This window comes from Fundulus heteroclitus, chromosome 5, assembly GCF_011125445.2.
Source record: "Fundulus heteroclitus isolate FHET01 chromosome 5, MU-UCD_Fhet_4.1, whole genome shotgun sequence".
Classification (NCBI taxonomy): domain Eukaryota; kingdom Metazoa; phylum Chordata; class Actinopteri; order Cyprinodontiformes; family Fundulidae; genus Fundulus; species Fundulus heteroclitus.
Window position 1 is genome coordinate 27,263,595 of NC_046365.1, and position 121,896 is coordinate 27,385,490.

General features: G+C 40.2%; 2 protein-coding genes across 2 annotated transcripts; both read left to right on the forward strand.

The window, feature by feature from the left end:
• Positions 1-66,343: 66,343 nt before the first annotated feature.
• On the forward strand, positions 66,344-70,707 carry dusp5 (dual specificity phosphatase 5). The gene is made up of 4 exons (XM_012867008.3): positions 66,344-66,802; positions 67,685-67,824; positions 68,377-68,596; positions 70,291-70,707. The coding sequence occupies exons 1-4, from the start codon at positions 66,439-66,441 to the stop codon at positions 70,695-70,697; spliced, it is 1,131 nt and encodes a 376-aa protein (XP_012722462.3). The 5' UTR covers positions 66,344-66,438; the 3' UTR covers positions 70,698-70,707.
• A 3,248-nt stretch (positions 70,708-73,955) lies between these two features.
• smc3 (structural maintenance of chromosomes 3) lies at positions 73,956-121,267 on the forward strand. The gene is made up of 29 exons (XM_036137331.1): positions 73,956-74,144; positions 74,791-74,866; positions 76,439-76,477; positions 76,576-76,643; positions 76,999-77,070; positions 77,723-77,802; positions 77,918-77,996; positions 80,763-80,880; positions 81,221-81,396; positions 81,559-81,639; positions 83,218-83,382; positions 85,015-85,136; positions 85,397-85,610; positions 85,828-85,931; positions 87,009-87,108; positions 88,920-89,080; positions 91,501-91,642; positions 92,714-92,864; positions 93,029-93,181; positions 99,692-99,843; positions 102,330-102,488; positions 105,892-105,999; positions 106,177-106,285; positions 107,911-108,158; positions 112,210-112,422; positions 112,531-112,722; positions 115,921-116,098; positions 118,180-118,286; positions 120,298-121,267. Exons 1-29 carry the CDS (start codon positions 74,130-74,132, stop codon positions 120,367-120,369), a joined length of 3,654 nt encoding a protein of 1,217 aa, XP_035993224.1. The 5' UTR covers positions 73,956-74,129; the 3' UTR covers positions 120,370-121,267.
• The last annotated feature ends 629 nt before the right edge of the window (positions 121,268-121,896 follow it).

The window sequence follows — 121,896 nt, forward strand, 5'->3', positions numbered from 1 at the left end:
CGAGCACTGGAGCGAGGTAAAGGTGTCACACATCTTGTTTTGGTCTACAGACAGCGCTCAGTGCTAGTGGTGAAATATGGCCTATTGCTCCTTTAAGGAGTCATCAAAGTCTGTTTTCCTTCTCCTAATAAGCCTAGACTGCGGCGAGGTAATGCCTCTTTTCGTTCATTTTGCAGAGCCAGTCCATAAAATTGTTCACTGACGCAAAATGGCCTAAATTATACTGGACTTTGTGAATGTTCTGGATAAAAAGGTGGAACGTTTCTTACCTCTTTCATACACCCCGTTGGTTACTATCTATTCATTACTTGATCACTCGTTCAGGTTGACCAGTATTTCTTTGTATTTTCAACAAACATTGATGTATACATCACAGAATTTTTTTAAGAGCATAAAAAAATGCCCCAATGTAGCAATCAGCCTGACAGAAAGACAATTTTGAATGCACCTTCAGACCATTTATAGTTGCAGTCGGGTTCAAAGCCCGATAATCTGTTCCAATTGAATCCGAAATGCTGAAGACACAGTTTGAAATGTATTGCAAGTGGTGACAGCAACATGTTTTGTATATTTAAAAAAAAAAAAGCCCACCCCTGCCTACGCTGTTGAATGTACGTACATTTCTTTCAAACCCAAGAATACTTTAATGATCCCAGCTCAAGCTGAGATAACAGAAATACAATTAGGGGGTAATCTTTTCATTGAAAAGCTCCCTCCTGAGGTAATCAGCCTCGACAAGACGGGCTGAGTGGTCCTCTTTATTATCCCACAGGAGGGATACACATTTTTGCTCACTTCTCTATAAATGTTTAAACCTTTGACAGGTCGTTTTGACTCAGCCACATTTTCATCATAAGCTTTCAATTTTTCAAAGCTACTCGTGGCTGAAATTGCGGCAGTTCTGGATAATTACGAGTAGATTTTTATTTATGTTGCAAAAAAAAAAAAAAAAAAAATTATTATGAAGCAGCAGATTTGACAGTTGATTTTGATTATTTTTATGAAATTCACCAACTCTTGCACAGAGAGGTGAAAAGGTAAATTTTGGAGCTGATGCAAATACATTTTTTAAAGTTTGCTTATTAGAGAGAACTCAGCAAGACTTCAAACAATGAATAAATAAAGTCTGATGTTTCCTCTTTTAAAGATGATGTAAAATAGACAACTTGAAAACAGTTTAGATATTAAGGGAAAAGCCACCGACCTTAGCACTAGACCTCTGGCATTGAGTAACCCAGGACTAGCTAAAGATCTTAATCACCAGCCAAGCACATAAAAGCTCAGTAATTCAGACAAAAAATAAAATAAATGACAGATAAGGCCAATAAGGGCTTTAATTGATTCTGATTAAAAGCAAACATTAAAAATGTGAGAGGAAACCTGTTCATCCTTGCCACATTCCAAGGTATTTATATAAAGTGATACTTTTAATGCCTATATCTTCTAGTGTAACAGTGAAATGATCACCTGCTTTAACATGAGAACAGGTGAGGGTCATATATTTATTATTTGAGTCTAGAACCACTTTTCTGTATAGACTGCTACTTTGACTGAAACTCTTTGAAATTCTCCATGGCTTTATATAAGAAGGGTCCCACTATATGCCACTGTATAAACAACTATGTCATCAGCATACAAATGTATTAAGGCTGCAGTTCGTTTCTCCCCAAAATCGTTGATAAAGTGGGGTCAGAGAATGGATCCTTGTAGAACACCTTTAGATAAAGTTGAGCTGATTTATGGATTTCTACAGTATCAAACTTTATTCTGCAGGTAAAAAATTTCAGGGCAAAACCTGAAGAGTCTTGAGTGAGCTTTGGCCTAATTAATAAATAAAGCTGATTTCTTCTGGTTTTTATAATTTGAAACCAGATTACCAGCTGTAACTGTACCATGGCATGATGTAAAGCCTGGATCCAATTCAGATGCAGGGTATCACACCTTCCTCATTGCTCTGTTTGCATAAATCTGTGCGATTAAACCCAAATATTGAAGCAGCAGAAATTGTCCAGCCGTAGAGGTAGATTCAACTTTTTCTTTCTCCACCCCATCCCCATGATCAGCACAGCAGAAGACTGCGTGATGGTAGAGATGACGCCTGTGTGAGGATAATGACTAACTCTCCATGTTTTTTTTTTTCTGCCCCTAATCTTCTAGGACTGGCTATAATACCAGAGCAGGAGAGCGATGGTTTCTACGTCAGCAGCAGCAGCAGCAGCACCGCATCTCACAGTCAGGGAGAAGAACTCTGTGAATGAAATTCATACTGAAGAAACCGTCTGTCAGAGATTCATTCTTCTTGACGTGGGCAGATTGGCGCTGAATAAATTCAAGCAGCATTTGAGATATTCAAAACTTCACGACTGCAGGCATGTGAATGTGTAGTGAAATTTCACTGTGAGTAAACAGAAAAACTATATATATGTATAATTTATGTGTGTTTGAGCGTGTCTCATCACACTAGCTCACGTGTGATTTATTTTTTTTACATTTATTGAGGCAAAATCATTCCGACATTTCTTTGTTTTTCCCGTCCCTGCTTGTCTCTAATCATCCTGAAGCCATGTCTTCCTCCCTCCGACGACAACAACAACAACAACAACATGAGTAAAGCTGCCACAAGTCCAATTAGATGTGAGTCTGTGACAGTGTTAGATCTGGTTCGCCTGACACTCAGCGTCATTCACACCTTATCAAGTCACTCACTAATGAGAACTCTCTGGGGTGACTGCATCTATGATGATGAAGCAGTCACGTTTCGACCCCCCCCCCTCCCCCCCCCTTCATCTGCCTCATGTGCCTCTGATCTCCACCGCTCCGATCTCGGCCCGCTCGATCCTTGCGGTCGTCTGTGCCATCCTGACTGGTCAACAGGAAATGAGGAAGGGTGAATCACGCCGGGAATACAATCCTGTCATCACGACATTTCTTAATAAAGTCCTCGTATGAAGGCTTTATGCATTTTCTAGGAAGTCCCTGCTACTTCATTGTAGGGTGGAGAGAGCAGTGAAGAGTGACTTCTCCTTATCGCTTCCCTTTGCGTCTCATCTTCTCATAGTCATTTGGCTTGTGTGCCGCTTCATAAATTGAATACAAAATCTACACAGGGTATAGAAAATTATGATAAAATTTAGTTCGACCTCCATTACCACTTCTGATAAAAATTTGTAAAACAGGCCCTTTGCAACACAAAAACATCCAATGCACATATTCAATCTAATCAAAAAGACAAATTGAGTTAAATATTTCCATTCAAATAAATGCATCCCAAATCGAGCCTTAAAAATACAATGTAGTTAAAGAATCAAGAATCAATAAGCGTTATTGTCATTATGTGTCACCACAATGAAATTATGCTGTTTCAAATGAATCAAAAACAGTAAGTTATTTAAATTTTTATGTATCACAGAAGCATCAGATCTTACAAGCTTAGTACCATAAACAGGACAGAGTCATGATTTTTTAAAAATACAATTGTTCCACGTGGATTCCAGATTGTGATTTGATTAAAATAGTCCATGAGCAATCAAGAGCATGTTGATGCCTCACCTGGACACGTGGGGGTTTGTATGAGCCGCGAAACTGTGAAAATTGAGCTTACCGAGCAGCCGACTGCTGCTGACCCACATTGGTATATTGTCGTGTGTAGTCATTTCGGCTATAATGTCAGATGAACTGAGCCTCTTGTTGGTGTTTCACAAAGAAACACATTTTTTGGCGTATTTTTAAACTTCATAATTTTTTTAATTCCCTCATCTTACCTACGCACGCAAAGGTTGATGATTATTGTCTTTTGTTGCCTCTTACAATAGGACTGAATGAAGCTATTATAGTCGTTAGCCAGCCAATTAAGATCACAGCAAAGTTTGGGTCCGTGTCACTCGCTGCTCTATCCTTTTATAAATATGAAAGTGAGGTAAAGAATTGAAAAAACAGGTCACAAAAACAGGGCATGTAATGGTAAAGACGTACACAAACATCGGCTCTGAGCAAATATTGAACAGATTTTTTTCCCCCTTCTGTCACCTTTTCTTCTCAGCTCCAGTGATTGTAAAGCAAACTCAGAGAGCCTTCAAGCCTGCATGATTTTTCAACAAGTTTCACACGTTGAACATAAACAGGTACATCTGACATCAGTTCACGCCATAATGACTAAGTGTGTAGACTGCTTGGAGCTTTCTGTTGAGCTCACTCACACCTCTGCTGCCTCTGAATTTGTTTTCAAGTCGATGCCGGGGATGAAAATGCAACGCAGTGGAAAAAGTATTCACGTCCCTTGAATCTTTTCAGAGTGTCTGTTTAAAAGCTCAAACTTTAATGTATTTTATCGGAGTGTTGTGTGACACGCAAACACAAAGCAGGGTATGATTGTGGAGCGAGACAAGAACGATTTTTAAAACGTTTGACAAATAAAGATCTGAAACATCTGGTGTACATTTTCCCTCAGCCCCTCTGACATTAATTTGCAAGAATCTTTTTTCATTGCATTTACAGCGGCAGGTCTTTTAGGCTTTGTCTCCACCAACTTTGTCCATCCAGAACTGAACATTTTGCCCATTCTTCTTTACAAAGTAGCTCACGCTCAATCAGAGACTCAATGAACATCAGTTTTCAAGTCTTGGATTGTCAATTGAATTTGCTCTAGACTTTGACTAGGCCATTTCCACTCATAAACATGCCTGGATTTAAATTGTTTGATTTTAGCTGTGGCTTTATGTTCTGGGTCATTGTCCTGCAAAGAAGGCGAAGTTAATGCTGTGTTTTCTTTTGTTTTAGTTTTTTACAGGTTTTGTTTCATAATTGCACTGTATTTTGCTCCATCTTCCACCTAAAGTTTGAACAGTTTCCTTTCCCCTCTAAAGAAAAATATCCCTCCCAGAATGATGCTGCTATCACCGTGTTTCTTTATTGAACTTTACATCTATAACCTGACTCTTGCCATATGGATTTCGCTCTGCCTAGCTTCACTCACATCCATCTGGGACCTCTCCATAGGAATTGCCTTTTTTGAAGGCTGGGCCTTATCAAAAATCCTTGCATATGATTGGATAAGCCACTTGTCTGTCATCTTTATCCACGTGCTATTTCAACCACTCACACCGAAGCTAACCCGTGACGCTGTGAGAGCGACGCAGAAAAAAGCTAAACTTTAATTTTTTTTTTAAATGTGTTTGAGGCTCTAGTGGCACGCGTTTTATTGACAGTGAGCTGACAGGAAGAGGGGGGAAGACAGGCAGCAAAGCGCCGCGGGTCGGAGTCGATCCCGGGCCGACCGCATCGAGGACTAAAGGCCTCCTAACATGGTTCGTGCTAACCGCTAACCGCTCCGCCACGGGCGCGCCCTGGAAAACAAAACTTGCCAAATCCGGTCGGGAGAAGGGCGAAAACATGGTTTCCACCAACAAAAGCCTTCAGAGCCGTTCTCTGATGTTCTTTTAATGAAATAATATTAGGTAGATTGGACAACACGGAAGAAATAGCAGCATCAATGTTAACGCTTGCTTCCTCGATGCGAGCCGCCATTGCTGTCTGAATCAAAACAGTCTCACGGTCGCTTCTCTACTACGTCACATCTATGAAACTCCAGCCCTGCGTCCTGATTGGCTGGACAATAAAATTGGTTGGAGAAATCACTCTCTATGGGAGAGGTCCCAGATGGATGTGAGTGAAGCTAGGCGGAGCGATATCCATATGGCTAGAGTCAGGTTTTTACATCTAGGCCAAAAACCTCCATTTTTGGTTTCTTCGGGTCCGACTAATTTCCTCTATCTGTTTACTGCGTGCGCTTCATGACTCAGGCAAAAAGGAAGCTGGACTTCCCATAACTTTCTCCTTACAGCTCGATCATAAACGGCGGATTGTTTGCGTGCCTGTCTGATGTCATCAGACCCGTCAACCTGATGTGTGGCTCTTTGCAGCTCCTCCAGAGCTACCGTAGGGCCACTTGGCTGCTTTTTCTGATTAATGCTCTTCCTGTCAGGCTTGTTAGGATTGGTTGCCTGGCCTGTCTGCTTTGCTCCTTGGCAATTATGATGCTGTTTGGTCACCAATGTTGTAATGGAGAGAAGTACCTGGTAGATATACACATTAGGCTCCAAAATGGAAGTGAATTGAGGAGTTTGCTGCCAAACTAAGGTGAACGATAAGGAATTATGTCTGTGACTTTGTGCTGTAATAGTCTTTTTGGATTCATGAAATGATTGAGTGGAAGTTACTTTGCATACTATGTATGTCTGTAATGTTTTTCTGTTCATGTACAGCACTTTCAATCAGTGCCATATAAATAAGCTTACCTTACCTTACTCTTAATGAACCTGAGATTCAATTACATACAGGCTGACTCTTTTTTGTTTTCACAGGATTCAGACAGTCTTTTGTCATTTTCTATGCACAAATATACAGTATATGCACATTATTTTTTAATAATCCTAATCAGTTGATCATTTCTTTTTACCTGAGTATGCTATCTTAACAGTATTTGTTTCTCATGTGTTAAATTTCCCCTTACTGTGACCATCTCTTTTTGCCGTTATATTTTCACCTATGTGTGAATCCGCATGCTGTTGCTGTCGCACCTGAATCAAAGAATATTTTTAATCCATTATCTGTTCGATTTCATTAGGGAATTATGTATAATTTTCTTCTATTTTACAATTAAAATATTTCTATGTTTGCTTTTGTTTGTCTCCAATTCAGTCTTACCTGAGTTGTTAACACCAAAGCGGGTTGGGATCTTGATGGGACAGATTGAGCGGGTCTCATCCTGTGGCATTAAAACCGGACGCTCAGCCTCACCAGCATCCCTCATTCATGTCCTGCATGAAGATCCAGCAGAAAGAGCGGGGAGAAAATAAGCAACCGCAGCTCAGCGCTACTGCAAGAGTTTACACGTGCACGTGGACTAGCATGAGAGCAGGTTGACAAAAGAGTGTGAGTCACAAAGTTAATTATATATATAAATATATAAAAGGCTCTTCTTTGTGCGCTGCTTTTCTTTTTTCCCTTGGCTTCATTCTGTCTCTGTGTTAATACCCACAGGCTTCTGTTTCCATCTGTCTCCCTGTTTCTTTGTTGTATGCTTTTAGGCCCGGAGGATTGTTTTCTCTGTCCTGATCGCTCTCTGCCTGCAGACTTGTCTGTGTTTCCATGTGTGCCGACTTGTGAATGAAGTATGAGACGCGACGTATCTCACTGGAACGAATCCACCGTGCCACACAATCAAAGAGCATGACACCAAGCACGCAGTACAGATAGATACCTGTAAAAAAATAAATGACATATCTCAGAAAGTTCATTTTGGATTCCCTGAAACGGCAACAGCGATTAAAAATGGTAGGCTAAATGTATTTCCTCTGTGGGCATAGGGAGTAAAAGCGCCCCGCCCTCCAGGGTGGCCTCTTTAAATAGACACAAACAAAGAACACACTCTCTTGACGTCGACGTTCAGCTCTGACACACTTTGAGGCAATCCATCGCAGACACAAAAATGCCCCCTGGAATGAAAATAAAACAGGCAAAGGCGCTGATGAGTTGGTGCACTTGTCATTGCTCCTGTTACACAGACCAAAAATGTCCGCAGGCACGCGCACCAATAACGATGTCAGTGGTGACTTTGCGTCAAGCAAAGTGGGGCAGAGAAAGAAGGCCGGGTTGCTGGCCGCTGCTGCATGGTGAGGGCTGCATCAGCTGGTCCGCCTGTGTACGTCACGCTCACTGACCCCCCCCCCCCCCCCAGACCTGAGACGCCATGCAGTCACAGAAGCAGGCGTATGCTGCATTCAGGAAACCGGGCCGTGTCCTCCTGCCAGAAATCAGCTTATCTTGCGTGGATTTAAAACAGTTAAATTCCTTCATCTTTAACAGAAGGATACACTTAAAAACCTGCACAGGTTCAGCTAAAAGTTTTGTATCGTTTTAGAAATCCCATCAGCAGGACTCCTGGTAGTCAGGGTGGATAATAAAAAAATAAATAAATCCATGCGCATTCATATAATTCCTGACCTCAGCTGTGTTTGTTGTTCCGCCCTACAGCCACGTTTTTACTATGGCATGCAGTCTGGCAGCCGAGGTTTCGCCGCTGTGGTGACGCGCTTCCTGTTTGGTGCAGCAAATAAACATTTCTCCTCAGCAACACTGCTACAGTAATGAAATATTTTTTTAGCTTTTAGCCGGTCGCTCTGAAAGGGAAGCTTTAGACGTTTGAAAATATTCTTTTTTTTTCTTCAAGTTTCAGAAAAGTGTTTTATTTTTCACATGCAGTACAGTGAGTTATAAACAGCCTTTTTTTATGATTTGTGGAGGATGTATGGTTGCTTTTAAAGCAGCTGCTCGGCCCACAGTTCCATGTCACTTTGGTTGGAAGAGATTTGGGGATTTATTTATGCCTCTCTGTTTTTACGATGAGACAATTAAAGAGAATGGCCTTCATTTAAAAGCTTTTAGGCGCTGAGAGCGTAATTAGAAAAACACAAGTGAGAGTTGCATGCTTGTTTGATGGTTTTTATCTTCACAGGGGGACTACTAATAGCATGGCCTCTGATTCACTTGCAATTCGGGCTCAGATGGGCGCCGTATGGGTGTATTATTCTGTTATTAATACATTAATTAAGTCTAGTCTCTCTAGAAAATACGCTGCGGAAGGTCTCAAAGGTGCTAACTCTGTATCCTGAGACACTGAGCATCACAACCCTTAATCAAATATCTGCCCTCAACGTTTATTTTTTACATCTAAACATCATAATAATATATGTTATTGAACAAAAACATTTGAAATGTATTTCTGCTGTTAAGTTTGTGCGGAAATGCAATTCCCTGCATTGCTTTAAAGGATGCTTTGTGTCTGGTTGTCATTGTATTTGACTAGCAAAAAAATGATTGAAGGTTTACTTTTTAAGATACCCAATGTTTCCCCTGCATTTCTGCTGCAAAGTTTTCTATGATAAGCACAAGGAAGTAATCAAGCCTGCTGGTTTGTGAGCTCTCATGGAGGGGCCGTCGTGCTTCCTCAAGTGCCATTTTGGACGTACGTCATACAAAAACCTTTTGAAGTCTTGTTCAGAGATTTTTTTTTTACCTCAACAGAGAGGAAGAAAAAGCACCCACACGCATGAACTAAAAAAAAAACACTCGTGTTCGGTTCCCTCTCTGCAGAGTGATCTCAGCCACAGGTAGAGACGGCAGTATGGTTAGCGATTTATGATTCACCCACAATATATGATGTGCTACACAAGCACGTCCTCTTTGTCCAGCTCACACCACCAACTTAACACAGCCTCGCAAAATTGTACGCCTCCATACGTTAGCGAGCCACTTAAAATAACACCCCGCCCTTCATCTCCCATCGATTGACCTAACTTTCCTTAAAGGCTACCACGGGGGCTCGTGGGAGGCTGAGAAGCAGCGGCGGTGACGACTCAGGTCTGAACCGAGCTTTCCACGAGGTGAGGCCCAGCAACGGTCTCCAGGGAGGCAAGTTGCCGAGAAAAGTGCATCCGGGCTTGAGTCATCCGGACCGGAGGGAGACGACCATCCCTAAAGGGAGTCGGGTCAGCTTCTTGCTGTCGTCAAAGACAGCGCTGAACAGGAATGTCATCAGGAGGCGAGGGTGTGTGACTGACACACAATGAGTGTGCGCTTTGTTTAAATGTTGCTGGATGGGAACAGGATTACCAATTTCAGCTGACATCATGACTTCCTGTAATCATGATGTCTGTAATTGTGTATATATATATATATATATATATATATATATATATATATATATATATATATATATATATATATATATATATATATACAATCAATTCTTTTAGACATTTTTACTTTTGGTTACGATGTCAACGTGTACACGAAAGGATTTTGCACCAATAGGAATACCAGGCTGGAGTCACGTTAGACGGGGCTCAGTTGTTGCCAGATAATAGCAGCTCCGTGATAGCGCTGAGAAATGGCTTCTTCTCGGCTTTAAATTTCTCTACTAGCTACGGTGGGACCAAAAACGAAGCAACACGAGGGTGAACATCGGTCAAGCTTTGGAGCGTTGGTGCCGACTTAAGGAAGCAAAGGGGCTCAGAAGCTACGCGGAAGTTGCTGCTTTCCTTCTGGACAGGTAAGCTAAATGTTTGCTAATGCTAATCATTATGCTAATGCTAATCATTATGCTAATGCTAACCGGGTCAGCACTTTTCACACTTAACCTGGCAATGGTGGAATGGAAGTACCTTATATTACCTGCAAGTGGCAGTAATGCAAGGGCTATAGCTTTAACTCAAGCATGTCCAATTTGCAGCTGGGGGGCCATTTGCGACCCCTGTGCCCCCCCCCATACTGTATTTTGAAGAAAGATTTGGCCCACCAGCACAGGTGGTTGGTAAAGATGGAAACTTTTTATTTTCAATCAGGTTAGGTACAACTCAAGTGTTACTCTTTTAATAACCACACTTTTTATGTTCGCTTTAATTTCATAGTAAATAGGACCTCATTTATGTGATGAACTTTACTCAAATGCAGACGTTGGTGCATTCAAAACTGTTTTGAATTAATTTATTAAGATTGGCTAAATATGGCAAGTGTTTTCAGAAAAATACCGAGACAAATCCTACTCTTAGACCAAAAAGAACTCAGTTATTTTTCCAGCCAACTCCGAAATCATTTGTAAACTGGATGACCATCTTTTGATCAGGCAAATGGGCAAAATTCTTTTTTTTAAATGCTGGATCTACAACGATTTGACACATCCCTTTCCACCTGAAAACCTGACAAATTTGTTTAGTTAAAATAAAACGTATTCCTTTTTTGTCCCTCGAGTACTTTTGACTTGACAGTTTCAGCCCACATGCCGAACGTTTGGGCATCCCGATTTTAAACGATCAAGCCGACCTCTAAAGAAGAATTTCAGCCGTGCAATTTTGTCTGTCAAACAGCTGATTAGCCGCAACAAACAATGGCTTCAGGACCGGTGGTTCTTACAGTGGTTAGCGGCTTTATGAAAACTACAGAAAAAGGAAAACTAGTTCAGTAAATTTCTCAGTGAGAGAAGCGACTTGCAGACCTCAGGAAAAGAGCTAAACAAACACTACGAACGTCTTACCTAATCACACAAATGTGTGGCTTACCCAGGAATATAACAGCTTTATTCACACTAGCGCGGTCCCGGTAAATTAGCGGCTATGCTAATAGGTCATGAACTGGTAAATTGCCGGGTCAGTTTTACCCGGTCAATCACTTCCGGCTTTATTCACACATAACCCTTACCCAGTAAGCTACCAGTAAATTACTGGGCAATGTTGTAAGCGTGAAAGGGGCTTATGGCTCTGGATGTTTGCGTCCGAGCATCCCTGCTTCATTACCGTCCGCCGTTCCACTTATACTCCCATCGCTGTCATACACTCCCTGTTTTTAGCTCTCAAAATCTCTTGGACACGTGAAGGTTGTGCAACATTATGGACACTTACAAGTTTTCATGCCCCCTTCAGCAGTTTGTTGCCATAATAATCGTACACTTCAGGTATGTTTTCCAGGGATTTTCAGAAGAAAAATGAACGGAAAGTAGCAAAGAACTGTGAAGTGACATGAAAAATCTTTAAAGACTTATATATGTCAGCGGTGCGTTTGTATTCAACACTCCTCGGTCAATACTTTGTAGTGGCAACTTTCACTGCAATTACGCTTGCAAGTCTTGTGAGGTAGGGCTTTGATTTTGAGCAATAAAACTATAACTGATTATTCTGTGACAGCAACTATACTGTATAACTCATGTAGATTTACTACAGGGTGGATCATTTACAGCTGAGAAAAGTGTTACAAGAAGTGAAGCGTGACGGATCTGGTCATGGCTTAAAACCCAGGTTTTTAGCCGTGACCCTGTGAGTTTTGGGTGATGTTTACACTGTAAATCCCCTCAAAGTCAGAGGAAGTTGGTAGCATACACAGATATTTAATCAATAAAGCCTAAGCCTTGTTTACCAAAGGAACGTAAAACACACCGAAACAGAACAGCAGCAGTATTTCAAGAATCAAGATGGCTCCTTTTACCCCACTCCAAGTCATCATCATCCAGGTGACCAACTACTCCGCTCACATCCAGCAGTAAAACCTCAACCGACCCAGGACAGTGACGGCTGGCTCATTAATTTGCATCTGACTTGGAAGGTGCCTAGAAGGATGGGCCTCCATGTTCCCTTAAAACAGCATTGCTTCAAATGCAGGTTGCTCCAGCGCGAGCCTCAGAATTGACAGGTTCCTGGAAAGGGGTCGAAACGAGTTCAGAAAAACTGAGCCAAAGTCCGGTTGCCTCTGATTTAAGCCGGTTTGCTGTTTCCATGACCTGAAGAACTGAGAATTTGCACAAGCAAGAATCTTTATTATCATTCTGTTGCCGTAATGAGATTTTTGGTGAAACACTGAATAGAGATGAGATGACACACATACACAACAAATGTTTTCTCACATTTTTTTTTGTCTTATAAGAGTTTTTTTTTGTGGGTTTCAGATAAATTGTTCAATTGTTTCGATCAATTAATAGAGAAGATGATCTAAAGATAATTTTAAACTAATATTTATTTTCAACTTTTTCAACATTCTGGGAAAGAATGTTGAAAAGGTTTGACCAATTTGACATACTCAGCACTCTTCCTCCACCACAATCCATCCAAAAGTTCCTGTTTAGGAAAGAAGTCCTTCCTCTTTGCATGGGCCTTTTCCTGGTGTAAATACAGGTACATCACTGTGGAGTGAAATATGGCTCCCAACGAGGCTTGCCTGTAAGATTAAAAGCACCTTTTGAAAATAACAAGCGTTGAAGCAGGTCTTATACATTTTTCTGTATTTAAAAAAAAAAAGTTTTTTATTGATCTGATGTAATATTCAAATCTTAAATGTAATGTTTTTGTTTCAGTATGCAGAAAACAATCATAACCTGCAGAAAAAAATTCTTGAAAGCATCAGTCTGTCTGTAATTAATTTACATTTCAATTGCACAATTTGTGAAGTGAGTTGCAACAATAAATGAAATCTTCATTGATGTTCTATTTTTTTTTTTAGACGCACCTGAATCTGCCCTGGTCATTTCTTTTCACCTTGGTAAAGGCAGTGGGGTAACGATGGCTGCGCGTTCCAGTGATGGAAACTACAGAAACATACACCATTTTAGGAATTGTGTGGTGACCAAAAAGAAAGTCAGAAGAAACTCAACAACATTAGAAACATTTTAAAAGAACACCAGTTCTCTGTTTTGAGTCAGGCTCCTTCTTTCAAACAGAGGGAGACTCTCAGCAAGTGACAAGAAGGCTGAGCAGCAGAGTACAGTGAAGTATCTGTTATATCTAATGGAGGTTTCACCCTCATATGTTGGTCGCTCAGAGCTACCTACACTCTGCAGGGAATACTTACCAAAACCACAGTTTACTAATGCTAACAGCATCAATTTAATATAATAAATTAACCACCACTTAGGACAGGAATGAACAATATATATATATATATATATATATATATATATATATATATATATATATATATATATATATAAATAATGCTGTTAGCATTAGTAAACTAGTTTAAGATCAATTTAATATAATAAATTAACCACCACTTAACACCACAGGAATGAACAAAAAAATTTATCTATCTATCTATCTATCTATCTATCTATCTATCTATCTATCTATCTATCTATCTATCTATCTATCTATCTATCTATCTATCTATCTATCTATCTATCTATCTATCTATCTATCTATCTATCTATAGATATATACTGTATGGATAGATAGAAAGTTTTTAGTTGTTTTTTAATGCTGTTGATTCTAAATATCGAGAGAAATCCGAATCTGTTTCAGTTTGTCTCGGCAGACCAAAACTTTACAAAACCCAGAAATCAAAAAACAGCGTCAAAACTGATCAGCACATCTCCATTAAAACCCCCGCATAGCTTCAAAGCCGTTCGCTAAAGATCGCTGAATGAGTTACGGTGACGTCCAGCTGCAGGCTGCAAGGCTTGTGGAATTGGATTTGATCGCTCACGTTTAGACCTGCAAGCAGGCACCTGTTGCCAAATAGGCTGCAGGAACCGAGATCTGACATGCAGTGATGTATTACCTTACAGGTGTGAAGTGACGCGCTCTGAGCTGTAATCTGATCAGCGCTGGTGTCTGTAAATGTCGGGTATGAGGAGGTCTGTTGTCTGAAGTACGAAGAAGAATTCAGTCAGTTTCAGCCAAGCCAACCAAAAATGATGAAACATTATTATTTATTATAGAAACCCTTCAAAGACAGCGTGAAATTACTGCTTACAAACAGCAACATTGGGGCGCTTTAGTTTGTGTTGTACGGTGGCTGCATATTGTGGTAAGACAACCTGCTGGGAGACTGACTGACACGTTAAAAACAAAGAAAGTGTTTACGTTTGCAACAGCAGCCTGGGGCGTCACAACAGCTCATGAAAAGATCTAACGAGGAAAAAAATTGTTGACTTTCAGCCACATGATCTTTTCACAAAAGCGCTTATGCTGACTATGGGTTCAGCAATGCGACACATGACAAATCTTGTTTGACAAAAACTAGAAAACATGGATGACTCACCCAGATGATATGTGCACCCGTGGTTCAAGGTGTGACCAGTTCTTCTCAATGCGGAGGCATCAGGGAAGCCGCTAGCTGGGTTTTCATCCACGTCACGTCGCCTATCCCTCAAACCTGAGAGCCGTCCTCTGACTGAAACTACTAAATCATATAATTCATTTTAGATATTTTCGCTTTAACTTGCACCCATATACGCATAATAATAAAAATAAAAACACGGGATCAGATTGTTGTGTGTTGGTGTAGCTTCTTTAATCTGAATGGAAATAAGACTGGGCTGCAGCAGGTCAATGTGTCCTTTAAATTCCTTCAGTTAGGTACTGCTGACAGGAGTCTTGGGATATTTTTTTTTGATGACGGTTTTAAATGTGATAAACTGGTCCAATCTAGCCTCTTCCAGCTGAGGTAGATCTTGAAAACCAGACCCTGTACACCTCGTGGTGCCCTCGTAAGGGTGAATCGGTCGTTTGTTACTTCTAGCCTGGGTTACTGCATCTCTCTCTGTACTGGGATGGATAACCGTCTTCATCTTCTGCAGCTCGTCCGACACACTGCGGCTCATCGGCTGCCCGATAAAAAGAGGAGGGGACCGCCCTTACTCCCATATTGCCCTCTCCACACTGGCCGCCTGTACGTTTTAGTTCAACTTTTGGGTTTGAAATGTTTCAGCGGTCAGGTAACCTCCTGCTTTTTGATGGTCTTCCAGTGTGTCTTGAGCCTGAGTTCTTTTAAATCGAGGTTAAAAACACATTTGTTTAGGATTGCCTTCGACTGTTCTGGTTAAACTGTTTTACTGAAACATCATTAGTTCAACTTTGTGGTCCGACTGTTTTTAATGTTTGCTTTTAGTTTCTATTTTCCCATGTTCTATTTTGTTTCTAGACTTAGACTTAGACTTACATTTTGTATGCACAGAGTGCGTACAGAACGAAATTTCGTTGCATACAGCTTTGTAAATTGCAGTAAAAGTTAGATTACAGTTTTAGGTGCAGCAGAGATTTAAAAGTACGCATAGATTTAAAATACACTACAAAAACAATTGAAATGTAAACAATGCAGGAGAAGGTCACAGTATAAAAACCATTGAATGTGCAGAATTGGGTTGTGCAAGGATGCTTTTAAGGACTAAGAGTTCGGTAGCATTTATAATGCTAGATAGAGATGCAATGATGCAAAGTGTGCAAATATGCAAATGTTGTGCAGAGTTTATGGGTTGTAGTTCAGCCATTCAACAGCAGTTCAACAGTCTGATGGCAGCAAAAAAAAAAAAAAAAGCTTTTTTTTATTGCTTCATTTTTTCTTTTTTTTATTCTACATTTTATTGCTTTTATTCTGTTTTATTTTTCTGTATTTTTATCATGTAAAGCACTTTGCATTGTATCTGTACTGAAATGTGCCTTGCCTTGTGAGCCAAGGAGACGTAATTTTCTTTGTTGAGCCTCTTGAACCTTGGATTGATTTTTTTACTCACTGCAAGGATGGCCAGCACCTTGAATCCTTTAAAATCTTTTTTAAAAACTAAATTACAGTTGACCAGGAGTATCAGGCTGGTTTTGTTAATAGTATTTTTATTCCTGCCTTTTTATTGTTTTAATTGCTCTTATTCTATTAGTCCTACTGCAGATGAATGATGATAAAAACATAAAAATCCCGTCTGTGCACGAAGTGACAGAGCCAAGTCACAAAGTCTCAGTCTCGCCTCCAGCAGCACTCCTAAAACTTGTTAAGGATTTTTTTTTTATTATTATTTGTTGAGTTGTTTTTTTATATAGGGCCAGACACACAATAGACAAACTGAGAAAGCAGCGGTCCCATGCGTTCATCATGGTGCTTATTGTGTGAGCTGATTTACAGCACTTATCCCCAGATGGGCTTTTTAAAAACAGTACATCTAAAATACTACAGTGATTATGTAGTGATGAAAAGGTTGACAGTTATACTAACGGCATATTTAGATACCAATATAGCAGAGGGACTAAAACATGGCAGTAAAAGATATGAAAAAAATAATTACAACACTTTTGGACACAGCCATGTTGGATGGGTGTTGAGTATGATTAGACTGTAAACTGACAGGAAGTGGTTTATCAAGTCCAGGACCTCTCACAACAGAGCAGAGACGGATCTAAAAAGAAGTAAAATGTTCTTAAAGTTAGTCTATTCATCCTTGATTTGAGCCAGTAAATAAGATTATCTGCCAATGGAATTAGTATTTTTACCCCTAAAATAAGATAATTAGACATCCTGCACTTGAAATAATAAGATGATGGAGATGAAATGTTCCTATTTTAAGTGGAAAAATCTTATTCTACTGGCAAATCATCTTATTTATCTGCTCAAATCAAGGACAAATACACTCATTTAAAGAAAATTGTACTTATTTTTAGTTCTTTTTTTGCAGTGAGAGCACTTTGAGCGAAAGAGGTTTTACGGAAAGGAACCTCGCTGTCACTAGGCGGCTCTGCTATAGCACCGCTGTCATAAAGTCACTTAGTGGTTTGGGTGCGAGTCCAATGAGACATTTGAAAATCAGTTTTTTTAAAAAGTTGAAATTGATCAACTTGGCAACATCTAAACTACTGAACTTAGCTGAAATATTACCGTGGAGAAATCTGATTTGCTTGTGGTGTAAAACCTTCAAGGCCCGATTGTGTAAATAGTTTCCATTGGCTTGAGAGTAGTTTGGCAAGTCTGCAATAGTAGCTGGATAAGACGGATATGAGAGACTCATTAGGTACGTGTACATGGACAAAAGTAATCAGAATAAAGTTTGTTTAGCAAAGATGAAAAGTTCTTCTGTGTTTTTTTGGGGGGAATGGTTGTATTCTGAATAAAGCCAGGTGCATATAAACACACATCGTGATCAGATTAATTGATTTTGTGCCCATACAAATGGTACAATCTGATTATTCAATCCGAATACATTTTAATCCGATCGTGAAAAGATAGCTATTGACTTTAAAACATCTCTGCATAATTGAATATAAAACATTTTCCTATTATTTTTGAAGCTTGTTCAATAGAGTTCCCATTAATCTTAATTTACAAGGACTCTGACGATTTCCTTGTAAAGAAAACACTTTGTATTCAGGGTAAATCAGGAGTCATTAAGCCAAGCTGATATGTTCTGTAAGACAACTTTTACCAGAGATGTGAACAACGGTGTCTTCAGCGTACATTTGGACACATTTCAGGAAGGCTAATGATATAGAAGGATGGGACCTAAGATGGTTCCCTGAGGAACGCCTCTTTCAGTTTTGTGAAAAGAGGATTCACTATTGTTGATGGCAACTTACTGTTCATGGCCTCCTCAGTGCAACTGAAACCAAGACACTGATTGTTTTGAGAAATCAAAAGTTTAGAAATTACAACATTATGGTTTACTTAACACAGGACCAACATAATTTTTTCCTCTATCGAGAGATCATTTAACCTTTTCCAACACAAAAAAACACGTGGCAGTCTCTGTTGAGTGATTGTATCTGAAGCCAAATTGGAGAAAACACAAAAAGTTTTTAGTTTTCGGATATTTTTGTAGTTGTTCTGAAACACTCTCTAACCATTTTGACTTGACAGGAAGAAGCCTAATTTTGGCCGGTAGTTGCTCATTTTTTAAGAGTTCCTGTCAGCATTCTTTCTCTGGTTTGGCATTTAGATCTTTTGGTTCTGGTTCTCATGTTGTATTCTTGTTTTTCAGTATTTTCCTATCGTTTAGTATGTTCTACACTATATTCTATAGTTCTTGCTGTATTCTGTTTTTTTTTTGCCATTTGAGGTTTGCTGTATATGTCAGTTTCCTAATGCTTGTTACTTTCAGGTGTTTTCTAGTTTACCTGATACCATCTGCTTGTTCTGTTGCCTCTTCACTTTATTTACTTGGATCTGGTTCTTATGTTCATTTTGTATTGATCATGTTAGGTTTATCTCCTTTACTCCTCTCTATCTGCCGCTGCTCATTGTTGTCCCCCTCACTGTTGTCTTTTGCTCTCACCTGTTTTCTTTCCGGTTCCCCTTTCACTCTCCCAGTATTTAAGCCGTTTGTTTTACGCGTATCTTCACCAGGATCGTGTCTTTGTCGGCCTCCTGTCTTCATGCACGTTTGTACGCCACAGCTAGTTTCTACAAGTTTGACACCAGTCTCATTAAAGCCTCCCACTGTGTGACTCTTGAGCATTCGTCTGCACTTTGGTCCTGACTCAGAACAACTAATCATGCCAGTTCCCTGATTTAAAAGTATGCTTGGTAAGGGCTTTTTTTCATGCATCCTGTTCTGGTGGAAATATTATTTACATGAGTTAGAGGCTCTGCAAAGACAAGTATCTCAAGTGACAGGTGAACATTAGCTCTATATTTGTCCAGACTTTGCCTAATTACCAGAAAATGTCGGGAAAACTTTTTTGCCTGTTAATTGAAATTTAAGACCATAATAATGCTATTATTTTCTGCACCTTAACCAACTGGTGCTTTGGTTTCCTTCAAACTTAGACGTGAGCTGGTTAAGACAAAGTTTACAAAACAAAAGCATTTTCTTTGACTTTTATGATTTTATGAATTCTACTGAGCAAATAAATTGGTTTTTACCCCGTGACAAAGAAAAATAACACAGAATATAAGTGATAGTTACTAACAACACCTACTATGCAGGCTTAGCGGTAGGCGCCAGTGAACCTGTCCTGGATTGGGTTGCTCTCCGAAAAAAGAAAAGAACGGCCACAAACACGAGTGAAGTCACACTCGCTCACCAGGACGTCCCTCCTCCTAGTAGTGTTGATCACATCACACATGCACACAAAAGAGGAAACGCCACCATCAGTACTCAGAGCTAAAAAAAAAAAAAATACAAGTTACAGCTTTATAAAACTGTAGAAAAATAAAAGTAAAAAGCTTAAAGCGCTACACGGCACGAACAACAATTAAACCCTTTGGCATAAGTACTGAAGAATGTACTCACACTTATCAGAGGGCGTAGGTGTGTTAATTGCCAGCAGGACTGTAACCAGTTTTAAAGTATCAGGGAAACAAAGCAGCCACAGGCCAAAAGGATGGCCCAGCACAGTCGAGCGTCATTATCAAGATTTTACGGTTTACACTCATCTGCAGACGAGCGGTCAGAATGAGGACGTTCTCATCCTGGATGGAGAAAAACGCTGGTTTGAAAGGAGGCCAATTTTGTGAAGAAACCACCCACCATTAAACACGGGTGGAGGCTTCCGGGTCCAATTGTCCCCCTCTTACGATGCCGTATGAGCATGACTCCGCCCCCAGGGAATGATTGGTGGCTATGAGATCACTAATGATCAGTTGGTAGCCTGATGGTCCTCTTTTGCATGTGAACAACTTAACGTTACCCTTGTCGATCCACTACGCAAAGGTGATGCTTATAAGGCTGAGCATACCCACAACTCTACAGACTGAAGAAGTCTCTATCCAATGCTTTATTTTTATTTTACTATCTGGATTATTGAGACGCATCAGGACACCCTTAGCATAATTCTGCTTGCCTCCTGCCTGCGTTCAGGTTACCTGACTCCGCCAGATAGATTTGCTCCGCATATCCATCTGGAAACCGTTGAAGTAACTTTGGGAAGGGGCGAAAATACTGGTTAGCTGATTGGCCTATGTTGGTGATAGACGGGCCAAATGAACCAATCAGATTTGTCGTCGCTCGTAACAGAGCGACGACGAAAACACAACCACAAGCCAAGCTACTCTTGCTGCTGCAGGTAAAGGTTCGTTAGCTCAGCAAAGAAATACTCTGTAATTCCGATACAATTTGCTCGATAGCCACGCTAACGCTAGTTTCATCGGCTGAAGCCGCCATGTTCCTTAGACTGAACTGACGCGCTTCCCGTTGCGTCACACCTCAACCCGCCTCAAAGCCAACGCTGATTGGACGTTCGTTTGGTGAACGGCTCCAAATTTTCTTTAACGGAGAGTAGCCAGACTGATCTGCGAGTGAAACCTTGAAAGCTCGCGAGATCAGGATGGTCTCACGAGGCTAGCGTTCAGGTCCTTCACTGGTCAAAACGGGACAGGGACAGAATGATGTCAACAGATGCATTGTGGGATCGCATTTTTAATGGCACAATAATCAAACTTTACTAATGCATAAATAAATTGTAAGCTTAAAGATCTTGAAGGAAACACCTGCTGTTCACACAATCTGTGGGACAAGCATGCTGACCGGCCTGTGTGTGTTTACCCAACGACTGAAACAATAGGCACAGGGGTACTTTCTGTGTTATTGCTCGCCCAACAAATCAACTTCCAGGTTTGTTTTTGGTTCATTCCAACACTGTAGCAGAACTTTAGTACTTAGTCACACGTGTCATAAAATCCCCAGAAACAACGGAAACTCCCTGAAATCGGAAGGTATTCCTGTTGTATGAAATTTCACCTTTCTTTGGTGAAGCAATACATGACACATTAAAACCTAATGTACAGTAATATTTTAGTATTTAATTATTTAATTAAGGTTTATTGGACTAACAGAAAATGTGAAATATGCATTAAAACAAAATTTGACAGGTGCAAAAATTTGGGTACCCTAATCATTTTATTGATTTGAATACCCTTAACTACTTTTCACTGACTTACTGAAAGACAAAATTGGTTTGGTAACTTCATTAAGATTTGAACTTCATAGCCAGGTGTATCCTGGCTATGAGAAAATTTATTTAAGGTGGCCAGTTGTAAGTTGTTCTCCTGTTTGAATCTCCTCTGAAGATTCATCATGGGCAACTCAAATAAACTCTCAAATGATCTGAAAACAAAGATTGTTCAACATAGTCATTCAGGGGAAGGATACAAAAAGTTGTCTCAGAGATTTAATCTGTCCGTTTCCACTGTGAGGAACATAGTAAGGAAATGGAAGACCACAGGGACAGTTCTTGTTAAGCCCAGAAGTGGGAGGCCAAGAAAAATATCAGAGAGGCAGAGAAGAAGAATGGTGAGAACGGTCAAGGACAACCCACAGACCACCTTCAAAGACCTGCAGCATCATATTGCTGCAGATGGTGTCACTGTGCATCGTTCAACAATTCAGCGCACTTTGCACCAGGAGAAGCTGTATGGAAGAGTGATGCGACAGAAGTCTTTTCTGTAAGCATGCCACAAACGGAGTCGCTTGAGGTATGCAAAAGCACATTTGGACAAGCCAGCTTCATTTTGGAATAAGGTCCTGTGGACTGATGAAACAAAGATTGAGTTGTTTGGATGAAAAAAAAAGGCGTCATGCATGGCGGCAAAGAAACACAGCGTTCCAAGGAAAACACTTGCTACCCACTGTAAAATTTGGTGGAGGTTCCATCATGCTTTGGGGCTGCGTTGCCAATGCTGGCACTGGGAATCTTGTTAAAGTTGAGGGTCGCATGGATTTCACTCAATATCAGCAGATTCTTGAGAATAATGTTCAAGAATCAGTTTCGAAGTTGAAGTTACGCCGGGGATGGATATTTCAGCAAGACAATGATCCAAAACACCCCTCCAAATCTACTCAGGCATTCATGTAGAGGAACAATTACAATGTCCTGGAATGTCCATCCCATTCTCCAGACCTCAATATTATTCAACATCTGTGGGATGATTTGAAGCAGGCTGTCCATGCTCAGCGACCATCAAACTTAACTGAACTGTAATTGTTTTGCAAAGAAGAATGGTCAAAAATCCCTTCATCCAGGATCAAGGAACTCATTAAAAGATACAGGAAGCGACTAGAGGCTGTTGTTTTTGCAAAAGGAGGATATACTAAATATTGCAAGCACTGAAATATTTAGAAATAAAAATAATTAAGATTAATAGGGGTGCCCAAACTTTTTCATATGACTGTATATCAGTGACGTGCAGTCAGGGGAGGCAAGTGAGGCCAGGCCTTACATGTCATCATGGAAAGAAAGAAAATATATAATGATGATAACATAATATAAATTGTGATTCACTCAGTCATTTGTAATAAAAGTTTTTTTTTAATCTAATTTCCTCATATTTGATCACTTTTCGCTATTTTTCATGTAAATCCTTGGTGGCGCTTGATAGCAAAGCCGGTGAGGCCACAGCGAGCCTGGCCTCCCCTTGGATTGCGCAATCTCATGTTAACTGCGCTGGCTTCCATTCTGTGAAAGCATCTTCCTGTCTCTGGATCATAAATTTAATTGTTCAAACAGTTGTGAATAGATTTTCCACAATTTAATGTATGTGGATTAAGAATTGTGTTTTTGTCATCAAACTGTGTGCAGGTAACATGTTTTCGTGCTGCTATGCAATCATAAACGGCAAAGAACGGGTTGTAGGTGAGGCCGGCCCCATTAACCGCTCCTGATTCCAAAACTGTAGAGTGACAGCAAGTTATGGATGTATTATTAGCAAGCTATGCTAAACAAGTAAAGCACTAAAAAGATACTAAACATACAGCCGCAACAGGAAGTATGTTTTCCTCCCTGGTAGTGACCTCCACTGGGACAGAGAGTTTTAAAACTGAAGAAGATAAAGAGAACTTTTACCGGAAAATTATATTTTTGTTCAGAAAGAGCGCCACATGGACTTCATTTATAAGTAGAGGTAAGACAGCGATAATTATCCATGTTTCGTTTTTGTAATGAAATGTGCGTAATGTGTGTTATATTTTTAGAATGTGTTACAAATGCAGAAATCCATCATAACTCGTAAACTGTTACCAATCAAATGACAAATAATGAAGTTTTATTTTTTTAACAAAGAATCAATATTTTTTCCATGTATCCTGGTGAATTGATTTGGCTCAATCAGTCTTTTCAGCACTTTGCAACGAGTCCACTCTGTAGAGTGTATATATTTGTAAATGTGACTCTGATGACGTCAGTGCCTCACCAGCTATGAACCCTACCGCACGTCACTGATATATATATATATATATATATATATATATATATATATGCCTGAGAAAACCAGGTGCTTCCAGGTGTTTTCCACTGAGGTTTTCACTTTCAGCTTACGTTTCATCAGATATACCCTCTTGCTAAAATAGAACGCGCGTGATTTAGTATATTTTGAGATTTCACCTTAATATGTGGAGAAAGTATTCCTCACACCTGTGCTCAGCCACAGCATGGCCACATCCTGTGTTATTGTCGGCTTTTCTCCAGTGCATAGTTCCTTTCTGACCGCAGTCTAAAAAGCTGCATAAACAGTTCAGCATGTACTGGCCTGACAAGCCAGTCTTAACGAGGCAGTTTGTATATTCTCTGTAAGATAGAACCCCCAGTTTCAGCCAATTTTAGCTATTAAAAATAACTCAAACAGAAAACATTTAGGTCCATGCGATACACTACACCGCAATATTGCTTTCTGGAACAAGAGACTGTTAAATCTGAACGCATTCCTCTCATCTAAAAGCTGTTTTCTCAGCTGAACAACATGTTATACTACGTGAAGTTTTGTTGCTGCCATTTGGGTCTATCCGCTTCATCAGCTCCATCTCAACTCTAAGTCCACCAGAAATATACTTCCCGATTTTTACACCAGGCTGTGCTGTTCAGAGGCACGAAGCATGGTACAATTCTTTACTATGACTCCTGGAACTTGTCTTATTTATCTGTATTATGACTATGACATGGAGATTTTATGTGAAAATATCATATATGTGTTGTGAAATGGAAACAAAAAACATCAAATCTTCAAAAGTTTTGTTTGTTTATTTCTAGGATAGTTCATTGAGATGCATCATCTCATTTTCAAGGGGGTCCTTATAGAACATAAATATAATCAACAATAATACAAATCATAATTAAGGATCAATCAAAACATAATACAAAACATTTAAACACAATAAACACCCATACAAGTGCACACAATGCATTCAATGCTCCCACAAACCTAGCCGTCGAGTGTATCACAATATACAAGTACATATATATTTTTACCTCACAACACAGTAAAGCACAATGAATACATGTAAAAACAAGGTACATGAGCATATCCATATAACTAAGTCCAAAATAAATTAACAAAAGAAAATAATAAATGAGCAAGAACAGGATGTTTGACGGTTAATAAATATAGATAATTTACAGATATGATAAGAGGTGATAGATCTAAGTGAAGGAGGTAGGTTGTTGGCGTCTTCAAATGAAGATGCATAATAACTAATTACTTTCAGTTTACAAGTGAAAAATCTGAAAAGTGTGGCATGCATTTGTTTATGTTCCTTCTGAGTACCTACTTTATAGAGCTCTTTTTGCAGCAAGCAAAGCTCAATTGGCTTCAGGCCAGGACTTTGACTAGGCCATTCTAACACACGAATGTGCTTTGAACTGAAACCTTTAATTACAGCTCTGGTTGTACCGTGTTCAGGGTCATTGTCCTGCTGGAAGGTAAAACTCTGCCCCAGGCTGAATTTATTTGTAGCCTCTGACTAATTTACAGCTCCAGCACTTCCAGTGCTCATTATTTGGACCCATCCGTCTATCCTTGAACTCTGACCAGCTGAGCCTCCAGGCTGTTTAAAGCTCTGCTGGCCTGTCAGAGAGGCATGTTTTTAAAGGTTTTTGTTTGTGCTGTAGCCCTCTGATTTAGTAGTGAGGTTTCAAGCGAGGTTGGAACTCAGGTTTATACTCTAAACCTGCGGTACATTTCTTCACAACTCCCTCCCTGACCTGTCTGCTGCGTTCCTTGGCTTTCATGATGCTGATTGTTGACAATTGTTCCCAGGCAAACTTTGGAGGACTTCATAGGACAGCTGTTTTATGCTGAGATCAAGTCTACAGACTGTGGTGACTGAAAACAAGTGGTCGCACTGGATTTTATTTAGACGTATCAGACTTTAATGTGTAAAACATTTTTATTTTTTAAACCATGTATATTTCTTCCACTTATGCACTGCATTGTGATGGTCTATTATGACTTAAAACCTTCATGAAATTCACCAACGTTTGGGGTTGTAACCTGAAGAAATAGGAACCAATTCAGTCGGTATAAGTAATTTAGCCGCAGGTGATGGGAAGTTATTCTTGTAGCCTGCACTGCGAAAAGGGAACTAAAGATAAGTAACATTTTCTTGAAATTAGAGTATCTTTCCTTGATTTGAGCAGCTAAATAAGACTATTTGCCAATGGAATAGGATTTTTGCACTTAAAATAATAAGAATTCATCTCCACCACCTTATTTCAAGTGCAGAATAGCTAATAACCTTATTTTAGGGGTAAGAATACTCATTCCATTGGCAAATAGTCTTATTTAGCTGCTCAAATCAAGAAAGAATACACTGATTTCAAGAAAATTCTACTTACTTTTAGTTCCGTTTTTGCAGTGTGAAAGCCTCGACCAACATAATGCATACAAATACATTCTGTATGAGTTGTTTTAAACTAACAAAAGCAGGCAAAACGGGGTGCTTCTACCGCTCTAAGCGTTTCTTAACTTTTTAAAAATTCACCTCATCCTGATGTCTTTCTACAACATGTAGAACTTAAAAGAGCCGCTTTTTCAAAGTATCTGAACTATCCCTTTAATCGCTCATCAGCATCTCTCCCCAGATGGGTCCCATATCAGCTTTGTCACGATCCTCCACTGGTGCTACAGTCCCTGCTATCGTAATTCTCGGCGATCACACCCAGTGTAACGGCCAGGTGGGCTGCGTGCGCCCTCAGCACGCCGCCCTCCCGCCAGGCTGCTCCGCGTGACGCGAGCGGAGCCTTTGGCTCGGGGCTGTAGCCTGCTGGGAGGAAGCAGAAGCCCGAGGAATGGAGGAACAGATTGGTCAAGATTACTCACTGTTGTCTGACTTTGAGGCAGGCCTGTTTGTGCGGGATGTTGGTGGGTAAACAGGAGCAGAGGGTGCTAGGCCCAGATACCATGCACCGTGTCTGTTTCCCTTCCCTCCAGGATCCAGGCGATTTGAGTGGGAGTGTTCGTCAAGACATAAAATACGCAAATAAATTAGAAAAAAAATCAAATTTTGCTTTCATTCTGTTAGTTTTGGGATAACCATCTTTTTGTGTGCGCTAGCGTTTTAGAAGCACTGTTCAAAGAGACATGCCAACGGATTGTTTTGGATTTTTCCGGCACCAACACAGACGGTAATTGTCCATGTATGGACAGGAACAACAAGTTCAGGACATTTTCCGTGTGTAAAACAAAACTGTGGATTCAGCAGTAACAGTACAGATTAGAAAGGTTATCCAAACATTCCTCTCGACAGTGTTTAGCATGCAGGAGGGAACAGTTTCCTGTTGGCCAATGTACTCTTCCTGTCCTCGCTTCAAGTGACGCTCAACTTCCTCTAAAACAGGAAGCAAAGCTTGTTTTTTTTTTTTTTTTTGTAATTTTGTTTTTTCTCTGCAGTTGTTAGACATTTGTTGGATATGGGGTGCAGTTTTTACACTGCCTTGCACAAGCAATTCTACACCATGACATTTTTTGCATTTCCACATCATAGCCACAAACTTTGATCATATTTTATCAAGATTATACTTTGTGGTGTTTTATTGTAAAATGGAGCGTAAGAAATGTCTTTCTTTCAACAAATCTTATAAATTAGATAATGCTCCCGTGCAGTTAAACAGTCCACTAAATAAAATACAGTGAAATGTGCTGTGTTTAATTTAACTTCAGTATGTACAGTAATATTCAATACATTAGAATATATTCTAAGAGGCTCTTTTATCAAATTAAAAGTACCTTTTGGAAGAAAAAAAAAACGTTTCTTAAAGCATCCATTCCTGCATGAAAATTTTTGCTTTTTTTGTTGGTCTGATACAATGTTTATTTATTTTATAATTAAAGCTAGAGTTGATAATCCTGTTCAGAAACAGTTCTTTTATACTGGGTAAAAAGGTCCGTCCATCCTGAAAGTAATAAATACATTATGTATGCAGAAGGTTAAAAAAAATCTATCTCTGTGGGAGCTGCAGGCCTGTAAAACTGACCAATCCTTGCACATTGTTGTTGAAATGACAACAATGTGATACTTTAAAAAGTGCAGAAAAACTATTAAAACACGCCTAATGTATGTTGTTCTCTGGCTAAGTTGCTCATTTTAAGTTGCTTTCCGTTAACGTGATCAGATGTGCCTGAGCTGCAATCAGACTGTAAATCCATCCCCGTTTGTGTCAACATGTCCGTCTCCGAGCCCTTTTGTTGCTCTTGTCACGAGGAAATCTCTGGTGACGGCGAAAACAAAGCACCTGACAGGGAGTTCACAAGTGTGAACAAGGCCGCTAAATGAGCAGAAGAAGGCCTCTTGATTGAGAAATTAGAGCTAGACTTATTGCCTCATGTGTCCGTTGCTCACGCTGAGTTTCTGTGTAACTGCACCCACCTTTAGCTGTTGTGCTGCCTGTCACCATGATGTGTGATCAGAAGGGAGAGGAGTTTTCCGAGGAACGCTTTTGTTTTTTTTTGGAAGCTAAAAGGTTCCTCTGAAAGTAATAGACAGTTTCTGAGCTGTTCAGCTTACCGCATTTAAGGAGGGGTCGCGTCAAATCTGTTGTGGAGGCTGGGAACGTTGACTTTCAATCACATTGCATGGTATTTGCGACAGAACCCTCAATTGATTTTGCAATGTTTAAATGTTCAAACTCATATAGTTCATTCATTCATTTAAAACAGACATGTATAAAAAAAAAAAATGAAAGCTAAGCGAAAACCATACAAATGGATGGATGTATGGATCCTGTCTCCTCAAGGTCCAGTTTTCACTGATTGCTCAGACTGGCTACAGTACAATAAGTGGACACAACTACTAATGATTTGTGTCCTTGAGAAAGATGATGCATCAAAGACTTATGTTTTAACATTAAGTGAAAGAAAAAAACCTGATTTACACAGGCGGAGTTTTATAAGGCTTCCTCTCTTCAAAGAGAATAAGTCCCTTTGATGTGTATGCAGGTCTGCTGACGTTTATGCATAAAGCTACGGGCTCAACGATACATGAAGCTCACAAAACGATGCAGCACGACAGCGGTCAGAGGAGCATGGTGTGACACAATTTCAGTAAGATTTTCTAGGATAGGTCAAATAAATCCTCTCTCTGTTTTTTACAAATACAGTAAAAGCTTTTCAAGTTCATGAGTTGCAGTTTCACTTGTCCAAGCTTAAGGCCTAAAGCCACAACCTGTTAAAAATACCATGTTAATGTCCTTTTCTGAACTAAATCAAACTGAGAATATGTGGAAAGACTTTATAAAAGGTTTTCACAGACACCCTCTAGCCAGTCTGACTGAGCTTAAGCTGTTTTGTGAAAAAGAAAAATGTTATTTTTTAGATTTGCAAAGCTGCTAGAGACTTACCCCAAAACACTCGCAGCTGTTATTGCAGCAACGGAGGCAGGATTCCTATGTACGCCACACTTTTCAGGTTTTTAAATGTAACATTTAATAAAGTTGTCGCGTTTGCCACTTTACAAATACACTCTACCTTGTGTTGGTATGCCACAGTAAATCCCAACAAGATAAGCTGAATTTTCTGGTTGTAGGATGACAAAAATGTGATAAAGTTCAAGGGATGGTCGTACTTTTTTTTTGACAGGTTCCCCTGATGAAGAGATAGTTGATAAAAAAAAAATACAAAGACAACACAGACAGATCGGCAGGTACAGAGATTAAGTGTTAGCAGGGCGTGTGTGTGTGTGTGTGTGTGGGGGGGGGTTAAACTGGTGTAACAGGAAGAAGTCAGGGTGCTGGGAAAGTGGTTTAATGCTTATTTGTAAATTCATTCACAGCAGAAACTGGTCAAAGATATGCCAGAATTTGATTTGAGGGCCCCCCCCTCCCACCATGCAGAATGACCTATTCAAGAAGATGATTGATACAAATGTCACGCTATAATGTTATAGGGAATATTATAATAATAATAATTATTGTTTTTATTAATTTTTCATATTGAAACAAAAGACATCCCATTCAAAACATACGGAACAAAAGAGTAGGACTCAAAATTTACATTGCAAAAACAGCTCAAAAAACACAGAGAAACTAACGACAAGATCCTACTACCATACACACCACCCGTGTTCCAGTTAAAACTAGATACATATAGTTATTATCATTGTGGTTGTTATTGCCATTCAAACCTGAGGGGGGAAAACAAGGGGGGGTGGCGAGGCTGCTAGTTATGCTGAAGCAGATGAAAATTCAGATTCAAAATAGGAAATAAAAGGTTGCCAGACCTTGAAATATCTCTTAGTGTTGCCCTGTAAAGTAATTCTAAGATGTTCCAACTTTAGGTGTGCCATCACCTCCTCTACCCATCTTTTGTGAGTTGCCGGTGCTGCTTTTATCCAATCAAATAAAATCAATCTCCTGGCCAGCAACGAAGAAAATGCCATTGCTTTCCTTTGACAGTCCTTAATTCTGTTTCCCCCGGTGCCACACCCAAAATGGCTACCAAAGGAAAGGGTTCAATATTTTCCTTGTAAATGGATGAAAAGGTTTTTGGAGATTTGATCCCTGCCACAAACTGTACATATCATAGCATGTTAGCGTAGTGCTAGTTCATTATGGACACACGGTGGCCGTATTGTAGTTAACACCTGGTGTTAAAATCATACTGAAACTTTTTAGTAATTTTTAAATACGTTGGAAGATATTTGGGAAAAACTTGAACTACTTGAAAACACAGCCTTTAGCACATACATTTGCTTTAGGCATTCTTTCTTATTTTTGGTCCAGAAGTGCCTAATATAACAGAAATTATTCATAAGGTCTGTGTTAGGGCTGCATAATATTAGAAAAACATTGAATATGCTATAATATTGGTGAATGGTTTAATGAGAATAAATACTTATAATCATAAAGTGCTGATGTTGTTCAGTCGTGGGTTTATGGCAGCTAAAAGAAGAACTAGTATTTAAATTATATGGATCTTAACTACAAGGTTGGAAAAGTTGCTTTTAGTGGTCTGATGTTTTGGCATTGAAACAACTTTTACCCTCCCACCACCTTTTTACTTTCTAAAACCTTTATGCTCCACTAAGCCACAAAGAGTCAACTAATGTATCACAGGCACAGAGAGCCTGGACTGCACGGTACTTAATTAGCTAATATTTGCTGCAGTGTCGGAGGCTCTCTGTGATGCACACGTGACGAGAAGCGATAATGTTCTAATAATAAATCATTTAGCATGACAAAGGATTTTAGGAAATGCTTTGACAGTTCGTTTTTACAAAACTGAAATCTTGTTTTCAACAATACCCGGAGCTCTCCACTGAAAGACTAGATGGATATTATTTAGGAATTTTTTTTTCCATCATTATTATTATTATTATTATTATTATTATTATTTTAATTTAACTATTATTCAACCAGGTAAGATGACATCACGGCAGCAGGTTACTTACACCCTGTTTCTCGGATGACGTTGAAGGCATCAAGGTAACTAAATGTTGCAAATAGCTCTGATCTGAAAGAATCTGACGCATTTTATCCTGCTGAGGAGTTTTGTTGTTATTGGGCAATTATTTTGGCGCAAGAGGACGAGTTATTTACCAGACAGCTCGAACTCTGCAACAGCTTTTTCCCCGTTGCCATCAGACTGTTGAACTGTTGAACTATAAACTGGACTCTGCACCACATCTGTACATCTGCGTCACCACATCTCTATCTGGCATCACCAATGCTGCCGAACTCTTAGTTTCCCTTTACACAACGGAAATGCATTTTTGCACAATTAAAAATGGTTTGTAAATTCTCCTGCATAATGTGACGGCACATTGTTTTCTCCTGCAATGTTATATGTTTACATTGTGTTTACTGCTGCACTTTATATTGCAATGTTGCCTTATTCCACCTGGAATCTGACTATACTCCTATAAGCTGTATGCAACGAAATTTCGTTCCGTATGCACCCTGTACATACAAAATGACAAATAAAGTTGTCTAAGTCTAAGTTAATGTGCAAATTTTCCTTTACGGGGGGTTTTCAGAACCAGACTTTTGTCTTCAATTAGCTGCTGCCCAGACAGTGAAATCCTTTTGTGTGTCAAGGTTTGAGACCGATCTGGCTAATATGTACTGAAAAGTCATGAAGACTGTGCAATCAGGGGTCAGCATGTTCCTTCTTTGAAAGAAACAACTCCATCGAGTGGACAGGATAACATTAACCCTCTGCTCAGTTTACACTTTAACCCTGACCTTAACTAGAATCCAAGAAAAGCGCTCGCCGGGCCCACGGTTTTACCTATGTTTATTTTAAAAACATCCCAGGTCCCTGAGATATGTGTCTTAGTTACATACAACGAGAACATGCATATGTGACTGAACAGACTAAGCAAGCAGAACTTTGACACAGAAACCCTTTGGCCCTCACGTGAGACAGACGTGGAAACGGGTTGATGGGTCTCATTTATCACCGTTTTTCTCATTAACCTCAAGCTGCATCGTCCAACTGTCTTCTCTGACCCTAGTGTGAATCTGGGAGCTCATTCAGGAGGGAAAACCCAAGCATCACTTCCCCCCCCAGCGTTGTTTTCCAAGTCATTCTGAGGGACCTCAAGGTGTTGATGAGGCCAGGGGAGACAGAAGGTAACTCCAGTGAGGTTTAAGCCTACAGCAGGATCTCCACCCAGTGGGATGTGACAAAGGAAGCAGAGAGATAACCTGACCCTAGCCAGATGTATTTCGCTCCGCCTAGCTCCACTCATCCATCTGGAACTGATCAATAGGAATGGCGTTTCAGAAGGCTGGGCTTGATCAGAAATCCTTGCATATGATTGGATAAGCCACTTGTCTGTCATCTTTATCAACGTGCTATTTCAACCACTCACACCGAAGCCAACCCGTGACGCTGTGAGAGCGACGCAGGAAAAAACAAAACCAAATCCGGTCGGGAGAAGGGCGAAAACAGCGTTTCCACCAACAAAAGCCTTCAGAGCCGTTCTCTAATGTTCTTTTAATGAAACAATATTAGGTAGATTGGACAACACGGAAGAAATAGCAGCATCAATGTTAACGCTTGCTTCCTCGATGCGAGCCGCCATTGTTGTCTTAATCAAAACAGTCTCACGTCACGGTCGCTTCTCCACTACGTCACATCTATGAAATTCCAGGCCTGCGTCCTGATTGGCTAGACAATAAAATTGGTTGGAGAAATCACTCTCTATGGGAGATGTCCCAGATGGATGTGAGTGAAGCTAGGCGGAGTGATATTCATCTGGCTAGGGTCAGGTTAGCAGAGAGAGGCACCCAGGAGGCATCTTGATCAGGCGGTAAAGACATCTGAGCTGACTTCTTTGATTGTAGAATGTGAGCTCTAATCTGAGCACACGTGTTCTTCAACCCATCTCTAAGGCTGAACCCGGCTCCCCATGGAAGAAGCTCCTCTCTGCCACCTGTATCCGGGATCTTGGTCTTTTGGACAAGATCCCCTGTCTCATCACCACCAGCGAGGGTGAGAGCGTAGACCTATTGATGAACTGAGACACGAACAACACAAGCTTTACCGCTGACAAAGCCTCAGTCCATATATATATATATATATATATATATATATATATATATATATATATATATATATATATATATATATATATATATCTTCATTCATGGCTGTGTTGTTGACCAAGGCGGTTCTGCAGTTCACAACACGCCCCCAACAAAGGGGCTTCTTCCATGAAAACAATGTCCTTCTTTTAGACCAGTTCCCCTGACGCTAGTCGCAGACCGGGGATTACCTTAGTGACGTCATCTTCACCACATGGAGACGCCCACATCAAGCACACGTAAAGGAATCTTTGAAGTAATCACCGACTGAGTCATTTTTAAAGCATTTATATATATTTTTTGGCCTATAGTTCTGAAACGTATAAGCCCGTTTGGGTTTAAACGCAAACAACCACATCTATTCTTGCTCCTATTTTCTTCATTTCACTGTTTGGACCTCCACTTAAAACCCGGGAAGGATCAGAGCAAAAACCTGAATGCTTGTAGCTTTTTTTTCTCCAGGCTTAAGCACGTCATCGCAGCAAATATGTTTTGTGTTATTTGTTTTTTTTTAGGACATGCTGGATTTGGAAATACTGGCAGTGTTTTGTTTTTTATCTGCTTAGCATCGCTCCCAATCGTTTTGTCTTCCTGCTTTGTAGTGACTGGCTCTCATACCGTATATATAAAGGCTTAATAACCGCTACACTGGCATGAGCCGTCACGTTAAACATTATTTTATTTTTTTATTATTATTTATTTATTGTGGAAGAAAAACATAATAGTAATTTACAAATAGTATAGAATCTGTTCCTTTTTATTTATTTTTTTATTTTTATTTTTTTACATACAGTACCAATATCCTCTCATTTGTAGTGGTCAAAGAAATAACTCATACACCCACACACACACAAACGCACAGAGAGAAAAAAAACAACAAAAAAAACGGGGTGGGGTGGGGGGTTGTTCAATCACATTAGGTAGACGTTAAGATGTTCAACGATTTGCAATAATTCACAAAAGAGCCCCATATCCGATCAAATTTACTATAGTTTCCCTTTGCTATAAGACCAATCTTTTCCAATCTGAAAAATGACATTACTTCGCGAAACCACAGAGAAATTGAAGGTGTCTCAGATGATTTCCAAAGGAGTAAAATACGACGCTTGGCTAAAAGCGATGTAAAGGCCAATACTTTAGAGTGAGCAGGGTCAGTTTTAACAGTATTAACTGGAAGCCCAAACGTTAAACATTATTTTAACTGCTGGTAGCTATAGTTGTTGGGCTTCACAGAAAACAGGATTCAGACAAATCTCTGACAGAGGGGGGGTGCACCTCTCTGCCTCACGCTGGAGACGATCTTCTGGTCGGACCCCTTTCTCGTCTCTCCTGCCACCCCAGCGTCCCTCCGTTCCGCTGCCTCCTTTTCATCCAGAGGGGAACAACAGCGAGAGCGCGGGCAACGGAGCTCAGAGGAGCCTCACCGTGAACTCACAAGTCATACCCCGCCGAGGCCAGGAGCATCATTACCGCTCTGACGATGGCAGCTGCTAATAAGAGTGTGAATGCAGGTGGGCGGCGACAGCCGGTGACTCACCGGGTGATGCCTGACACCCGCAGCCAGAGGAGATGGACGTAAGCGGGATGAAAGCTCGCATGTGTGTTTGCATTGAGGGAGGAGGTTTAAAAGGGAGATAGCAAATTAATTTCAGCGCTGTGACGTCAGGTTGCCCAAGAGAGAGGGAGGGGGGGATGCACAGCAGGTGAGGCTGACTTGAGGAGTATGGGAGGCGGTGAGGACTGGTGGGGCAGGCGTGCAGGCTCGCCAAGGAGCAGTGAAGGCTATCTGAGTTGACATTTATCAGGTGGGGGAAAGGGGTGAACCTGAGTGCAGGTTGGGAGGGTGAGTGAAAAGTGAAGGTAAATGCCATCAAACGGGATAAAATAAGCCTTCAAAGCGTCAGCTGTCACTGAGAACATGTGTCGGCGGCAGAGTGGGGGTGGCCACTCCTCTGACTCATTCTTCACGTTCGCCCTGCTTCTGGGTGCGCAGGGCTCTTCTGTTGTAATTACTGCCTTCACAAATTAGTCAGCCGGAGAGCCGCGCTTCGGTTCCTTCAGGTGAACAAGAGAGAACTTGTGAGTGGCGCAACTTCCTGCTCCAACTTTTTTTTTTCCTGCTAAATGTTTCAGCGGGCAGGTGTCCCGCGAGACGGGTTCTGGAACGTTCTGGGACGAAATCAGACGATTTGACATTTGTTTCTGAGTGGGAGGGTGTCAGTCTTCCCACATGCTAAAATGGGCGATATGCCGTTACTTACTGCAAACAACATAAACCTTTATATATCTGTGGATGGGCGGACAGATGGAGTTTTTTTATATGAAATTTAATAGCTTTACATTATACTATCTGGTTGTTTTATTGAATAGAGTATATTTTTAAGTACGCAATTTGTATGTTATGTCATAAATACATGCAAATGAAAAACATTTAATGAAGTCTCAGACTTTACTGTCATGTACATGTAATATTATTAGTCCTCAAAAAAATAAAAACTGTTTCTTCTTTCATTCCTGTTTTGTTATAGAGAAGTAACTGGTTCGTAAATTGCTAATAGATACTCAAATACAATAAATACACATTTTCACGTCATTGTCATTGAGTGTAAACACCGTCACTGTAAAAGACAGTTTTAAATGGGTATTTAAATTAGTTTTATTTATGTACATCTACTGTGTTTCTGGATCGGTCACGTCACTGTCATAAATAAAGTTTACACCAGCACTTGTGACAGAAATATAACTTACCTGCTTTATTCCAGTTTTATATGGTTATGGACAATCCAGTGAATTACATTTTCATGTTAAATGAACAAACTGTAAACTATTCATCCTTCAGTATTACTGGAAGAGTAGAACTGGTTATGGAATTATTTGTATTTCTGCACATTTGGGTCGGTTTAACAAGACAGTTTATAGGTTTTTCTTCTACAAAACTTCAATTCTGCAAATATTGAGCAGAAACATTGAAACTACGGACCAATGATAATAGTTTCATGGATTAATCAGAGTTATTATTATTATTATTAAGATGGATGTTCTTTCTCTCTTTGCAGGTCTATGGAGCTGACCTTAATTTGGGTCAAGACACTGAGGACGACCTGAGGCCCAAATTAAGGCCTTGTTATTCAGTGCATTGTGCTGAACAATCAAGTTAGCTGCTGGCTGGTGCCACAACAATCGAAACTGAAGTCGATCATTTTACAACCCAGGCTACCGTGCAAAAGTATTCATACAGTTTAAACTTTTTCCAATTTTGTCACGTTACAACCACGCGCTTTAATATTTTTGGGGAGATTTTATGTGTTAGACCAACACAAAGAAGCACATGGAGGAAAAGGATACAGTGCTAAGTTTTATTTTTATGTTGTTGTTTTTTTAAATAGTTGTAAATTAAAAAAATTATTACAAGCTGCAAGTCTAATGGAGCATGTATGAGCCAGATGCCATTTCTTTGTAAAGCAGCTGAAGCTCAGTCAGATTAGGCAGAGAGGTTCTCTGAACACCAACGATAGTGTCTTGCCACAGATTCTAAATCGGACTCAGATCCGGGCTTTGACTAGGCCGTTCTAACACGTGGTTATGCTTTGGTCAAAACCCTTCTGTTGTCGTTTTGGCAGCATGTTCAAGGTTGTTGTCCTACATTCTGGAGGTTGAACCGTTGCCCCTCTCTCATATGTTTTGCAGCCAGTATTTATGTTGTCTCATCAGTTTGGACCACCTACCAGGTCACTGTTAAAAAAGCAGCGATGCTAGCACAGCCTCTTTGGAGATGGTGTTTGTTCAGCGCGACATACGGTGTTTGTTTTTTTATGTGTTGCAACAGAAATGATTTTATATGTGTGCCAAAAAAAGTTCAGTTTTGGTCTCTTCTGAGAAAAACATCTGTTGCATGTGTGCTGTGTCCCCTGCATGTCTTGCAGCAGATTGTAAATTAAGCTTTTTTATGGCTTCGTTCAGCGTGGGCTTTCTTCTTGCCTGCCTTTAATAAAGGTCAGATATGTGAAGTGCAGGACTAAGAGTTGCTCCCTCATCAGATTCTCCTACCTGAGCGTTGGATCCCTGCAGCCTCCTGAGAGTCACCACGAGCCTCTTGGCTGCGTCTCTGATTAATGTTCCCGTCCTACTAATTAATGCGAAAAGATCCCTCTGTCTGACTATTTCCAAAATTAGTCATATGACTGGCAAATTTAAATATAAAAACCCTTATATCAGCCAAAAGTTTCTTTCTAAAAGGAAATGAGCCACTGTCTCTCAAAAAATAATTAAAACTATGAAAAAAGGGAGGAGATTTTGAATAGGATAATGCTTTTATTTACATTTAAAAAATATATATGGAAAATAATTTTTACCTTTCTCCATTACCAGCAAACATTTTCTTGGTATTGCAGTAATCAAACCCTTCTTATAAATACTAACCAGCTTTTTTGCATGTCTCCACTGATATTTTGACCATTTCTTGCTGTTGAGTTGCTCCAGGCCTTTGAGGTTTCGAAGCTCTCCTTACCATCACCCTCATCTTTGACTCTCTGCACAGATCGTCTATCAAATTCGAGCAAGGACTCTGTTTGGGCCCCTCCAAAATATCAATAACCATCAATTGCACAAGAAGCATTTTGATAAAAGATCATTTTAAATGTTTACCTGCCAAAATACGTAAACATTTTGGGCTTAATCTAACCATTACAACATTAATCATATCACTGAGGTGAATAAAACAAAAAAGGAACAAATCCTTTGCAAACACAATACAGTGAACATTGATATTTTGAAATGATTTTATCCAGCGTTTGGCTGCAATAAATCCGAGAAACCTGTGAGTTACAAACAGTAAATCCTACGAGCTATTCAAAAATTAACGGTGGACGGATGTCTCTGCACATTTCTTTGACATTGCATCTAGCTGAATAACAAGATCTGCCAGACGAGTCAGTATACATTAGTGACTGTGGATGTCGCAGATCACAAACAGTAGTTTTCCGCCTAACTTCCTGCCTCCTGCTCTCAGATCCTTTTTAGGAATTCCACGCTGAGGGGAAATTGCTCCACCGGCATATCAACACCACCCCCCCCCCCCCCCCGCCCCACCTCACCCCGCCCCGGCTCCTCTCCCGGGAGACGTCTGCTCGCCTCGTCCCCCTTTCATCAGGCCCAGAGTCATTTCGTGATAACAGGCTCTAACTCCCGTCGCTGATTGAATTCAGGTGAAGGCTCATTTCCAGGGCATTGATCGCTTCTCTAATGAACCGGCACCAAGGAGCCCTTTTCTATCAGCTCTCCAAACTTACCTTTTTATAGCAGCGCAACTCAAGACAAACAAAGAACAGAGATAAACTCACTCGGAGCATATAACTACTTCCATCCCAGAGAAAGGGAGGAGGCGTATACGGCGAAATGCTCCATTAATGGCAGAGGTAGATAAAACAGCCATTAGCTCGCGACAGTGACTTGACTTTTAGGAGACAGGAAATTACCTTTTGATCTTTTCTTTTGCCTTTTTTTTTTTTTTTTATGAGCCACATTGATTTTTACTGCACGAAGGCAAACACGAGAGGAACGAGTAGATGGCAGAGGAGAAAGATAACTCATCACAACGGGCCGGTCACGGTTGCTTTTGGAGCTGCACTCAGATGCTGTTCTTAAACTGACTTGAGTCACAGTCACACTCTCCAATGTACTTCTCATTAGACCTTTACGCCACGTCGTAATAACGCGTGTCCGAGGGAAGGGGGACGAAGGAGGAAATAGACGGATGAGAAGGAGGTGAATTAGCATGGACCGGATATTACAGGGGGGGGAAAACGGAGGCAATGTTCCCAGCGATAATTAAAATTAAATTGTACGTTTGCCGGGTCGTCGGCAAAGTTGGCCCCTTTTTCACGGCTCATTTTGCGGGAAGGGAAGATTGTTATAATTTTCTTCGCATGATGTTGGTTCGTCTTTGTTTATTTTCGGCAGAGTGAGAATCAGAGGATTTGTCGGAGAGCGTGCCCAGACGCTGCGTGGACAGCTCGGGTGTCACGATAATAGTAGGACTTTATGGAGCCGCGAGTTGTGACACTTGAGTGTGACACATTTTTAATGCTGGATTTAATGCTGGCGGCAAATGAGCTTGCAGATGGTGGTGAAGAAGAAAAAGAAAATGTTTCTGCCTCTTCCCTTTGTTTTGGTGACCACCTAAAACCGTGGGTTTACACTGCAAAAAGGGAACTAAAAGTAGGTAAAATCCTCTTGAAATTAGTGGATTTCTCATTGATTTGAGCTGGTAAATCAGACTATTTGCCACTGGAATAGGATTTTCGCATTTAAAATAAGAACAATTCATCTCCATCATCTTATTTCAAGTGCAGGGTGTCTAATTATCTTATTTTAGGGGTAGAAATTCTCATTCCATTGGCAAATAGTCTTCTTTAGCTGTTCAAATCAAGGAAAAATACATTAATTTCAAGAAAATTTTACCTACTTTTAGTTCCCTTTTTGCAGTGCATGCCTTCAGTTAAGAATTGAGAGGTGTAGCAGCGCAAAGATGTATCATAAATTCTCATCTGTTTTTGCTTTTGCTTTTTTTTTCCCCCGTCACGCTTAATTGTTTCAGATCATCAAACAAGTTCGGCAAACCCCTAATCAGGCAAAGAAAACCCAAGTAAATGCAAAAGGCAGTTTTCAAATGATGATTTCATTTGTTAAAGGGAAGAAATGCAATCGAAAAAAAAAAGAAATCAGCCCTATAAAAGTAATAGTCTCCTAAACTTGATTACTGGTTATTTCACCAAGCAACTACGATTGAGCAATCTTTTCCATCACTTCATATATATTTTTGACGTGCTCTTCTTTACAGTCGTGCTTACAGATTAACTTCTATACAGATAGCCCCTAAAATTAGCTGTGGATGTCACTATATACGTCTTGTATTAAATAATACTACGTATTCTCCAGTGTTATCTGGGCGCTGGTTGTTTGTAGCTGTGATATTTTTTTGTTGGTTTTGCTGTTCTTTTTATAACTCTCTCTGCAGTTGTAGAAGCAGACTCCTAGGACGTTATCCTGTTTTCTCTTTTTCCTCCACTTTGTTTTTGTCACCTTATCTCCCTTTGAACGTTTTTGTCTCATCTTTTTCCCTTCCCTTTCTTTCTCCTTTACCTTTTCCGTTTCTGTGTTACTTGTGAAAGTAAATCTGTTGGGCTCTCTTTGGGATTAAGATAGCAATTCTTAATAACACACTGCCAGACATCTTAAAAAAAAAAACAATTGTTTTAATTCAGCCACATTGAGGGTTTTTCATCTTAAAAGCATCTCAATGAGTTTTAAGTACAGAATTTGAATGGCCCACTTCAGATTGTTTGATTTACTGAGAGGTAGACCTGCTGGTGTGCGTTGGATAGTTGTTTGTCTGCCTGAGCCAAGTGTGCTTGGGTTAACACTGACCTTAACTGAAGCAAGTGAGGCCGCTGGAGTTTTGGGTTCTTATGTGACCTACTGGATGAGTCTCTCGGTTACTTCTGAAAAAAATTCATCGCTGTACAATGTTTTCTCTGTTTGTGGATGATTCGTCGAACTGTGGCTCGCTGCAGTCATGCTTTGCAAGCATTTCCTGACATTATTAACTTTGTTCTAATGTGTTTTTACACGTCTTTAGATGATGTGTTGCTTTTAAAGATCTGTAGCCAACTTCTTGTTGTCAAGCTTTGTCCTAGTACGTACATGATTGCAGCCTTGGTGTGTGTTAAGTCATGATTTCATCTTTTCACAGCTTAGTCTGGATCCTTTTTTTACCCTGAGCAAGCTAAATTTTAATTCTAAAGGTGCATTTTGTATTTACTCAGATTGTCTTTTTCCATAAAGGGGGCAAATACCTTCTCCCTACAATTGTTGCTGCCTTTCTAGTCATACTGACCACTCAAGGTGTTTTCACACTAGGGTCTCATTCACCCAGTGGGACTCACAAACATGTACTATTTATACAGCGGTACACAAATCAGGAGGCAACTTGGTGTTGGGGGGAGCTGGAATCGAAACCCAAACTTAAAATAATTAATAATTTAATTAATTATAGTAACCCATGGTAATAATTAGCGTCCAATCCTGTATGACCATTTTTTTTTTTCAAATTCATAGTGTGCCACAGCATTCATTCTGTTAACTGATCACACATGGTAAAATACGTTCAAAGTGCCGTGCAACTCTTAGCAAACAGTGATTTTTTTGTTAAAAAGGAAACCATTTTTTTCCTAAAGTCATACATGTGTGAGATTCTCTGGTAATACAGAGGAAGAACTCCCTGTAGCCCTTTAGGCTTAGAACCCTCTTTATATTGGCTGGCTCCACACGTGGCTCTGCTTTTGCGGGCCAGGTTTGGATTTGGAGTTTGAGATCCAAAAGTTCAGATAGTAAGGAGAAAGCTTTGCATCTGACCAAGAAACTGATCCTACTGAATCACTAGCCTTTGGAGCTGCTAATGGGATTCATGTCTAACAAAAGATTTTGTGCATTTCTGAGCACAGACGGGCAAAAGAAAGTCCATTTAAGTTTCAGTCATTTTCAAATCTACATTTGAGGCTTCTAAAGCTTTTCCCAGAACAACTCCGCATTCATTTTCCTCTTCCGAATCAGAAGGAGAAACACCTCCAGACATTTGAAGCCCAGAGTAAGCGAGACCGATGTCCTGCCTGATAGCGACCTCCGTGGGACGTGGAATGTGTCTTCAGGTAAAACAGATGTTGAGATGTGAGCTGTACATCCGTAGCACAGCCATAGCACAGCTAATGCTAGAGACAGCGTTGGACTCTAGTTGCTCCTCACCCAATTTGTTCTGACAAGAGTTTGCCACGTAATAATATATTTTTCTTAATGTTAGACAATCAACATAGTCGTCCTTATTGGAGAATTCAGCTGATTCTTGACAACGTTTAGGTCACTTGACCTACTTCTTATTGAAGAGGTGATTATTTGTCATGTACAGTAGGTTGTCATTTATGTCCATCTTATTTTCTGTAGTTACGTTCATCAGTGGTAAATATTGAGTCCATGTTGACAACTACTGGATGTAATTCATTGTGTAAGCTTTAACCATTCATTCACTCCATAATTACGGGAACCATCATCGGAAATGTGCTTTTCTTCTTTATGAATGCATTCATTGACTCACATGAAAGGTGCGATTCACGCTTTGCGCGTATGATTCATTTTAGCCATGAGACTTATTCAGTTGTGATGACCAGTGAGACGCGGTTGGTTGATGACTTTAAAATCCCCCTGAGGGCTGATAGTTTTTTTTTACATTGGGTTTGTGTGACGAGGCTCTCTTCTATTGTTCCTCCGATCGTGTCTGTCTGCCCTCTGTAGAAAGTAGATTAGACATGTAAGGGTTTTCCCTGAAGACCTTTTCCTCCCTTTCTGTTTGACTGCTCAGTACGGCGCTTTATATCCCATATAGCTAGCCACACATCAGTTTCTTTTTCTCATCCTTTTTTTTCCCCCTCTGTGACTCAAATTTGAGTCATCCAGCACATTCTGGTTTCTATCTCGACATAATGCCATGAACTGTTGTTCTGAGGAAACAGATTACCACAGCTGAGGGAAATGGCCGCTTGCCTTTGGGGCTAACTCGCGGGTCCATTGTCTTGCCTAAAAAGCCTGTTAGTATGAGGAAGGGGCACGGGTCAAAGGATTCGCCTTGATAAGAGGAAAGCTTGCTGAACTGAGTCAACAGCCGGCCAATTTAGCCAAGTGTGGAATTAATGATTGTTATTACCAACAATAAGAAACTGTCCTGAATAGAGAGGAGTCAAGTTTGCCAAACCGATGATTATAACGTTGTCGTAGTTTTTTTCATTGACTGTGAGCTAATAATCTCAGTGGCTTAGATTCTGTGTTTAGTATGACTCAAAAGCCCTCCAGAAATATGTATATTTTTACTAAAAGCTGTTTTTGTCTGAAATAACCAAGCACATGCACCTTCAGAGCAGCGTTAAAAAGTCAACTTATTGCATGCGTCTTTAGGCTTGCTTTTCTCTAAAGTCCCTTGCAAAGTCACACGTGAGTCGCAGGGCTTGGCTTTCTTTTCCAGCGAAAGTGCTTTATTATCTCCCTAAATAAAGCAAAACACAAGTAGTAGACAGCGAGGGAGTGAGTTGCAGTAAGTGGTGAAATTATGGGGAAAAGAAACGTAATACAGAGTGAGAGAAAGAGCTAAAAGACTGGATCCGACGTCAGATGGGAGATGTTTCAAAGGCATTCTGCCAGTTCTGCAAGTGTGAAATACGTCATTTTAATGCTAATACTGAGAAGCACACAAAAAAAATACATATTTCTCTTCCATGAGGCTGGGAAACACGGGTTTATGGGATTTACTGCACCACAACACAAGGACACGAAACAAAGAAGTGAGCTGAAAACGCACTTTTCTGTTGATCGGAGATTAAAAGCACAAGTTAGTCTAATCATTTTAGTCATTTAACATTTTTGTGGTAAAAGTGTTTAGCACAATGTAGCTGTTGCTTATGTATAACGCCATAATAAATATACAGATGTGTATACTGTTTTAGAAGAAGCCCATTGTTTACAAAGCGGTGGGCTGCCTGTTGGGCTTGTTTTCGTAGGGTGTTCGCTTGTTTCTCTCACCCGATCTGGCAACACTGCGGTTTACTTTTGTTAATTTATAGTTTGTAGCTCCAAGGCTGCTCCACCCACTAGTCTTCCGATGCATCCATCTGTCCTCTAATGTGATTTGTGTTTCTTTGCTCACGCCTGACAGAAACTCGATCGAATCAAACGTTCTTAGCAAAACTAAACCAGTCTGCCAGCTTTCCGTCTACAAAGTGAAGACGTGTCTTGCATTTCCTGCATGGTTTGATTAGGTCTCGGGTCCAGGAGGTAAGCCCAGATGTCCTTTTTCCCAAGCAGCACTCTCCACATCATTCTGTGGGATCTGAAGGCGATCCCAGGCCAGAAAGGTTAAGTAATCCCTTCGTGGAGCTCTGAGTCATCCCAAAGGTCTCCTGCCTTTCGGGTGTGTCCGGAAAACCACCAAAGGGATCCATACAGGAGGAATGCTGATCAGACGCCTAAACTACCTTCACTGGCTTTTGCCACAGAAGAGCACTTCTGTCAACACTGCTTCACAGAAGTAACCTGACACTCATCCATCTGGTACAGATCCATAGGAATGGTGTTTCAGAAGGCTGGGCCTTATCAAAAATCCTTGCATATGATTGGATAAGCCACTTGTCTGTCATCTTTATCGACGTGCTATTTCAACCACTCACACCGAAGCTAACCCGTGACGCTGTGAGAGCAACGCAGGTCAAAACAAAACCAAACCCGGTCAGGAGAAGGACAAAAACATGGTTTCCACCAACAAACGCCTTCAGAGGCGTTCTCTGATGTTCTTTTAATGAAACAATATTAGGTAGATTGGACAACAAGGAAGAAATAGCAGCATCAATGTTAACGCTTGCTTCCTCGATGCGAGCCGCCATTGTTTTCTGAATCAAATCAGTCTCACGGTCGCTTCTCCACTACGTCACATCTATGAAACTCCAGCCCTGCGTCCTGATTGGCTGGACAATAAAACTGGTTGAAGAAATCACTTTGGGAGAGGTCCCAGATGGATGTGAGTGAAGCTAGGCGGAGCTAAGCGGAACGAAATTCATCTGGCTCATCAGGTTATCACAGAAGAGCACTTCTGCTACTTTGACCTTCCTCTTTCCCCCCTGATGACAGAGTTTCTCACTTGGTCCTCAAGGCTAAGACCAGCCACTCTACAAGCTGGTAACCTGAGTGGATGGGTTTCATTTTTAAAGTTTCTGGAGCTTGGCATAGAGGAGGTCCATATCCGGAGTGACGTGGTGAAAAAGTCTCAGAAAGAACTTGAAGTCCTGACGTTTCAGCAAAATGGCCAAGCTAGTATTTTTCAGAAAGATGTTTGAACTTTCAGTGCCAAGACTTTGAAAAAGAAAACAGGCAAAAGCAACAAAAGACATTTCTATCATCTCATCCAGCTAGCCGGCGGCGTTTAGCATAGGACTTTCCTGCTGTCTGGTCGGTTCGGTCCAAATTCCCTTATCTGCTTTTTTTCCTGCAACCAAAGCCATGTGAAATTATTATTTTGTGAATAAACGACTGAATGAATATTCTTTCGCTGCCGCCATTTTCTCATGTCTTTTTGTTTAGTCTGTCTGACGCTTCTGTTTGGATCATGTGTGAGTGACATTTGCGCCTGTGCATCAAAGTGTGACTTTGACAGACAGCTATCGGGAATTAATCTAATTGGACGAAAACGCCGACTGACCACAGACGCAGAGGGCTGCTTTAGGTAACACTCTGTGACACGAGGCTTTGATTCTGTTCTCCATGCACTGTTTTTGACCTAATCTGAAGGCCGTATACTTTGAGTCCCTACTGCGTTTTTTTTTTTTTTTTTTTTTTTTTTTGTGGTCATTCCCAATCACTGTCGCTTTATTTATTATCCTTACAGAGATGACTGTGAATAATCTGTTGCCGGGCAATTTTATGGTCGGATTATCACGCCACCCCCGCTGGAAGTCATTGCGCTCGTAACAGCGACAAGCAGTCTGCTTGCCCAAGTACTAAATTTTGTACACCTGGGTCAATGGAAAGGATAAAAAAAAAAAACAGAAATAAATGAATACTTTTCCCGGCATAAAGTTAACACGCAACTTCCATCCAACCATCGAGAACGCCGTGGTTTAGCACCTGATCCATCATCACTGCATTGGCTCTGCGTTGAAACATTAACCTTCTCTCTGAAACATTAAAATCTTACTAAACCACTCATGGAGTGTTACAAAATATTGATAATGAAAAGTAGCTGGAGCTTCTATAGTAACCCATTCCATGCCTGAATAACAACAAGACCTTTCTGATGAGTTAAAGAGTTATTAAGCCACGTTTGTAATGCTTTTTAGTTGAACATGAACAGATGACCTCGCTACAAATGTTAAAGCAACTTTCCTTGGAAATCATTAAGATCAGGACAGAGCAGATGGTGCTTTCGTGTTTAGGATGTGACTAGTGGACACTTGGGATTTTCTTTACATGGTTATTCCCCTCTTATAGGAGTACAGCCTAGTACCCCGCCCATAAGATGGAGCTTATCAAGAAGCGGCAGTTCCTTGTAATCAGGGCAGTGGGTTCATCTTGATAAAACGGTTCCTCTGTCTATCTGACAGCTTTGTGGGAAGGATGAGGGAGGGGCTGCCTCCAGAAAAAAAAAGAAAGAGGGGCATAACCTTTGTTGACTCAAAGGCAAGAGGAGGGAGAAAAAAAATCCCTCATCTTTATATGCAGAGTGTGGAGCCACTATAAGAAAGGAAAATAAACACTGTCACACTCATTCAGGGAGGGTAGACGGAGGCAGACGTTGTATGAGTCACCACTCTGGCCCCCACCTCATCTCCGAAGAGAGACGTTACAAAGTGATATAGAAAGAGAAAATGTCACAGCTCAGCTCAGTGTATCTGTGAATCCCTTAAACGGTCTTACCGAACATGAGCTTTAGAATTAGAGCAATGTGAAATATCTGGCAAAACACGTATAAGATTGGGTCTCTCTGAACATGTGTGCTACGAAAAACTCCGGCTACCCTCTTTTACACAAACATCTAAAGTATTACTGTGGACATTTTTAGTCTTTGTTTTTGTTTTGTTTTTTGTTTACCTTTTTTTCCCATGCGCTGGAGAGGAATCGATGCTTTAAACTGTAATTACCGTCATGCCTGGAGATACAGAAACATTTAAGAGCAATCTGTGTAGCTAGGCTCTGTACAGACTCTTTTTTTTTCTTCATAAAATCACTGGTTATATATGCGGTAGGCTTTATTGTGTCAATGGATTCAAGATTTTTCTTACAAATCCAAGTTTTTTTTCACCCTTTACAATGACGCCTGGGGCTGCACAGTGGCTCAGTTGTTAGCACAATTTCCTTGCAGCTTGAAGGTGCTGCAAGGAATCTATTTACTGTAGATTTAAGTAAAAGACCTCCAAAATATGATGTTGCCTGTTTTAATAAATGTACATAGGATTATTTAATTAATTGATGGATTTTTCATTAGAGTACTACATTTCTAAAATAATCCAAAGTGCAACCTTAGTGGGAGCAAAACATTAGTTTAATTGTATGTTTGGATCAGGTACATCTTTAGAAAGAATTTCTTAAAATCCAAATTTTATCATATTTTAGGGCCAATAAATCTTAAAGTCTTGAAAGAATGGAACATAATCACAACTGGCATTTCCATTGTTTTTCAAAGCGGGACATCTAAATTTTCACTTTCATGTCTCAAATGTGAGCTGGAGCCCTCGCTATGTCACTCTCTTAGTCTTGAGTTATCGTTGTGTTTTGCACTTGGCAACTTTACAGACTTTCACATTTTTTTCTGACATGGAGATTCGTTTACCCATCATAAGCGACAAGCCTTAACACAGTCAAAAAAAAGTTGCAAAAAAATTATATGTAAGGTTCGGGTAATTGGACAAAAACATCAAGTTAAAAACAATGCAACTGTATTTTAAAACAAGTGGATCGGGCTTTTCCTTTGATTTTTGGTTGGGCTATTGCTTGATGCTGATTTAGTGTCCTGTTAGTCAGAAAGAAAATATGATTATTCACTTTAAGAAAATAATTTCACATGCTTAGACATGTAACTAAAGAAATGGTTAATCAAGACAGCTTTATAAGCACTGCCCTTTGGAATAATCAATTATAATTGCTCAGTCTTGAGGCAGGAGTATTGGTCAGCGTGTGTCTGGTTTTTAAGCACCTCTTAACACAAGGCATAATATATGCTCTTCACGGTAATCCTGCTGAAACAACATATCTGTCTCTGTCAGAAAGGCTCATTGTGATCGAGTGAGCTACGTAGAACACAATCACAATGCTACTGTAAACAGTGGAGAGCAGATGTAATAAACTGTAATTTTACCGCACTTCTGAGCTCCTGAACGTTCCTGGCTTGGATTTTACTTGTGCTTATGTAATATTGTATCGCAACTTGATACTGGCAAATGCCCGTAACTAAAATTACTCAGTCTCCCAAATGCATTTTCTCTGCAACACACAGCAACGCTCATCTGTATCGTCCTTTTTCTTATGTAAAAGGTGATGTAGGATAAAAAAGAAATACAGCTGTTTTGCTATTTTTCAAATGCCTTGAATATAAAGCCTCTCAATTACCCACAATGCAACCCTTCTTCCCTGGTGGTGACTCATGGAGCCATCAGCCTCAAATGACGTGGAAGAGCGGATCCTGGATGTATGGGCTCCACGCGCTCGGTGATTTTGGCCACAGCCTAAACGTAATACTGTGTTATTTTCCTTTAAAGCGGTGTAGGTGCAGGTCCACAGCTGCCACCGCTGTCACTGTTATGACAGTAATGTTTATCCCCCCCCCTCTCTCTCTCTCTATGACGTGGGCGCTCCCCAGCCGACGCCCGCTCCTACTACCCTGATATCTGTAACATCTTTCCATCCGCCGCATCAGTGTTTCCGTCAGGTGGGTGAGCCGGTGTGTGTGTGTGTGTGTGTGTGTGTGTGTGTGTGTGTGTGTGTGTGTGTGTGTGTGTGTGTGTGTGTGTGTGTGTGTGTGTGTGTGTGTGATTAAAGCGCCACAATCTCTGAGGTCCCAGTGAGTTTAATTCCAGCTGAGTGGATTTGGCTCTGCACCTCCCACACAGGTGATGAGAGGAGAGGATGGGGAGGAAGAGGAGCATAGGGTAAGAGGCTGGATGAAGAGGAAAGACGGGAAGGTTGGGAGCTAATTGCAGAAAAAAAGAAAGAAAGAAAGGAAAGGGTGGCCAAGTTGTATGGTGCGGTTGAGGATAATTAAGTGTTTTCCTTCATTAAAAAAAGAGGTACCCCCCACAGGAGGGAGGGACAACTGAAAAGGCTTCCTATGAATGTTCGTTTGTCTATTTTCATTATGAATCTATGTAAGGGTTATTGTTAATTATTTTCTTTTTATATTCTTCCATCAGCTGCCATTATTCTGCCTTTTTCTGATCTTACCCCCATCACATCTACGCAGATGACATCCAGTTCTGTTGGAGTTACATTTCTCCCCTCGTTCGGCTTTGACTCGCACGTCATATCTGTCTCCCACTCCTGTTTCCGCCGTTTAAAGAACGTTTCTGAAAAATGAGGGCCCGGTCTCCCGAGCGGATTTAGAGAATATTATTCATGCATTTGTGTCATTGTGGTTAGACTACAGCAATGCTCTTTTCACCGGTCTGGACAGATCATCAATTTCACGCCTACAAGCTTTTCAGAATGCAGCAGCCAGACTTCTTGCTATACTTTCATATCAACCCAGTCCCTCCCTACACAAGCTCCAGTGGATTTTAGAGTCCGCTTTAAAATAATTGTTCTCACCTACAGGCCTCTCAACCAGGCTCCTGATTATTTGTTTCGGCTTTTAAGCAAACACTCTGCCGCTTCGATCCCAAGCCTAAAATCTCCTAGTTGTTCCTTTAAAAAGGCTAAAAACTAAGGAGGACAGGGCCTTTCAGTCTGTGGCTTCCAAATTATGGAAGAGTTTAAACGTTACAAGTTTGTTTTGCTGACACTGTGGAAACTTTTAAAAACCAACTGAAAACCGTATTGTTTTACTGTGCTTCTATGTCATGATTTCATTGTGCTTTTTTATGCTTGTTTGTGTACTTTGTGTAATTTCAGTGTAATTTATGTTGTACAGCGCTCTGTGACTTTCTCTGTTTTAGGCACATTATAAATAACTTTTACGTACTTAATAAAAAGCAACTTTAAGATCAAATCCCTCTCCACTTTAACATAAAGTATTCTCTTTTACATAAAAATCTAAACTGGAAAAGGGTAGCTAAAAGCTCTGCAGACTCCACACCGTGGACACAAACTGTTTAGACTTTTATCTTCAGGTCAGCGCTACAGATCGCTGATTACGAAACCCAGAGACATTTTCTCCCCTCAGTCAGTCACTCAGACGGACACTTTATGGTCAGACCACCCAGATCGATGCCATGCATATTTGAACCTATCAAACCCAGTCTTCCTTATGAAAATAATATATATATATATATATATATATATATATATATATATATCGTTTTTTTTTACATTATTGGCATGTGTTATGGCAAGCCTTGCAAAACTATTTCATACCAGTGGATCTTTTTCATAATTTGTCTCTTTCCAACCAAAAACTTCTATTTCTTTCATTTTAGTTTTTGGCTCTAGCGCCCTTTATTTGCCAGTTGTTAGACAGGAAACGGGTAGAGAGAGAAAAGGGGGACTAACGTGCAGGAAAAGCCTTCGGGTCGACATTCCAACCTTGGACAGCTGCGTTTAGGACTGAGGTCTCCGAACATTGGTTTCACGTTGTACTTCTGCGTCGCCGCTGCGCCATAACTTCCATTTATTTTATTTTCATTTTGTATGACCCAGTAGTGCATAAAGCTGACGTGGAAATAAACATGGATGCATGTTTTAACGTTTTATACGACTAACAATCTGAAAAGTGCAGTATGCGTTCTGTGTGCCTGGGGCGTCCTGCTGGAAGGTCAACTTTTGGAGCTTTTTTGCAGCCGTTGACATTTTTTTCTTCAATGACTCCCCTGTTTTTAATCCCGTGAACCAATTAACCCTGACAGGCTTCCCTGTCACTGTTAAAGAAAGTCCTCTTCATACGGTGATGCTGCCACTTCCTTGTTGAACTTTGGGAATGGTGTGTTCGGAGTGATGTGCATGACTCTCTTGACTGCTTCACTGATTAATGCTCTCCTTGCTAGACGGCTGCCCACCAAAACTAGGTGGGCAGCCATGTCTTGGGAGGCTTGCAGTTGTGCTATACTCTTTCTATTTCTGTATGACGGATTGAAAAGGGTTCTCCGAGATGTTCAAAGCTTGGAATATTGTTTTATAATCTAACCCTGTAGTAAACCTCTTCAGAACTGGATCCTATGGTGTTCATTGTGTTTACAGTGTTCACATAATAGCTATATTTACAACGAGATTAAATCCCACAGATATGGAATTTATTTAATAGCTAGGTTACTTCTGAAGGCAATTTTTTTAGATTCATTTAGTTGTCTCAGTGCCAAAAGGGGCTAAATATGAATGCACCGCAAACTTCTTAGAGATTGCTTTAAGTCTGACGTTCGCTGAGAGAAGGCTTCACAATAAAGCTCCTTTGTGCATTTACGATGCAGCAGTCTGTCGCTGAAGGAGCTCTCCAGCTCTGCACAGAGCTTCATGCATTAGGTGGGAGACGCTGTGCAACAGCGGTGTTATTTTTGCCTCCCACCACCTGCACCGGGTCCAGGGGACATCCCAGGACAGAGCCAGCCTTCCTGATGAGCTTATCTAACCTCTTCCTCCCAACTCTAGATAAGCTGCTGCTCCAACAAACTACACCGTAGAAGATGGCCGATGACACGACAGAGTAAAGAAATAAAAAAAAATAAAAAATCACCTGAGTACATTTTTCTTCTTTGTTTGTCTCCAGTAGGTTTTACTTCACATGCTCAGTTCCAGGCACATACATTCGATTGTCTGCTGGAATGTGTTTTGGCTCACAAGACGACATGCATCCTGGAACAACAAAGGCCTGTTTGGCAAGAAGCGGGAAATGCCCCACATACATACGCTGCAGACTGTTTCCAGGCAGTTTGATTTACTGACAAAACATGTTTTGTTACAAGCAACATGCCTTTAAAGGCGAGGAACCAGGAAGTTGTAACAAACATACTTTCAAATGACTTTCACTTATTCTTCACCCCAACATGTTTTTTTTAAGTTTTATAAATAGATGATTTCTTATATTTTTATGCATGACAATGGGAATTTGTCTTGGCCCCACTGTTGGGTGTACAACTATACCATAGAGATTTGGTTGTTGTCCAGTTGGCTCCTGCAAAGCCGGGAGCTTAGAGTGATGTTTACTACTCCTCCCCTGGATAACCACCATCTTTCAGGTCTTTATTTATCTTTTAGCTTCCTCGCTTCTTCTGTACCCAGTTGCATTTAGCAGAAGTACAGACAGATAGCAAAAAATAATGACACACACACACTGTACGTGTTTATTGGTGCTAAAAGGACAAGTGAGAGGAAGGTTTGGATGAGCTATTGTTAAATAGGAGGATGTGTTAGAATGATACACAGGAGGCAGATGAGGAACTGTTTTCTATGTTCCTGTGATTATAATGTTACCTTGATTAAATTACACTAGGATGATGCAACTGTGCTGGGATGTTTCACACCAAAATCAAAAAGTAAAGGAAGATTTGTTTTTTTTTTAAAAAGGAGTTTCTAGTGTTGGATAAACAGCAGATGAAGATTTCCAGAAGATAAAAGATATAAATGGATTTTCAGTATTACAGTAATCAAAGGTTTGGCCAAAAATGATTCACGTACTTTTAAAGACAAACACTAAAACTGTAGTGAAAGTTGAATTACGTAAACACGTGGTCGGATTCATCTGTGCTAAAGTCAGAATCCATAAAACAATGAATATTATGCTCAAAGTTGAAATTTCAGCCTGGAAAAAGTTTCTCCTCATCCATGACCCTCAAATCCAACAGGGCAGCCGTGCACATTAAAAGTTACACCTGCAGTACCATTTACCTTTCACTTCTCATTAAATAAGTGACACGCACACACGGTAATGCACGCCGCCACGCCAGCACCGTTTTCTAGAAAGTGCTGCACATTCCGTATTTGTTGCCATCTTCAAGTGCTAATAATAGCTTACCCAGTTAAAAAAAAAAAAAACACACGACAAAAAGCCACGTCCGTCAGGTTTTTCTGCTTGCAACCAACCCACATTGAAGCTGGGTGTTGACTCACTCCTCGCTAATGCATTCTGACTTCCACAGCGAATGAAAACTCCAATGTAAGCAGGGAGACTGAACTCTTTGAACTAATAGAGCTGTGAAAAAGTATTCGCCCCCCCCTCGAAGACTAAAACGTAAAGGTGTCATCTGATCAAACACGTTTTAAGGCCGGATAAAGATAAACCGGCCAAATGCCAAAGACAGTTTTCAAATGATGGTTTTGTTCATTGAGATAAAAAAAAGCCTTCTAAATCAAACTGTCCCGGACTTAATAACTGGTTGTGCCGACTTTTAGCAGCAAAAATTACCATCAAGCATATTTTTTACTGTCAAAAAGCATCTTGCATCGCTGGGGAATTCTGGTCCTCCCTCCTTTGCAGAAATGTTTTGTATTTTTGAGCAGAGAGGTTTCGCCACAGCATCTCAATCATATTTAAGCCCAAACTTTGACTAAGCCACTCCAAAACTTTCCTTTTTCCACCAGAAGTTGACTCACATGCTCCTTTTAACAGCATCCTTTCATCCACTGATCTATGCGTATTGTTCACGCCTTGCGGCATAAACAATACGGAACGGGACGCTTCAAGTCATCCCTGATCAACCTCAGGAGGCTGATCCACAAACCCACCAGCGCCATGAAGCGCTGTGAGGGCTGATACAGGATTGCCGAACAAGCGTGACGTAGCGATGTGACACAAAGTGAAGACAGCTGCAGAAGCAGCAGGGGTCCACGGCGCACACACAGAGCGAACGCACGATCTTCCACAGTCTGTCTGATTGGAGAAAAACGTTGCTCAGCAGAATCCGATGGAGATAACATGTTAAAGATGGTGACCGACCACTAATCCAATGCAAGCATATATGCATTGGAAGCGCTGAATGGATCACAGAGCGCGCTCTGTGGGCGCCACCGGGGCTGCAGTCTCGGTGGATTGACTTTTACGACGGGAGAGAATGAGGTGATCCATAATGAGGGGGTATGTGGTCACGTGTTCATCCCTCCTGCACCTCAGTTCATGCTCTCCCACCGCTGATCCACATCCAGTCAATCAGACTCACCTGTTCGTTGTTGGAGTATTCAATCTTATCTGTGTTTGTTCTGCCGGATTTGGTCTCAGCCGCTGTCAGACGTTCCTGTTTCCTACCTAATGACTCGCCGCTCGGTTCTTTGTTGTCCTCCTTCCGAGTCTTCAGCAGCCCTGTTTTTGTGTTTTCTTCAGTTTTGTTCTTAACATCCACTTGATTCTGTCTGTCTGTCTGTCTCCTTCTTGTGCTTGTGTGGTCCACAGTACAGGACAAAAAAAAAATCAAAGGCCCATTCTAACCTTTTAATCAGTATAAAACAAGCTTTTATTCTGTTTAGCGGGTGCAATCTGATGACTTTAGGCGTTTAAATAACTCTCCCTTCCATTGTCTTGTATTGATATGTTTTGTTTTCTCGTTATTCGTCTCTTATAGAGGCTCATAACAAAGTCAGACATATTTATGTGTCCAGCAGCCTGAAAATGTAATAGGCTTTACGTGTCTGTGTGGTTCGTTGTCACATTTTTACTGATTGTGTCTGATATTTCAGGTAAACAGCCACTCATCTGAGGGCATTTGAAACTGGGACGGAAAGCATGCACATAAAAACAAAAGGGGAGAAAGGGCCTATTTTCAGGGTTTTTATGGCCCCACCACGTTGCGCACAGAATGCGTGTGAATGCGAAGCAGGTGGAGAGAATAATGCCGTCTGCTCACCTTAATCATCATCTGTCGCGGCGGCGTTCGCAGACCCGCATGCAGACTTGAGTTATTTTAGGAGATGTGATACATTGTGGGCTCTAATATAAACCTCCTCCTCAGCAAACGGGTCACGCTGTGATTCACGGAGCAGCACAACGAGAACTGTGATTCTGCTTTACCTCGACGCATGGCATCCGGACCGCCGGAAGCAAGGCCTGCTTCATGGGACATCTGGATGCAGCATGACGGCATGGATGGGGGGGGGGGGTGCATAACGAGCAATGGGACTTACATTTCTGTCTCATACGTCACAGAGGGGCACGGCAAAACGTCGGACGTTGCAGTTTATTCCCAGCATAAACATCCCAAGCAGAAAATTTGTTACCACCTGAGGCCCTCTGCTATTTTCGATTTCACCCTAACACCCCTGGAGTGAGTTTTCCTCTGAATTTTTTTTTTTTTTACCTCCAAGTTGCCTCACCTTCTCCCCTTCTGTCTTGCCCAAGAGTTTGGTTTGCCTTTAGGAGTCATGACATGACGATGAGCTGTGGGTGGAAAAGATGAGTCAAATCCTTTGAAGGCTTTGTGTGTGTGTGTGTGTGTGTGTGTGTGTGTGTGCATGTGTGTGTGTGTGTGCGCTCGGCGTGAGCCATCATATTATGACATGAACAGAGGAATACCAAACATTCCTTCTCCTTACTGAATTTGGCAGCCACGGATTCTCTGGATGTGATCCGACTTGACTGCGTGGTTACTCACAATCCCTGAAGTGTGTTGTTGATCGAGAGCATGCGAAAACACGCCGTCGGCATTGCAGAGAAACTCGATAGAGTGTTTGTTTTTCTTCGCTAATGACAACAGGGACACGACATACATGCAGGTATTCGAGAGGAAGCGGTCGGTGTGTCCGCTCGCCGTCGTTGGTTGTGTAGAAACTCTTTGAGGATGCGATTGGAGTCATTTATCGCAAAGATTTGTTTCTTTTAAGACGACCTAATTAGCATTTTTGCTTGAACTGTGCTTTTGGTAAAAATTTAGAAGCGTCCTTGTACAAAAGTTAAATAGAAAAGAATGTGAGCGATCACATTTTCAACTGTTTGAGCCCCTTTTTTGGTCTCTGAAATATTCAAAACAGAATTTGTAGCCACACAAATAGCAAAAGTATTTATATGTACAACACCAAATATCAGTCACTGATTGGGATTTTATGAGACAAACCAGCAGAAAGTGGTCTAAAATTGTGAAGTGAAGGAAAGTTCCCAAATATAGGAATTTAAACTTTTGTACACAGCAAACACGAAAGTGTGGCATTATATATATATATATATATATATATATATATATATATACTGTTTAAACAAAAAATACAAGTAGGCATACAAAAGATCTTGAACTCAAACAAATAAAATAAGCTGTCTCATGCTTTGCCACAAGTAAATTATAAAAGATGAGTTTTCAAAGCAGAACTGAAAAATGAAGAGGCGGTGGCGCAGCCATGCTTTTGTCTATAAAAACTGTTATATTTGAAATAAGTGGTGGACAGGCAGAGATACATCAGGGTACAAATCTGAGCCGCACAAACAGGGTCTTCTTCGCCTGCTTATTCTCGCTTCCTTCACTGTGGTTTCACTGGATGGGAGTTAGGGACAGTGGGAAACTTGTTTCATCAATGGGATCTCCAGCGTCACCAATTGTGGCCAATCTCTAGACAGGAAGCCATGCGTTTCAAAAGAGAAAACCGATGTCTGAATAAAGGAGGATGCCTCCGATTTCAGGCTTTAAAAACAAACAGCGCAGCATTAATCCCAAAGCCCAGTCCGTTTTTACACAACAAAGTTCTTTGGGTGAAAACAGCTACATTTTTGTTGTGTTTCTGCTGTTTGTCTACACCACAACGTTGTACGTCTTCTGGGAAACCGACACAATTTGACAACAGGTTTCAGGGTGTAACGTTTTGAAAACATGCCGGTCTCCATTGTCGTGTTGAAAGGAACAACAAGGAAGCCCTGACACGTGGCAAGCATGACTCAGCGGCGGCGCCATTTAAGCGCCGCTTCTACGCACGCGCGTGTTGTTGCGTTTCAAAGAGCATAGCGCCTACTAGTGGAAAATGACGCTGTTATTAACATTTCTATTTGTGTCGGGCGCACAGAGGTCGTAATTAAAACGTTGTGATGTTGGTGTGTTAGCAGAGACGGAACAACAATGAATCGTTGTCGCTTGCTTGTTTACTCGACATACATATATAATTGTGTTCCATGAAAGGGAGTTATTTTTTAAAAGATGTTGTTTATTTGGATTTTGTTTTCATTCTTGAGCTTTCTCGTTGTGCTGTTATGTGGTTTCGAAGGTGCTAAAAATACATTCCTGTTTTTATTGTATTTAGCTTTTTCTAAAATATCGTCAGCTTCCTTACAAATCTGTGTTTTCAAGTTAAGATTTTTTGTGTTTGGCCAACTTATATTATGGCTGTTTTCCTTGAACTCCCTGAGTTTTAAATTCAACTTCGTCTACTTAGGTGTCTTCCTTTGATATAATGTGATGAAAAAGTAATACCAGGAGAATTTGAAATAAATTATGAAATTACGAACAAAATACAATCAACAACACCTCGCTGATAAGACCATAAGATAAAATAAGACTGAGTGGATGATTCGTGGTCGAAGTGAAGAACTGCAGTGTAATCATGTTTAGACTATTTTTTAACAAACTTTACATGGAAAATGCTGTTTTTTTTTTTTCATCTGATATTTATCTGATCTGACAATAATGATTTTTTATACCATGTTTTAGATACTTTTACACATCAGGATTGTTTTTTCAATCTAAAATATAACTTACCATGATGCCAGCACTCTTCTCTCAATCAGTAAAATCAGACCCTTCATTTACATGCTTTGGTTAACTTATTAATTTCTCCTCCAGTTTTTATTTTTGAGCCATTTTTTGTAGTTTTGACTCTTTCTTGAGCGGCTCTAATTCCTGGGTGAAATTCCAGTCTGTTGCACTCTGTGGTCTACCGAGGTGAGTAATGTGGGTCTGATGGGGAAACAGCATCATCCTCTGCAGCCTCCGTCCCTACAGCCAGGAAGCACCTGTGGAGCTGAGAGAGGAGGAAGGCCGGGCCGAGCCGTGTGTCCCAGTAAAGGCGTCCCATTGTGTATGGATTCTTTTTATAAGTCACATGGAAGAAAAAGGGGGGTTTTCTCAACAGGAAGTAGCTCTATGAACTAACATACCATGCAAACACAGTCTGGCAAAGGGTTTTTGTCAGGTAAAAAAAAAAGAGGCTAGAGAAGCACAAAAAAATGGAATCTGTGAAGAAATGATTCTGTGCAGGAAAGGGGTTATTTCTCGTTGTGTTTCACTATGAAACAACTGATAAAACAATTTTGTATAAATGTTTTTTTGTATGACATCCAATATGCCACCTAGTAGTAAAATCATTAGACTTATGATGCAAAATCTACTTTTTTAGCCCATAACTACATTTTTGTTGTGTACTTTGAGTCTCTAGGAGTGCAGAAAACTTGATTGTAGTCTCTCATGGAGCTGTGTAGATGTTTTATTCTTATATATTGTGTTTTTTTTTTCTTGGTCATATTTTTCAGGCCATTCAATGTTTCTATTAAGTTTTTTTAACAACTACATCCTGGTATTTTCTGCAGAACTGCTAAACAAGGTCATGTACCTCCGGCTTGCCAGTCTCAGGAATCGACCATTTTTCTTTGACGTCCTTCAGCTTGGACTACAACATTGCTCAAAGCTGCAAGTGGATAAGTCAATATGGTGGTTGTTCATTACACCGTGCTCCGGCGTACTACAAAAATGGTCGAACAAGTGGAGTGTAACGCTCTGCAATCTGGAGGGGGAGCAGAGTGTGAAGTGCCTCCTTTAGATTTCTTTAGATTTAAAGGGACAGCACCAAAACAAGATGCACGCAGACGCACCTCAGAACAGGGGAATAGAGGGAACGTGGGGATGAATTAATGAGATTTTAAGACCAAAGCATTGCAGTTCCACTTTATATAGATCACACTTTAATTATTTTAATGCGTAAAGGAAGAATTTAAAAGCACAATATTTCCCCTTTAAGGCTGGCTGATTTGGTTAAAAGCTTAAAAGTCTAGAATTTATGGTGTTTTGTAAAAGTATTCCCTTTTTAACTTTTCCGCGTTTTATTTTCTGTGACAGACTACCACAAGCTTGCCCATATTTTCTTTAGGTAGTAAGTAAATTAGAACATTATTAAGCCAACAGCCTCATGAAGACCAAGGCACATACCAGACAGGTCAGAGATAAAGTTGTGGAGAATTTTAAAGTGAGGTTAGGTTATCAAACAATATCTCAAGCTTTGAACATCGCACACAGATGCATCATCCAAAAATGGAAAGAGTATGACACAACAAACATGTTGAAGTAGATGTCCTAGATAGATGACCCTTTTTAACCTACATGCAAAATGCTACACATCCTGAAACACAGGGGGAGGGTTTTCTTCAGCAGCGACGGAAGAGTTGACCAGAGCTGTTGGAAAGGATGTCATCGTTTGGGATTTTTTTATTTTATTTTTTTTCAGATCCTTCCACCTGACAACTTTGCACAACTTTTTGTGAGTCTATTACATAAAATCACAATGAAATACATTGATGTTTGTGGTTCTGAAATGGAAACACGTGGACAAGTGGAAGTGGCATGACTACTTCAGCAAGGCTTTGTAAGCGTGCAAAACAAACTCTATGTTTTGAATTCAATTCAATTCAATTTTATTTATATAGCGCCAAATCATGAAACATGTCATCTCAAGGCACTTTACAAAGTCAAGTTCAATCATATTATACAGATTGGGTCAGATTATACAGATTGGTCAAAAATGTCCTATATAAGGAAACCAGTTGATTGCTTCAAAGTCCCGACAAGCAGCATTCACTCCTGGGGAAGCGTAGAGCCACAGGGAGAGTCGTCTGCATTGTCCATGGCTTTACAGCAATCCCTCATACTGAGCAAGCATGAAGCGACAGTGGGAAGAAAAACTCCCCATTAACGGGAAGGAAAACCTCCGGCAGAACCGGGCTCAGTATGAACGGTCATCTGCCTCGACCGACTGGGGTTACAGAAGACAGAACAGAGACACAATAAGCACAGAAGCACACATTGATCCAGGAATCTGTTCTACATTAGATGGTAGTAGTGGGTAAGCCGTCGAAATATTTTGAAATATTTCTTGTTCCATGAAGGTTGTAAACTGACTTAAACTTACACAGACTTTATTGTCAATCCTGCACATTCAGAACTGCACATTCATAATGTACATTTGAGAAAGATTTTACCGCAAGGCTCCGAGTAAAGACACGTTTAGTAAATTGACTAAAGTTCAAATGTCACAAAGACGAGAAACAGATCTGTTACTTCTGTAACTCAGTGACTCCAGCCCACATGTTACACACGTACGTACTGCTTCAAACCCGTCCAATCCTTAAAGATGAATCCTGCATGGCTCTGCCTGTCTGCTTCCCAAACGCGTTAGCTGTACTGCAGAGCGGCTGAAAGGCTGAAGCTATCCTGTCAGAGTGGCACCGTGTGCATGCAGACCATTCATGCGCCAGAGGACAGATGAAGGAGCTATTATGTGGGGGGGGGAAAGGAATAAAAGTTATCCGAGTGAGAAACATCTTGTAGGTCTGGCTCACCTGGGTTATTGTGCAGTCATCGTTTACAGCTAACAATAACGAGGCTCATCCAATGCAACAAACGGACGGTGGGCCTCCCCGCACACCAGTGATGTCACAAGCCCAGATTAGACCGGGCCATATGGCACGCTGCCTGCTGTTGGCTCTAATCCCCCACCATCATCCAGGCACCTTTCCATCCATCCATCCATCCATTTTATGTCCCCCTCACTCTTTTTTTTCACGGACAGCTAGTTTACCTGGGCGCAGTGCCAAGAGCTCAGTCCTTTCTCTCTCCACAATTTAGTCATGAAGCCAAAAGCACTCTATTGTTTTGTTTGATCTCATTTTTTTTTTCAGGATCTGTCCATCTGAATTGGTAACAAGAGCTGTCAGTGCATGCGTCCCAATTTCTTTAACTCCTGCTGTTTTGTACTTCTTTTTTTTTTTTTTTTGCTCCAGTTATCATTCATGTGAATCTATGTCTCAGACACATGATGTAACAGCTATTTGTTGCGTTCATAGCCCACAGAGTTTCTGTCCTTCTATGGATTAGGTCAGCGGTGAGCACCGGAAGGAGACATTAATTACGTTTATGATTATCTCATTCTGTATCAACCTGTGTAAATTCATAACCGTTGTGTTTTTGTCATTATTCATTTACCACAAGACTAAATTGTACCATATGCAAAGTGTCATTTTTGTTGTCTTTTATGAGACATTTAGTTTGGGTCTGCAAGGACAATCGCTGAAGTTGTGAATCTAGGAAAAACAAGCTTGAAGCACCTTTTTGTGCAAAAAGCTCTAATAGATGTAAAATAAAGTGGAAACTAGATATTTGCATGCGCTGTATAAAAAAAAGACTTGTTTTTTTTCTATCAGACTTGAAACCAGAGAAATCTTTTGTTGGTTTAGATCAAATAAGACAGCTGAAATTATATCTATTTGCCAAGAGTAGAAATTAATGAGAGCAACATTTGTTTAAATCTGTAAATTAGAGATTTAAGTCTTTGTTAAAGTTAGAAGGCATATTTTAGGTATTCCTCCCCCAGTTAACTATAATAGTTTTGCAGAAACGATTTGCCTTTCTCAGACTTTTCAGATATTTCCACAAATTTCCTCTGAATTCAGATCAAAGCTTTGTGATGACCATTCCAAAACACTGACTTCTTTGTCCACTTTTTTTTTTTTTTTTAACTTGGCAGCATGCTTAGGTTCATCATCCATTCCAAGTCCCATTTCTGGCCAAGCTTTAACTACGTCTACGTGACTGATGTATTGAGATGCTGCTTCAATATTTCCACAATTCTTCATGATGCCGTCGATTTTGTGAAGTGCAGCAGCCTTTCCTGCAGCAAAACATCCACAAAGCGTAATGCTGCCATGCCCGTACGCCACTGTGGATGCGCGAAGGCTGGCAAGCTTCCCCCCGTTTTTGTTCAACTTACAGACGGTCATTATGGCCAACACTTCCGTTTTAGTTACATTAAACCAAAAGATACTGTAATGTTCTGTTCTGGTTCTTGCTGATATTTTGGTTAAGTTAGCTTTCCTGCTTTAAGGGTTAGTTCTGTTTCTAGTTTTTATTGTGTTGGAATCATGTTTAGCTTGTTTACTGTTGTAGTTATCTGGTCTTCTCTATTAGTTTTTATTAAAGCTTGTGTTTCTCTCAGTCACTTCCCCTTCTTTAATCACTGTCACCTGTCCTAGTTAATTAGAGCCACTTGGTTTCACCTGTCCTGCTGCCTATTTTAACCCTCCTCAGTTTTCTGTTTGTTGCCGGAACTTCACACATGTATCATTGCTCATGCCTCCTGTTTCCCTGCGGTAAGATCCATCCAGCATTCTGTGTTTTGCCTGATCCTATTCTGTTTTTTGAGTCTGCCTGCACCCTGTTTACATTTTTGTTTTTTTGCTTGGATTACCGCTTTGAACTCGGCTCTGGACTATTTTTCTGTACACCTGCCTGATCCATCCTCATCGTCTCTTAAATAAATCATGTCAAGCATTACTTTAAGCGTCTGATTGAATACCGGATTCATCTCCACTCCAGTTCATGACAGATACATGTTCAAAAATTAGAGTTTTTGTCCTTGTTTTAATAAATAAATAAATAAATAAATAAATAATAAATAAATTAATAAAACAGTAAATCTGGGTTGTTTGGTTTTTTTTATGTTACTACTTCTTTGTAGGCGAGTAGACTTTCAGCCCATAGCCACAAAGGATTGTTCACTGTGGATAATAACACTTCAACTAGCATCTTCACAAAGGTTTTTGCTTTTTTTTCTTGGGCTAATGGGTGACTGCAGCTCAGCAGAAAAAGCAGTTGTCTGATTCCAGCTTCCTCCCCTGCCACATGTTGATTTGCCCCAGGGCAGGGCCCAGTTTTGCCCCAGTTTGCCCACTGATCTGGAATCCAAGGATGCACCACACTTCTTCCTCTTCTTGGTTGCTTGAACGCTTCCTTTGGATTTTTCCATGATATCACCGAGGGAAACAGCAGGTTAGAGGTGTTGCCTCACACAATGTCCACAGGTGTGCCTTCATTACCCCAAACGTTGTGAACTAACTCATAACAAGCATCTGGGCATTTCCATATGTTTAAAGACTGTCGTCTTTGTGTATGCAAACTTCAGAATTTGAGGCAATTACTCAAAAAAGAAAACTTTCTGTTCTGTCTCATTGTTCTAGCATATGGCAAAAAAATTCTAAATTATGAAAAAATTATTATACTAATCCTAAAAAGACAGGAAATGTTCAGTTTTTTTATGTCAAATTGAGAAAAACTGCACAATATATACTCCTCTCACCAGCTGATTGCAGGGATGGACCCTCCGCCTCCCCAGAAAAACTGGATTTAAAGTATTTTTTGTTTTGTTTTGTTTCACAAGTTCAGATCAGTTGATGTTGATGTGAGGTCTACAGTCTTTGTGGGTATCCATATTTAGACGTAAATTCCACATAACCCAAACACAGTCCTGAGCCCGTGTGTCGGGATTGATTTGTTGTCATGTGCAGGCGGACAGGGTGACGTTTAAACCCATTAATTCATTTGGGGGATTAGGTTTACAGGCTGAGGGATGCTGGAGAGATGTCATGCTGGTTCAACGGGCTAAACATGGGACCGGGCGGAAGTTAGAGGGTGCTTTTGTCAGCTACTTCACCTGATCTCTTCCTGAAACTCAACCACATTCCTGAGTGGAGGATTATTCATAAGCCCTTGACACAAATGTAAACTCCTGGGAATTTACAAGACCAAAGGCATAGTGGTCACTGTTAGGTCTGAAGTGGATATTTTCCCTACATTTAAATGTTAATTACTTGGTCCCCCTACCTTAGTAATTTTCCTCAACTCCGCCAGTCTTGCTATCACTCGCCTGTTCCTTTCGCCAGCAACCGTTGGCCAAGAATTTAAGCTCTTTGTTCTGACCACTCTTTCGTGGGTTCCCCCCGTTGTTCGCCGTAGGTCCCGTATGTGGGTCAGTTTGTACGTTGTCATTTCATCCTTTTAATTAATCAACACGAAATGCTTCCGCTTGCCTCCTTCCCGTTTTTGTAGCGAGAGTCAAATCTGATCTAATTTTAGAAACATTTAAACACGCTGCAAAAAAAAAAATACAAGTACATATCATTCAGCACTTAAATGCAATTACAGTTCATTCAAATAAATTCAGTTTTAAATTTATTAAGAATAAAAATGGTGACTGATCACCACAACTAACTAAACTGTGATTCCAGCTGTTGGTTTGAGACCAATTAGATTTGCAGCTCCCTCCTGTTTGCTCTTAAAAGCCAGAATTTCCTTGTTTAGGGCCCTTTTACTGAAAGGCCCGCTGAATTCAGTATGTACCCTGAAAAGTCTTAGATTTCTCACTAATGCTAAGCTAAAAATCAATGTTGGCCACTAAATGCTTTAGCCAAATAAAAGTCCAGATTCCACCTTCTGAGGTAAATGGAAAACACCACGGTAATTGTTATGCCATGTGACAAAGCTAACATTATTTTCTGCCATTTATGCATTGAAAAAGGAAGTAGCATGTTTATAATAAGAAGTTGTAAAGCCCTATGCGTGCTGGTCGTTTCCCCTTCTCCATTTCATACTTATTCAGCTTGGATTGGTTTTTTTTTTGTTTGTTTGTTTTTTTACACAGGGCCTATTTTGGTTGGGAAAAGAAGTGAGTAGGATATAGAGAGTATTAATGTCTTAATCTCTTAAACCCGGGGGTCTATTTTCCAAAAAAATCCATACTCATACTTTATAAGGCAATTCTCAACTTGTACAATGCCTAAACTGCTAATCTTGTTATCAACGAACACAGAGGTTCGGGAGGATAATGTGGATGTGAAAATTTCAGACTAAACTTTTCTGGACATGAGAAAATAAGATTTAAATGCCCCAAAAAAATACATTTCGCCTCAAAAACTGATGTTTAGATAAAAAAAAAACGTCTTACTTTTGCTTTAAAGAAGGAAATAAACACAATAAATTGTAACTATGATGTCTTGGTTACATCTGTAGCCAGTTTGGTGTCAACAAAACTGGCAATTAAGAAGTTATACATGTTTAGATTGAAAAAAAATCCAGGCGGACCCCTATTGTTTTTGTGCCATTTTGGAACAGTTTTGGCACAATTGTTGAAATTTGTAATTTATTGTTGAAATTGAAAATGTGGGATGCTATATTTGGTAGATACTTCTGTAGAGGAGTCTCAGATAAAGATCTGGACATTTTATAAGTGCGTGCCTGTCTCAACTACAAGCGCGTTATTGTTGCTAAAGAGCTCAAGCCCCCTTGAAAAGGGGCTCGCAGGCTTAAGGGAATATAAGGAAAATATAAAGTACATAGAAATTAAATTAAACAAGGAATTTAATACAACTATATACAAACATGACTGCAAATAAAAAGAGAATTAACTGGATATTACAATAGAGCGTCTGTCAAAGGTTTACATGCCACTGTTAACATAAGACCATGAAAATAATGCTTTAAACGTTTTTGTTTTACTTTCAGTGAAATGCATATACCGTAGAAAACAGGTCTGGACGTTTTCTTTGGAAGCAAGTGCTTCCTTTTTTAACCTCACTTCATGTTCCAGACTCAATAGACTGAAGGGGAGTTTTGTCACATGTAAAACATGAGTAGCCTTTCCCTGAATTTTCTGTACCTTTGTCAGTGTTTAAAATTGTTGAAAAGACTAGACTGGTCAGGTTCAGTCTAGTCTTTTCAACTATTTTAAAGCAATTTCACTTTTTGTTGTGATGTCCACATTTTCTTCAGTTACTGAGGACCGTTTCTACTGAGCTATACTGAAAACGTATTGCTGTGGATTGTTTTGCACCCTTCTCCTGACTTAAACCTTTGTAAAACGAGATCTTTCGATCCTTTTTGCAATCTCTCCACAAACCATAACTTCAGCAAAAGAACACGTGAATACATTTCAGATAAATACACTGGGGGCAGTAGAACTTTATTCAGCTAAGACTCTCTAACTGATGTTAGAACATCTGATGCTGACGCTGCATATAATGCTCACATCATGTGTGTCTCACTAAAAAAGGTTTCAGTTTTATTTAAATAATTAATCATGATCACGTTTTTTTTTTTTTTTTTTTTTTTTTTACATCACAAAAGATGGAATCTTAACAGCAGTGTGCATGTGGACATGGCAACATAAGCGTGTCATGGAAAGTAGCACAAATGTCGAAACGTGCACAAGCAGCGACGCAACGCCATGGCTCCATGTTGTAATAGCTGAGACATTAGGAGGCTCCCCAGGAAGTTTCTTTAGAAATCATGGCGTTGTGAGCTTAAAACATCAAGTAGGAGCCGCACACGAGAAGACTGCTGGAGCTTCATGCGGAGGGGTGAGGGGGGGGGTGAGTAATGGCTGGATCAGCGCTAGTTTCTGTACAGGGTTTCTTCTTATTTACCAGCGCCGGGGGCGGAGTCACGGTGGAGTCATGGACGTGGGCGGGGTTCTTCTCCGCGAACGCGCACAGCGTCGGTGTCCATATATGGTTCGCGACGTCACGCGCCGGAGGTTCCATTCACATAAAACCGATCGGCCGGAATCCCCTTGGAGGAAATGTAGGCTCAGACGCGCACAGGGCTCGTTGCTTGCCCGCTCTCACATCCAGCTCAGTTCTTTTGGCAATAAAAACAACAACAACAACAACAAGAAACTGTTCAGGATGAAGGTCTCCAGCATCGACTGCCGGCGTCTGAAGAAAATCATCAGGAAGGAGTGCGGCAGCTGCCTCATCGTGGACTGTCGACCCTATTTCTCATTCACGAACTCCAGTATTAAAGGGTCCGTCAACGTCAATCTCAACTCTCTGGTGGTCCGGAGGTCCCGGGGCGGACCGGTCCCTCTGCAGTTTGTCATCCCGGACGAGAGAGCCCTGTTTCGGCTCAGGGAAGGGAGCATATCGGCGATCGTGGCTCTCGATGACCGGACGTCCCACTGGCAGAAGCTGAAAAAGGACAGTGTAGCACAAATAGTAATAAACACCCTGTCGCATCTAGCGAGCGGGGCAAGCATCTGCTTCCTGAAAGGTGAGATTATTATTATTATTATTATTATTATTATTATTATTATTATTATTATTATTATTATTATTATTATTATTATTATTATTATTATTATAAGGCGAATTTGTGAAACATTGGCTATGTTGGTTTGGGTGCAGTTGTTCTTTCGTTTATTTTCTATTTTATAACCTTCACATTTGAGTGCAAGGTTTTTCACGTCGTGTTTTAGGCTGAAAGTAGTAATCATTAGGCCTGTAAGCAGAGAAAAAGAACAACATATAGCCTATATAATACAAATATAGACCACAAAAATGTGCTATAACATATTTTAGCTGTAGTCTGAAGGAAATCCATGATATTCTGGATTTTTTTTTTTTTTTTATGGGGGGTTTACCAAATTTTTTGGGAACATCCCCATCCCTTCATCACATCGTTTTTTGACAAGCATCTCCATGCCATCCCGCCTCCTGAGAAGCTATTTCCCCCCCTTTATTTTCTTTGAGAAACGTGTGCGTCAGTAGAGAGCGGATGAGTCAGTGCTGGAGAGACGCAGCCATGTCGGCGGCTGCTGCTGCGTCGGCTCTCGCTGATGGTAAAAAAAAATTTTGAACCAAACCCAGAAACCTCCATCGGAACCCGATCTTTACGACAGTATGGGCCGGGTGCGGGTTCATCTGAGGTCGCCCACCTCCGTTTGTCAGGAGGAGTGCAGGGGGGCACCTGTAATTAACTGCGCGTCTATAATCAGGTTATAAACGCTCAAATCCGGCTCTAAGCTTCCTAAACACTGCCATTTCCCAAGAAGTGCGCCTCTGGTGTGTAAAGCGTTACTAGGTTTTAGAGTTGGTGTTGTTATTCTTTGCTTATTTTCTATAAATGTGTTTTTTTTTTTTCTCTATCTCTCAGGAGGATACGAAAACTTCCACTCTCAATACCCTGAACTTTGCACTGAGGTGAAAACCACTGACCAGAGCGGAACTGAAACCGAGAAAAGAGTCATCACCCACAGCGAGAAGCTTTCTCACCGCAAGCCAGATTACGATCAGGTATGGAAACACCCTTTTTTTTCTCTCTCTCTCTCCCACGCAGCTGCGGGGCTTTTTTTTTTTTTTTTTTTTTTTTTTATATCACTGCAACCAGTCAGGCTTTATGGAAGATGCTATGCAGCCGAGCCACGCTGGTGTCACAGAGAGAGAGAGAGAGAGGGGTTATATTTGGCATCAAAGCCACATCATGATATTCCCTGACCTTCCCTGCTCCTCTCTTCTTTTTATATTTACCCAAAAAAAGAAACGAGAGAGAGAAAGAAAGAAGAGCAACCACTCAGTGAGGCTTTTATCTGTGACCTTTCCGCTGTCATGTCGGCCATAAATAGAAAGCTTCAGATCTGAATGGCCTGTTGTGTTGCTGACTGACACGCTGTAAGTTATTGCACCTAACTCCGTTTTCCAGCGCGCTCGCTCTGCAGACGAACACAATGTTCTGCCCGGCACAGGCTCGTATAGGGGCAGCGCCTTGGACCAATAAGTGACGCTTTCTCAGGGTCAGAGAAGCCCTTTTGAATCACTCAACGCTTCTGTTTCCTCTGCTCCCTCCAGGGCAAACCTGTGGAGATCCTGCCTTTCCTCTACCTCGGCAGTGCCTACCACGCTTCTAGACAGGACTATCTCAGCGACCTTCACATCACGGCCTTGCTCAACGTGTCGCGCCGGGACCTGCACCCGGCCCGGGGCTGCTACGACTACAAGTGGATCCCCGTGGAGGACAGCCCCATGGCTGACATAAGCTCACACTTCCAGGAGGCTATAGAGTTTATCGGTAAGCGGGGACCGCTGGATGTTACACTGCGTCGACCTTGGTATTTAAAATGCTCACTCCAGTCAGCGGGGACGCTAAATTAAGCTGCAGGCTTCATTTGCCACAATATTCCAGCCTTAAAAATACCCAGTCTGAGATGGAAAAAGACTCCTATACCTATACATAGGCATGGCTATTTTTGAACAGCTTCTTCAAATAAGTCTTCCTCTGTCTCAGCCTGCGCCCATTCACAAATAGAACGCTCTGAGAAAGCCGGCGGTAATCAGTTTACCTCCATCACAAGCCGCCAATCCCTCGCCCAACGTAACCCAGCCAGGCTGCTGTCAGTCAGGATTTCCTCTCTACCCTTTTTCCCTTCCGATTTCCTCCCCCTTCCTTTCCGTCTTATCGCGTATCGGGAGCTTTTCGGTGCCGTCATCAGCTTGGCGGCCAAACCAGTCAGTCAGTCAGTCAGTCAGGGGGGAAACTAGGTGAGCTGCAGCAGTGGGGGTCAGAGTGTGGAGGTTTGCTGAGAACAAAAAGAAAAGCTGATATTTCTATATATTATTACTGGGTGACGGGTAGACAGTAGGCGACTAATAGCACCGCGCGTCTGTGTGCATGATAAGAAAATTACCGACTGGCCCGAGACCAGGAGGGCGGCAGAGTGAGTTAGCAGAGGAAGGATAGGTAACGAGGCCGCAGCAAAGACAAACACACACACAGTGGGGATATTTATAGCCTAGAATAACCGAAGCTGGAGCTCATCCCCAAGCAGCTACGCTGACCTGCGTCAGGTGGAAGCTACTGGCGTTAATGCGCATTGTTTTTTGGGGGGGGGGTTCTGCGTAAGCCTCGTGGTTACATAAGGGAGTATAGTGCCTCCCAGGGGGGGCTGGTTTAGCCCACATTCAACCACGGCTTCCGAAATTCAACGATCGTTAGAGACGCGCAGGGCGCACGATTAAATCACAGCGGCTGGTCTTAATTTAAAATCAATCAGCAAATCGCAATTGTGTCTGGCTGATGTAACTGCGGAGGGGTGGGGGCGGGTTGGGGGTATTGCTGACCTCCTGATGTGTGTCCTGTTAAATCAAAACACACTTCGGAGGTTAAAACGCCTACAGACCCAGTTTGATTCGACAGAGGGTCTCTCTGGAACCGACAGAGTTCCTGTGACACACAGCAGGAGAGGTGTGGGTGTCCGCTGCGGTTGCTGAAAGTAGCGTCTGCTGCATGCGTAGATTAGGCTTACACCAGAGGCAGGCCTGTGGGTGTTTGGAGAATTTCTAAGAATTCTTGAAGCGTTTAAGGGGAGGTGTGGGGGGGACACACTTACAAAGATAGGTGAAAGCAGATAAGTGTGTGTGTGTGTGGAGGCGGCAGAACGTACCGGTGAGTCAGCGGCAGCGCAGCGCCTATAGGACGCTAACCTGTGAGCACGGAGGCTGCAGGCAGCGCCCCCGTAAGAGTGCAGGAGCAGGTCTGCTTTGTGACTAAACACCTGCCTCAGAAGTTTGCTCTGCTCGCCTCCATCGGTCCACGACATCCTGCAGTTGTTGCTATGTGGAGCGTTCAATCATTGTGGAGGAGAGAGGGAGATGATTGCACGACTGAGCTGTGATTCTGAGATGTTTCGTTGATTGTTAAATTAGGCCGAAAAAAAAAACCCACGAAGAATAACAAAGATGTCTTTCTTTCTTTTCCCCCTTTAGATCAAGTGAAGCAATCAGGAGGAAGGGTGCTGGTCCACTGCGAAGCGGGCATCTCGCGCTCGCCCACCATCTGCATGGCCTACATCATGAGGACCCAGAAGCTGAGGCTCGACGAGGCCTTCGAGCTCATAAAGCAGCGTCGCACCGTCGTCTCACCAAACTTCAGCTTCATGGGCCAGCTGCTGCAGTTCGAGTCCGAGGTCCTGTCCAACGCCCCGGCCCTCGCCGCCACCATCGAGCCGGCGACTCCGTGCGTCGCGGAGTCTGCCTCGTTTTTTGCCAATGACTTTTCCGCCGCTTTCAGCACCAAAAACTTCGAGCCGCCCATGTTCACCCTCCCTACCTCTTGCCTGCAGTCCCCAGTCCACCAACCGTTGAAACTGAGCCCAATAACTGCACTGCCTTAAAAAAAAAAAAGGAAAAAAAAAAAGAAAAGAAAGAACTTTGACTGCTTGGTAGTATTACTTGAAATTTTAAGAATCAATGCTCTCTGTATGCCTGGAGTTGAAACTAGCAGAGGAGGTAGACCCGGATACCAGCAAGGGACGCAATGAAGAAACAAAAAAAAAGGACATTTGCAGGGTTTTCTTGTCTTCTGAGCTGCGGTAACGAGACAACACAGCACAGCGGTAAACTGCAATATACATGCCTTAGGTTAACATTGTGATTAATTTGCCTATTCACAATTACGGTTAGGCATTTAAACCTAATTTATTTAAAAACCACGGTCTGGTTTTGTTTTTTTTCCAATGATGTGGGAAATAAATGTGTTTAATAAATGTTTTCACCACTGAAACGTTGTCTTCTCTTATCATTTCTGGATGTGTATGACCCACAAACTAAAAAAAACCCGCTATGATCAATTAAGTCCACGTGGAGGTGTTTGCTAAAAGGAGATGCAACAGTGACACCTGCAGTGACTTTGAGCTCATTTGACAAGTCTTACTTTCATGCCAAAAAAAGTAAAAAAAAAACCAAAGCAACTGGACTTGTTTTCCGTAGTTGAAGACTTTTCGCTTCATCTCCAGGAAGCTTTCTCAATTCAAAAAGTCTGGAGTAATGATGAGTACCAAGCTTTATACTGCTGCCCAAACAAAGGCCTTGTAATGGCTTAGATAACATGCAAGCTATATAGCTTGGTACTCATCATTACTCCAGACTTTTTGAATTGAGAAAGCTTCCTGGAGAGGAAGCAAAACGTCTTCAACTACGGAAAACAAGTCCAGTTGCTTTGTTTTTTACTTTTTTGGAATGACCATGACCTGGATGACTGAGAATCTTCACCAGCATCTTACTTTCATGCTACACGTCTCCATGTGCTAAGGTACTTAGACAAAACCACACGTTATTTAATAATGCGTATGACAGCTAATCGCAGGTGGAAAATCTCAAAAATGTATTACGGTGACAAGAAGGGATCCAGATGTTGCCTGAGGATCAAAGCCCTACAGCCTGGACTGATGAGTGCAACATAAGCGTGTCAAGATAAATCTGAGAAAAATAACTGAAATAAGACAGGATAAAAAGGCCACTTCATTTGAACCAAAGACCATCTTATTCCAAGGTTCCTACATAGTTTCCGCCTTGAAAATCTATACTCTTTCTGGCTAGATTTTCCTCATTCATCTTCATATGTTTCTGGTGCCACGGACATTAGAATGCTAAACATTCTAGGTTTTATTGTCTGTCGCCACCCCCACAATTAAAAGCCAATTAACAAACAAAAAACTCAATGGGTAGTTTCTGAGGTTTTGCCACATTTCATTTTAAGGACTTGTTCTTATCTTCCCCTACTTCATCCGACTTGTGCTACGAGACAGTGGAAGCTGAATAGTGCCAAAAAGCTTAAACGTTACAATTACCTTTTTCGTGTGAAAATTAATAGAAATAGCAGCTATAGGGACACGTTTAGGCAGCCATGAGAACAGTTTTGTTAGCTCGGCTTGACCTCATTTTTTTCTAGCCCTCCAGGAAGCTGTTTCTCCTCTGGTTGCCCCCAAAGGCCCAATCCAGTCCCTGTAAGCACGCAGTCATCTCAGTCAATGGTTTTCAGTTCAGTTTTCTTTAAAAAGGTTGGGTTTTCACCTCAGGGAAAAACATCTGGTTTTGCTGCGTGTGGGTTTTCTTCTACCAAACTATTTATACGCTCCACTGCTTCCAAAATTCTCTGTCCTTGCATGATGCACCCACAGGTGAAAAAAAAAAAAAAAAAAAAAAAAAACTTCTGCCTAATCAAGGCAGCATGCACCCATCCACGGTGGTGCATTTGCTGCACCAGAGAACAGCTACACACAATTTCTCTGCCAAATCCAGTCCAAAATGTAGGGGGAATGTCCCGTTCTTAACACTTGATCACATAAATGTCCATACTTTTCCAGACCATTTAGGAGTCGTGTTAGTTCCATGCTTTCTGTTCTAACTTAATATCCTTTAAGAGCAGTGGAGAAAAGTGGAGAAAAAGAAGTTATTATACTGTGTATGTTTTGTGTTAAAAGTAGCACGTTGTATCAAGAAACGACCAGGCACACAATTACAGTTACTTGTGACAGTTAGTGATATAGACCACAGTTAGCAATATAAGCTAATTATAAAAAAATAAAATCCATTTGAGGTATTCAAACACTAAAAAAACTATGTCACTGTCAAATCACTGTTAAAGGCCTGCAGCTTTGACAATATTTTATATGCAGAACCATCATGGGGGAAATTGAACTTGGAGTAGTCTAGGGACTTAGAAATTGTAGACTTCCACAAGGGTTCTGTTTTTGTTTTCCAGATTGGAACTCAGATATTGTGACTTTTACCTACAAGCCACACCAACAGCCAAAAAACAACCAAAAAACCCTACTTTTTTAAAAACATAATATCAACATGCCAACTAAAATATGTTATACAGTGGGTATGAAGGATTTAATGATATAAAATGGTCAGACGTGAATTTTTTTTTTCACTTTAGCTGACCAAATTGTATTTGCAAGGCAGCAAATATAATTTTTTTTAGGTCAGACATAATAAGAAACATGGCTCTCACATGACATTTTAATTTTAGGTTATCTTTCTGTTATTTTATCTTTCTCCAAACCTTCACATCAAAATCAAAACACATACATAAGCTGCCTTGTATAAAGAATTGCTCAATTCCAACCTTTTTATTAAATTACAAAACGAAATAAAATGTCAAAGTCAATGTCTGGTTATGAGTGCACTGTTCTGAATGTTTTAACTTTTTTTTTAAAAGGCTAAAAAAACACTTGTGTCAACTGTGGTTGACATATAGAAACAAGTCAGCTGTTGATTTGTTTCTTATGACTGACCTCATAATTTAAACTCTACAAATATTACCTGTTTTATGATTGTGTGTATGATTTATTTTACACTTGGCGTCCCGTAACACAAACAGTTGTACAGTACAGGAAGAACTGTATGATTTCGTTTGGCGCCTAGAGAACAGATGGACTGTACCAACGGTGCAAATAATGAGATATGAATACGAAAGAAGCATTTTAAATCTTGTTAAGGTACTAAAATGCCACAGTTAAAATATGAGTATCGCAATAAAATTTCGAGTTTTTTAAAAGCAAGATTTCTCCAAATATAGATAATGTATCTATTCTTTTTTTTATTTGCGTTGCAGACCCCGTTTTCACCTAATGGTACGACCCGTACTATCCCGCCCCCGCCGCCATTTTCCATGTTATTCTCAGTTAGCATACACTCTTTCATTATTTTTCATATGCAAGTTGTTTTTTGCGGCACATTTCCCGGGTTATTTAGCTGTTTTGTGTGCGGAGGGTATTATTCTCCCAGTCCTACCCAGGAGACGCCCTGTTTAGGCCGCCATGTATATTAAACAGGTAAGCTAAAACCCGCCGGGCTGCTGCATGCTGGACTCGTCCAACACGGCTAGCTTGACGCGATGCTAGTTCCAGTAGCCGTTTTCAACATTATGAGCCTAGTGTGCCTGCTATTTGATTAAGAAAAATGAAGAAAGCCGACCGAAATGCTGCAAAAGTCAAATTTTATTCGCAAAATTGGGCGTTTGTGTTGTCTGTTTTAACCTCGAATTGATGCATACGTAGCTTAGCTTCGGCTAAGCTAATGCTATCAGCCTAAGGGTTGTGTGTATTTTTCATACTTTGACTGCTGTGCTATGCTATGCCAATAATAAGCAGATTTACGTTACATGTGCTTCTGCAATATAAGAGTAATAATAACGTTATGTTTGCTATTAGAATTGCCATGCATACTTCCATGCATTTATGCATATTTTACGTTGTTATAAACCGGGTAACGCTGTGAATGAAAGCTACCTGTGCTGTCGGAAGGCCGGGATGCTGAGACTGCCTCAGCATAAGTTACATATTTATTGAGTCCTGTCAACATGAAACATTTACGTTCTTCTGGGCTCTTTCTCAAACGTATTCCACCATTTACATGTGGCCTGTGTTATACTGAAGGACATCGATCTCTGTGCTCACTGGGATCTTTGGGTTTTTGCAGGTCATTATCCAGGGGTTCAGAAGTTACAGAGATCAAACTGTTGTGGATCCCTTTAGTCCCAAGCACAATGTGATTGGTGAGTTTGTGCTCTTCTCAGTTTAAGCTTATGTTTTGTTTTTGTTTTTTATGCTTTGTAAAGGCTTTTTTTTCTTCTTTTTACAAAAATAGAAATCACAGATCCGCTGTTTCTTGGATCAAAATAAATAGATTGCAGTGTCATATTTTGTGCTCATTTCCTGCCATATTCATTAGGCTTTTATTTATGAGCTGCATATCAGTATGGTAATTTCAAGAAAAGTGTATGTCATCACAAATGATCCCATCCAAAGAAGTTTTAAGATCACTTTAAAATGATTCCAGAATATATGTGGGTTCTAATAACACAAACATTGCTTAGTTTAAAAACGTCTGCTGTTTCCATGAAATGGTCCCCAATGTGATCTTAGGTGATTAGTCTTCCTTTTCAGTGGTTAATACAGTTAATTTATTTGTACGCATCCTCTTATTCAGTCAGAAGTTAACAAACAATATGGCAAAATTCAGAAATTGGGATTAAAAACTATTTCCTGTTTATGATTTGATTTGAGACCTTGCTCTGGTTCATGTGCTGACACATTAAATATGTAACTATTCCTATATAGGTACTTGAAAATCTTCATTTACTGAAATTATTTGGCTGATTTCTTATTTATTTTTTTTAACTTTATTACTCATTAGCGGGTAAATAAAACACTGTGTAGTCAACAAAAAGCCCTCTATGTGTTAACAGGCAAAAAAAAGTGATAATGAATATTATTCTGGGAATATATCTTTTATATTATTAAAAGGGAATTTCTGAAACAGTAGCATAAAAATGTGTTTATAAGGGGATGTACCCAGTAGCACAACTCCATACAAGCATTTTCAGCACGATGTGTTCCTAACATTGAACTCTCCCAATAGAACAGCATGATATAGAAAATAAAATTTTTGATATTTAGCTAATTTTGAAATTTCCCTATATTTTATTACTACATTGAGATGATTATACCAGTTGTAATTAACTCACAGTCCCCCTTAAAATCTTTTGTGACCTCATATCCATCCACATAGTGAAATGTACTATTGTCATGCAGATCATGAATGAATAGCTATTGAAATTTCTCTACCTACTGAATATTGCATCAAAACAGTCGTGTGTGTGTGTGTGATTGTGACGCTGCTCATATTGATATTGTAACACCCACTGTGATATTGCTTGTCTTTGATTTTATTAAAAGGACAGTGATGTATTCTACATCACATGTATGCCAGACATTTTTTGCAAAGGTTTGTAAATGAAGGCATGGCCACCAGAGAGATGCACAGTTTTGGGGACAAAGTAATTGCATTTAAAAACATAAAATCTTAGATTTGTTACATTTTTAAATTCCTTAAAACCTCTAAGTTTGATTTGATCTGAGAAATGGGGACCAATTGGAGCCAGTTAACCATAAATATAAATATTGTGCGAGAGAATCAACAAAATGAAGGAAGTCTCAGTATTTCCTTTAAAACAAAATAAAAAACTTCAAGTAATGGTTAAGGTTAAAGATTCAAGAATAAAATATTTCTTTTAAATGTTTATTTTTTCCCCCTTATTTTCTCTTAACCGCCTTTTTTGTTTCAGTTGGCAGAAATGGGTCTGGAAAAAGTAACTTTTTCTATGGTATGTAAGCTTTAATTATTCATTTGATTTTCATCTAAACCCTCTTACATCTGTTTAACAATAATGTAACAATTACAATGTTTATTTGTGTTTTGCAGCGATCCAGTTCGTGCTCAGCGATGAATTCAGCCACCTGCGACCCGAACAGCGCCTGGCCCTGCTTCACGTGAGTTCTGCACGCTGTCAGGAAGTCTCCGCTATTAGGAATTTAACAGGATGTTATATGGGGAGAGTATAAAGCAGAACCCTGAAACAAAACACAAATGACTGGATTATAATTATTGGTGACATCTCTGTCATCCAGGGTATATTAAACCCAAAAAAAGGTTAGAAAAAAAAAACTGGACTTCTGCTGTAGTTGAGGACGTTTTGCTCTTAATTTGAAGGGCTTTGAAGCTCCAAGCTTTTAGGCTGTGTCACATGTGCTGTACTGCAGATCTAAATTCACCTGCAGATTGGATTATAATTGTCTGATATTTAATTGTCATCCTGTTTTTTTTTTTTTTCTTTTGTTGCCATAGGAAGGAACTGGTCCACGTGTCATTTCAGCCTTTGTGGAGATCATATTCGATAACTCCGACAACCGGCTGCCGGTATTAACATTTTTTTAGTTGTTGTTTTACTGTCATCTCTCTCTGTCTCTCTACTGCTTTTAGAGTTTCAAAATGTCAGTGTCATTTATAGTTCTTGCTGGAACATAACCAATAAGATGATAATGTTTAATGGCTATAACATATTATTTTGTAAGGTGCATTCAGATTTTTTTTCAGTTATTTTGCTGAAAGTCCTGAAGTTGCTGATAGATCAGTTGGAGAATTAACTCCTGGGTCATAAATATGTGTCTGAAGGATTTTTACAAATGACGCTACATTCAGTCTTAAATGCTGATTATTTTGTTTTGGATGCTGAAATTCTTTTAAGAGTTGATTAGAGTATTAGATTATTTTCTTTGTTGCAACAAGATAACTGTTTTAAAGTGACAGTACATGTTTAACAACTTTCTTAAAAGGTTCTTCAAATTAAAAGTATCATTACACCCCGCTGGCTCAGCTGTATACAGTGCTCGTAATGGTAACAATGCTTGCTGCTTCTTTAAATCACAGTAGCAATTTAATGTAATTTTTTTTTCCTTTAACAGAGTTTGAAACTTTATTCTGCATTGTTTCATAATACAGTGGAATAAACAGGAGAAATCAGCGGTTATGTTGGATTATTTTCACTGATGAGACATCTCTCCTCCCCCAGATCGACAAAGAGGAGGTCTCCCTTCGCCGCGTCATCGGTGCAAAGAAGGACCAGTACTTCTTGGACAAGAAGATGGTGACGTACGTACTGCTGCGATTTGTCTGTCTGTGTACCTGCAAAAAGTCCCACGTGCCACAGAAAATGACAACTCTGCCTCCTTTGTGTGTTTCATTTCATGCCCGTCTCTCGATGCAGTAAGAACGACGTCATGAACCTTCTGGAGAGCGCCGGCTTCTCTCGCAGTAACCCATATTACATCGTCAAGCAGGGAAAGGTGAGAAAACTGTGGGGGCTGAGCTGGCGCTTTTTTATTTTTGTTTCTTTCTAATTTCCCCCCCCCCCTCAGCAGTATATTGTGAATTGTTGCCTTTCCTATTTAAATCTAACCTGCAGTATCTGCATATAAAAAGATGCGACACGAACCTAATTTATTGTCGGAATACGTCTGTAATGTATCTGGCATCACAGCCCGAACAAACGCACACAAATACACTAACATGTATTTGCACCACTGGTGAAGCTGTAAGATAAATCTTTTATTGCAGTAAAATAATTTTACACTTTGTTTTCCTAATTGGTCTTTTAGTTTGAGTACCAGGGGTTTCTAGTACAAATGGAGGCAATTTCCAGCAACTTAAGCTTTGAGTCCACTCTAAATATACAACTTATGATAAATAAGAAAATATCCAACAAGTTCTTCTTAAGGTCAAATGAAATGTTGCTTATTGCTAACAATATGTACAAATACTCGTAGAAAGGTAAGATTTACAAGCAAATACACAATGTTTACCTTCATATGGTCTAACAAACTACTGCTCTGTTTATTCTTACTCACACATATCCATGTGGGGTGACCAGTCTCACCAGCTCTGTTTGTGAATTTTATTTTTGGTACACAGGGGGGTATGGTAGTGTAGCAGTGTAAGCGCGAGGAGTGTTGCGTGACGCAGCTGGAAGGAGGGTCGCTGCGCGTCAAGCTAATAACAGCTAGCGGGTTAGCTTATGGAGCTTTTCGCCCAGGCGGGAGCTTTAGTGATCGTTTTATGTTGCTCTCAGGCGAGTAAAGCATGGCGGCCCCCCAGGCTTATAATACTATGGGGGAAACCCTGCGTCACATCCGTACTTATCTGGTTGGTTCTAACCGGTTTCCGCTGACCCTGTTAGTCCCACCTTTGAAATGCGTCTCCACCAATGCGTTCCAGACTGATATTCCGTGTTTATGGGATATCAGTCTGGAACGCTTCCTTCTCTTCAGCCGTTTTTACACGTTTTCTATAGGGTTAAGTCAGAGGAGTGAAATTGGCAGTGGAAGACGGATGGTTTTGTGTCTGATGAACCATTTCTATATTGATTTAGTCATTAGCATTGGCTGCTTAAATACCCAGTGACACTCTCTTTATCCTCCTGGGAGAAGCTAGCAGACGTTTGTTTAAAATCCCCCGATACTCCCAGGAGTCCATGATGCCGTTCACTTTTATCAGTGCGTGAAGCGCGGTCACCGCCTCATACAGCCTCTGATCTAAGTAACTACAGGTTTGAGGTGATTACCAACGTGTTAATTTTGTTTCAGAGCAAACCTGCCCGCGTTGTTTGCTGCCAGAAAGTTTAACCTTAACCTCATTTCACCACAATGCCAGCTCAGCAAACTCTACTTGTTTACGTTTTGGATTCCAGGACAGAAAAGGCTTTGCCTCCCAAACAACTGCTTACCATGTAGATGCCCTCTAATAGATGTTTGGACACTTGGAAACCCCCAAATGGTTCTTGGTGTGCTTTTAACCTCCCTTACCACCTTGCTGACTGAGCATAGTGATCATATCAGTTTGTGTCTGCTTCCAGCCTGGTGGCCTCTGTGTCAAATTATATTAATGGCCAATAGCAACAGAAAGTCACCAGTAACTCTGAAGTTTCTGGACACCCTGTTGAGTAAAATAAAAGGTGTTACGCCAGTTACAGGGCAGTCAAACTTTTTTACAGTAGCAGGCCGCACACTATCAGGTAGAAGGGTGCACTTATGCCGGTGCCCGAGCCCCGAAGGGGAGAATTTTGAAAAATAGAGTCTCTCTGATGTATTTTGGAAGCTTTCAAGACAGGTGATTATTTAAAGAATAGAGTTAGAGTGCATGTTTCAAATTGAATAAAAGCAGAAAAAGTGAATGATCAATTCTTCAAAAACAACCTTAGTTTTTTTATTTTATTATTATTCTTAAAACATTTTTTCACATGTTATCCTCATGTTTTAACAAGGGTTTTGAACAAATTTGCATAAAATTAGTTGAATTTGTCCTGCGACAGACTGGCAACCTGTCCAGGGTGTACCCCGCCTCTCGCCTGGTGAACGCTGGAGATAGACACCAGCAACCCCCGCGACCCCATGAGGGATTAAGCGGTTTAGAAAATGGATGGATGGATGGATAGTTGAATTTGAATTACTAGCACCATATAAAACAGATCAAATTAGGTGAATATATGACAATTTACTAACATCCGAGCGCACAGTTCCTTCTCTGCTAGCGCACTCGACCTGCTCATTCCATGCTCAACACCAGCTGTGCTGTGCGCTCGCTTGGCTGTTTCTCCGCAAGCGTTGCGCGAGATAAGTTTTTCAGAGTTGAGCTCGGATTGGTTCCTGCGCTCTCAACCAGAACGCTCCATTATATAATCGGGGAAAAGTAGGCGGCGGCAAGAGCTGCTATAGACGGCGATTTGCCGCCGTTGACCGGCTACTTTTGACTGCCCTGCAGTTACGCTTATTTTAAATGGATAAAATCATTAGTGATTTAGTAAAATCACTAATGATTTTAATAAAATAGATTATTTCTGAACACCTCCTCTAAATTAGCTGGATTTTTCTGAATTCATCAACATGAAATGATGACGCTCCAGTGAAAGCGGAGCAGGAGGTTCAAACAGATTTGTCCATGTCTGCTTAGGCTGATGTCGATTTGTCTTTAGGCCATTTTTATAATGCCGATTTTTATGGGATAAACTAACTGTGGGTTAGTCCATCTTCATTGCATCATTTTAATTCTTCCTGCAGATCAACCAAATGGCCACGGCGCCTGATTCTCAGCGTCTGAAGCTTCTGAGAGAGGTGGCAGGAACGCGGGTGTACGACGAGCGAAAGGAGGAGAGCATTTCTCTCATGAAGGAGACAGGTAAAGCTTAAGCTGTAAAACATGCATAGATTTAATCAACTTGAAAAGTTGATTAAATGTTGAATAAATGTATTACTGATCAGCCTGTAGTAGACCTGCAAACTCAAAAGATGGTTGTTTGTATTTTAAAGCAAAAAAAAAAAATCAGCGTTTCATCTGGAAGGTTGTTAAAACGTGTAACGTTTCATTTTGGCTGTTGTCATTGCTGCTTGTTTTACTACAGTTGCAATAACAGTGCTTATCCGTGACCATCATGCGCTATTAAAACCAAACTGGCCATCGGCTCATCATGCATTCAGTGAATATTTCTGTATAACGACCCGGTTTGTGTATTTCCCAGAGGGGAAGCGAGAGAAGATCAATGAGCTGCTGAAGTACATCGAGGAGCGTCTGCACACCCTGGAAGACGAGAAGGAAGAGCTGGCTCAGTACCAGAAGTGGGACAAGATGAGGCGAGCCCTGGAGTACACCATTTACAACCAGGAGCTGAACGAAACCCGCGCCAAGCTGGACGAGGTGACGTTCTCACACTGCTCTGAAATACTACAGTCAGAGCATTGCTAGATTGGAGACATATGCTCGTTTAAATGGACGAGTCCAATAGTGAAACAATCTCTTGACCTTTTAGATTATTGTGCGTCTTTCTTGAATTTTACACCTTATTTTGGTCTTCTCCAGTTGTCCTCCAAGAGGGAAACCTGTGGAGACAAGTCCAGACAGCTGCGGGATGCTCAGCAAGATGCCCGGGACAAAGTAGAGGTAAAGTCACGGTGAAGACTGCTGCTGGCTGGGGCTGGACGATATAAAATAAAATAGAAATTATATTGATCGATATCGATAACTATCAGCAAATTTAAAACATGTATTTAAATGCAGCCCTGACCATTTTATGCTGTTGTTTAGCGACCTATTTTTAGATTCCGACACACAAACTCTGAATTCAAACTCAACTCTTTAGGCAAGGCAAATTTATTTGTATAGCACATTTCAGTACAAAGACTATGCAAAGTGCTTTACATGATGAAAACATAGGAAAATAAAACAGAAAAAAAACATTAAAAACAGTTGGACTACAAAGCTGAACTAATGATGTTTCAGTAAAACAGTTTAACTAGAACAGTCGAAGGCAATCCTAAACAAATATGTTTTTAATCTTGATTTAAAAGAACTCAGGCTTTCCACACTTTTACACTTTTCTGGAAGTTTATTCAACCAATTTTCTACCAAAACTACAAGTTTTTAAAAAAGAAAAATGAACACATGCTCTCTGAACTCTTTGAAGTGGGCGTGGCTTGATGACGGAGCGTTCCTGGCCCTGCGTTGTGATTGGTTGGGAGGATGTAATATTAACCTACATGGCTAAAATGCAAAACAAAGGATCACTGTTATTCTATTGAACTTCTTATTGAAACTTTTTTTTCTATCCGCGATAAACGTCTATCGACTACTGAAAAAAACAGGCTGTAAGAGAACCCGTGCGTCTCCTTATCCAACATGTTAAATCTTTTTTTATTCATTTGCTGTAAATAAAACATTTTAATCGAAATATCAGCAAATTATACAACATTTTCTAAAACCACAGCTTCTTGCATTGAACTCATGTTCGTTTTCTTTTCATTGTGTCTAAGAAATTAAGCCTTCTGCTTGGTAGGGCTGGGCGATATGGATTAAAAAATAAATCTCCGATTTTATCATACCAAATCCGAATAATCGATTTTTTTCCCCTCCTTTTTGTTTCATAAAAAGAAATTAAAGAAATTATTTTAAAACCTTGCTTTTATGTCAAGCATTTCATCAGGGAGTTGACCTGAATTCAAAGTGCAACTAAAAACAAGCTGTGAAACATGCTTGTAAAACAAGCCATTATTAAACAATGAAAATATAACAAAACATTTGCTGCTAGTGGTATTACACATTGAGCTAAGAACAGGCTTCACTGCACTTGTGAACTTCAAACTAAGTTAAAAAAAAAAGTAAATAAGTAAATGAAGTACCTCGTATTATGGTAAAAAAAAGAAAAGTTTCCACTTAACAATGTAGTGTATTGGCAAAATAAAAATCCAGATTTTCCAAAAATGAAATCTTAAAGAATTGTAAATTCAAATTAATCGATTAAATCGATTTATCGCCCAGCTCTACTGCTTTCTGGTTATTTTTTTAGCAGCAGTTTCCACTCAGTCAGATAAATAGGGAGAATTTTTTTCTTTTTTTAGATTGATTAAACGTAACTCTCTCTGCAGTAATGTAGTCCTGTGGAGTCAGACGTTAACAAGTTTGAAATTCCTCTGTAGCGAATCTCACAGCCCGCTCCTGTGTTTTTCTTTCCTTTTTTCGTAGGAGACCGAGCGCGTTGTGCGCGAGCTGAAGTCCAAGGTCTCCGCTATGAAGGAGGAGAGAGAGCAACTGTCGGCGGAGCGCCAGGAGCAGATCAAGCAGAGGACCAAGCTGGAGCTGAAGGCCAAGGACCTGCAGGATGAGCTGGCAGGCAACAGCGAACAGAGGGTACGGAAGCCTCCAATCTGCGTCACACCGAACACGTGACTGTGCAGCCTCATATCCACCAGCATCACTGTGGGAAAGAGAGGGGGGGGGGGTACTTTTATTTTTTTATTCAGTCTATTGTGTCGGGTTGCTGAAATGTTCAGAAAAGAGGAAAGTAAACAATTGAAACAGGGTTTCAGTGCCGTCTGGAACAGTCTGGAAATATTTTCCAGGTCTGAATAAGTGAAAAAAGTAAATGATAAATGGAAAAATACTTGAATTTCTAAGCTTTATTTAAAAGATTCATTCGTTCTTCAACCCTTCCTTGGAGTACTCCATCCAATAATTTAGTTTAACCATCATCATCCATCCAACGATTCTTTTATTAATTGTCCTCTCTCAGCCCAGCCGTCTTTTCTAATCCATCCTCTTTCCTTCCCCATCATCATCTATGTATCTTTCCCTCCTTTTGTTCTTCCATCCATTCCTTTGCTAGCTCGTTTTGTGCTGGGTCTGTTTTCAAAGGCTGACGGGCGGAAATTTCTTCTATGAATTGTCACCTAAATTTTTTAAAAACTGGACAACGAATGGCTGAGAACTGCAGAAACATAAAGTTTAGACATGGAACTTGTGTAGGAATCCTGTTGAAAGTCAATTATTATTCATTTTTATGGAAACACACACACATACACACACACACCCTTCTCTCACTGCAAAAAGGGAACTCAAATAAGTAATATTTTCTTGAAATTCTTGTATTTTTCCTTGATTTGAGCAAGTAAACAAGATTATTTGCCAATGGAATAAGATTTTTGCACTTAAAATAAGAACAATTCATCTCCATCGTATTTCAAGTGCAGGATATCTAAGTATCTTATTTTAGGGGTAAAAATACTCATCCCATTAGCAAATAGTTTTATTTAGCTGCTCAAATCGAGGAAAAATATACTAATTTCAATAAAATTTTTCTTGCTTTTAGTTCCCTTTTTGCAGTGCTCTGACCTCCTCCATCGCTCTCCAAATGTTTCAAAGCCCAAAAGAGGCACTTTATTCTTCTTCTCCTCACAGATTATCTCATGTGCTAATATCAAAGCTTATCGACCTTTTGATAAAATAACATACAAGTCTTTGCTTATCTTATTTATTTATTTATTTATTAGCAACAATCCTATGATAATGTTTTACGGTCTATTTTTTCGAACACCCTGCAGGAAAAACACGTTGTGAGCATCCCTTTAGGGACGAGCTGAGAAGCGAAATGAGTAATCAGCAGAATCACCGTCAGGTCCACTATACATCGGCTTTTGGCAGGAACCTTTGCATGCAGAGTTGGCACAGATCACGCTCCATATGGCCTTTTGTGGCGCGGCGGTGTAGCGCGAGTATAAGGATGGTGATCATAGATAAAGGGTTTGTTGGCTCAGTCCTTGAATTGTGAGCTTCACGCTGGCTGGCTGGTGGTTGGATCGAGTCCATCTGGCTACGGCGGGCACAACACTAAAGTGGGGCAAAATAAAAAGCCTCAATAGGTTTTGGTCTTTGTTCGATCATCCCTACAATATTTTGACCAGATGAGGGGGGAAAAACTGTCATCTATGCAAAGGCCCTCTACTAGCACAAGTTTGACCTGCATGAAACGCTTTGTTCTGTCAGAAACGCCTGCTGAAGGAGCGTCAGAAGCTGCTGGAGAAGATCGAGGAGAAACAAAAGGAGCTCCAGGAGACTGAACCCAAATTCAACATGGTGAAGGAGAAGGAGGAGCGGGGCATCTCTAGGTAGGTAATGACTCACAGCTCCGCAGCCGATGGCCAGGCGTGACTCGATGAGTAAGTCGGCGCACGCTGTAAGCAATTTGGTTGCAGGTCTATTCTTCAAAATCCTAGAAGGACGAGACAAACGAATGGCAAACGAATCACAGCCGTTTCTGTCAAAATTAAACCAACCGACACCTTTTGAGGTTAAATGAGCGATGTGAGCTATTGCTTAAACCGAATGCTGACATTTGTTTCCTTTGTGATCTTGTCTTCCTTTCCAGACTGGCTCAAGCCACCCAGGAGAGGACTGACTTGTATGCCAAGCAGGGCCGAGGCAGTCAGTTTACCTCCAAGGAGGAGAGGGACAAGTGGATCAAGAAGGAGTTAAAGTCCCTGGACCAAGCCATAAATGACAAAAAGAGGCAGATTGCAGCCATCCATAAAGACCTGGAGGACACGGAGATGAATAAGGAGAAGAACCTCGAGCAGTACAACGTAAGGCTGCTGAAAACTAAAAAAACAATGTAGCTCCTCCTGTAAGCTTCCTGTTAAGGACATCTTGTTTCTGTGGTGTCCCATAATAATTTCCCTTGTCTGGAAGAGCTAAACCTTTAAATCTGTTTATACCGTATTGAGGACAAATGCTATTTCTTTCATCTGAGCTCTTTAAAGGGGGGGGTTTGTCTGAACCTCGTTTATTTTGTCTCTTCAGAAACTCGATCAAGATTTAAATGAGGTCAAGACCCGAGTTGAGGAGCTGGACAAAAAGTATTACGAGGTGAAGAACAAGAAAGATGAACTCCAGAGTGAAAGAAAGTAAGAATCTTCACCTTTTCCGTCTTTCTCTGCCTTTAACTCGTATCGTACAAAGTTGTTACTGTAGTTTTCCTATTGGTGTGTCATAATATTCTGACAGCATCTGTTTTAGTTTGCGGTTTTCTAAGCTTCAGCTGGCCAATCCAAGCAGTTTTAGACCAAAATGCTTCTTTAAAGGGTGTCCCAATGCAGCTATCTTTGGCTCTAAGTTGATCCAAGGCAATTAAGAAAAGCCTCTAGTCAAGAACAAGGGTTAATTGGATACTACATTAAAGTTAAAATCAACGCCTTGTTTTCTGTTTGAAAACTTTGCAGCTTTAAAGTTTATTAAAGGGTTATTTAGAAGCTTGCCGAAGTGCTATGCTAACTTTAGCATGTTTTAATATATTTAAACGTAGTTCCAGGGAATCATGTGCAGACATATTTTACAAAATACATTATTGTACTCCAAAAACGTGCCTTTGAATGAGAGCAGATTTTTTGAAAAGTGTTTTCCGCCGTGCTTCCGACAAATCTCTCTTCCACGCCGACTGGTTCTCATCAAATCTGAGCCCAGGAAGCTGCAGCAGCCAATACGGTCTCTGGTTCACTGTGAACGTTGTTGTAAAGCACTCAAAAACGCTTGTTTTGGAAAACCAAGATCAACTGAGTCTACAAAATAACGTGCACAGCCTGTGAAATAGTTTTGAAATTAATAAAATATGTTTTTGAACTTTTTTTAAAAAAAAATCTAGCACAAAGTTAACCTTGGTCCATGGCCTTTGTCCGCAGAGGAAAAAGTAAAGTAATGAATTGTTTTTGCTTCAAAAATGTGTTAAATTCATTTACAAACTAATAAATTAATAAACAAAAACCCCATAAAACACGACTTGTTAAAAAGGAAATCGTGAATTTAAATGTAAACTATCGGGCAGCTTTGAAAAAGGACGTTGTTGCACATGGATAAAGAAATAAGCTTTTTTTTGTTTTTTTTCCCCTCACTGAACGTTTTTGCCTCCGAGTATCAGTGCCGCAGTCGGGCCTGCATATTTCTGGTGACATAAGTGTAACAGTGTGCGGCTGTCTGTGTCCGTCCAGCTACCTGTGGCGTGAGGAGAACGCGGAGCAACAGGCCCTGGCAGCCAAGCGAGAGGACCTGGAGAAGAAGCAGCAGCTCCTCAGAGCGGCCACAGGCAAGGTGCGTGTCACTCCGCATGACGTCGCGATCACTCACTTGCATAACACGAGACCAGGACAGCCGAAAAAAAAACGTCCCGTCTGGAGAGCGAGGCGAAGAGAAAGTCGTTTTCACGTGGCTGGAAATGTCGAGAAAATTGTGACGACCTGCTAATCTCTCCATTCAACCACTTAGACTCGCAGGCGACCCGTTTTTTTTTTTTTTGTTGTTGTCACGCTGTAGATCAATTAAAGTTTCGCTTATTCTCTGGAAAACTGCGAGAGAGGAAATTGGCGAGCGTTGATCCTTTCTAAGGTTGGGTGCGTCGGTGTCCAAGCGAGCCCACCTGAAAGCGGTGAATTCACGTTGTGACTCACCCGCTTGTCGGGGTAGGTATATCAAATCAAATCGTTCATCTTGCCTCAGCGCTCGCTCCTTATGACGGCAGGCTAAATTTACATATGACTCACTCGTCTCTGTCTCATCCAGTCATTTCTTCTGGGCACACACATCAATCAAATATCACCTCAGAATAATGTCTGCCGGGATGAAAGGAGGCCGCCTGGAGCTTCACGGACAAATGTCACGCGTTCGTTTCTCCCCCTCTCATTGGTCGCTTGTGATTCAGTCGGCGTCCTGCGCTTCATGGACTCCTCCTTATCTATCCTCTGCTCTCGCCTTTTAGATCTACGGTGAATAGAGATGTCTTTTAGTCTTCCACTCAGTTGAACTGACTTCCCTGTTTTCATCGTGGCCTTTCTCGCTCCGGGGGTCTTTATTATGCGTTTATGTCCCGAATGTTATTGAACGTAATGCCGACGTGTTTTGTGCAGCTCTCTGCAACATACAAAAGCAAACACAAAATGTTTTTGCCATGTTTACTCTGTCAATATATTTTTTTCTTTTAAGGATATTAAAATTAGGGCTGAACAATTAATCGCATTTTCAATATAATCGCGATTTTAAAACACGCAATTTCCAAATCGCAGAGCTCAGCATTTTTTTGGCTATGTAACAATTAGGGAATTAGACACGTCCTTTAGGTGTCGGTAAAATGTTTAAAGTGGGTTTACCTCCACATGGAAGGGAAGACAGTTGCAGCAGTGAGATAATCTAACTTTTTCTTGTTTTAGAGTTTATATAATCATACATAGCATTACGTACAGGTCAATCAGTTTAATACATAGACTTAATTGTTGGTTGCACTTTATGTTCAACAAGGATTGATGTCCAAGTTAATTAGAAGCTGTTCTCTTGAATAATATTCTGATTTATAAAAACATTAAAAGTTCATGTTTAAAATAGTCCTTGTTTACAAACATCTTTATTTAGAGGGCATTTTTGTTGCTTGTGGTTAATGCAGAAAAAAGTCAAAATTTTGGTTGAAATATATTGTAGGCAGAACGCAATCATTTCTGCTCCGAGTTTAGATGCTGCGGGTATTTTAGCAACTAATCCGCACGGCAAGGAAACAAATTGATTTGTTGTTTGTATATGTCTAAAAAGACATGATAAGTTAAACTAGGAAAAAAAATCGTATTAAATTGCACTATTAAGAAAAGAAATCGCAATTAGATTATTTTACAAAATCGTTCAACCCAGGATAAATATGGAAAATTGAAGCCGTGCAGAAAGATTTCATTGTTTCCTAGCTTTCTTTCCCCCTCCCTTTTCATTTTTAAAAGCTGAAAATCTGGGGGGGGGAAAATTTGTAAGTAGGGTTTGCTTGCTTTGAAACATGGAAAATTGTCTGAAAAGGTCTTGATTATAAAATGGATCTCGTCGCGAAAGCCTTCACGTGCGTCTGATTGTTGCTCTTCTTCCTCCTGCAGGCCATTCTGAACGGCATCGACAGCATTAACAAAGTTCTGGAGCATTTTAGGAGGAAGGGGATTAACCAGCATGTCATCAACGGTTATCATGGTATCGTCATGAATAATTTTGAGTGTGAGCCAGCTTTTTACACCTGCGTGGAAGTGACTGCAGGGACTAGGTGAGAAATTGTTTTTTATTTCCCTCTTCTTTTTTAATCTGAAACCATAAAATGTTCATCTAAGGCAGGGGTGTCAAACTTATTTTGGTTGAGGGGCCGCATACAGCTTAATCTGATCTCAAGAGGGCCACACGAGTAAACTCGTTGCAAGATTAAATAGAACTAATAAAAGTGGACTTTTTGTTGATTTTTATATTAAATTAATTTCATTTTTACACAATATATTATAAATAACCGTTTTTAAGAAAAGTATGTGCAATTTCAATAATTTACTCAGTTAAACATTTACTTAAGTGCATTATGCATAAGAACTGATCACAGTGGTTGTGCAATGTTGAAAAACATTTATTCATATTTTTTGGAACTTAAAAACACTGCCCTGCATGACAAAATACATCAAACAGATAAAAATTAAGAAATGATTTAAATTTTTCCACACCTGAAGCTTAATCTGCTAATTAAAACACAGCGCCCCTTGTGGACAATATAGGAACTGCCGATTTTCAATTAAACGAAGTACATGTTTTTTTCAATAATTGTTTTATCATTCTCTTCCTTTTATCTACTCTTTCACCTTTTCTTTTTTCTTGTTCTTCCTTTCCTCTCCTACTTTCCCATTGTAGTGTCCATATCATTTGAGATATTCCCCGCATGAATCATAAAATCAAAACTATTCACATTCATAAATCAAGCAGAGCACTATGGCAAAAGCCGTACTGCTCCACTTGTGAAAGTCAAATCTGATGAGCTCTTTTTGGCATTAAGACAACAATTCTTATTGCCACATTGCCAGACAGGACACTAGGAAAAAAAAAAGAAAGATTTTTATTTATTTATTTATTTATTTTTGAGTAATGATAATGCATTTAGTCACCGGGCTGGACTACATTGTTCGGCGGGCGTATATTTGACACCCCTGATCTAAGGGATTCATAGTTACTGCAGTGCGACTCAAAGGACGTTAACTGGGTAGCAGATGTTAAAAATACTCAGCAGAAGTAAAAAAAAAAAATAAAAAAAAAACTCAAATTAGTTCACATAACGTCAGTAAAACCGCCAACAAATGCAGCACAGAAGCAGAGTCTGTTAATTGTGTTTGCCGCTTACTCGTGTGTTGCCTAATATACTCAGTCCTTTGTTAGTTAACGCTCTTAGCGTAGCTTAAACGCATTGAGTAACTTAAACGCAGCGATGCCAGCCACGGCCCAGCTGTAGAGGCGCCGTCGTGTTCATTCACAGGACGGATTAAAGGGAAGGACTTAAGAATCAGTGGCCATCAGGAAGAAATGTAGGGTTTTGGACAAGTTCCCCCCTTTTGTTGTAACGGTGCCAGTAAATCTTATATCACTACCGAATGTGGCGCATTTGTGAGGAAAAGAAAAAAAGGCATTTATGTGTTGATGAAAAATATGCCACAGCGTTCTTTGGCTAAGGGTTCTTGCTTAGTCTGCGGGATTCGAACCCGGAACCATGCCGCCTCTCCAGGACACAAGAGCTCTCCCTTAGTGCTGTTTCTACAAATCAAATGATCTGTTTATGATAAACCTCCCGTGGTCTGGCCTACACAGAGCTACCCTAGGGTGGTTCTGGGTAATAAACGTGTTCTTCTGAGCTTAAACTTTGTGTCATTGTTATCATTTCTGAGGCAGTAGGAAATGGTTTAGACTATTTTCCAGATGTAGTCGCCTGTAAAAATGTCAGATTCTGTTTAGTACTAAACAACCGAAGGTATTTTAATACCAGTGGTGGTGAAGATTCTCAGTCATCCATGGTCATCCCAAAAAAAGTAAAAAAAAACAAAACAACTGGTCTTGTTTTTCATAGTTGAAGACGTTTCGCCTCCTCTCCAGGAAGCTTTCTCAATTCAAAAAGTCTGGAGTAATGTGGAGTAATGTTTTAATGTGCTTCCTCCTTATTTAATAAACTAATGTTTACAATGTATTTTGTCTTAATCTCTAGAATGTAGGGTTGCACAATATTAGGAACAGTTGTGACTTGCGATAATATTTGTAAATATTCTGATAATGATATAACTCACGATTTATACAGAAGAAAAACCTTTATAATGTCTTTCTGCTTTAGGACCGACTTGTGATGTTTTGGTAATGAAACAACTCAGCTGTAGTATCCGGTCAACTTTTCCACCTCTTTACCTTTTCAAACCTTTTTATGTTGCATTAAACAACAAATGTCACCAAACATGGCACCGGGGCACAGAGAGCCTGAATGCAGGGCGCCTAAATAATTAGCAAACACATTGCTTTCCTTGATATTACGATAACTATAAATTTGTGACATTTTGTACTAGAAAGTGTCTTTTTAGATCATTTATAAGGTGAAAATTCGACGTTTGACCTGTTTTGGACTGGTATGTGTAATGTGGCCCTGAGTTTTAATAACTTTATCATCCCGACTTCCAGGCTGTTTTATCACATCGTGGAAACAGACGAGGTGAGCACAAAGATCCTGATGGAGTTCAACAAAATGAACTTACCCGGAGAAGTGACGTTCCTTCCCCTCAGCAAGCTGGACGTCAGAGACACCGCCTACCCAGAAACAAACGTAAGAGCCTCGCATCATCAGGGTTTCCCCCAGGAAATGACGTAATCCTGCCGGCAGGTGTGGTGGGGGGTTGTTTGGGGGGGGTGCAGCACGGAGAGCGCAGCGTCTTGGATCTCGAAGGAGGGGTGCACCGCTTAATGTTGCTCTCAAACATCGAGGCATTTGAACTAGGGGTGGGCGATATGAAGAAAATCTAATATCCCGATATCTTTGTTTTATTTATATATATATATATATATATATATATATATATATATATATATATATATATATATATATATATATATATATATATATATATATATATATATATATATATAATATATATCACGATATGTTCAAATAACCTTGTAAAACAAATGTTTTTTAGCCACATAGTGCCTAGAGTTGCATTGGTATATCTCAAATTAACATGTAATTGTTTTTGTTTGAAAAGGTGATTGCAAACTAAAAATTTATTTAAAATGTTTTATTTTAGCCATTTTTTCAACCACAGCTGCACATAGAAGCTTTTCACAAATTACAATATTGCCACATTAAAGCTCTTTCGTGATCAACACTGGACCTTAAGGAACACTAAGGAAAAATCTGACACAAAATAAACCTGAAATAGAAAGGTTCTCTCTTGTGAATAAGACATACAAATTTGTATAATAAAAAATGTGACAATCCCAAAAACAAAAGCTTACCTTTTGTGGCAACGGTTTTACGGCATGTTTTGCAAATTACCGCATTTTGTTCGACATCCTTCCTGTGAAATCCAAAGGATTTCAAGTGATGCGTTCACAGCATGTGGGAGAAACTAAACACTCGGTGAATTAAATACAACGGCTCAATCTTGCCGTGAAAATTTACACTCGATGGGCGCAATAGAGTCACTTTAACAATCGAGCGGAGGAAAACTTAAAATACATGGAGCATATTCGATATATCGCCCAACCCTAATTTGAAATAAACAGACACTCAGCCTGTCTGGGGGGGATTGCCGGGTTTATAATACAATAATTTGCTCAGAATGTGAGGGTCTCCTGCTTTCAGTCACGTTTCTCTCAACTTTGTCTTTGTTTCAAGGACGCCATCCCCATGATCAGCAAGCTGCGTTACAGTGCGAACTTTGACAAGGCCTTCAAGCACGTTTTTGGAAAGACGCTGATCTGTCGTAGCATGGAGGTTTCCACCCAGCTGGCCCGAGCTTTCACCATGGATTGTATAACTCTGGAGGGTAGGCCAACCTTCTCTATAAGGTTTTGTAACGCTGAAGCTCTTATCACATGTGCTGCTGTTCTGCTGCGGAAGATGTTGCATAAAGGCGTTATTGTGCAATTTTGAATGGTGGACCCAGAGGAGAATATTATATCCTGATATGTTGTATTTTTGTTTTTCTAGGGGACCAGGTGAGCCACAGAGGAGCGCTGACAGGAGGCTACTATGACACAAGGAAGTCTCGCCTGGAGCTCCAGAAAGACATGAGGAAGGCTGAGGAGGAGCTGGCTGAGCTGGAGGCCAAGCTCAACGAAAACCTGCGGAGGAACATCGAACATATCCTTTAAACTAAAACACATTCTGAGGATTCACACTAGGGCTGAACGATTTTGGAAAATAATCTAATTGCGATTTTTTTTTTTTTTTTATCTTAATATTGCCATTTAATGCGATTCTTTTCCCCCAGTTTAATTTATCATGTCTTTTTAAATGTATACAAAACAACAAATCATTTTGTTTCCTCGCCGTTCGGATTAGTTGCCAAAAGACCCACAGCATCTCAACTCGCAGCAGAAATGATTGCCTTCTACCTACAATATATTTTAACCAAAATTGCAATTTTGACTTTTCGCTGCATTAACCACAAGCAACAAAAATGGCCTCTAAATAAAGACGTTTGTAAACAAGGACTATTTAAAACAATAACTTTTAATGTTTTTATAAATCTGAATATTATTCAAGAGAACAGCTTTTAGTTGATTTGGACATCAATCCTTGTTGAACATAAAGTGAAACCAACAATTAAGTCTATGTATTAAACTGATTGACCTGTACTTAATGCTATGTATGATTTATATAAACTCTAAAACAAGAAAAAAGTTGGATTATCTCACTGCTGCAACCCTCTTCCCTTCCATGTGGAGCAAACCCACTTTAAACATATTACTAACACCTAAAGGACGCGTCTGATTCACTAATTGTTACATAGCCAAAAATTGCAGAGCTCTGCGATTTGGAAATTGCGTTTTTTTAAATCGCGATTATATTGAAAATACGATTAATTGTTCAGCCCTAATTCACAACAGGGAGATTTAAAGAGTGAAAAGAAGAAAAGTTTAGACTTTTTTTTTTATGGGATTACTATAAATTCAATCTGTTTGAGTTTCTATTGACAGTAGTTCAAAAACATCTCATGCATTCCCTCAGTTGGCCAAGAACTGGACCAGTTTACTGGAAAATGAGTCACACTGTTTTTTTTTAAAAGAAATCTGTAGCAAATGATCACTTGGACACGCGGATAATATTCCCCACACACAGATTTATTGATCGTAGTAAAAATGACTCACGCAGGAATCCCAGGAAAAGAGTGACTGAGATCAGCCCCAATGTTTTTGTTATTTAGTGTCTATGATGAAACCAAACTGAGGCTGTCTGACATTTAAAATCGTTGATACACAGTTTGTTTTTCATGTGTCCGTCGGTTCCAGGAACACGTTGGTCTAAAAAAAAGTGAATCATCTGCTTTCTGTAAGGCTGAAGAAACAGTTCCGGCCTCATTTTGACCCGTTTAAGCACATTCATAAATAGCTCATTTCCCCCAAATGAAATCAAAGTTTGTTTTTGGCTTTACTGGAGAATCTTTCACCCTGATTTATTGAAGCATAATAAAATTTCCTGTCCACCTCCACCATTTACCAATAGAAAGGACAAATATTACCCCTACAATATATTATCAGCACATACTTTCCTACTTCTGGATTAAGTGTAAAAAAAAAAAGGTCTTTTCCAGCGTCTAATGCCTCTGTAATTTCCATCCACCGATGTGACGCAGGAACAGAGCCGCTGAAAATAATCACACTCAAACTGCTGGGCTTTTGTTTCTCTGGCTAAAACCGGCAGGTTCCTCTACGTTTTAGTTTCAACACACATTTATCGCAAGACTCTGCTGGGAAAACACAACGACACGGCTTCAAGTACCTGTCACGAGCAAGAACGTCAGTGGTTTTGGTCTTTTTGAAAACAACACATTTACTTCAGTGATTATTAGGAGCAAAAACTGGTTGCACCTGTTTGAATTTACTTTGGATTTTCTCTAATTCACACAGGGCCAAAATTACACATACAGGCTCAAATGTAAACGTATTTGTAAAAATAAGTTATTACCTTTTTGTTTTAAGCCATCCACACGTTTTTTTTTTTTTTGGCATAATTCTGGGAGGATATTTGACTTTCTGCTTACACGAGTACATAAGTTCCCTTAAATTGTTGGGGTTTTCTCCCACAAACCTGAGTTTTGAGCTTATAAATGGTTGATTTTAGTCAATTTCTTTGATTTTGAAACCAGGTTTGAGCTGTTTCTGGCATCATTTACATCTTGCAACATCCAATTACTTGGCTCCGTCTGGTAATCTGAGAGGAAGTATTAGGAGGTGGCCCTCCTTCATTATCCCATCCATGTCGCGCAACACATCAGCTCCACCGCTTGCAAAACAGGCCGTCGGCATGAGGCCACTGTGCTTGATGATTGTTAGTGTTAATAGATTTAATTGCCTCATCTGGACTCATCCGAGCATAGTTCTTGTCATTGTGGCCAGATGGCCCAGTTTGTCCCGTCTCACCATGAAGCTCCACCATGAAGAGCAGCGGCATATTTTGCTCCATCTTCAAGGTGTCCGTGTTTAGCAGGTGCTTCAGTCTTAGCCGGCATCCTATGAGTCCTTGTTTATGTTATACACTGCAAAAACGGAACTAAAAATTAGTAAAATGTTCTTAAACTTAGTGTATTTCTCCTTAAATAAGATGATTTACCAATGGAATAAGAGTTTTGCCCTTAAAATAGGAACAACTCGTCTCCATCATCTTATTTCAAGTGTAGGATGTCTAATTATCTTATTTTACGGGTAAAGATACTCATTCCATTGGCAGATAATATTATTTACTGGCTCAAATCAAGGACAAATACACCAACTTTAAGAACATTTTACATATTGTTAGATCCGTTTTTGCAGTGTAGTTGGCTTTACTGGGCGGGACACTGCACTGCAAAAACGGAACTAGAAATAAGTAAAATGTTCTTAAAATGAGTGTATTTATCCTTGATTTGAGCAGGTAAATATGATGATTTGCCAATGGAATAAGATTTTTGCACTTAAAACAGGAACAACTCATCTCCATCATCTTATTTCAAGTGCAGGAAGTCTAATTATCTTATTTTAGGGGTCAAAATACTCACTCCATTGGCAGATAATCTTATTTACCTGCCCAAATCAAGAATAAATAGACTAACTTTAAGAACATTTTACTTATTTTTAGATCCGTTTTTGCAGTGTAGTTGGCTTTATTGGGCGGGACACTGCCGCTTCAACCACTCTTAGCTTTTAAAAACCAGGAATCTGTAGCTTTTGTGGGTGTTTCAACATAGGAATCATCCTAAAACACAAAACTGTTTTGTAAAATAAATAGGCTAACATTAAGCTTTTAAACTTGCTCTGGTATTATTACGCATTTATCAATATATATTGGACTATATTAAAAGTTTTGACCCTGTGCGGATTGAAGAAAACCCTCAAAAATAAAAATCTTCTGCCCTCAATTCCTCCTAAAAAAATAAATAATAAAAAATAAAAAAATCATTGAAGTTATAATTCGTACATTCAGTCCAGAACAGTTCAAACCAGTTAAAATCGTGAGTTTGTACATTTCTCAACGCTGGAGAAGTTAGTCGAGAAATGAGGGCTCAATATGTGTTGAGAGCAAAAAACTCATTACAAACACGGAAATAAATCCCGACTGACATGTACCGGTAAATATTTTCCCTCCTGTGATAGAAGGCAGCGTACAAAAGCCTTTTTTAATGACCAGGAAGCCTGTTAGACAAAAAACCGAGAACACTGTGGCTCTTTTCTCACACGGCTGAGCCTTATATTTTGGTCGTGGATTAAAAACGCCGTCGTGGTGCTGTAGCCGCCTCAGAGCTGGCAGGAGGAGGGCTTTAGGCAGGTCATGAAGGATTAGTGTATATTGGGTCATATCTGCCAGAGCCATGACTCACTTCACGACAGCACAAGTAGGCATAACAAGTGGATTAGAGGGGATTTGAACGTGCTTGTGCGCTGTGGTCGAACATGCACGACTTTCTCCGCTGGTATGATTTTTAAAATTGTCGAAGCCTCACACAGTAAAGCGGAGCAGGGGAAAAATCTGCTGTCCGTACGTAAGCAGGAGAAGCAGGTTCTTGTGCTTCCTCCTTGCAGTGAGTCAGAGAGCGGATCAATTATTTAAAAAGCGTCTTGTCCCCCCCCTCCCTCCCCATCTCATCCGCTGCCCACTAGAGCAGTGTGAGGCGATGCATCTCGCACTATTTCCACGTAACTGGAGCGTCCCATCGGAGCCAGAAGCGTCGCTTTACGTTTCCATGTCATGTTGCTTTGTGACGTTTCGATTAAAATGTATTCATAAAGCGCCAGTTCATGAAACATGTCATCTCAAGGCACTTTACAAAGTCAAATTCAATCAGATTATACAGATTGGTAAAAAAAAAAAAAAACGTCCCATATAAGGGAACCCTGTTGAGGTTTTGTTTGTAAAGGGCAGGGTGCTTGCGCAAGTCTTGAAAGTCTTTAATAAGTCTGGAATTTTGAAACACTGTTTTCCAGACCTTGAAAAGTCTTGAATTTTGTGTGAAAGTCTTAATAAAGTATGGGGAAAAAAATGTATGGTAGAATTTTACAGTATGCTCAAAGGCATTGTGAAATAAGAAATAGGAAGGTAGGCTATAAAACTATAATTTTACTAACTGGTCACGTACTGTATTAGCCTAATGGAATCAAACGCTTGTTTGATGTGAAATTCATGTACTTGCGATTTTCATGTTTTGAAACGTTTTCATCAGTAAAAGCATAATTTACTGTGAATAATGCATGTGTTCATTGAATACTAGCCTATAAAAATTAACATTTCTAATAAACGGTTTGTACAATCTCAACCAAATGAAGTAGGCAGTAGGCACACAAGTATATAAGTACATAAAGTTAAGGTCTTGGGAAAAAAAAAATCAGTTTTAAAAAAGTCTGGAATTTTAATTTGGAAAAAGAGCAAGCACCCTGAAGGGGAACCTGATAGTCATCTTTATTTATGGTCCTATACCACAAACGTATTAAATCTGCCTTAGTTGTCTGCTGTCAAGGACCTCCATCCTTTTATTTTTTTTCCCCATTTCGTCAGATTCATTGACCTAAGTGTTCATTGAGTGCCGTTACGCCACAAGAGGTCCAGAGGATCAATAAACCTGCCTGTTCATTCAGCCTAATGAGGGCGGCGCGCTGCCGACAGCATCTTCCTCCCAGAGCCCGCTCGCATTATTTAAGCGCTCTGGGTGGCGTTAAAAAGCCTGCAGGCTGCCCTGTGACTCCTGCTAATAACGGCGTCTGCACGACACGCTCTCTCACCGACTAATGGCTGTAAATGTAATCGTATACGAAGGACGCAGCGTCACGTTTTAGTGAGGAGGGAAAAAAAACACAGCAATGCGATATTATTGTGCTGATTGTTTCCCGCATAAAATGTGTCATTGAGATTAAAAGTCTCTTTCCGGAGGCTGTAAAACAGAGAGCTCATAAAATACAACAATATCGAAAAAGGAAAGGAAAAAAGAGGTCGCCGCCTCCTTCAGGAGTCCCACTGACCGACTGAACTCCTGGTCCATTAAAATGGACTTAGGCTGCGCCAGGGTAGCCACTTCTAATTATTTCAGGTCCTTTTGTTCGTTATTCAATGAAACTTTGGCGCCGTGTATAAAAAAACCCGGACATTTTTATTAAATACCTGCAGAATACGGAGCGCCCTGTAGGGGCTGTTTACTCACACAAGCGCACGTAACGGTCCGCAGCCCCAGTAGAGATTTATCTATAAAAAACTTCCCACTGGGAACTCTGTGGATATGAAGGATGGCTGCTTCCCAGCAGTGTGCAGCGGGCACTGATGCTGGAATGTTGTTGTTTTTTATCACAAATTAGGGCTGAACAATTAATCGCATTTTCAATATAATCGCGATTTTTAAAAAAAAACGCAATTTTCAAATCACAGAGGTCTGCAATTTTTGGCTATGTAACAATTAGTGAATCAGACGCGTCCTTTAGGTGTCAGTAATACGTTTAAAGTGGGTTTGCTCCACATGGAAGGGAAGACAGTTGCAGCAGTGAGATAATCTAACTTTATTACTTGTTTTAGGGTTTATATAATCATACAGCAGGTCAATCAGTTTAATACATAGACTTAATTGTTGGCTGCACTTTATGTTCAACGAGGATTGATGTCCAAGTTAATTAAAAGCTGTTCTCTTGAATAATATTATTTCTGATTAATAGAAACATTAAAAGTTCTTGTTTTAAATAGTCCTTGTTTACAAACATCTTTATTTAGAGGCCATTTTTGTTGCTTGTGGTTAATGCAGAGAAAAGCGAAAATTGCAATTTTGGTTAAAATATATTGTAGGCAGAACGCAATCATTACTGCTGCGAGTTTAGATGCTGTGGGTCTTTTAGAAACTAATCCACACGGCGAAGAAACAAGTTGATTTGTTGTTTGTATATGTCTAAAAAGACATGATAAATTAAACTGGGGGGGGGGGGGGGAATTGCAATATTAAGATAAAAAATCGCAATTACTTCAGCCCTATCACAAATTAACTTTTCTGTCATTGAAAACTGAGAGTGCTGCTGAATAATAATAATAATAAGAACACTGTCGTCCTGGAACAAAGTGACTACTGTGTAGCTGCAGAAATGTCTCAGATGTGTTGGCGCTCAGCAGGACTTTGTTGTACATCTCCTTAATGGTTTGCGGCACGTATCAACAACGAGATCGACCAGCTGATGAACCAGATGCAGCAGATCGAGACGCAGCAGAGGAAGTTCAAGGCCTCCAGGGACAGCATCCTGTCAGAGATGAAGATGCTGAAGGAGAAGCGGCAGCAGTCAGAGAAGACCTTCATGCCCAAGGTTGGCCGTCTTCGTTGACATTTGTTCACCACCAAGCAGACAATTAACTGCATTATTCAGGGTTTCTACCGGGGCTGGGCGATTAATATGATGTTGATCTTGATTATAATTTGAGTTTTCAACGATCATAAAAACATAATGATCGATAGTTGCTCCTTCTTAGTTGGCTCTCGCGCTGCTACCTGTTGTGAATCCAGTGCCGCTGCCTGCGTGGCACTATGCTGTAGACTCCTCGCTCCCTCAGCCCCAACCGGTCTAATTTCCTTCAGCGCGAGTTATAAACACTTCAGGAGCGCGACTGAAAAGTTGAGCACGGCTAAAGACATCAGGATAACAGCCAGAAAAAGCGAGCCGTTGGTAGAAAATAGATATAAAACCACTTCAGTGGTGTGGAAACACTACAGGTACAAACACCCTGGAGCTGGTGCGATGAGGCGACAGTCGCCTGCCCTCCTCCAGCAAAGCGAACGGCGAAAGTTGAACAAGGAAGTTGAACAACGTTAAACAATTGTCGCTGTCACATGGCGCTACAGTCATTTATCTGGATCAGCCGTCAGGTGCGCCCTTAAAAATTATGATTTTCTCTACACTGCAAAAACGGATGTAAAAATAAGTAAAATGTTCTTAAAGATTATCGTTAGTGTATTTGTCCTTGATTTGAGCAGGTAAATAAGAATATCTGCCAATGGAATGAGTGTTTCGACCCCTTAAATAAGATAATTAGACATCCTGCACTTGAAATAAGATGATTGAGATGACTTGTTCCTATTTTGAGGGCAAAAATCTTATTCCATTGGCAACTCATCTTATTTACCTGATTAAATCAAGGACAAATACACCTAATTTTAAGAAAATTTTACTAATTTTTTAGTTCCGTTTTTGCAGTGTATGCTGATTCCTTGTCTCTAATATAGGATGAACCCGGGGGTATTTTTCTTTTGTAGAGTAAACATAAAAGCAAGATTTCAGTCAATTTCAGCTAAATCTTCTGACTGTTGATCCTTGTTGATCAAAACGCCTTAAATTTCATAACCAATAAATTTCTGGGAAACAAGCGAATCAACAGCGCGGTTTGAAGCGCTGACGTCGCTGTCGCGTCCAGTGAGTTGGGTCTTCCCCGCAGTGGTGATGAAAGCCATTAGTCGCTATGATTGTGACCAACGACTTTATTTATCTAATTTTTGTCACATTTAAAAAGAATATTTTTTTAAATCATTGTTTAAAAAAACCTGGTTTATCAAAGGTAATGAATAATCTTAGTGTAAATCAAAATAATCTTGATTATAAATTTTGCAATAATGAAATAAATAATTACAATAATAAGAAAAAGTCATCTTTTCAGCATTTTCCATGTTAGGAGAAATATTAAAGACGTAAATTGACTCTGAAACCCCCACGTGTTTGTTGACTCTTCTCTGCGGTTCATTTCCCAGACTGTAGAAATCAGAGTGCATAAATATCTAAAATATTTATTTAAACTGAGAACAGATGTAGCTGCTGGGATTCGTTTTTGATGTGATTTAATTTGTTGTGAAAACCGTAAATTCGTCATCTTTACGGCCCGACGGGGTGACATGGCGGAGAGAAATGTGTTCTCGTTACACCGAGTGTCGTTGTTTGGTGTTGCTGTCACGTCTCAGGAGAATAAGCAGGAACAATAATGAACGGCAGATGTTTTCATCTTAAACCAGCTGCTGCCATCATCGCCGTCATCCGTCCTGGGTTGGAATAAATGAATTAGCCTTTTAGGCGAAGCAGCATCTTGAGATAATTAGATCTTTAAACTGTGATGAAACTTCCAACATCGAGATCTTCTTTTTCTGATTTTACTGTTGCTGCAAAACAAGCCCTAAGATCTTATCGCCATTCAACAAGGAAAAGTCGAGCACATGCACTCGTTAAACCCAAGATGTTGAGAAAAACAACTCGTCTCTAATTAGTTTAAAATACATTTTTATGCTTCGGGGCGTTTGAGGTGCATCTACACTGCAAAAATAGAATTAAAACTAAGTAACATTTTCTTGAAATGAATGTATTTTCCCTTGATTTGAGCAGGTAAATAAGACTATTTGCCAATGGAATAAGATTTTTGCACCTAAAATAAGAACAATTCATCCCCATCATCTTATTTCAAGCGCAGTATATCTAATTATCTTATTTCAGGGGTAGAAATACTAATTCTGTTGGCAAATAATCTTATTTACCTGCTCAAATCAAGGGAAAATACATCAATTTCAAGAAAATGTTACTTATTTTTAGTTCTCTTTTTGCAGTGTAAAGGAATACAGCTTTCTCTCTCTTGGGTGATTGTGGCTCAGGCTGCTTTTATACAGATACTAAATCCTAAACAATGTGAGCAAATATTAAGCCATCTACCAGGATATATGAGACTGAAAGTCGGGGATTTTGAAATGTAAAACTGCGTGAAACATCTGCTCGGTCTGTTGAGGAGAAGTCGCTGATCGTCTCGCTCTTTTTCTCTGCAGCAACGTAGTCTCCAGAGTTTGGAGGCCAGCCTCCACGCCATGGAGTCCACCAGGGAGTCGCTGAAGGCCGAGCTGGGCACCGATCTCCTCTCTCAGCTCAGCCTGGAGGACCAGAGGCGCGTCGACGACCTCAACGACGAGATCCGTCAGCTGCAGCAGGTCAGGAGAAACGGGACTTGTAGCTCTAGGACACTCTTTTGAGGACCAAAATGTTCACATTTTGGACAAAGAAGACAGATGGTTTGAAAGGGGTGTGAAGGAAGCCATCTACGTCAAGAGAGAAAGACCAACCTTAAACAGAGGAGGAGGCCTTAGGTTTCAACTCTCAAAAACTTACAACACGGCTATAGAATTAATTCCGGCCAATCATCACCTTAACTTTCACCCTCATTCGGGTGATCAAAACATTGTTCCTTTAAGCCAAGTCAATAACGACCCTAACGAGTCCTCGTTACAGAGGAGGGGACCAGTTTCGGTTCAATCTGCTGGCTTAATGTCTTTAACGACCGCCCATTATTAAGGGGTGGACCTGTTTCTGTTGAATTTGCATGTTATCTAAGCCATTACAGGCCTTTGTTTGGTATGGTATAAAGCTTGTTACTCATCATTACTCCAGACTTTTTGAATTAAGAAAGCTTCCTGGAGAGGAAGCGAAACGTCTTCAACTACAGAAAACAAGTCCAGTTGCTTTGTTTTTTTTTACCTTTTTTTGGAATTAAAACTGCATTTGGTGTCACCTGTGCTGTTAAAAGCTGGTAAAAGTTGTCCTCTATTACGATTTAATACTTGAATCATAACATGAAAAATAATTTAGGGTTCTTACTCCATTTTGAAAAGTACAGAATTGGATTTTTATCACTTTCCAAGTCTGCAAAAAAAAAAAAAATAGGGAAACATTTGCCACACATCAGATAAAAATCTGATTTTTAAATTTAAGCGCCTGTTTCATTGATTTTTGTGATGTTAGTTTTATTTTGCTTCATAAAAACAAAACAGTTGCATCTCTTGTTGGAGCGGGTTTCATTTAAACGTAACACAACCACAACAGCAGTCGCTTACTCTGCTCATCAGTACCGTGGGAATAGCTGAACTACGTGGCCCGGTGGTCGGGGACCTCTAATCCAGACCCTCTCAGATCTGGGGTTTGAACTGGGTTTAAGTTTTTTTTTTTTTTTCACTGAACCCAACGAAGATGGAAAAGTAAAGCGCTGACCCTCTGAATTGCTGCAGACATCGTAAAGTGTCACCGACCTCAAAGCAGGATTAAAGTTGAATAATTCAGTTTTAGACGATGCAAGCAGAGGTAGAGTAGAGAGAAACTGTACACAAGGAAGAGTAGCACTACTTCAACATACTTTTACTCAAGGAAAAGTAAAAAGTAGCCAACCAAGACATTACTGAAGAGTAAAAAAGTATTTGGTAGGAAGGCTACTCAAGTACTTCATCATAAAAAGTTATTTAATATTTAATGCAATTGGACAGACAGAAATATAAAGTTATGTACAAATTCTGGTATTTTAAAGACTAAAATAAATATACAAAAAAATAACTATTAGAAAATAAAATCACATAGGAGATACATTTTTCAGAATTTATTTCAACGCCAATAAAACCAATACTTTACCGTTTATTAATTATGTTTCTACTGTTTACTGTGTTCTCTCAGCCTCCAAATAGCTCAATGATCTTCTTCTTTATCCAATAAAGTTATTCACGGTGGGTTGAGTAGCCAGAAATCTTAAGAGTATCAATATATTTTAATAATATTACTCAACCAGAAGTAAAACATACAGTGCATTATAACTACTCCTAAAATTACATATTGCTCATAAATTACTCAAGTAAATGTAACTAGTTACTATCCACCTCTGGATGAAAGTGACAAAGGGAAGAGGGAAAGCTCTTTTAGCTTTTGAACCTGTTTCATGACTTATGCAACATAAAAACATGAAATAAACCAGCGAAACAAGCCGAACACATCGATCGGGGTTAAAGCTTTACTGGTTTGCTGATGTTTCGCCCACAGATCACAAATCCTAAACTTGACATAATTAAATCATTGCTTTTTTTTGTGTGTGTCTTTTATTAAAAAGAGACGCTTCCGACCCTGGAATCAAAAAGCCCCTTTAAAATGCAAAAACAAGTCAAAGAGGAAATGGAGAGCGGCACTCCACATGGTTCAGAATGAACATCTGCTGCCTCCGTTGTATTGTTCTCCTCCTTTGTCCTCCGGCGGCGGCGGCGAGCCGATCGGAGGGACGCTGCAGCTGTGTGGGACGCCGCTGTGATCTCCCTCCATCACGCTGCCTGCTGCTCTCACCTCTCTCAGCTCCTCTCCTCTTACCGTTGCATAATAGCAAGTCCACCTTCTCAATAGGAAACCTTTTTCACCATGAATCGCCGTGTTTGCGGCTGCCAAATGTTATTACCCTGTGATATAACACACAGTTTTGTATAGAGGGACTATTTTTATCGCGGCACTCGCCGGTTTAATGCTTATCGGGGACGTTGGATGGGCTGTTGATGCGGGAGCCTAGTTCCCTGTGACGCAAATGTTCTTGCAGTGTAGTTGGCTTTACTGGGCGGGACACTGCACTGCAAAAACGGAACTAGAAATGAGGAAAATGTTCTTAAAATGAGTGTATTTATCCTTGATTTGAGTGGGCAAATAAAATTATCTGCCAATGGAATGACAGGGTTCCCGCGGATCCTTAAAAAGTCTTAAAAGGCATTGAATTCTGTAATATAAAACTAAGGCCTTAATTAGCATTAAAATGTCTTAAATCAGTCTTTCTTAGGTCTTAAAATTGTTGACAGGTCATAAATAGGATTTTATTTTTGTAATCCTTACCAAACAGTAAAATAATTGACACAATCATATTTTTTTTTTTTTATTTACTGAACAACGCAATGTAACCATTATTGGTTCCGTCCCGATAGCAGAACCAATAAAAACTGTTGCGACCGGACCATAGCTGTGTTTTAGTAGAGAACAAAACAAAGTTTGTGAATTCAGTTCAGTAGTTGTTAAAAATATATCTGTAAGTTGTGTTTTTTTAGCTTTCTTCCTATATGGAATGTTTTTTTTTTAATTATTTTAAACATGTCTACTGGGCCAGAAAGTAATGGTTTATGTTAAAATAAACATTCGGGTGAAGTTGTCGCAACCAGGTTTATCCTGTTTATCGTGAAGTTGGTCTTAACTTTTTATTTCAAGTGGCATTAAAAAGTCTTAAAAAGTCTTGAATTTAACTTGCCTTATGCTGTAGGAACCCTGAATGAGTATTTTGACCCCTAAAATAAGATAATTAGACATCCTACACTTGAAATAAGAAGATGGAGATGCATTGTTCCTATTTTAAGTGCAAAATTCTTATTCCATTGGCAAATCATCTTATTTACCTGCTCAAATCAAGGACAAATACACAAATTTTAAGAACATTTAACATATTTTTAGTTGTGTTTTTGCAGTGAAGGGGGAAAGACTTCACCACTGTTTGCTTTGAATGGACCAGCAGCCTCTATGACTAATGGATGTGCTTTGATCTCTGGTCCCTCACAGGACAACAGGCAGTTGTTAAACGAGAGGATCAAGCTGGAGGGCATCATGACCAGAGTGGAGACGTATCTCAATGAAAACCTGCGGAAACGGCTCGACCAAGTCGAGCAGGTAACCATGTGTTGAAAGAGACGCTTCCTTTTACTGTAAGATAAATCTAATTAACGGCATAAAAGCCTTATTAGATATTGAAGTCTTGGCTGCTGTAAGTAGGATTTCTTGAATTATTTTTAGGCATCCAAAGCGGAGGAGTCTTGCTGAATGTTTTGTTTTTCTCTGTAAACACAGGAGCTGAATGAGCTGCGAGAGACGGAGGGCGGCACCGTGCTCACAGCGACGACGTCTGAGCTGGACGGCATCAACAAGCGAGTAAAAGACACTTTGGCTCGATCGGACGGTGGGTGTGGTCAGAAAGCGCGTTTGTACGCTCGCGCTGCCTTAGTCATCATTTTTGTTGGTGGTGTTATCCAGCTGAATGAAAAAAAAACAGAGTATTGTTTTAAAATGTATTTCATTAAGCTTATTTTATTCTCTAAAAGAAAACGCTTCTACAGCTGTGAGAAAGTAATCCCAAAATTATTTTGGTCGGTATTCAAAGAACAATTATTTACCATAATTAGTCCTTGACTTTTGGAACCATTTTAATCATCGTTGGAGCCAAAACTGAAATCAAGACACAAATTTGACTAATTTTGTCTTTGATTTGTTTAGTTTTTTTAACTTTCCAAACAAAAATCTCTTCTCATTAAAAACGCTGATAAATCTCATTCATTGCATTTGGTTTATTCCTGATCTTTAATTTATTTGGCCTTTGCAAAAGTATTCACAGGCCTCGGCTATTACAACTACAGACGATGACAATAAAAAGTGCATTTATATTCAGTTTCCCGTACTCTGTTCCCCCTAAATAAAATCCAGTGCCTTCAGAAGCCCCTTAATGACCAAATACTCCGGCTGCGTGTCGCATGAATGAAGCCAAATCTGTAGTTTGTCAGACACCATATTGAGGGCACAAATGATGGCGAGACCCTAAATTTTACTTTTTGCCTACATTCGAGGAAAACTAACCACGTTAAACACAGCATGCCTAAAGTAAGACACGGTGGTGGCAGCATCATCCTGTGGGAATGCTGCTTTGTTTCAGTCTAGACAGGAGAGCTGGTCAGAGGATGGACGTTGGTTACAACGGCCCAATCAGGTTGTAACATATTAAATGGAAAATGTTCAATAGGTCTAAACATGGTTTCAAATAGGGCTGAACAATTAATCGCATTTTCAATATAATCGCAATTTTAAAATAACGCAATTTCCAAATCGCAGAGTCTGCAATTTTTGGCTATGTAACAATTAGGGAATTAGACACGTCTATTAGGTGTTGGTAAAATGTTTAAAGTGGGTTTGCCTCTACATGGAAGGTAAGACTGTTGCAGCAGTGAGATAATCTAATTTTATTACTTGTTTTAGAGTTTATATAATCATACATAGCATTAAGTACTGGTCAATCAGTTTAATACATAGACTTGCTTGTTGGTTGGACTTTAAGTCCAACAAGGATTGATGTCCAAATCAACTAAAAGCTGTTCTCTTGAATAATATTCTGATTAATAGAAACATTAAAAGTTCTTGTTTTAAATAGTCCTTGTTTACAAACATCTTTATTTAGAGGCCATTTTTGTTGCTTGTGGTTAATGCAGAGAAAAGTCAAAATTGCAATTTTGGTTGAAATATATCGTAGGCAGAACGCAATAATTTCTGCTCCGAGTTTAGATGCTGTGGGTGTTTTAGCAACTAATCCACACGGCGAGGAAACAAGTTGATTTATTTTTTGTATATGTTTAAAAAGACATGATAATTTAAACTGGGGGAAAAAAAATCGCATTAAATCGCAATATTAAGAAAAAAAATTGCAATTAGATTATTTTCCAAAATCGTTCAGCCCTAGTTTCAAACGACGTCTATGTCCAGACATCCAGCGGTATCGCTTCCCTAAACAGAGCGTCGTCCCATTTTTCCATTTCCCAGATCTGGACGGTCTCGTCGACAAGACGGAGGCAGAGATCAAGGAGCACATCAAGAGCATGGAGCGGTGGAAGAACATCGAGAAGGAGCAGAACGACGCCATCAACCACGACACCAAGGAGCTGGAGAAGATGACCAACAGGCAGGGCATGCTGCTGAAGAAGAAAGAGGAGTGCATGAAGAAGATCAGAGAACTGGGCTCCCTGCCCCAGGAGGCCTTTGAGAAGTACCAGACCCTCACGCTCAAGCAGGTACACACACACACACACACACACACACACACACACACACACACACACACACACTTACACTTACACTGCAAAAATAGAACTCAAAATACAAAATAATTTCTTGAAATGAGAGTATTTATCCTTGATTTGAGCAGGTAAATAAGATTTATTTGCCAATGGAATAAGATTTTTGCACTTAAAATAGGAACAATTTATCTCCATCACCTCTTTTCAAGTGCAGGATGTCTAATTATCTTATTTTAAGGGTAAAAATACTCATTCCATTGGCAAATAATCTTATTTACCAGCTCAAATCAAGGACAAATACACTAATTTCAAGAAAATTTTACTTATTTTTAGTTCTCTTTTTGCAGTGTACCAGCACGTTACCGCTGCTATACTTCGCCTTGTTTCTGTCTCTTCTACTAACGTTATTTGCTCATAAAGGAGATCCTCAAAGTTAAAAAAAAATGTAAATAAAGCTGCAATGAAACTAATGTTCTTTTAGGACAATTGGGATGAATTGATGTTAAAAACTTAGACTTGAGATTGAAATCATAGATTAAAAAGATAAAGTCTGTGAGGTCCAGACTGTTGCTCATTTCATCGTTTAAATGAGAAAACGCGTCATCGGCTGCTGTTTAGAGTCAGCTTTCAGTTTCAGGTTGAGGTTTTTCTCTCCTTAGATGTTTTGTCAGCTTGAGCCTCGATCAGTTTCCTTGTTTTCACTTCTGCTTTGTATCATTTTAAAGCCCAGTGCACACATGAATAATGGGTCTCTAAAGAGCTGGATCTTTCTAAAATCTCCATCAAGAGGAGAGCAGTAGTTAAGAGAAGCTGCCAAGAGGCCTTAGGTAATTCTGGGGGAGCCACAGAGATCCACATCTCAGGTGGGGGAATCTGTGACAACGATTAGCACTCCCTAAATCTGGCCTGTGTGGAGCTTTTGCTCGGGGAAAAACCCTCCATTGTTGAAATTAGAAGCCTGTATTGGAGTTTTGCACCAGCCTTGAAGGCACAGCATGTATGTGGAAGAAGGAGCTCCGGTCAGGACAAAAATTAGCAGAGTTTGAAGAAAGCTGAATGCAAATGCATGTCACACAATTTACTTTAGCTGTGTTTTCTCTCTGAATAAAGCCGTGAAAGTGTGTAACATAGAAAGTACCCCTGGACCAGTGCTAATGAAGTTTTAGTTTGTCAGCACTGTTTTTTAATTGTTTTTCAAACCCACATTCAGTTGCAGCAGGAAGGCGCCTCATTTATCCCGGTTCTGTTGGAGGTTTCTTCCTGTTTAAAGCGGGGTTCTCCTCCCCACTGTCACCACGTGCATGCTCCCTCCATGTGAGGGAATAAAGCACTAAACCTGACTGCGGTGTTTTCTAACTACGTTAGTCCAGTTTGTGCCCCATACGGCCGGCCTTCTCTGAGAAAACCAGTAAAAGCACCTTTGGCCCGCGGCGATGCATCATTTTAGCCGATTTGAACCGCGGCTTTAGTTTTAGGCCGCGGTTCAGCTTGATGCCACGCCTGAGTGTCACGCAAAATAAACATAAATAAACGACGGTTTGTGGCTGTAAGAGCATCACTTCTGCATCTGAGGATTACCGTAGGCGAGATAAAAAAAAAAAAAAAAACACCAAAGCAAAGAACCTGATGTTGTTTTGCTCACCAGGGTGATCCTGGCTACTAGCTGCTACACTGCAAAAACGGATCTAAAAATAAGTAAGATGTTCTTAAAGTTAGTGTATTTGTCCTTGATTTGAGCAGGTAAATAAGATTATCTGCCAATGGAATGAGTATTTTTACCCCTAAAATAAGATAATTAGACATCCTGCACTTAAAATAAGATGATTGAGGTGAATTGTTCTTAGTGCAAAAAAATCTTATTCCATTGCGGAATCCTTAAAAAGTCTTAAATGGCATTGAATTCTGTATTATAAAACTAAGGCCTTAATTGGCATTAAAATGTCTTAAATCAGTCTTTCTTAGGTCTTAAAATTGTTACCAGGTCATAAATAGGATTTTATTTTTGTAATCCTTACCAAACGGTAAAATAATTGACACAATTATAATTTTTTAAATTTACCAAACGGCTCAATGTAACCATTATTGGTTCCGTCCCGATAGCAGAACCAATAAAAACTGTTGCGGCCGGACCATAGCTGCGAAAAAGAGTTGGCACTGGTTATGTTGTGGTTTTTAAAACTGATTTATAGTTTATCTTATCAGGGAACAAAACAAAGTTTGTGAATTCAATTCAGTAGTTGTCAAAAATATATCTGTAATTTGTGTGTTTTTTTAGCTTTCTTCCAATATGGAATGTTTTTCAAAATTTTAAACTTGTCTACTGGGCCAGAAGGTAATGGTTTATGTTAAAATAAACATTTGGGTGAAGTTGTCGCAACCAGGTTTATCTTGTTTATCGTTAAGTTGGTCTTAACTTTTTATTTCAAGTGGCATTAAAAGGTCTTAAAAAAGTCTTGAATTTAACTTGCCTTACGCTGTAGGAACACTGCATTGGCAAATCATCTTATTTACCTGCTCAAATCAAGGATAAATACACTAACTTTAAGAACATTTTACCTATTTTTAGATCCGTTTTTGCAGTGTAGATCTGTACAACAATAACATTTAAGAGTAATTAACTGGGTGACGTAGAAACGTGCACACACACACACACACACACACACACACACAGGCGCGCGCATCCAGAGTGGCGTTTCTTTAGGAATAAAGTTGAGGACCATCACCTTCCACCCGCCCACTCGTCACCAGTGACTCAGACTCAAGTGCTCTGTCTAATTCCTGCTCTCAGCCAGCTGCCTATGGGAGCAGCGTCTGTGGGATGAGTGGACTTGGCTGCATCTTTCATAAGTGTCTGAGTGTCAGCTCTGTCTGAGTGTGAGTGTGTGTGTGTCTTTACCCCCCCACCCACCCCCCTCCTCTTTAACAAAGCCAAGAATAGCTTCACACTTTCTCATAAACACTTCATCTAGTTACTGTTGCTCCTCAGGAAGCCACGTCGGGGCAGGACGGTGGCGCTGATTGCTCGAGTGGAGGAGAGCGCTGAGCAACGGTGGCAACTTGCCCGTGTTGCTTTGGCCGTCGGTGATTCAAATCGATGAATTTATAGCTCAGACTTAGCCACGCCGTCTGCAGGCGTGAACATAAAACCGGGCAAGTGAGATTCTAATGGACCCAAAATAGTTTTGCACTGCAAAAACGGATCTAAAATAAGTAAAATGTTCTTAAAGTTAGTGTATTTATCCTTGATTTGAGCAGGCAAATAAGATTATCTGCCAATGGAATGAGTATTTTTACCCCTAAAATAAGATAATTAGACATCCTGCACTTGAAATAAGATGCTGGAGATGAGTCGTTCCTATTTTAATAGCAAAAATCTTATTCCATTGGCAAATAATCTTATTTACCTGCTCAAATCAAGGACAAATACACGCATTTTAAGAACATTTTACTTATTTTAAGTTCCATTTTTGCAGTGCACGGTTTTAACTTTTACAGATAAAATAACAGCACTGCAAAAAGAGAAGTAGAAATAATTAAAATGTTCTTAAAATGAGTGTATTTGTCCTTGATTTGAGCAGGTAAATAAGATGATTTGACAATGGAATAAGATTTTTTTGCACTTAAAATGGGAACAATTCATCTCAATCATCTTATTTCAAGTGCAGGATGTCTAATTATCTTATTTTAGGGGTAAAAATACTCATTCCATTGGCAGATAATCTTATTTGCCTGCTCAAATCAAGGATAAATACGCTAACTTTAAGAACATTTTACTTATTTTTATATTCGTTTTGCAGTGAAAACGGCACCAAAACTGATGCTTGAGCCGTAATAAAAACTAAAACGTCTTTAAAAAGAGGTTGTCTTAAATATCCAAGAGAAATGACTGAGTTATTATTTATTGTGTGTGTATTTAGTTGATAATGAAACAAAGCAGAGGCTGTTGAATAAATCATCACCGTAAGACGGGCGGTCTCCCCGTGAGCAGCTGTTAACGACGACACGGCGTGTTTTTACTTATTTTATTTGCTTTCTGGTCCAACAGCTGTTCAGGAAGCTGGAGCAGTGCAACACGGAGCTGAAGAAGTACAGCCACGTCAACAAGAAGGCCCTGGATCAGTTCGTCAACTTCTCCGAGCAGAAGGAGAAGCTGATCAAGCGGCAGGACGAGCTCGACCGCGGCTACAAGTCCATCATGGAGCTCATGAACGTGCTGGAGCTGCGGAAGTACGAGGCCATCCAGCTCACCTTCAAACAGGTCCGTCTCTGCTGCGTTCGCCGAGTTCGTGGCTGCACTCAGTCTGTGATGTCCATTTTTTAAAGAAATAAAAAGCTCAATGACGCGCCGTCCCGTTCTTCCTTTCAGGTCTCGAAGAACTTCAGTGAGGTTTTCCAGAAACTCGTTCCGGGAGGCAAAGCCACGCTGGTGATGAAGAAGGGCGACGCCGAGGGCAGCCAGTCCCAGGATGAGGGAGAGGGGGGAGCCGACGGCGAGAGGGGCTCCGGCTCCCAGAGCAGCGTCCCGTCAGTGGACCAGTTCACCGGAGTCGGCATCAGAGTAAGACAACAGAGTCTCATCCTGGTTCCCCGAGCAGATCCACCTAATTATACTTTTGACCGATAGAGGGCGCGCCGTACGGGCCGCTCTGCAACAGCGAGGAAGAAAATCAAGAGCCACACTGCAAAAACGGAGCTAAAAATAAGTCAAATTGTCTTGAAATTAGGTCATTTGTCCTTGATTTGAGCAGCTAAATAAGATTATCTGCCAATGGAATGAGTATTTTGACCCCTAAACTAAGATAATTAGATATACTGCACCTGAAATAAGATGATAGCGATGAGTTGTTCCTATTTTAAGTGCAAAAAATCTCATTCCATTGGCAAACCATCTTATTTACCTGCTCAAATCGAGGACAAATACACTAATTTCAAGAAAATTTGACTTATTTTTAGTTTTGTTTTTGCAGTGCATGGCCACTAGCAGTGGCATAAAGGGAAAACTTGACAGAGAAAGTCACATTTTTCAGACAAAATGGGAAGAAGTACGGACGTGGGGATTTTTTTTTTTTTTTTTTGCTACACAGCACTGCGTTCACAGACCAGTGTGATGCATTCGCGAGCGTCAGAAAGCTATGGTGCATTCAGGAGCATGGGACATTATATGCACAGATGTGCATAATCAAAAAATAACAGAAATACAATTATAGAGCATTCAGTGTTGTAAGAAAGCCCACACTGTTTCTGAATAGACACATTATTGTTTGAGTTAAGTTCTGTTCCGTTTTATGCCTCTTTCCTTGTAAATTTGAAATGTCCCATGCTCCTGAATGCATTGATATGGAGGAGTTTAAATTCCTTTCTTGCAATTTTTTTTAAAGCAAACGGTTTGTCTTTTGCTTAAGGACATATTAAAATGCATTTATATGCAGAAAATAGTTATATTTATCATGGAAGTTGCCGATCCCTGCTCTTTAATGTCTGACATGGTCCCAGTCTGGGTAAGCGTGGGCCCAGAGTGAGGACGGATGTCTGCGGTTTTTTGATCCGTCACCTGGTCAGCTCACTAAATTGAAATATTTTACTGTCCCAGGCTGGTCTGTTCATTTGCAGCAGAGTCCATAAAGTCTGCGCTCAAGAACATCCAGCGCAGAGAACAAAGCTGCAGAAACCACATTTACAGCATTATAGCAGGACTTTGGGCAGCTGCATTCATCTAAACTCCAGGGCTGGGGTCCTGAAACCTTTAGGCTACGTTCACACTGCAGGTCTTAATGCTCAATTCCGAATTTTTTTGCGTGTCCGTTCACATTTCCAAATATATGCGACTTGTATTGTGATCTCCTGTGTGAACTGCGTTCATACGCCTAAGTGTCCCGCATGCGCAGTAGAGGACGCGATGATGTCATACGTAGTAAGCGTGCTCATTGTTTGCGGAAGTAAACATGAATCGTGATGCTGCAGCGTATCTTGCGTTCTTTACATTATTCTCCAACCGGATCCAGCACATTACCAACGCAATCTTTTTAAGAAGATCGAAAAGGAAGAGAGACAAATTTTAGTGATGTGAGTGGCTTTACTGATACGGACTTCATTCATGATTTTCGAATGACAAAGGCGACCTTTATGTGCGTCTGAACGGCTCTCTTTAGCGCTCTCACATAAAAACACACATCTTCGGCGGCCATAGCAGCGAGTAAACGCGTTGTCGTGGGGCTGTATTGACTTGTAACAGGTGCTTGTTACCGCACAATAGTCAACCTCTTTGGCATAGCCAGGTCCACCGTTAGTGACGTACAGGTCAGATAAATGCGACCTGGCCGTACAGACACAGGTCGCATTTAAAAAGATCAGATACGTATCGGATTCAGGACCACATATGAAAAAATCCGATCTGTGTTGTTCAGACTGTCATAAAAAGATCAGATCCAGGTCGCATATGGACAAAAAAATCGGAATTGGGTCACTTCAGGCTGCAGTGTGAACGTAGCCTTAGTCGTGTCTCTGGTCCAACAAACCTGAATCAAATGGCTGGATTCCCTCAGTCTGCAGTCCAGTTTTCCAGAGTCCTGCTGATGACCAAATTATTTGACTCAGGTGTGTTGAAACAGAGACGCATATAAAAGCTGCAGGACACCGGCCCTCGAGGAGTGGAGTTGAAGACCCCTGATCAGGAACAAAGGAGCAAAAGACCCAAAGTACCGCTTTGATGTAACCATTCAGACATGAGGAAAACCTTCCTGATGGCAGAAGCCTGAACTCAGTGTGCCTTTAAGGCTACATGTTGCCCTCTTACTGACTCCTAGGCTACGTTCACACTACGTCTTGATGCTCAATTCCAAATTTTTAGCTCCATTTGGATTTCTTTTTTTTTTTTTTTTTTTGAAGTGACCGTTCATATTAAATGCGACCGTCATCATTCTGCGGTCTGAACCTGCGTGCGCGGACAACAGAAGAAGACGTCAGCCAGCGGCGCGCTGTCTGAGGAAGTAATGGTTAATGTAATTGTTACTAGAAGTGTTCAACAAAGTTTTGTTAAAAAATTTAAAAAGAAAACTCAGAAAGAATAAAAAAAAAAAAACAGCGATTACCGGCTGGCATCTCTCCTTGTTATTATTAGAAAACTAATATTAACGGTCTTTTCTGGAGTGGTAGCTGCTGCCGCTGTGTGTGGACATGTAGCGAGAGACAGAAGAGTGACGGATAAAATGCGACACGACTGTTCAGACAGCGGACGCTTTGAAAAATATCCGATACGTATCCGAATTAGTACCGCATATGGAAGTGGCCCAGATCGGATTTCTTTTACCAATGAAAATATCAGAATTGGGTCACATTTCCCCGCTGTGTGAACGTAGCCTTATTCAGTTCATCTCTCCATCAATCTTTCCATCCCTCTGTAGATTTTCCCCCCAGTAATTCACGCACTTTTAGCCAATAGATAAACACATTTCTTTCACATTTATCAAAGTTTTCTCTGAGTTTGTCACTGGAAGTAAGTATATATATTTTTTTTTTTCTGCTGGAATAAAAATATCCGTCGCCACCGGATCCATCCCCACAAAGCAGAGCCAAGGTGAAGTTAGTCACGCAATGAGTAATACACGGCTCTCTTCACGCCAGATTTATCCCGATCATTATGAAAGCTGTCATAACAGTTCCCATTCTTTGTCTGAGCCCACAGAACCAATTAATGTGCATTAACGCTGAAAGCATTAGGGCCAGGCTCACGGAATGCGCGTGCGTCTGCCTCTCGCAGGTGTCGTTCACGGGGAAGCAGGGGGAGATGAGGGAGATGCAGCAGCTGTCGGGGGGGCAGAAGTCTCTGGTGGCTTTGGCTCTGATCTTCGCCATCCAGAAGTGCGACCCGGCTCCGTTCTACCTGTTCGACGAGATCGACCAGGCCCTGGACGCCCAGCACAGGAAGGCCGTCTCAGGTAAAATGACCCGTGTGTCTCTGGATAAAAGGTTTTCTGCTGATTTTAGGTGTGATTAGTCGTTCCTCTATGATTTCATATATCTGTTGATTTTAAAATTGTCTTATTCTAGTCAACTAAAACTGGATTAAAAATCAAAATTGCTAATTTACAACTGAAATAAAAAGGACATTTTAGTCAAAATATCATGACTAAAACTACATTAAAATGTGCTCCTTTTTGCATCTGCTTTGACTTTTCTAGATGCTGTTTATGGACTAAATATTTTTAATGCTGTAGTTAAATAACACTGAAGAACATTTAAAAGTTAGTTTGTTTTAAAACTGATACTAGGCCACTTGAAATCCTGCCATAGAAACGGTTAGGGATAGGTATATCTATCTATCTATCTATCTATCTATCTATCTATCTATCTATCTATCTATCTATCTATCTATCTATCTATCTATCTATCTATCTATCTATCTATCTATCTATCTATCTATCTATCTATCTATCTATCTATCTATCTATCTATCTATCTATCTATCCTCATCTTTCTTTCTTTCTATCTATCCTCATCTTTCTTTCTTTCTATCTATCCTCATCTTTCTTTCTTTCTATCTATCCTCATCTTTCTATCTATCCTCATCTTTCTTTCTTTCTATCTATCCTCATCTTTCTTCATCTAGCAGCGAGCTTCTTTCTTCAGCCCTGGCGAGCGCTCATCGTTCTTTCATCATCTAGTTTTATAGCCCGGGCTTTCATTCTAGTCTCTTTCTTCTTCATTCAGCTCATCTTTCTTTCATTTATCCCATCTTTTTTCATTCTCTGACTCATCTTTCTTTCATGTATCTATGTCTCATCATTCCCTTTCTTTATTCTCATCTCATTCATTATTCTCGGCGTCATTCATTATTCTATCTTCTTTCTTTGTTTTCATTCTATTCTCATCTATCTTTCTTTCTTTCTTTCTATCCTCATCTTTCTTTCTTTCATTCTTTCTTTCTATCTATCTTTCTATCTATCCTCATCTTTCTTTCTTTCTTTCTTTCTTTCTTTCTATCTATCCTCATCTTTCTTTCTTTCTTTCTTTCTTTCTTTCTTTCTTTCTTTCTTTCTTTCTTTCTTTCTTAAAGAGAATTGTGTTGCTTAATGAGAACCCTGATGATTTTTGCTCCCTGTAAAACCTGACAGCATGATTGGGGTTTGTACTTTTGCTTTCTAAATTATTTCCCCCCATTTTGTTTCCACGAGATCGTCAATATCCATATTTCTGGAAGTATGATTGCATGCAGCGGTTGGTTGCTGCTGAGCGGGGGCAGATGAGCTGCTCACTGTTCCTGGTTTGCTGAAGTAGTTTACTTAATATCAACCCACTTAGTTTTTTTCCAGCAATATTTTTTTGTTCATGAGGATTTGACTTCAATTTAAAAACAAAATCCTATTCATCATTATCCACTAAATTCCAGGCTGAAGTTTAAAGTTGATAACCGTTTTCTCCTTAGTCAACAGCATCATCTTTTATTCATCTACCTCTTCAAGTTTTAGCCATCAGTTGGAAAGTGGAAATTTGAAGCATTAGAGCTGCACAGTCGATCAAAATGCAATCAAAATCCCGTTATTAAGAGGCTGCGCAATTATGCAATTGCAGAGGACTGTTTGGTAGGATAATATATTTCAAGTGTCGCACACACAGGCTTCACATGAAGATAATATATTCGCTCAATTGGATGGAGTCCAACGGCCGCTGGAGATTATTCTTAGGGACGAGATGCTAAAACTCACAGAGACCCCCGAAGGTCCTCGGGTGAAGAAAAGATAATTTTTTGGGTTAATTGTATTGTTTCTTCATCCCAACTTTCAGCAGTTAAATATGTTCATGGTTTCCTGCAGAGATGGAAAATATGTAGGAACCCTGGGTTTAGTTTAGCTTAACAAGCTACAAAATATTTATTTATTACCAAACCGAACCCAGTCAGCCACAGTCTCATCAATCGGTTCTTCTCACGTTCTGCGTAATCACACTGATTCCCTAATCTGGCATAAATCCAGGATTATTAATGAAGGAAACAGCTGGAAATGATGCACATCTGTTTCAGACATGATCGTGGAGCTGGCCGGGCACGCTCAGTTCATCACCACCACCTTCAGGCCTGAGCTGCTGGAGTCTGCAGACAAGTTCTACGGCGTCAAGTTCAGGAACAAGGTGGGCCTCTCTGAAGCAGCTCTGATTCATTTTTATTTCTCCCAGTTTAATTTCAGACGGTTTTGCTTCTGTTCTTCACTTCAGCAGCTTCCAAAACTGTTTATTTCCACCTTTCTTTTTTCTTTTTTTGATTATTTAATTTAGCGTCAGAACTTTTCCGATTTAAAAACAAAGCAACACGTTGTAAGAAGGAATGAATTTATTTTGACCAATAAGTTTATACAGAAAAAAAGATATAAAGACGCAAGAGAGATAAATGTACAGAAATAAGTTTACACTTATCTACTCCTACCCACTTGTTACCCTCGAATTACTGCAACAATAACGTGTCCTTATATATGTAACACTTTTAATATACAATGTACTTCAATACACAATCATTAAACTTCCCAATCTATATTATCTTAATATACTATACACGTAAATAGACAGTGATGATAAAAAATACATTTTGCAGAGTTTCTGAAGGATCTTCAAAAGCCATAAGATCTATTTTAGGTCTTAGAAACTCCTAAATATCTCCTGAGATTCTAGACTAGCATCTTAAAGTTGTGTATCTATTGCGTCTTCTCTGAGAAGGCGTTGAGGAAAAACACAGAGGTCACATCTGAGGGTAAAAAAAAATTAATTGTGGTTGACAAAGTCGGATTAAGTTTTCTTTATTTAGTCAGTAATTTGGCCTTGAACTTAAAGTAAAGTCATGCTTAGGGATGCAAACAAATAATCAGCTTACTATTAATTGTCAAATAATGGTTTATTAGGTAAGAATTAGTTGCAGCCGATTAACTGATGATGTTCACTTAGACGGCTCTTCGTTCAGTGTTGCAGTACGGCCGCCATCAGGAGGAGGGCGCCGCTGTTAATATCTTTATTGTCCCACTGCGGGCGCACAATCCGGGCGGACGCATGCAATGTTTCAAACTGTGTCCGCTACGGGATTATTTTACACCGTTTAATGACGACAGGGATGCAAAATGCCGTTTATACGGTCCCGTTAATAAATATAAACACCTGACCAGCTCTTTACGGCTAACTAGCACCTATTCAGCCGTGCTGCATGGCGGAGCAGCGTCAGCTTCACTAAACACAACAACTCACACCAGACTACATAAAACATGCTGCTTTTCTTTAGCAAATTAACTCTAGGTTTATAGGTTTGTATATAGAGAGGGCCCACTCAAAGTATAAAATAAAAATGGAGCCTGTTTGTGTTCTTGCTCGGTGTTCAGGTGCCAGCACTATTGATTTTATTCTTAACCCTCTCAGGGGAATTTAAAGTTGTTACTTTTATGGCTTGTTTTTGAGTTACCATTTAACTTAAATGTTGCCACGTCTTTAAATGAGTTTTACATTTCTCTGCTTGTGGGGATTTATAACTGTTTTGCATATTTTTATTCTATTCATCTTATTTTTTTGTCCAGTAACCTCACAGGTTCCTGTTATGTCGTATTTTATGAATAAGTTTAATAATGTGTGAGAAAACCACAGTTTTGGTGAATTTAACGAGCATTTGATACAGCTGACATAAAGTGTGTTTACAATATACCTTTTTTTTTATTTAACATACTGTAAAAAATTATCCCTTCATGTTATAGAAAGAGCCTCTTGATACAAGAGAAAACTGCGGTTTGTAAGAAAATGGCCGCTTATCAATTAATCGCCAGTCGATCGATGAGATCAATCAACCTTAGATTAACTGATTGATGGATAACTTGCCGAGTCTTCAGAAGAAACTCTTTTACACACCTTTTTACTAAAACCAAAGCTCTGAAGCAGCTTTCCTCCAGCCTGAGGCGGCTGGTTCTACTTTTTACCCGCTTTACTTTAATTATCCTGGTCCAGTAGGAGAGAAGAAGCCCACCTCAGTGATGGCGGGCTAAAAGCTTTTCCTTCTGTCCTCTGCTGATCCGTTAGGCTAAAGAGGCTCTTTTTGTTTCAGAACCCGAGTTATTGGTGCTTAGTCACCGCGGCACTGATTGGCTAAGTTTCTGTGTGTCTTTGTGTTTTTAAGGTGAGTCACATCGATGTGATCACGGCGGAGCAGGCCAAAGACTTCGTGGAGGACGACACCACCCATGGTTAACGCGCTCCACCTCGACACCCTCATCCATTCCTCCTCCTCCTCCTCCTTCACAGAGAGCGTTTTGCTGAAAGCCTCCAACGCTGAGGGTCACAGACACAAATAATCCACCGTGTCTGCATAACAGTTTTTTTTTTTTCAATATATTTAGCTCTATTGAAGAGAAAGCGCTGAAAAACGGCGCTTCTCGCAAGTTGTTCAGATGTGTCGAAACGCCACAGTGCATCAAATGCTCGGTTTCCATAACAATATCTATTAGCGGGGATAAAATGTGCTTTTATGGGGAAGGTAGCTGAGTTAGTGGGCATTTATATTTCTCATAGTCCTGAACCCTGATCTCACACTGGATCCACAGCTTCACGAAGAGAGCGTTCAGGTTTGTGTCGCTGTGATGAATCTTCAGACCTTTAAGCTAAAGTTGGGCCGTCTTTGTGACGCGGGCGAAGGCAGAAAATCCGGGGGGGGTTCCGCTTTTTTGTACATATGAAGCCGTTTTGATACGACTCGCGTTAAAATTTATGAAACGTCGCTTTTAAGCTTTGAAAAGAAGCGTGTTTCAAGAGGCCGAGTTCAGTTTGCAGCATTCGTATAGCGTTCATATTTTCTCAAGTTTCAGTGACGTAGACTGCTTGTTCTCTTGAAAACACGATTGTTAAAGTGTTTAAAGTTTGTTGTACCTTCCCCCTGGTTGTTACTGTACTGTGTTTTGTTGTTTTTAGCTCATCGGAGTGGATAAAGTAGCCTGTTGATACCGCACTGAGTCCCAAGTTTTCATTCATATTTTGTTTATCAATCTTCTCTCTAGTCGCCCCTTTCACCCAACTCCACTTTTAAATGCTGTTCCTTTTTATGTAATTGGAAAAGTTTGGCTTATAAAATGAATAAATGGTTTTAAAACAAACGCACCCAGTTCACCGATTTATTTATTTTACTGGAAGACCACTAGGTGGTGCTGCAGTTAATGCCTGATGCTCTCAGTTTAAAAAGCAATGCTTCTGCACCAGGAAGCTGGAAGGTCTCTGAACAAAAATGACCTCATTAAGACTTTATTTAAGAGAAATTTAAATGTTTATAAAAAGAAATGTCTTCTATGTATTGTAGCATATGCAAAGTCTTAACACAGAGGATGGTCTGAGGGTGAATTTTTACTAATTGAATTTTAAAGAGTGAAATTTGCATCTACATGCATTGTAAACTTGTATTAAGGATTTACTTTTGTAAATTGGAAGCCGTAATTTAAATTTTCCAGAAAATGTGAGTATTGCATTATATTAGTTGAACTTAAAAACAAAAACAAAAAAACTTTTGTAGGGTTGATGTTTTTGTATCCAAAGCATATGCACACACTGGGGGCTCCTTGTGGTCCAGGCGCCATTTGTGACCCTCTTAAAGATTTTGTGCAACAACTCTGGCTTCCAAGCACAAGCAGTTGATGCAGATAAATACTTTTTTTAAGTCTCTTTTTTTTTTTTTTTTGGACAATATTTTCATAATTAAGTCGTAAAAATATCTTAACTTCATAGTTAATAG

Excerpts from the sequence above, each read along its gene's own strand:
- dusp5 (XM_012867008.3), top strand. The coding sequence starts at position 66,439 with ATGAAGGTCTCCAGCATCGACTGCCGGCGTCTGAAGAAAATCATCAGG. Across the intron at positions 66,803-67,684 it reads AAGCATCTGCTTCCTGAAAG|GAGGATACGAAAACTTCCAC; the intron begins GTGAGATTATTA and ends TCTATCTCTCAG. Across the intron at positions 68,597-70,290 it reads GGAGGCTATAGAGTTTATCG|ATCAAGTGAAGCAATCAGGA; the intron begins GTAAGCGGGGAC and ends TTCCCCCTTTAG.
- smc3 (XM_036137331.1), top strand. Across the intron at positions 76,478-76,575 it reads AAAAAGTAACTTTTTCTATG|CGATCCAGTTCGTGCTCAGC; the intron begins GTATGTAAGCTT and ends TGTGTTTTGCAG. Across the intron at positions 83,383-85,014 it reads CAGGCAACAGCGAACAGAGG|AAACGCCTGCTGAAGGAGCG; the intron begins GTACGGAAGCCT and ends TTGTTCTGTCAG.